The sequence below is a fragment of the Erpetoichthys calabaricus genome, chromosome 16, assembly GCF_900747795.2.
Source record: "Erpetoichthys calabaricus chromosome 16, fErpCal1.3, whole genome shotgun sequence".
NCBI lineage: Eukaryota > Metazoa > Chordata > Cladistia > Polypteriformes > Polypteridae > Erpetoichthys > Erpetoichthys calabaricus.
The window spans coordinates 88,705,100-88,849,278 of record NC_041409.2 but is presented as its reverse complement, the minus strand read 5'-3'; the positions used below and the strand labels follow the sequence as shown (position 1 = coordinate 88,849,278).

Here is a 144,179-nt window from a genome sequence, read left to right as displayed (position 1 = left end):
TATCTACTACTTGTCATAAAAAAGGAAAATAATCGCATTTTTCAAGATACAATAAGTACTGCATTTATTAACCTAATTTTAGCAAGCAATAAAAAGCCATGACATTGAAATGTTAAGTGCCTGAGATGCCTTTAAGTACGGCAATTATCGTCACTCGTTAGCCAAATAACATATAACAGTTAGAGCCTTTTAAGGGAAAATGTTCCTCAGAGCCAAGTATTTATAACTTAAAAAAAAAGAAATAAATAAGCTTGTCATTATTTGCTAAGAGGCGTTCCCATGACAGATTTGTGATCAGTGATTTAGATAGAAACTTTTGTGGAGCTACAGTGGGCAGATATTCACGTGAGAACAGACAGCCTCCGACTGAAAACACAACGGCAAACAAGAATCTGTAAAGGCAGCTATAGAATGAACTGAAACGGAGCCAATTCTCGAATCGGGCGATAGTAACAACGATGTGAATTGGTCATCAGACATTGAGACAATAAAATGAAACAAATGCATACTGTGAGACCAAAGCCGTGTTATGCCCACCAAATTTTGGATTTGTGAAGCTTCAGCGTGGTGCAACAGTAACTGCATGACAAAAAGGCAAAATAATTCTGACGGAGTGCAAGGACAAGCAAGACGTCCATTCACAATGTGTCAACTTTCAACGTTCGTGTCAAGGGAAATGTAAAAGTCACTTAAACCCTGGGCTGTGGCAGCCTGCAATAACACAAGGGGAACATGTGTGGCTCAGGCACTGACATCCTTCCCTCTCTCTGCCCAGAACATTCTGGATCTGATAGCATCAGAAGTATCAACTCTGCTCTGCCTTACTCTGTTGTTCATCGTTTGTCTCCCTGCTGTGTGCCTATGAGTCTTTGACTCACCATCTGCCATCAATGACAAGGACTCTTTGAAGGGCTTGCTGCCAATGATATTTTCATTAACAAAAACGAGAACTAGAACTAAAAATATTGTTTTTTGTTTTACAAGCACGAGAACTGAAATTAAGGCAAACAGATAAACTAAAACTAAATAAAAATAAAAATTACTGTATATACTCGCGTATACAGTGCATCCAGAAAGTATTCACAGCGCATCACTTTTTCCACATTTTGTTATGTTACAGCCTTATTCCAAAATGGATTAAATTCATTTTTTTCCTCAGAATTCTGCACACAACACCCCATAATGACAAAGTGAAAAAAGTTTACTTGAGGTTTTTGCAAATTTATTAAAAATAAAAAAACTGAGAAATCACATGTACAGAAGTATTCACAGCCTTTGCCATTGTGGAATAAGGCTGTAACATAACAAAATGTGGAAAAAGTGATGCACTGTGAATACTTTCCGGATGCACTGTAAGTCGGGTCTTGAAACCCAAAAACTCGTTCATAAAATCAGACCACGACTTATATGCCCGGTCAAAATTACAACACTTAAGTTTGGTTTTTTTTTTTTTATATCTTCTTGCTTCCTCCAATCTCACATCAGTTTCTCAGACACATCGAATTTTGTTTCAGCAGCTCAGTTACCAATTTCTTTCGCCACCTCAACAACTTTTAATTTAAAACCAGCTTCATATTTTCTTCTGATCGAATGCTCCATCGTAGATAAGGGATGCTCATACGATAAAGGTGTATGAGGGTGTGAGATACAAAAAACACCAATCAGTGCAAACGTTTCTTCAGAATAGTTCGGGTATTACCGTGTGGTCACATAGGCACAACACATAGAGAAAAAAGGCCGTTTGCTCCGAGGTTACTCTTTCAGGTGGGCGTTAGAATATCATCATCTCTTGGACCAATAGCATGAGTTTTCCGCATTCGACTTATACAACCGACATTATAAAATACCAGAAATGATACAGTAAAATCCTTATCCGCAGGAAAACTTAAATGCGAGTAAATACGGTAGTGATATGTGAACGAACTAAAATGGGAATGAAAATTGAGTAAAAACGAAATAAACAGCAATAGCATTTTCGTTCAGTTCTGTTCAGCCATTCAGAGGGCTAGTTTGTAGTTTGCCCTGAGCGTTCAGTTACATTGCGCCATTTACTATAAATGAACTTTCGTAAAGGACTGTTGTTTGTTTATTGAGCACATTTGGTTCGTCAGGTTGAAGCAGTAAGCACATGTGGTTGACGATGGCGAGTTTTTCACAGATGTTTGCGGGTAGAAAGTGAGAAAGTAACATGTGGAAATACTTTAATTACAGCACAGATGATAATAAAAGCAAATGTAGCGCGCGAGAAGAAGAAAAAGAGTCTCGGAGTTTCAGTACAGGGCCAGCTGGATCAGCACTTAGTGGCACCAGGACTGCCCTTCAGTACTGGCAGCAGAAATCACCAACATACAGTCTGCTGGCACCAGTGGCCGAGGACCTCGTCTGTGCACCTGCATCACAGGCGTTCGTCGAGCAAATATTTTCACTGTGTGGCTATCTGTGCAGCGGACGTCGTTGTAACATGAACAGATCTCTCGTTTTAAGCTTAACAGCGATGTGCTTGCATAGACTGGTTTCTTGGGTTGAAACATTTGATCTTGCCGACTACACTCATTAGGCCGCGTCATCGGTTTGTTAATTGAAAGTCATAGCAGCATTATGGACCGGGAGTGCATTTTGTTGACTGAAACACAACTTGTATTGAAATTCGTGTAGGCCGGCGTTTGTGGTCTGTAAAAAGGCTAGAACTAAATAAAATAAAAACTAAAATTTTTTAAACGCAGAACTAAATAAAAATAAAAATTGTTGACTCCAGTGAAAACTGGAACAAAATCAAAATAAAAATTAATAAAATAAAATAAAAACTAAAACTACAATTAATATCGGAACTGAAATATCACTGTTTGCTGTGTCAGTGGCATCTCGTTCCTTATGTCTTAACTCTCTAAACTCTTAAATGCCTAAATAATAAGCAACGCGATAGAAACGCAGGTGTAATGACACCTTCTGTGTCTTGTGGTCCGCTCAGGCTGTTTCAGGTGATGTGGCTTGTGCCGTTTCCTGCTGCCCTTCACCTTCAGCCTCCTCTTCCTCCTCCTAATCTGAGCTCTGCCCCCCCAGAACCTGCAGGATCTGATGGCATCAGAAGTGTCAGTCTGTGCTGCCTTACTCTGTTGTTCATCGTTTGTCTCTCTAGGACTCGTCATCTGCCATCAACAACAACGGACTCTTTCAAGGGTCTGCTGCGCTCATAATTGTTGCTGCATTTCTCTTTACCTCTAAATTCTCTAAACTCATAAATGCCCAAATAAGAAGCAGCAAGACAGAAAAGCAGGGGTAATGAATATGCATAGATACAAAGAAATGGTTTTGTTCAAGTGTTGTTTACAAATGCCATCCTTTTTTCCATGGATGTTTTTCACATCGTTGGCCATTGTACAGCATTGCTCACTATTGGCTTTCGTTATTTCATCAACTTTTTTCTTATAATTCTGTAGGATCACATGAGATTTCCTTTTTTCCTCTCAGCCCACACTACAAACTACATGGGGTAAGTAACTTACACAAAATATCATCTTTGCGGTGGATAAATCCTTTAAGCAGTATACGCTTCCTATAAATAGATTGTTATTTCCAACTACTTAATATACGGTGTAAGTCTTTATTCTCTAGAGTCGCACTTGCCCTCCCTAGTAATCAATCCCAGGTCCCCAGAGCCGCGAGGCAGCATTAAAACTTAATGAGGAGCTGCACCCTAAACCACAATTGAATGGACTTTGCACTTCAGGCCTGAACGGTTGTCATTTGCTAATGATAACCTTCCTTTCCTTTCATTCTGTGCCAGTATCACCTTTGACGTTGCTGACATTGTTCTACATATGAAGCTTCGGTATGCTCACTGTTGCAGAAGCTCCTGTCAAAATGAGCCAGAAATTTGGCGGCCCTCTTTAATGTCATGGAGGTCCTTCATTTTCGCGATGCTAGTCAGAAGGATATACAGCAGGATCTGGCCAACGTAATTACAGATGCCCGCTATCAATGTGTGTACAACGTAATTATAGATGACCCCTATAGTCAGCAATGCAAGGGAAATATAATTATAGACGCCCCCAATAGACAACAACATATCGCCAGCATAATTATAGATGCCCCCTACAGGCAGCAATGCATGGCCGATATAATTATCGATGCCCCCTATAGGTAGCAATGCATAGCCATCATAATTATCGATGCCCCCTATAGGTAGCAATGCATAGCCATCATAATTATAGATGCCCCCAATAGGCAGCAATGCATGGCCAATATAATTATAGATGCCCCCTACAGGTAGCAATGCATGGCCAATGTAATTATAGATGCCCACTATAGTCAGCAATGCATGGAAAATATAATTATAGATGCCCCCTACAGGCAGCAATGCATGGCCGATATAATTATCGATGCCCCCTATAGGTAGCAATGCATAGCCATCATAATTATCAATGCCCCCTACAGGTAGCAATGCATAGCCATCATAATTATAGAAGCCCCCAATAGGCAGCAATGCATGGCCAACATAATTATAGATACCCCCTACAGGTAGCAATGCATGGCCAATATAATTATAGATGCCCCCTACAGGTAGCAATGCATGACCGATATCATTTTAGACGCCCCTTACAGGTAGCAATGCATGGTGTGATGGATGGCCGGCGAGAGTTCCCGGCCCTCACCCCCAGGCCGCCAGGAGGAGCTCTCCCGACAGCATGGACGTGCCCCGAATTCCAGCAGGGCCTCATGGACTTTGTAGTTTTTATACACAGCCCTGCTGGATACCTTGGGGACCACCAGGAGTCGCTGTAGGGAGGCTCATGGACTCTTATGTGCCCTATAACCTGGAAGTACGTCCTGGTCACGTGAACAGGAGAGATACCGTACTTCCAGGTTGAAGAAAAGGACTTCTACCCTGACCCGGAAGTAATAAGGACTTGTGGACTATTGGGCAGGAACACCTCCGGGTCAGGGAGTATAAAAGGACTCTGGGAAAGCCGATGCTGAGCTGAGCTGAGCTGGGAGGAAGGGTGGCGAAGTGTCTGGGAGGGGAGAAGTGTTTATTTGTGCTTTATTATTGATTATTGATTATTGTATGTATAGTGTGGAGTGGAGGGTGCTTTGTGCACATTATTATTATAAAAATAAAAAGTCTTGGACTTTTACCTGGTGTTTTGGCGTACTACCTGAGGGTTCGAGAGGTCGATAAAAACCTCAACTGTTACAATGGCCGATATAATTATCGATGTCCCCTACTTGTAGCAATGCATGACTTACTTAGACTTAGACTTAGTTCCTCCCATGCCGGGTGGCGTATTGGGTGCTAAGAGATCGCCAACAAATTCGGTCAGCGGCACCGGCTTCGGCTTCGTCCCATGATATGTCTATAGTGCGTAGGTCTTCGTTGAAAGACAAAGTTGTTTGTTTTGGGCGGCCACGGTTTCGTGTGCCACGGGCAGGCGTCCAGCTCATAGCAATTTTTGGAAGGCGATGTAACGGTTGCCGGAGGATGTGGCCAGCAAATCGAAAGCGGCGTTCCGCTACAATGCTCGCTAGAGGTTGGGTAGCTGTTCGTTGAAGGATTTCGTCATTGCTGACGTGGTCCCGGTAGGGGACCTTCAGTATTCACCGTAGGCAGCATTGCTGAAAGACGTTCAGGCGTCTCGTGATCACTGCAGATGACTTCCAAGTTTCGCTCGCATATATCGCTGTAGGGATGACGGTCGTGTTTAGCAGTCGTATCTTCGTTGGCAGTGTAATGGCGTTGGATCGCCATATTGGCAATGCATGACTACTGTAATTTTTGATGCCCCCTACAAGTAGCAATGCATGGCCCATATAATTATAGATGCCCCTTACAGGTAGCAATGCATGGCCATCACAGTTATAGATGCCCCCTATAGGCAGCAATATACAGCCAATATAATTACAGATGCGCCTAACATGCTGTTTACAAGTTGACCACACCCGAGTCTGAGCATCTACTGGCAGTGCCCTCTGTGTCCTTCCCATCATTACATTTTTGACTTGTGATTGCACTTTTCTGTATCAAGTTGGTTTACATGATTTGATTTGAACACGAGGGTATAGAATGCCAGAGCCGCCTATAAATGGTTAGTATAACAAAGAGCCCATTGCACTGAGGAAAATTAGAAAATGAGGACCCCAGCCTCCTAGCGAACCACAGAGAATACATGGTAATATTTTTCATTTGTCAGTCGGGACATGTGCCACCATTTCAACATGCTGCCATTTCCTACCTGTGAGAACCATGTATTCCTCAAATTTACATAATCCATCTTTCCAGCATTTCTCATTATGCAATTAAGTGGAAGATGAGTAAATATGAAAGCTAATGCATTCAGCCTCTCAAAGCGATCAATCCATGCAAATTTAATGTGAAAGAGCCGTGAGGATGAGGTGGCGCCCTGAATGTTTTTTCCCCAACGTCTATGGCTAATATCCAATATACGCAATTTTCTGATGTGCGTTTAAGAGAATTGACTTTGTCTGTTCATGTGTGTGCCTGTCTGCCTTTTCCTGGCTCTGTTACTCCTTGATCATTGTGTATGAGAAAGATCCTTTGAAGTGGAGCGGCAGCCGTGCGTGCCCTTCACCAGGCGCCCATACATATTCAATAGGTGCTGCAAGTGGTCTGCATTTTCACCTTCATTGCACACACCAATGGAGAGATTATTCTTTTTTTCCCCCCTACTGATCATCAGCACATGAAATTTGTAAATATTATTATGTTTTGGTCTGTAAAATATTCCAATTGTAGGAAATGAGGCATCCACCAGGAATGAGCCTTCAAGAGTATAAGTCACTGTTATATAATATAAAGGTGATATGTTAATAAACATTATCATTATTATAATATTTATTAATTATTATTATTATTATTATTATTACTATTAAAGATATATCAGGTCAAGTGGCTTTATAGTTGCACACCATATTGCAGCATACAGTGGCACGAAATAACGTTCCCCAAAACCGCAGTACAACATATACATAAACACAGGGCACATGCAAGACAAGTATAGGACTATACTACTGTATATTACATAGATAAATAAATAAACAAATGGTAATGAATAAATATTAGTAATTTGAAATACATGGTGTAATGGATGGGCAGCACAGTGGCATACTGGTAGCGCTGCTGCCTCGCAGTTACGAGACCCGTGTTCGCTTCCCAGATCCTCCCTGTGTGAAATTTGCATGTTCTCCCTGTGTCTGTGTCGGATTCCTCCCACAGTCCAAAGACATGCAGGTTAGGTGCATTGGTGATCCTAAATTATCCCTAGTGTGTGCTTGGTGCGTGGATGTGTATGTGTGTGTGTGTCCTGTGGTGGGCTTGCACCCCTGCCCGGGGTTTGTTTCCTGCCTTGTGCCCTGTGTCGGCTGGGATTGGCTCCAACAGACCCTCATGACACTGTAGTTAGGATATAGCAGGTTGGATAATAGATGGATGGTATAATGGATGGAATTCAGGGATTGGCGTCCCTGCCAAGAAGGCCCAGATGGTAAATGGGCTGAAAGAGTAGCAGAATGTTTCCTGCCTTAGCCAAGAGTGTGGCAGAAGATGCCACTGCAGAAGTGGGCATGCTGTTACCCTGGCAGGGTTGGACTGAAAAGCAATACCTGGTGTGATAATGATGAGACACAGACATCATAAAGATTTGGGGCAGCCACCCATATATTATTCCATGTTCACTGGTTTGGGTCCAAGACAGAACTGACTATGATGAGGTAAGATGGTGGCTTTAAAGGCCGGTGGAGGAAGTGACATCATTGACGCCAGAACCGGAAGTGACATCATCACAACCACCGGAGCCAGAAGTGACGTTTTCAGAGGCGCCGGAACCTGGTGGGATTTCCCAAGAATGGTCTACAAGGAACTGAGAGAGGCAGTCAGCGCACCTCGCCACCCTCTGGTCTGGGGTAGAATTACAACTACTCAAGCCCTTTAGCTGCCTCCTACTCGCACATGTGTGACACAGGCTAGGAGGCCAGTGTGATGGAAGGACAGGGGAGAGATGGCCTGTAGTCCTGGTGGGGTCCCCCAATACACTAGGTGGCAGCATCCCATTGTTAGGAGTCCCACACAGTCACCCGCAGAGCATGCTGGGGCTTGTAGTCCCATGGGGCAGCACTTTTGGGCTCCGTGGGGGCTGCCAGGGGGAGGTGCTAGGATTATTGATTCCCACTTTCTGGGACTTGACCCCGAAGTACTCCTAGGTCAAGATTAAAAAAAAAATGCTTGACCTCAACTAGGCGAGTTGGAGTCGGATGGAACAAGATAAAGCTTACCTGGAGAAGTGGAAGGAGAAAAGAAAAAAGAGAAGAAGAATATTGTGCTTGTGTTTATGTCACTTTTGCTTTTTTGCAAGGTATTTGTGCTAATAGACCTTTTACTTAAAACAGAAATTGTGCTGGTGAGGTTGTGTCTGGGGTTTGGGGTCCTGCAACGCCCCCTGGTGGTCACAATGGTAATAAATAAATCAACGATAACAACAATCCAAATCGTATTCTGTGATATCATCTACTGTTGAATTCTGCTCTGTACTTGTAATGTTTCTATTGTACTATTGTATTATATTGAGGATTACTTGTGCTCTGTTCTGTGTATTGTGTTGTATTGACCCCATTTTTTTTTTGACACCCACTGCATGCCCAATCTGCCTGTAAAGGGGTCTTTCTTTGAACTGCCTTTTCCAAGGTTTCTTCCATTTTTTTCCCTACTGGGAGTTTTTTCTTGTCTTCTTAGAGAGTCAAGGCTGGGGGGCTGCCAAAAGGCAGGTCCTGTTAAAGCCCATTGCAGCACTTCTTGTGTGATTTTTGGCTATACAAAAATAAATAGTATTGTGTATTGTAATCGTATTGTAAGTAATAGTAAGGACAACAGAGGTAACAAATGTCCTGCTAGGAGCAGATCTGAGGGCAGGTGGGCAGCACAGAGTTTGGGGTCCAAACAGCCAAGGGGTAGAAGCTGTTGAAGAACCTGGCAGAACTGGTTAGGATGCTACAGTACCTTCAGCCAGAGGTGGGACAAAGAGACCCTGGGAAAAGCAGGAGCAGTCCTTCACAAGGCAGTAGGCTTTGAGCTTGTAAGATGTCTTTAATGGACGTCTGTGCGCACTCTCCATTGTACGCCCTTATAGTCAGAGAACCTGCAGTTCCTAAACCAGCTGCTCTCGATGGCACCCTTGTAGAATGTGGTGAAAATTTGGGGAAACAGACTTACCTTCCTCACCCACCCAAAGAGGTGGAGACGCTTGTTGTGCCTTCTGGGCGGTGGAGGTGGTGTGAATTGTCCAGGTAAGGTCAGCTGCAAAGTGCCCACCAAGGAATTTGGTGTTCATGACCAATTCCAGCACACAGCGCTCAAAGTACAGTGAGGGTGCGGACAGCATGGCCCACCTAGAAGTCAGCCATCGCCACTTTCGTCTTGTACACATTAAGAGACAGATTGTTGCGTGCGATCCGCCGATTGTCCATAAGCAGGCTAAGCCCAATTGCAGATGACACCCACCGCCATTGTGTCTTCGACAAACGTGACAATCGGCGGTGTCTGATGACTGCAGCCATGGAATATAAGTTGATTTTAGCCTCCTGCAATCTGGAAGTCTTCATTTTACAATCTTGGCCTTCCTGAACGTTCTGCATCTCAGGTCGCCCACTCTTATGAAACGTCTCAATAAGTTATGGTGGCAAGTACTGCTACCCTACAGATTCAGCATCTTGGCTTTGCCACTTGCACTGGGCTTCACCAGTTTGTGTGATTACAGTCCTATGGGCCGCATTGCTCCGCATCCCGTATATCATCAGCTTGTGTGTGAACTACAAGTGTATCAGTTTGTAGACGTTGTCACAAAAAAAACGACCAAGAGATGTCAGAAAGGTTTGGGGCAGCTACCCATATAATATGCCTTGGCTGCAAAATGGGTCAATTGTTGAGATATGTTCACAGGTTAGAGTTCAGAACAGAACTGATGGTATGGAGGTAAGATGGCGGCTTTAAAGGCCAGTACAGGAAGTGACGTCATTGCGACCGGAAGTGATGTCATCGGGACCAGAAGTGATGCCATCAATAGCGCCAGAACCTAGCGGGATTTTCCATGGATGGTCTGCAGAGGATTGAGTTAGTGCAGCTCGCCACCCCCTGGTCTGGTGTGGTACTACTTTTATTCAGGCCCTCTAGCTGCTTCCCCATCGCATGTCTGTGGCAATGTATACTACTGGTTTGCAAATCAACTCTGTCGATTTGCGCTTTTATATCACTGGCTCAAGTGCGTGTTTTGTTGGTTTATGAGTGAACTGCATTCGTTTATGTTCATTTACTTACGCTTGGACTTACATTGGCTTGCATTCACATACTACTAGTCTGCTGATCAAGCAGTGGTTTGGCATATCCACCATATTGGTTTCATGCACATCTTATACTGTGGATAATATATTAGCTTGTCATATGAAATCTATTGGTTTTGTGTATTGTAAAGTTGTGGGGCACCATGTGGCCAAACCTGTATGACTGAAAAGATCGAAAGAAAAGAAACGCAAAAATTGAGTCTTCCTCAGACTGGTACCTCAGGTTCACTGCCCAAGATGGCGGCTCTTCCGGTTTTTAGGCATTCTAGGAGGAAGTGGCGGGTCCGGATGGAAGTGACAACAGAGGTGGATAGGTGATAGTCTTCCTTTCTGCAAAGGGAGGAGAAGAGAGAATGATATTATACAGCGCCATCTCCTGTCTCGGTGGCGAATTACTATCACACAAGCCTTTAAGCTGCTACCCACTCACACGCACATGTGACAGTGTGCACTAGATTGATTACTTGTGAGGAATGTACTGGTTTCATGAGGGTAACTAACAAGCTAGTCTTATGTGTGTTCTACATCGGTTTCACGTATGAATCACACTGGTTTTATGTACTGTGACCACAAGGGGGCACCCAAGTGAGCCCCAAACCCAAGATACAGTAAAGCACCAAACATTTTTAGAATAAAATAAGATATTTATTCTCACAAAGTACCTTCCAATGTTCACCTGTTTAATATTTTGCCACAATAACAAAACACAATCACAGTAAATCTCTCCTTCCATCCTCCGCTCAGTGTTACTCGCTGCCTCCCGACTGTGACTCAAATGAAGTGAGGCAGTGGACTCCTTTTAAGTTGGACCCAGGAATGCTTCCGGTGTCACGCCATGTCTTCCTGGAAGCCACAAAGAAAGTAAGAAGGTCCTCCCCCTAACAGCACCCTCTTTTGGCACCCAGGGACCTCGACAGGGTTGCCCTTCCGGACTCCAACTCCCAAGCAACTCTGCAGGTGTCCCAATTGGGTTACCATATTAGGACCACTGTCATTCAGTGTATGGGAGATGGAAGCAATCTCGATCCTCGACTCTCCTCAGTCCATCTCTTCAGACATTCCAGCCGGGAACAAATTCATTTTGATGTCCCGTCGGCCAAACTGTGTGCATCCTTGTACTGTCCTGGTAATGAACCATCTTCCGTCCCATCTTTCCGTCCTACAATACGCACCCTGTCACGGCGTTATGTGTGAACTCTTGTCGGTTCTACATGCAAACTAAATTGGTAGTTCACATGATCTTTCCCTCTTAAACCCCCCCAAATATGTGCTACTCAGGCTAATGAAGGACTCTAAATTGCCCCCATGCCGGTGTATGTGTGTGTATGAATGTGTCCTATATGATGGGCCAGCGTCCCCTCCAGGGTGAGATGTTGCCTGGATCGGTTTTAACTCCTGAATATCCTCATTAAGCCAGTTTACGAATGTGAGGTTATTCATTCCATTGTCATCACTGATTTTGACCAAACTGGATTTTCAGTCAGCCGGTGGTCCGCACTGACTACCACACAGTCCAGAACACCCCCCAGAACAGGCAGCCATGAGACTCGAGCTGAGCAGAAGCTGTGCGCTGAGCTCTTTTCTAAACCAATTGTGACTAAAATACTTTCAAGATTACAGTAATCAGCGCACTAATTAGGGAACGAGGGAAGTTAATTGGTAACTTTAATTTAAAATTATTAGTTGATTATCCCTACAATTACACTGAGCTCAGCAATTCCGTCTGGATTCTGCTGCAGATTAGCACTCTTTCTAACGTGAATAGGCAGAAAGGAGGACAATCATTGAGTTGTGTGCCAGTCAGTGGGCACCACTGCACTTTCTGAGTGTGGCCTAATGGTCGAGGAATTGGACTGTGAGCGGCAAGACCCCTGGATCAGTTCATGTGGGTCTCTTAACCAGTCCCCCTCAGACTGGTGTTTATACTCAATTATGATAACAAGTCGCTTTGCACAACAGCATCTGCTAAGTGAATAATTGGCACAATAAGCATCGGCAACCTTAGATTTGCGGCTCACTCTGCACAAATGGCCGAAATCGAGGAGGATTGGAAGAGGCTTTGGATGAAAGTGAAAGAAGAAAGCGAAAACGCTTCTCAACAGTAAGCACATCAAGATCTGAGTTAACCGCCCCTGTCAATTCTATGCTAACAGGAGAAGAGGAATTGGAAGCAGAAACGGTTTGTGTTCCTTCTATCCAAGATTTCTGTAGATGGAGACTGTAACCATGAAATTAAACAACGCTTAATTCTGGGAAGGGCAGCTATGGCAAATTTAGACAGGACACCAAAGAGCAGAGACATCATGTTGTCAATTAATACCCGTATTGTTAAAGCTGTGGTGTTTCCAGTAGTGACCTACGGCTGTGAGAGATGAACTGCTGCCAAAGAAATCAACACCTTTGGACTCTAGTGCTGGAGACACAACTGCTGAGAGTTCCTTGGAAATCAAGAAGGTCCAGCAAATCAATACTTGAAGAAATACAACCAGACCTCTCATTGCATGGCTTGATTGTCAAAGAAAAGTTCAAATACTTTGGCCACATAAGGAGAAGACAAAATTTCTTTGGAGAAGAATCCCATGTTGGGGAAAATGGAATTAAAATGGAGAAGAATCTTAGGGCTTATGAGAACATGAGTGCAACCATTAAGAAGGATATCAGGGAGGCTAAAAGACAGTTGGAGAGGAATATAGCAGATAAGGCAAAAGACGACCCAAGAGATTCTTTCAGTGTTTTAGTAGTAAAAGAACAGTCAACGATAAGGTGAAGTGCATCAGGAAAAGTGAAGAGGAATTAAAAGATACAGACGATGAAATAGCGGAACCCAAAAGTGCTACCTCATGGGACTCTAAACTCGCATTTTTCAGAGGTCCTCACAAGTGAAGAAGTTGACAACCTCCCAACAGTAACAGGGACTACTAAGGAGGTACTGAGGGATTGGAAAATTGTAGAGAGAGAAGAGTTGCTCAGATTAAACAGGCTGAAATCAAACAAATCACCAGCACCAGATCATATTTAGCATTGAGTGCTTAAGGAGGTTAATGAGATACAGATAGAAACCCATCCATCCATCCATCCATTTTCCAACCCGCTGACTCCGAACACAGGGTCAAGGAGATCTGCTGGAGCCAATCCCAGCCAACACAGGGCACAAAGCAGGAACCAATCCCGGGCAGGGCGCCAACCCACCGCAGACAGATAGAAACTCTTGACACATATTTTCAGGAAGTCACTGTACACTGGGGAGATTCTGAAGGACTGGAAAATGGCAAATATTATCTTGTTATATAAAAAGGGTGACCGGGCAGATCCAAGCAATTATAGGTCAGTAAGCTTAAGGAGTATCACAGGAAATTAATGGAAGGAATTATTGGGATTAATAAAGTATCTATCTATCTATCTATCTATCTATCTATCTATCTATCTATCTATCTATCTATCTATCTATCTATCTATCTATCTATCTTTTCGAAAGATGCTCAAGGATCTTTCATGACACAGTCAAGACTGAAGGATGGTCCCATTTTTACAGCCCAGAGTCCCCATCATTGCACTGGGGCACTGAGATCCTCATTCAGACCACAGAGTAAGTGCCCCCTGCTGGCCCCACCAACACCTAGACCAGTACCGACCCAAGCTTTCCTAGGTGGTCTCCCATCTAAGTACTGGTAGGACCCAAGCCTGTGTAGTTTCAGGTGGATTTCTGCTCTGACATGTAGGTGGGATGGCTGCTGGCCATTTAGAGATGTCAAAATATTTTATAGATTTTTTGTGTCAAGTAAAGTCAAGTGTCTTTATTGTCACACTGTCCATACATCATATTGCAGTGGCACCAATTAATGTTCCCCAGGACCGCAGGGCAGCGTATACACAAACACAAGGACAAGAGCAAGACAGATAAACTAGAATATTATACCATAAACAGAAAAGTACATTATTAAATAATCAATAATAGGTAAGTGCATAGATAGTAATAATCTGCAACACACCATAATAAACAAATAAATATCAACAATAACTAATAATAAAATAACAGCAGTAGTATCAAGTGTAACAAATATACAGTATAAATGAGTGACCAGGAGCGGATCTGACACACACTTGGAGACGACTTTCAGAAATGTGAAACAGTGAAGTGCGTTTGAGGAAATCTGAAGTTACTTCTGAGCTCTTTTTTCAAAGTCAGTCCAACTTTACGTTTAAACCAAATCAGTTACGCCGAGTTGCGGGTGACTCACTACCTCCCAAACAGTCTCCAGCCCTCCAAAGCAGCACTCCAGGTAATTGCTTGTAAAAATAATAACCGTAAAAGTAGTTGGCTGAGTGGTTTGTTAAAGACCTCCTGTCACACGTGATTTACCACAATGGAACTTCATTAACAAGCGCAATAAAAGCAATGGCAGCTCTTCATGTGATCAGTCGCATCAAGGCCGGAGCTCAAAGCAAACCCCAGTTAACCTGTCATGACAACACTGGTGAGCATCGTGAGGCTCCACAGTCCATCATCGGTGTCACCTCGTCTACAGGGGTCCGGTGCAGTGCTTAGTGCCGCTTTCCCTAAAATCCTGGCTCTCTGTGTGTAGCCTCCATCTTTGATAAGATGGAACTTTATTTGTTCCCGGAGGAAATTTGGCATTTTACAGAAGATTTTTAAATTAATAAATACATATAAATACAATAAATACACACACACACACTGTGATCTGAGCACACACCAAAATGACTAAGAAGGAAGAAAATTAAAAAGAAAGAAAAACATCTGATGTCGCCGTCCCGGTCCCAGTGAGGCTCTACACAGGCGCCCTGCTGTTGTCATGAAGGAGCCCCCTTAGCGTACCACCACGGCTCCACCATACCACCCTATTTATTTATATGACTGTTAATATAATTGTTACGGTTCTCAGCATTTACTTTGTATTCTGTTTGAATATTTATTATTAGATTTGATTTGATAAGAACTTTATTTATCCCGAGGGAAATTCTTTTGTCATATACATGCTCAGTGCAACAAGAGGAATAAAGATAAGGTAGTAAAGAGTTAAAATGATCAGTAGTAATAGTGCAAACAGAATAACAAAATAACTCTAAACAAAGTAACAAATAACTATAACTAATAGTTTGTATTATAACTGTATAACTAATTTGTGCTAAGCTCATCTGCTCTCTTTTGTAAGACATCCATTGTTTTTTAGTGTAGATTTTGTTTAATCTTGAGACATGACTTTTTGCCAAGAGATTTTGTCAACTCACATCCTCCTCTCAACCATTTTGAAACACGCCTACGGTCCTCTCACTTCTCATTCGTGTGAATGTTTTTGTCAGACACAGTTCCTGCGCTCTCAGCTCTTATACATTTTTACGCTTTCCTCATTTAAAGTCATTTATGAAAAGTCCTCAGTTTCATCCTTTAAAAAAGCTTTTCTTGGTGGTATTTTTAGGCATACAATCTATTTGTTTCCTTCGATGTAGTCCTTTTATGGACAATAATTTTATACGTTCAAGATGACACGTCAATGACTACGTGAAGAAGAAAGGGCAGCGCGTCGAAAAAAGGCCCAAAAGCATTGGAGAGAAAAGAATTCAAAAAAGAACAATAATAATCTAAGTACAAATTCAGAAAACAAGGAAAGTGAAAATCAGCCCGGACCAAGTGGAATTGAAAACCTCGTAGGTCCAAACGGGATCGGAAATAAAAGACAAAGAGTAGAAGACAAAGTAGAACGTCGTATAGAGGTTCAAAAACGCTGGTGTGATACACATGCAGAGCAGTTTAGAGATTATGAAAGGACTAATATTCGAAAGTCTCCAAAAACTGAGAGTAAAGATCGCATTAGCACAAACAAATGGAAATTATTACTTGGTGAAATAACGGAACAGCAAAAAGAGGTTGAATAGATGGACATAGGTGATATGACAGAAATATGTACATATTGTTTGGTTTTAAAGTTTAAGTTGGGGAATTGTAGATCGTCTAATTTGTGTTGCCATCAGGGAAAAACAGTGTTTCTTCCCAATGAAGAGGCATATCAGCAAGAATTAAAAGATTTGTTGTTTGGTGAAAGTGAAATCCACATACGCAAGTGGCAGAGACGCAAAGTGGCTGGCGCACCCACGGTCCATTCACTTCTCATTCGTGTGAATGCTATTGTCAGACAGAATTCCTGCGCTGTCAGCTCCAAGCAGGGTCGGAAATAAAAGACAAAGAGTAGAAGACAAAGTAGAACGTCGTAAAGAGGTTCAAAAACGCTGGTGTGATACACATGCAGAGCAGGTTAGAGATTATGAAAGGACTAAAATTCAAAAGTCTCCAAAAACTGAGAGTGAAGATCGTATTAGCGCAAACAAATGGAAATTATTACTCGGTGAAATTATGGAACAGCGAAAAGAGATCGAACAGATGGACATAGGTGATATGACAGAAGCATGTAGGTATTGTAAGGCTTTAAAGTTTAAAGCTCGGGAAAACGGGCTGTAAAGTTTAAGTCGGAGACTTGTAGATTGCTGCGGTGGGCTGGCACCCTGCCCGTGGTTTGTTTCCTGCCTTGCGCCCTGTGTTGGCTGGGATTGGCTCCAGCAGACCCCCGTGACCCTGTAGTTAGGATATAGCGGGTTGGATAATAGGTGGATGGATGGACTTGTAGATTGGCTAATTCATGTTGCCATCAGGGAAAAGTAGTGAAGAGGCGTATCCGCTAGAATTAAAAGATTTGTTGTTTGGTGAAAGTGAAATCCACAAACACTACAGGCAAAATATCTGAATCTACAATAATCTGTTCGCGTTTGCATTATTCAGTGCTCAAAACGTAGATTTACACGATTCAGGACCATACGTTATGAGAATCTGTGGTCCCACAACAATTAAAGCTACGACAAGTTTAATTTCAAAGAAACCACAATTTGGTCAGGTTTATATTTATGATCACGGAGAAGCGATGCAACATAGAATCGAAAGAGTTAAACAATCAGACGTATTAGAAATTCTGCAGCCAATAATGGATACAAACCCATACGTCCAAAAGTATCGCACTTTACACAAAATTTATCTGCAAAACACGGACACAGAAGTTTTGTTGGATTTCTATATGAATCCAAAAGATCACGCTCACATATATAATAAACCAACATGTGACGAATTGTCAGCGATTATAGCTTTGAAAGACAGAGATATCAAAGTATTTGCGTGTTAATTTCAAAGCCAAACAGAACAAAAACGTATAACTTAATGAATACCTCTAACGCAACATGAAACATAATTTTATTTCAATTTATTACGTTTTACTATTTTTTACCTAATGTTAATTACTCGCTGTAATGTAAAATAGTTAGTTCTATTATGCATATGTAACAGTTCCCATGAAAATAACAGTCTGTTTAAATTGTACATCTGCTTACCCATGCACGATGAAGTGGCTAGCACGTACCACCTGGCCACGGGTTGGTGAGCGAAGCGAGCGGGGGGCAGAGCCCCCTTGTTTTTTTTTAAATAAGTGGACATACTTAAGATTTAAACAAATTTTAAACAAATGGTAATTGCTTCTGCCTCCTGCTTCTCCTTCCTTTTCCATAATATCAATTTGACAAACAAAGACAGCAAAATTACACAAAAAAAAAAAATCAATTATGTCAGAAAGATCAGATGACTTGCTTTAGGCAGAGGATTGGCGATTCTGTTAGCTTTGCTTGGCGCTGCTTTTGAATAATTAAAAACCCACTGGGGGGAAAAGAAATGCAAAGCAGCCAGGCGTGGGCACAGACTCACCAGTAAAGAGCATCTCACACGACAACACCAAGATGCAAGTGAGTGCAGTTTAGGGTGAGCGAGGGTCCGCCAGGGGGCTTCCACGTCATGTCACGAGTACAGGATGGGAATCTAAGAAGAAGCACAGGCGTCCATCTTTGACTGGCGTCCCTTCTGAAAATGGGAAGCGTCTCATCATTACAAGAAGCACTATAAGAAAAGATTCTGTGATACAAAACAGGGCGCCAAACCCCAACACGAACACACAAAGAGTCCCAGGTTCAAAGAACAGTGCATTTTTAACACACATTCCTCAAGAAAATTCACAAAATGTAACACAAAGTTAACACAAGCACAAGATTCTCCTTCTCCCTCTCCACCACCACCGCATTGCCCTCCTCCAGTTGAGTGTTGCCCCACATCCTCCCAGCTCCAACTCACCTGGGTAAGGGAGTGCGGTCCCTTTTATTAAGGACTTCCAGTGCCAGGACCAGTGCACTTCCGGGTCATGTGAAAGTCCACTATAACAGGGACCTTGTCTCCCTGCAGCGCCCTCTTGTGGCACCCAGTGAGAGATGTAGTCCAGTAGAGCAGCCATGCTGGCTTCCTACTGGGCGCTGCTGCCATCTAACATGCTCGGGGAGTAAAAATCCCTGAGTGACATCTTCCCTTTCCAGTGGGCTGTCCGTCCATCCCTTCTGGTCTTTCCTTCAGGGTCTGATTCCCTTCTCCTCCCTCGGCCTATCTGCCTGTTAGGAGCCTCCCATCTGGGTAAGGAACCACCCCCTCTTCTGGCCGGGATGCCCGTCCAGCCCATGTGGCATCTACAATTCTTTTTAAATATTTGTTTAGGATGGATTACACAAGGAACTCCCAGCAAACCTTTTATTTCGTCTTACCAGACCCTGGAAGCCACAACCCTGGCAACATGAGAAGACGCGCCAACGACGGCTCTCTGAAAGGCGGCGAAGAAGGACCTAAAACTGAGCCTTCAAGACGTTAAAAAATACCAAATGAATTGATGCCCTCCCTAATTGGGACACCTTGGCTACAGTGTGATGGGAAAAGTCCAGTTGATTACACTATCATGTAGTCTCCACTATGCAACTGGGAAGTTCATCTCAGATTCCTACACCCCAATGAAATAAGCACTTTTATGATTCTGTCTTGAATGAATAGACCTATAGTCTCCACTGGATGTCCTTGAGTACAGTTTACCAGAAAGAATCCTACTAAATGACAGTTCACTTAGTCTCCAATAGATGTCATCAAAAACAAATTTAGATAGATAGATAGATAGATAGATAGATAGATAGATAGATAGATAGATAGATAGATAGATAGATAGATAGATAGATAGATAGATAGATAGATAGATAGATAGATAGATAGATAGATAGATAGATAGATAGATAGATAGATACGTTATTAATCCCAAGGGGAAATTCACATACAATTTAGTTAAAGAATGCGGCAAACAGCACCCTTAGTCACCTCTATAATTTAATGTAACAAATGTCGTCAATTGCACCTCTGCTTAGCGTCCAACTGATGATCTGAGCACAACTGGAAATGCAACTCTGATGGACACACTGTCCTCGAGTTTAACTGGACTCTTTAACTGAAGGAATGCCAAGGAATGCTCTGTGTGAGAGACTTCACCAGGTGTCCTTAAATGCAATTTAATTCAAAGAACTGACCTGACTGAACGTTTCACTTATCTTCTCTGCCATGTTTTTTGTGTACAGTTCCGCAAAATAAAGCCAGCTGAATACATTTTTCATTTTACTTGTCTGTGGACCCCCAGAGGTTTATAGTTTGGTGTTGAGTTGTCACACATTTCATGGCTGCACTTGGGTCCTAATTTGGGCTCTTGACGTGGGTTGTCGTGTGGTGGGTGCGACAACGCGCTGTATCAGTGTAGGCTCCCACCCTCAAGCCAGTTGTCAAGTAATGATCTGTGCCTTCCATGTTTGTGAAAATACTCGTTTTATCGCATATCCCTGGTACTTTTGTTCTTATTGTAAGGATTCGTTTTCACTTGTTTGAATAAATACGGAAGTAAATTGATAAAAAACCAACTATGTGAGCACGAAAAGTTTACTGTGATACAAGTACGAAGGAATCCCCCAGTAGAGTTTCTTGACACACTTCTGTTATCTAAAAGTGCCAATGTGTCATGTTGAGAGTGTGCAGCGTTGTTCATAATAGCCGTCGGTTTTGTCTTCTTTTTCTCCTCCTCTACTACCCCAAGGGTGTCCAGTGTGCTTCTAATAACTGAGCCCACCTTCTTTATCAGTTTGTTGATTCAGTGGGCCTCTCATGAAGTGCTGTGATTGGCCCAGCACACCACAGACTGACCATCACAGAACTGCAGAACTTGGGCAGGATGTCATTACTCACGTTAAAGGAACGCAGTCTGCTAAGAATCTCTGCATTACAAGACTGGCTCAGCCTGTCCTTGTTGTAGACCCCCAAGTACCTTGAGTCTCACAGATGGTGGTCTGCCTGACAGACAGTCCATTATCAGGACCCCACAGGCTCATCCACCTGCATATCTCTGAGTGGACCCCTTAACAGAGATGGCTGGATGGTGTTGTAGGTGCTGAAGAAATCCAAAAACAGACTCCTCACACTGCTGCCCGCTTTGTCCAGCCTTGTGTGGCATCTTCCACACCATTCTTTGTCTGACAAGCAAAATGCAGAGGGTCCATTCTGCCACAACAGACATTTCCAGAACTGTTGATTTTCTGTTTTTTCTAAGAACACCATCAAGATGTTTTGGTGACCTGAGCAGGCCAACATGGCCGAGACCTCCATCTTTCTTTATTTTTAGATATTGTGAGATGGGCACGGGTGAGCTGATCATACGGATTCATATGGATTCTTGTTTTGTGTCTCATTATTGTTTGGCTGCCAATTAAGGAAAAAGAAACAATTAAGCGGTCTGAGTTGAGTTAATTAAAATGAAAGCAAAAGAAGTTAATTAACAGCAAAAATGGCTCACTAATGAAGAAGTTGGTTAGAATGAAAACCTGCAGCCACTGCGGCCCTCCAGGACCGGACTTGGACACCCCTGCTTAGATGGATGGATGCCGCCATACAAACTTCAATATAAAAACAGAAGAATTGTACAGACGAGAGCTGCCCTTCATTGCAATGAGTGTTTTTTAAAAGCCATCAGGGCCTTCACTTAAACTTCAGGCCTCCATAGTTTGCTCCAAATTTCCCTAGTGCTGCTTGAATGCTTCTGCCCTTACAACTGATTCTAAGAATTAAAACTGAGTCATAACTTCCGCCCCATCCCAATATCCAAAAACAAAGCAGCTTTCATTTCCATTGACCCCCGATGCCCTTCGGATGTGATGTTCTTTGGAAGAGATCACATGCCAGCCTGCTTACCCTGGCTGCTTTTCATAAATAGCCTGCCCCAGTTTTCCATTAATAACTGGACTTTATAACTTGGCTTGGTAAAGCAGGTGAACTTTCCAGGCAGTGTACCAAATTGCTTTTATTGTCCCTCTGTGACTGGCACATCCAGTAAGTCCTGTGCCAGCCAGCTGCAGGGTCAGTGCCCACCTGTTGTAATATAAGTAGCCTGGTCATAAAATCCAGCAAGTTCCCACACTGAGGCTTTCCGAGAACCACTAGCAGTTAACAGTTAAGAGTCAAATGAGATGGAAGGACATGGCAATCAATGACTCTGAGGCAGCATGTGTGCCCGCTTTGAATTGACTGATTAAACTGCCCACCCATCTTAAAATAATGTTTATTGAATATTTTAATTGTAGAGTTTGTTTTTCATAGGTAAATGGACTTCCCTGAATAATTAAGTGCATGTGCCATGTAAAAGTTGAGTTGGCAATTCTCAATTCCCACTGCAATGCTTTATGCCCGCACTTGCATTACCAGATTAAACCCTGAGTACTTCCAAGTGGTCCTTTAAAAATTTCACTAATTTATTTAGCTTATGTTTAAAGCCAGATAGCACTGTTTAACAATATGGGTTGCAACTTAAGTGACTCCCTTAAGGACATGCAGCAGCACAGAGGGGGCAATTGAATTTCATGCCATGATTCTACACTTTAACCTCTTAGATGCTAAAGAAATCAGAATTTCAACTCACATTTTTTAACAGCCAGTATAGTGTAAACAAACTTTGCTTAATAAAGCGCCTTTCCATGCTGAATACTCCAATTTACAGGGAGGCCTGGTTTTCATTGGCTACAGCCTGAATGCTGTCATGTGACCTGACCAGGAGGGAGCCAATGAAGAGCTAAACTTGATATGTTACACTTCAACCTCTGAGCCACTAGGGGGCTATACAGTCTAAGAAGGTGTTTCGAAAGGGGGTGTAATGGTGTTGAAATGCGCAGCTTCAATACAAAACTTTGTTAATATTCATTAGCACAGATTTGGGGGCACATTCAAATTAGTGTCAACAAAGTCATTTAAACTGGACATGCAAAAAAATAATTATAAAACAGTAATGTCATTTGCGAGAGTATGACTGGACTTCTAAAATTTAGATTTTAATTAATGTACCACTACCAAAAATAACATTAGGCCCACTCATGACAATGTTAGGCCCACCCTTTTATCAAAGGTGTGTGTGTGTGTTTGAGTGCGGCAATTGGTGGGTCTGAACTCGCTGTCAAAAATACGAGCAAGCAGGAAATGGTATGGAGGGGATCGATGCTGTGGTGCCATTTCAAAATTTCAGAATCGATATTTACCAATAAACTGATATTTCTGACAGCACTAATTTTAAATCAGATAGCTTTTTAAAATTGTCCAGCACTGTAGAGAAGTTTTATTTAATAAAGAACAGATGTCCAAGTTAATGTATGTCAGCAGTCTGGCCAGGTTTTCTCCAAGAGGGGACTTTCTTCCCAGTTACTGTTCACCTCATCCATAATGGTTTAGATTAGATTTATTATTTTTATTATTAATAGTAGTTGTAGTGATTAATAATAATAATATTATTATTATTTTTATTGTTATTATTATTAGTAGTAGTAGTATTAATAATAATAACAAAATAATTATTATTAGTAGTAGTAGTAGGAGTAGAAGTAGTATTAATAATAATTATTATTATTAGTAGTAGTAGTATTAGTAGTAGGAAGAGGAGGAGGAGAATGAGTAGTATTATTAATAATAATTATTATTATTATTTTTATTATTAATATTATTAGTAGTAGTAGGAGTAGTAGTAGTTTTAATAATAATAACAATAATAGTAATAATTACTATTATTATTATTATTATTTTTATTGTTACTATTATTATTATTAGTAGTAGTAGGAGTAGTAGTAGTTTTAATAATAACAATAATTATTATTATTAGTAGTAGTAGGAGGAGGAGGACGAGTAGTATTATTAATAATTATTATTCTTTTTATTATTAATATTATTATTAGTACTAGGAGTAGTAGTAGTATTCATAATAATAACAACAATAATAATAATTATTATTTTTATTATTATTAGTAGTAGTAGTAGTAGTAGTAGTAGTAATAATAAGAATTATTATTATTATTATTATATATTATTTATTTATTTGTTTATTTATTATAAGATTTATTAATTGCAAGGGGAAATTCAGATGCATACAGAAGAAGAAATAGAAAAACAAGGACAAATCAATTAATAAATCAATATGTATAAATAAATAATAATAATGATAATTCTTATTATTAATACTACAAATCAATCAATATAAATAAATAAATAAATTATAAAGTAGATATGTCAAAATGGTATTTCAAAATAAACTTAACAAACGCCTGACAGCAGTGGGCAGAAAACCTTCCAGTGTGCCCAGGGTGGGTTTACCCTGTGATGGCGCAGGCTTTGTGCTTCTATTGAGCTCAGGTTGCTTCCTCAGTAGACCGCTGTGTAGACCACCACACTGGCTACTATGGACTGGTAAAACATTCCCAGCAGTTTGCTGCACACATCGACATTCAGCTTAGTGGAACTGAGAATTTTCTATTGCATCTTGTTAATATTTTCCTTTAATCCTTATGAGGATTAGTATGCAGAAGTGACTCTACTCCACTGGGCCCTTGAGCAAGACCCCTTAACCTGTGATTGCTTTGTCTTGCGAATGACGTTAATCTGAATCCAGCCCTGCAAGCAGGTCCCCCAATTTACAGGGATAACGTGAGGGTTGGTGGTGGGATTGGCACTCCACCCTCTGTAAAAATCCTCCTGCTGTTCCAGTGTGGTGTTGAGGTTTCACCCGTTGCACTTGGGTCCCAGTCCAGGTGGTGTGGTGGGTGTGGCAGTGTACTGTCAGCGCCTGCTGCCAACCTCTCTTATTAAAGAAGAAGTAAGTCGGGTAACATAAAGGAACTTGCAGTGCCAGATGATTTGGTTTTCTTATCGGTCAGATGTGGCCGACTTCCTCCATTCCTCGTGCTTGTTATTAATGACTTGTGACCCTCTCAGCTGACGTGTCGATTTCTCCATTCAGTTGTGCTAACAGGAATTCTCCCTTTTAACCTTTTTTATTTATTTATTATTATTAATCGTTTCTTTAGGTGACAAGTCTGCCCTTAAATCACTGCTTGGCCCCACTGCTGCCAGGTGACTGCACAGCAGTCTTATCCAAGAATGCCCTCGATAAGAGCCGCTTGCAGCTGTAAATAGGAAATAACCGGGCATGTATGAGGAGCTGTGTTGACACGCCACTCAAGTTCCCCGTTGGCAGGTGGGCGCTTATCTCTGGCGCCTTTCATTCAGCCCACTGTTGCAGTCGGGAATGAGGAAAGAATCTTCTGAAAAAATACTCTCCGGTGTGAGGCAATCTGTTTGCCGTGCGTGCCTGGGATGGAGTGGAGGTGGCTATTCATAGCGGTGTCTCTGTCAGACATTTGAAACTGGGACGATGTGGGGGGGTTCTCTAGTAGGAGCCACACCATGGTGCTGAAAGCTGCTTCATACCCAAATCGGCTAGCATTATTTTGTCATTATAACGAGGCTTTGCCCAGCTGGTGTAGGTGCCATTTGCATGCACAATGTGGCATCGTGTGTTGAATGATGCTCAGCAGCATTTACACCATGTGGAGGTCTGGTATTGATGATTCCACTCAAACTAAAAGGAGGGGGCAGGGCACCATTTACAGCTTCGCCTAGGGCAGCAAAAACGCTAGAGCGGGTCTCTCTGTGCGTCTTTTTCATGCCCTCCCTGTGTCTAAGCTGGCTTTCCTGTATCTCAATCCTCAAGCCATTCTGTAAATCTGCATGGTCTACCACTTCATGATTGAGCTGTTGTTGCTCCTTGGTTCTTCCACATCACGGTGATGGCAGATCTAGCAGAGCAGAACTTTCATGTGCTGACTTGTGGCAAAGGTGACATCCTATGACAATGCCACATTTAAGGCACGACCCATTCTACTGCCAATGGAGACTGTATGGTGATGTGCTTGAGTTCTGCCCCCCGTTAAGAATGGAGCATCTGAACTATCAAATTTGGAGGGCGGTCCGCATACTATTTGAATGTACAGTATGGTGCATCCGTCCCTCCTTCACCCGTTCATACCCAGCACCCTGTCACCCATTCACGCCTAAGGTTATGTTTCAGCCCGGGTTTGTTTCCTGGCTTATGCCTGTTGTCATTTTTTATTATCATTTCTGTTAATGTTGAATTATTTTTTTTCTTATGTAAATGTTGTCAATGTTTATTATTTTACTCTACATCCATCATTTCTTAACCCTACTCATCCCATCTATGGCTAAGGGAGGCTGGTGCCAATTCCAGGAGTGCTGGGCACTGGACCAGACACCAAACTACCTGATGTATCCCACCAAGTCTTCACTACTAATCCCACCACCCTCAGCCCCTCTCCAAGACCAGTACTGCTGACTTCTTACAAACAGCACTCCTCGACCCCCACTGACCCCAATACAATACAATACAATTTATTTTTTTTATAGCCCAAAATCTCACAAGAAGTGCCGCAACAGGCTTTAACAGGCTCTGCCTCTTGACAGCCCCCCAGCCTCGACTCTCTAAGAAGACAAGAAAAACTCCCAAAAAAACCCTAGCATGGAAAAAATGGAAGAAACCTTGGGAAAGGCAGTGGGTGTCAAAAAGAAGGGGATCAATACAATATAATACACAGAACAGAACAATTCCTCAATACAGTATAAAAATAAACATTTTAGAAGTACGGAGCAGAATTTAACAGTAGATGATATCATATAATATGATTTGGATTTGTTTAGAGTCCTGGAGACCTCATTCATCAAGCTGCCTCCCCCATTTGGCCATTCCACAGCTGAAATAGCACTAATCTGATGAATGGACACCTCTTTCCCACTTTTGACAGCCCCCCAGCCTCGACTCTCTAAGAATACAAGGATAAACTCCCAGTATGGAAAAAATGGAAGAAACTTTGGGAGAGGCAGTTCAAGGAGAGACCCCTTTCCAGGTAGGTTTTGTGTGCAGTGGGTGTCAGAAAAAGGGAGTCAATACAATACAATACACAGAACAGAACACAAGTAATCCTCAATACAATACAATAGTATACAAATGTGATGAAGACCACGGAGAGGCTGCTGCTTCATCACCTGAGACCACAGTTTTCAACACACCCTCGACCCTCTGCAGTTTGCATATCAGGAGAAGGTGGGAGCGGAGGATGCCATCATCTATATGCTACACCGATCTCTCTCTCTCACTTGGACAGAGGCAGTGGTGCTGTAAGAATTATGTTTCTAGACTTCTCTAGCGCCTTCAACACCATCCAACCTCTGCTCTTTAGGGACAAGCTGACAGAGATGGGAGTAGATTCATACCTGGTGGCATGGATCGTGGACTATCTTAAAGACAGACCTCAGTATGTGCATCTTGGGAACTGCAGGTATGACATTGTGGTCAGCAACACAGGAGCACAGCAGGGGACTGTACTTTCTCCGGTCCTGTTCAGCTTATATACATAGGACTTCCAATACAACTCGGAGTCCTGCCACGTGCAAAAGTTCACTGACGACACTGTTATCGTGGGCTGCATCAGGAGTGGGCAGGAGGAGGAGTATAGAAACCTAATCACTTTGTTAAATGGTGCGATTCAAACTACCTACACCTGAACACCAGCAAAACCAAGGAGCTGGTGGTGGATTTTAGGAGGCCCAGACCCCTCATGGACCCCGTGATCATCAGAGGTGACTGACTGTGTGCAGAGGGTGCAGACCTATAAATACCTGGGAGTGCAGCTGGATGATAAATTGGACTGGACTGTCAATACTGATGCTCTGTGTAAGAAAGGACAGAGCCGGTTATACTTCCTTAGAAGGCTGGCGTCCTTCAACATCTGCAATAAGATGCTGCAGATGTTCTATCAGACGGTTGTGGCGAGTGCCCTCTTCTACGCGGTGGTGTGTTGGGAAGGCAGCATTAAGAAGAAGGACGCCTCACGCCTGGACAAACTGGTGAGGAAGGCAGGCTCTATTGTTGGCATGGAGCTGGACAGCTTGACATCTGTGGCAGAGCGACGAGCGCTCAGGAGGCACCTATCAATTATGGAAAATCCACTGCATCCACAAAACAGTGTCATCTCCAGACAGAAAAGCAGCTTCAGCGACAGACTGCTGTCACTGTCCTGCTCCACTGATAGACTGAGAAGATCATTCCTCCCACAAACTATGCGACTAAATATTACAAGAACAGGGCAGAATTCAACAGTAGATGATATCACATCATACGAGTCCTGGAGACCGCGGCCATCAAGCTGACTTCCCCTATTGGCCATTCCACAGCTGAGACAGCGCTGGGCCAGCTAATCCAATGAAAGGACCCCTCTACCCCATGATTCCTGCGATCCTCCATCACAGATGACTTTACTTTAGGCAGGCAAAACAACTTGGCAGGTGGGCAGTGGCACCAAGTGCCACATTTGAGTACCGAGAAGAGAAACAGAATAGGTGAGGGTTAGTAACAAATTCTAACTATCATATTACTTATGTTTTAGTGCTAATGACTAACAACAGAGATGCAGTCTGTTCAGTTAATCAGCAGCTCTAGTCAGGGTGTGCTAAACTGAAGTTGTGAGTCTTCAGCCGGGATTTGAAAGCTGAGACCGAAGGGGCATCTCTTATAGTAGCAGGCAGACCACTCCACAGTTTAGGGGCCCTGTAAATCAAAGCTTGACCTCCTACTGTTACTTTATTAATCCTTGGAATCATAAGCAGAACGGCATCTTGAGATCTTAATGTGCACTCTGGTTTGTAAGTCATGATAAGTTCAGACAAGTAAGCCGGACCTTGGCCATTTAATGTTTTATATGTTAAAAGAAGGATTTTGAAATACCCTTAGCCCAGCTTCACTGAACTGTCAGGGATTCTTAAAATAGTTTGTATTTCTCACCTCTTGATGATATCCCACCACCTTCGGATTTCCTTCTGATCCAGCATGAATGACTAACCAGTAAAAGCATGAAAGAGCACACTGACATTCCGACAGCCTCCCCCGCTCTTTTTCCCATCCCTGGATGTCATCACGGTTTCCTTCCATTCAGTAACGTGACAACTGACACCGCTGCTAATCCTCTTCCAGTATAAACAGACGTGAAGGCCCTTCTGTTCACGGACGCAGCGACGATGTTTGGCGGAGTGGCTCTTGTGGACCTTTCTCCTCTGGATGGAAGCCCAGGCAAGTTTTTAAGACTTAGCACTTTTAAAGTACATAAATGCATAATAGTTAACTTGATTTAGATGGCTAGGATTCTATTGGATCCTTTAGCTGTGATGTTTTATTTGTTTATTTTGGGGGGCAATGGTTTCTTTATTCAGTCTAATATAAAGTGGCGTTATGCCCGGGTGTGACTGGCTTGATGAAAGTGATGACGAAGGTGAGAGAAAGCCTCAAGTGTTCTGCAGGACTAAAAGGTTTCCATTGTGAACTCCTCAAGAAAACACCTTCACTGTAACTTTGTAATCCCTCATCTATCTGTGCCGCATGGCAGCAACTTTAATCCTTTAATCGACTGTGTTTGGTAGTTTGGGAATGTTAAAACCAGACGGTCGGTGTAAATGTCATGCAGGTTATAAACAAAGTCTTGAAGAATCCCAAAATGACACCTAAAGGAGAGGTGAACTGTTAGAAAGTGGGACTTAATCCACCTTAATAAAAGGATAAGTGCCTGTGTGTCTGTCCAGTTGCTACGTCTCTGCCATTCCAACTGATGGCACATCACAAACATCTGTGTATCCATGTGTTTGTCCAGCTGCAATGTCTCTGTCATTCTAATAGTTGGCACTGCACAAAATGATGTAGTAATAAAATGCATTGAATTTGTCAATCCAACATATGGCGCATCACAACATTAGCACTGGTTTTGCAAATCCTATACCAAATGGCATATAACAGAGATATATACATTACATGTGTCATTCCAACAGATGGTACATCTCTTTTGTTTGTAGTAACGCATTTTGTTGCAGTGTGTCTGTGTATCTGTGTGTCAAATCAGTTTCTACGTTTCTAGGAGCCAATCTGATTCTTGGCGTACAATTAGTTCTGCCCAGTTAAGGATCCCCTTGCCCTTCAAATGACATTAAGGGGGCAGCTATAAATGAACGGCGAGCTCTATAAAAAATGCAAGGATTTTTATATCATCTGCATGATTTATCCTTAGTTAGTTCTAAAGTGTAGCACTGCTACTTCGTGGTAAGGATCCCAGAGATCACATCCCGGGTGTTTCCTGGACATGGACACACAGATATACAAACATGTATATGTAATAGTAAAATGCAATTCTACAAATGTTTGTGATTTGACATTTCTTGGAATGACAAATACAATGCATTTTATTACTACTAATGTTTTTGATGCTCCATCTGTTGGAATGAAAAATGCAATGTATTTTACTACTACAAGTGTTTGGGATGCACCATTCGTTTCAATAACAAATACAATGCATTTTACTACTACAAATGTTTTTGATGCTCCATATGTTGGAATGAAAACTGCATGGTATTTTTTTTACTACAATTTTTGTGATGTACTATCTGTTGGAATGACAGATGACAATGCACTTTATTGCTACAAATGTTTGTGATGTGCAATTTGTTAGAAAGATAATGCAAATGTCTCTGTTATATACCATTTAGTATGGGATTCATAAAAGCAGCATTAATGATTGCGATGTGCCATCTGCTGGAATGAAATTACCACAAATGTCTGTGGTCTGCCACCTGTTAGAAATACAAATGTAATGCAAATGTCTCTGTTATATGCCCTTTGGTATGGGCTTCATAAAATCAGTGTTGGAATGACAAATATAATGCATTTTATTACTGAAAATGTTTGTGCTGTGCTATATTTTGGAATAACATGGACACAGCAACTGGACAGACACACAGAAACTTATCCTTTTATTAAGGTGGATTTAAATTTATCCGAAATATTTTCTCCAAGCTTTACACTCTTCTAAAGTTAATTTCCTTGTAGTTTTGAATATTTTGAATTGCACTCTTGTCTGATTTATTATGCTCTTTGTGATGGTCCATTCTGTGAAGGGGTCTGTATAAAATGCACATGGACTCGTCGAGTGCTGGGCCCATCTACACACACTCGTTCATTGCAGGGCCACAAACCAGCTTTACTTACACACGAAAACCGAGAAGAGAACAGAAAGAATGTGCAGACTATCTATCTATCTATCACATGATGGCTTTCTACCTACCTGCCTAATTCTCTACTTAGAAGGGCAAGGGAGACACCAAGACATCAGGCTGGCAACACTGGGCTTTGAATGCATTGCTAAACGTTGACATAATTCAAAGTATAACCATTTCTTAAATGATCTTACATTAAAACTTGGCAGATATCATTCACGGCTATGTCTGATGATACTCTTCATATTTGTTCCTAGCTTGCTAAAAAGTTTTCCATAGGCAGTTTCTTGTTGAAAGATCTCTCTCAAGTTGTGTATTGAACATATGGTGATACTGCGTTTTTTTACATATGTCAGCTTGAACAAGGTGGCTATGATACTTTGGTTTCATGGAATTCAAAGGTACTTACAGGAACAATTTAACCCTATCTATCTGCACTGTTTCACCCGTGGAATGGCCAAATGGGGGAGGCAGCTTGATGGATGAGGTCCCCAGGACACTAAAAATATCCAAATCTTATTATATGATATCATCTACTTTTAAATTCTGCTCCGTACTTCTAAAATTTTTATTTTTTTTTACTTCTAAAAAAAAAAAAAATTTTATTTTATACTGTATTGAGGATTTGTTCTGTTCTACGTATTGTATTAACCCCCTTCTTTTGACACCCACTGCACACCCAACCTACCTGGAAAGGGGTCTCTCCTTGAACTGCCTTTCCCAAGGTTTCTTCAATTTTTTTCCTACAAGTTTTTTTAGGAGTTTTTCCTTGTCTTCTTAGACAGTCAAGGCTGGGGGGCTGTCAGGAGGAAGGGCCTGTTAAAGCCCATTGCGGCACTTCCTGTGTCATTTTGGGCTATACAAAAATAAACTGCATTGTATTCTATCTATCTATCTATCTATCTATCTATCTATCTATCTATCTATCTATCTATCTATCTATCTATCTATCTATCTATCTATCTATCTATTATATAGTGCCTTTCAAATCTATCTATCTATCTATCTATCTATCTATCTATCTATCTATTATATAGTGCCTTTCAAATCTATCTATCTATCTATCTATTATATAGTGCCTTTCAAATCTATCTATCTATTATATAGTCTTTTATATTTTTCTAATTATTATATAGTCCCTTTTATGTCTATCTATTTTATAGTGCCTTTCATATCTATATATCTATCTGTGACTGCCTGTCTGTGCCAGTCAATATGGTCACAGTATTAACTCTTTGAGGGCTGAATATTTTTTCCAGAAAACATAGTTTCTGAAAAGCAATGGTTTCACACAGAAATCAACATAAAACGTCTGCTGCTGAATGCTGTGGCTGCCAGTTTGCCAAGAATATGCGGCAGCCTGGCTGTCTTTGCGTGGCTCTGACAAAGTCGCAGTGCATTGCAATCTGGTTTTGACCTCTTATCATTGTTAAGTGACAGTCCTCCCTGGTGAACACTGTCAGCACCACGATTAGCTGGGGACCAGTCAGCTGAAGCTGGAACCTCACATTCGTTTTCGATCACTTGTATCAAAATCAGAGTCCAACAAGTCATATTCCAGTTCAGAGATAATAGACAAGACGTCATCCACAGAGAGTTTTGCTTTACACATTCGCTTTGATCCCTCGCTTGATGTCAGTGCCATTTTCTACTGTTGTTTGATGCCTTACTACTCACACGAGAGCAGGAATTCTCGGTCAAACCCATGAATCTAACTTTCCTTCTAGCAACGGGTGGTTTTGTCACAGTTTACAGTTGATTACCATCGTCAACTCCTCCTTTTGACAAAAGGGTTAAACATTAGCCTTCAGACCACTGGATGTCCTGTTCACTGTCTACTTCAATTAACTTCCTATGCCCGGCCACCTACTGCAAATAATGATAATAAAAACTTTAATTCTGGATTTTAAAGTACTACGTTCATGGCTGAAAGGCACTCTATAAAACTGAAACTGTAAGCAGGTGTCAGTTTGCCCAAAGTGTAGTCCTACCACGTAGCCACTTCTTGCTGGCACTGGACCTTGCATGCCACAGCCCTGCCTAGTCACTCTGTCACTTTGAGATTTCTCTGTGGCCTGTCAACTGCAGTAAAAGTCTATAAATTCTTTTTTTTTCTTTTGCTGATAATTACTGATCTGCTGATGGACATGGCTAATCAGAGCGTCTGCTCAGTGCCGTGATGACTGATTGCAGCGGATGACAAGGCCTCAGGTGTTTCTTTGCTTGTTTGCTTTTCCTACCTGGCACCCAGTGGTTTGATTAATTACTTCTCCAGAGTTAGTGTCTCCAATTTTGCTGACGGAGGAACCTGCCACTGCAGAATAAACTGGTAGGACGGGTTACGAAAAAAGAAAGAAAAAAAAACACCCGCTGCCTGTATTATGTGACTAAAAAAATGCAAAGCACTATGGAAACAGAAGGGGACTCTGAATCAGCATTTCTACCTGATCAACAACAGCCCTCCTCCTCCTCCTCTCTTCTTCTTCTTAGGTTATGACTCACAGTATACTTATGAAGAAGAAGAATAAAAAGAACAAACGTATGGGGTCGGCCCCCTTTGTGCTGTGCAAGGCAGTAACGCTAAAAGCCTTTTCATTTCTTGGATTTTGCACTGAGGTGGCTGGATGCCCATTTTTAGGATCCAGTTTCCTGGCTCTCTGTAGAACTGCTCCTTGATGACTGATTCTGATTACAGTATCCCTGACACCTCCCCTTGAAGTAACGCAGAAGGCGGCCGAAGGATGGGACTCCAAAGAGGAACTGCTGGATCAGGCCTGCGAAGCGAGACACTATGAAGCAGTCGGCTGGCTGTGCATCATGAGCAGAAGGTAGGCCCTGGTGGAGGAGTTGATTTGTGAAGTGATTGTGTGTGGGGGGCAGCACAGTCTGTCCGTGGAGGACGTCTCCCTGAGCCCAGGGCATGTAGGCTGGCGCTCCGTCTTCTGAATGGCTGGAAAAAAAGCAATTAGGTGTTGCAGTGGACTTGCTTGTCTTTAATGGGAGTGAATGAGTCAATGCGCGTGGCAGGGTTGTCAGGAAAATGCAGGGGGGCTCCTGGACCTCAGTCTAAAGGTGCTTGAAAATGTATGAGAACATCCTGCACAGTTTCCTATCAGGGCACCATATGGCTCCCATGGAACCATCTACAGCATTAAATTAACCCTGGGCATGCCAGAACATCATTTATAGAACATCTAAAATGTCCATCAGTCTCTGGACAGGCCAGAACTCAGTTATACCAAACTGTCATTTAAGTTAATAATTTATGGATATCAGGAACCACTTTAAGGTGTGCTGTCCATGTTTGGTCTCTGACTTGCTTTCAGTGGAGCTGAGACAGTCCCCTGCTCTCCGTGACCCTGTACAGGATAAAGCTACGTTCTGGAAATTGATGGACAAATGGATGTGTAGATAGTTTAGAGAGATGAAAAAGCTCTTTTTAAAATCATTTTAAAATGTATCACTAGACACTAAAGATAAAGGAAGAGTTGGGGCACCAGTCATCCGTGTTGTTTTGGATAAAATGAATCACGCATGACATATACTGGGACACTGGCTCTTTGGGACTGAGTCCCTGGTCAATACTGTCCATGACCCTGGGGGGGTCAGGTGATGCTGGTGGAGGCGGATGACCATTGGCTCCAGTGAAGGAAGATATTGGTGTCCCTTGGATTAGCCCTCCTCCACTCTGAGAGATGGTGAGACGGTGTTAGTAGAGGTGTCGCACTCCAATTCTTCCCCGTAATTTTCTCGATCCCGCATCCGTAAGGCCTATGCACGTGTGTCTATCAATATGTCACAAATCGAGTTCTTTTTGAATTATGTTCAGGCTTTTCTGAGGCAATAAAAATAATCTAGGTGTCATTTCTGGAGTCTATGCACTCATGGAATTTAGTTCTGTGGTCATTTTCTTCATTGGGGTCTTCATTTTGAAAATGTCTTTTATTTCATGTCTTTTCAGACACCAATTTGTTTAGATTATGGGGTAGCCATTTGTGGTTACTCGGGGACTGGCCTCTAGGGTCATGACATTGGGGTAATTTGTGAGGGATTGGAAGGTTGTCTTGATGGCCACTTTGTATCTGAGACTGGACCAAACCTAGTGACTCACTTTATTTGTTATTTTGATTACTGGTTATTGAAACAAAGTGCTGCCTTTTAACTCCGATGTTTGGTTACAATTTGGCTCTGATGTTCTCTCTTTTTTGATTTTGGGTTTGACTCTCACTTTGACTTGACTCTGTTCTTTCTTCTGTGCATCTTTTCAATTTTCTCTGCTGTATGTCCTTTTGCACTCTCTCTCTCTCATATATATATATATATATATATATATATATATATATATATATATATATATATATATATATATATATATACACACATATATATATTATACATATATACAGTAAAACTTCGATTATCCATCGAGGCTATGATGGATAAGAGAGAAGATGAATAAAAGAACAGCTACTTTAAAAATGATATACAGTAGATTATATTAGCAATTGGTCATATTGATTTATAAGAAAAAAAACATTAACAAAATATAATTTACTATTAACAAAATTAATCAATTCATATAATGTTATAATGACCAGCATAATAAGCAAGCACATCTCAGAGGTCCTGGAGTTTTCAATGTTTTACTTGGAGTCTTTGTTTCTTAACCAATGACACCCTGTCTTATACTCCGTTATCTGGTTATGGAGCACATCTTCAAAACAATAATAGCAAGCTTTCCCTACCAATCAGTTTATCTCCTGTCACTCACGTTGTGTCTTTTTCTATATCGCTAACACTCCTGCTGATGGTCTCCTGACTCCCTATTCCAAACTTCCTTCCGCCGCACCTTCCTTTATCTCCTCACTTCTCCGTCACTCATCTCCTATGAGACATGTCCGCTCCTCAGAGAACAGAAGCCCTTCACCCAGTCCTATCACTTACACAGCATTCATTCATTCCACCCATTCTGCTCCCACACAGCGCATCACAAGCTGCCTGCATGTTACGATATATTACCAAAACATAACAGAATTTAAAAAGAAAATTACAATACAGAAGAACATTAACATTAATAGAGAATAGCATGACCATCAGTGGTTTCCATTTTCGACATGTTTTTCAATTTTGTTGGCCTCACGCTTTATATCGTTCACTGTTGTTCTTCCTTCTCTGTAAATTGAACCAATGCTTGAAACGCTTTTGCCATTTCATAAACGTTTAATAATTTCAATATTTGTGACAATTCCAACACCACATGCATATGTTTATCGGCCATAACAATGTATTGTAGTTTAATTATAACAAAAGAGAAAAGCTACAACACGCTATTAAAGCTGAAGATACGTAAATGACACTGTGATTTAAAATGCGGCATGACACATGGTGCTGGGGAAAACACTATGAGCTAGCAAAAGGGAGAGATGTTTTGCCCTGATGGTTAATGGGGCTGACAGTTAATTGAGTGAGATACTCAAGGTGTTACTGTATATATATATATATATATATATATATATATATATATATATATATATATATATATATATATATATATATATATTCATTGCATTCGTAGTCTGTGTCACAATCTGATTGTATGGGTGGTTACCTTCCAGGTAACGCTTGTGGTTGGCCAGCAATCTGCTAACATCCGCCACGGTGCCTTCAGTTTGTGAGGAGCAGATCATAGAATGGTTGAAATAGTTTACTGTCAAATAAATGCAAAGAGTACGCGACACGTGTTTCGCCCTCATTATGGGCTCATCAGGCACAAACTGAGGGCACCGTGGCGGATGTTAGCAGATTACTGGCCAACCACAAGCGTTACCTGGAAGGTAACCACCCATACAATCAGATTGTGACACAGACTACGAATGCAATGAATGTAATTACCCCAATCTACATGCTGTCAAATAAACGAACCACACGCCGTGGCGCAACGTTAGGGGCATCGCCGCTGACGTCCGAGGTTCGATTCCCGAGAGGGAGTGCAGTCGAGTGTGTACGCCTGATGAGCCCATAATGAGGGCGAAACACATGTCGCGTACTCTTTGCATTTATTTGACAGTAAACTATCCATCCATCCATTTTCCAACCCGCTGAATCCGAACACAGGGTCACGGGGGTCTGCTGGAGCCAATCCCAGCCAACACAGGGCACAAGGCAGGAATCAATCCCGGGCAGGGTGCCAACCCACCGCAGGACACACACAAACACACCCACACACCAAGCACACACTAGGGCCAATTTAGAATCACCAATCCACCTAACCTGCATGTCTTTGGACTGTGGGAGGAAACCGGAGCGCCCGGAGGAAACCCACGCAGACACGGGGAGAACATGCAAACTCCACGCAGGGAGGACCCGGGAAGCGAACCCAGGTCCCCAGGTCTCCCAACTGCGAGGCAGCAGCGCTACCCACTGCGCCACCGTGCCGCCCACAGTAAACTATTTCAACCATATATATATATATATCTTTTATATAAAAAAATCCTGGGACGAGACAATAGGAGAGATACTTTCAAGTCCAGCAAGACGAGTCTTTGTGCCAAGAGATTTAACCACGCCTGGGGCCATAAATAAAAGACAAAGAGTAGATGTCAAAGTAGAATGTCATAAAGAGGTTCATAAACCTTAGAGATAATGAAAGTACTAAAATTGGAAAGTCTCAAAAAACTGATAGTAAAGATTGCAATAGTGCAAACAAACAGAAATTATTACTCTGTGAAATAACAGAACAGCAAAAAGAGATCGAATATATTGTTTGGATTTAAACTTTAAGTCGGAGACTTGTAGATCGTGTAATTCGTGTTGCCATCAGGGAAAAGTAGTGTTTCTTCCCAATGAATAGGCGTATCCATGAGAATTAAAAGATTTGTTATTTGGTGAAAGTGAAAGCCACATACGTGAGCAGCAGAGATGCGAAGTGGCTGGCGCGTAGGATAGGCTGGTGGGGTTGGTGAGCAAAGCGAGCAGGGGGTGAAGCCCCCTAGTATCTCTGTATATATATAAAATCCAACGTCTGCCTGTCTATCTATATGTCTATCCGCTTTTCACGAAAGAACTACTTAACGGATTTAGATCTTTTTTTTTCTATAATTTCTTGAATATTCCTGTTGATTTGGTGACTTCTCTCATCACGCTAAGAATCATAGTTCACTTGCAGGAGCGATATATGCACGCTAATCCGAGACAGAAGCTGTGGGCTGAGGGGAGTGAGAAGCATGACATCAGGAGTGGGGAGCTGGGTGGGGCCCTCCTCACTCCCACGCCAACCTCTGTTCGAATCAGTCTACCTCTGGCCATATGTTGGAGTGTACGTTGGCTCCGCTTAGCTAGCAATACCTGTTTATTGAATTTTTAAACTTTGTCCTGAGGTGTAACTCGAGTCACTTTCAGTAAAGGGGAAGCATTCGCAAGAATACAAATGATGCTTTCTGAACAGGTAATGGGGGGCCATCAAAAAGCGGATAGGAGGTGAGCAACGCACTTTGAATTGACAGTTTGTGAAGCAGGCTTTATGGGAATGGGATTGAGAGAAGAATTGCTAGGCAAGAGAGTCTGAGACACACAAGGATACCCCCTAGAAAAGAAGAGACAGGTTCAGTGACGTCAAGGGGGCCGGAACTGGAAGTGCTGATTTTAGGAGGCAGATTCTCGTAATGGTCTGCAGAAGGAAAAGTGGAAGCTGAGGAAAGAGAACAGTGCCAACCCCTGGTCCAGCTGAGAAACACATTTATTTGAGCCCGTAAACTGTCTCCCATACACACAGGAGAAGACACAAGTCAAAAGGAGGATCCCGAGGGATGCTCCATTTAGTAATGACGTCCAAAGGACAAAAAGCATACATGTGCAATGTGCATAAATAAAAAAGGTCAGCTAAGTTCTGAGTGAAGTTTTTTTTTTTTTTGTTCTTTATTTCGCCTTATACAATTTCTTGTATTAGGAATTTGTTAGTTTTTGCATACCCCTTAGGGTCAGAGCGCAGGGTCAGCCATTGTACAGCGCCCCTGGAGCAATTACAGGTTAAGGGCCTTGCTCAAGGGCCCAGCAGAGTAGGATCTCTTTTGGCAGTGACGGGGATTTGAACCAGCAACCTTCTGGATACCAGCACAGATCCTTAGCCTCAGAGCCAAGACTGGAGGAACTCTATCCAGGTCTGACAGTACTAGGGTGTTGTACCATGTTAGCCATTATGAATGTAGAGAAAAGCCAAGAAAAATGACACCTTTTATTGGCTAACTAAAAAGATTACAATATGCAAGCTTTCGAGGCAACTCAGGCCCCTTCTTCAGGTGATTACATCTTGCCTGAAGAAGGGGCCTGAGTTGCCTCGAAAGCTTGCATATTGTAATCTTTTTAGTTAGCCAATAAAAGGTGTCATTTTGCTTGGCTTTTCTCTACAGGTCTGACAGTAAATGGTTGGGAATGGTTTAAATACCAAGAGAGCTGGAAGGGACGGGACTTGTGATAATGTGCCAGTAGCAACATCAGTTCCCCACTGGGTTTTTCTCCTCTACTCTAAACAAATAATTGGACATATATTTTACACAACTGTACATATAAATATTGGAAACATTTTGACGAGAACAGGCTATTTAGCCCAACATATATTTCATACATTTACTTATTTGGCTGATGCCTTATGACACTTATGACACAATTGCTTAGGTTTTCCAGTTGAAGCTCAGGCAGGTCAAGTGACTTGCTCAGGGTCACACAGAGTCAGCGGCAGGATTTGAACCCACAACCTCAGGGTTTGAACTTCAAAGCCTTAACCACTCTGCCACACTGCCCACTCATGTATGTATGTAAACACACATATATATATATACCCACATATAATAAAAAATGGACTGCATGGTGGCACAGCATTGCTCCCTAATAGCTACACAGTGCTGGGTTGAAGTCCTTGCCCAAGAACTGACAATCTATACATTCTTCTTGTGTCTAGTTGTATTTTTTCTTCAGATATTCTGGCTCTCCACACTATATCTTAAAGATGTGCAAGTTATTCTCTTTTGACAGTGAGCTCGCATAGCGGGTTAAGAAAATGCATGCATGTCAGATTAATCTTTGACTCGGCACTGGCCAATTGTGTGAGAGCGGATGGCACAGCCACTGTTTGCCTTAATTTGCCTTGCAAAGAGCTGCCACCTTATCCAGGGTCAGTTCCTGTCATGCACTACATGATAATGGGAATGTCTCCAACTGGTATACGGCCAAGGACAGGAGGACGTAGAGTTGTACTGCATGGACAAGAGGCCAAGCAACCCTCCCGGAGCTGACCAGGACATCCCAAGTGGGAAGCCAAGTAGTCCTCTAGGGACTCCTGACAGGGCATTAAAGGTCAATCTTTAGTCATCAGGGCACACAGGGTCTTCACGTTTGGTATTATTGTGCTTCTTATGGTCTCCTGACCCGAGCCTGATTCTCAACTATGTTGTTTTTGTACTTGTAGATACTCCAATGTCTAAACTTCTCTTTTGTTCCTAATTTTTTTTTTGGTATTCATATCAGACACTAATGGGGCCTCAAAATTAGCAATGGGTATTTCACACACTGGGCTAAATGAAATATAAATGATTGTAAATGATGATATGGCTGGCTGATACTGCAAGAACACATTTAGAAGCTCCTTTATTTCATTATCCAAACCTGCTGTCTCCATTACAGTGTTGAGGGGGAGCTGCCACTGACACCAGAGCTCAGCATAAGGCATAACCAACTTTAAATGTGGGAGACCAATCCATAAAATTTGACACTTTCTATGAGAACTATATAAAAACTCCTAACAATAAAACCCATTCATGTATTCATTTTCAAGCCATTTAATCCAATGCAGGGTCCTAAGAGTTTTCCAGTACCATCAGGCATACATCAAGAACCAAGTGTCATGATGGCACAGGGCGGTAGCAGTTTTAAGTAGGATGGAATCAGGATATGGAACGTAATAGTAATAAAAACAGTCAAAACTGGGGGAACGTGATTTAAATAGACAATGGCCAGTGATTAAACTGGGAGACATAGTGAGGGAGTCAAAAAGCGAGATTGTTCACTAGATTGTTGGCCAAAGTCAAAACACGAGATGTAAATCAAAGTCATAGCCAGAGAGATCTTTAACAGCAAGGATGGTAAGGTTTTAACTTTTGAATTAGTCACAAACCTAGACAGTGCAGGAGGGTATGACACTGACTTTTATACAGTCGCATTAGTTATGTCACATGTCACACACACCAAGCAACAGCCTGGCAGCCCTGTGTTTACAAACAGCAAACAATGGCGGCAGCAGAACTAGAAACAAAATGGCTCCTCAGGAAGATGTATTTCAAAAGGAATGTCTTCAGAAACATCCTAAATCATAAAACAGACCAGCCCAATAAACTCCCTGACCTCAAAACTACCAAAACATACCGCCACTAATTGTAGAGGCCAAACAAAAGTCTATAAATGTAAAAATGAAAATAAAAAGCAAAGTCTGTGTCATGACACCAACCATGGAAGGGGCATCTCACAACAAAATATTAGCAGTGAAGGTCAAACTGGAGAAGACCAACAGATCAGGACCTGTTAAGATTTTAACAATCAGGTGTAGGCTTAAAAGTGCATATATACAGTATGTGTACATTACCCTGAATATACTGCATGGTATGGCCTCCGTACAGAGATCATTCTAGCCTTTTGACCCTGAAATGCATAAACAGGTTAGAAATTAGATAGATAATGCAGGATAACTGTAGGACATTTGAGTTCTGTGTTTCTACTAAATGTTCTTTGTTTTAACTATCATATCTGTCACTGTATCATAGTTGGCAGGTTTGTGAAATATTAATAAATGTCCCGATATAAATGTAATAAATAATAAATGTACTGTATTAATAATTGAGGTATAATGGGTTATCCGTTCATCCATTCATCCATCCATCCATCTATCCACCCATCCTTCTGTCCATCAAGTCAAGTCAAGTTGGGGAGCATGCACTGGTACAGTGTGTTGCCGCACCCACTACATGATGAAACAACTCAGGATCACGGTTGGCAACCCCCCAGGCAGACACGCGGTCCAGTCCCACCCTCCAGAAATGATCCTCTATCTGCCGCAGCCAGGTGTTACGTGGGCAACCCCTTGGCCTGGTCCAGCCACTCGAGTTCCCAACAATGAGGATCTTACGAGCTGGATCACTCTCGGGGAAACGCGCCATATGGCCGTAGTGTCGTAACTGACGCTCCCTCACAATGCAGGTAATGTGCCTCATTCGGAACTCCATGAGCAACACAAAGTCAAACCAATGGTACACAAGGATTTTCCGGAGAGACACAGTACCAAAGGAGTCCAGTCTTCATCTCAGGTCACTGGATAGCGTCCATGTCTTGCAACATAACAGCAAGACAGGAAGCACCAGGACTCTAAAGACTTGGACCTTCGTCCTTTTGCAAAAATACTGAGAGAGTCACACACCCCTTTCCAGCAACCTCATGACCCCCCCCTGCCCTTCCAATCCATCTGACTTCATAGGAAGAGTCACCAGAGACATGAATGTCACTGCCAAGGTAAGTAAACCTCTCGACAAGGTCAACACTCTCTCCGCAAACAGACTGCTGTTGGCCGTGCCCAAGAAGTCATTAAAAGCCTGGATCTTGATTTTTATCAGGACACTCGCAAGCCCAGACACTCAGACTCCTCGCTCAGTCTCTCGAGCACTCCAATCAGAGCCTCCATTGACTCCACGAAGATCACAGCATCGTCAGCAAAGTCAAGATCCATGAATCTTTCTTCACCAACAGATGCCTCACAGCTTCTGGACCCCACGAACCCACGTCCATTTATTATCAAACCTGATTATTTTAATTCAGTGTCCAGGCTAGAATCAACCTTAGAATGGATACCAGTCCATCCTAGGGCAAACTCAAGCACACGCACACATTTTCTCATCTTCTTCTTCATCTTTTCCCACTTCTATGTGAGGTTGATGTGCTTGATCAAACATCTCCATACAGCTCGGTCCTGCACCTCTTTGCCAGTCAGACCCTTTTCCTTCAGATTTTCTTTTACTTTATCTGTCCACCTCTGCTTTGGCCTCCCTCAGTTTCCTTTTCCCTGCTCTTCCATCCCCATCACTCTTCTGTCCACATCTAAATTGTTTCTCCGCATCACATGTCCACACCACTTCAGCATACTTTCTTTGATTCCTCTCCCACTTTTGTTGTACCTCTGATTGTCTCATTTCTTATTCTGTCCTTTTGTTTCCACACATCCACCTTCTTCTCTTGTAGTCCCTTCACTGCCCACGTCTCAGCTCCATATATCCATTGCTGGCCTTTAATCTTCGCCAATAATTCTTCGAACACACAATACTCCTTCTACCAATTGTTCCATCCACACTGCACTCTGTTGGTTATCTCTGCATTTAATTCTCCATCTTGGGATGCAGCTGATCCTCGATATTTAAACTTCTCCACTCTTTTCAATAGCTCTTGCTGCAGGCTAACTTCTGAATCCTGATTATCATTAAACCTCAGACATTCTGTCTTCTTCCTATTTATTTTGAACCCTCTGTCTTCCAAAGGTCTTCTCCATTCCTCCAACTTTCTCTCCACTTCATCCTTTCTGATGCTACAGAACACATCACCAAAAAGCCTCCATCAGGGGTATTGGTCTTTAATGCCATGACTCAACACCTCCATAACCAGATCAAAGAGGTAAGGACTTAAGTAAGACCCCTGGTGCAGACCTACTCTAACTTGGGTCTTTTTTGTTACCCCAACACTGCTTCTCACCCAAGTCCTCGCTCCCTCATACATACAGTACCTTGGACAATTCTCACACACTTCTCTGGTCCTCCTTTCTCTCTCTCATGTACAGTATGTGCAAACCTCTTGACGTGGTACTCTATTGTAAGCTTTCTCCAAATCGATAAACACCTTATACAAACTTCTGGTTTTCTTGATGTTTCTCTATGAGCAGTCTCAATGCAAAGGCTGCATCAGATGTTCCTCTCCCAGGCATAAAGTCAAACTGCTCCTCCCTTCTGGTGGTCTCTTCCCTAAGCCTTCTCTCTATAACCCTTTCCCAACTTTTCATTGTGTGTGACATCAGCTTTATCACTCTATAGTTACCACAATCCTGAATATCTTCCTTCTCCTAATAAATGGGTACAATCCCACAGTTCCTCCACTTCTCCGGTATTCTCTCCTGTTCATACATGTTCTTCATTAGATCTGACAACACATTTACACCCTCTTCCCCTAAACTCTTCCACACATCTGCTGGTATTTCATCCGATCCTGTTGCCTTTCTATTCTTCATTCATTTCAGTGTCTCCTTTATTTCCTCCCTTCTTATTCTTAGTACTATCCCTTCATCTGGGACTCCATTCCCAAATACTACCCTTGGATTTTCTTCCATCAACATCTTTTCAAATGATCTCTTCTATCTATTCTTGGTCCTATCCTGCTCATTTAAGACCACATCATGCTCATCTTTCATCTGCTTTATCTGACCAAAAACTTGTTTTTAGTGTTCACAACTCTGAAATCCTTCCTTCTCTCCCTCTTTTGTCTCCAGTTTTTCATGCACCTTCTCCAAAGTTTGTACCTTGGCTCTCACTACTGCCCTTTTTGCCATCTTGCCATCTATCTGTCTATACATTTCCTCCCTCCCTGATTGGTGCCATGTCTTCTTTGCCACCTTCCTGGGCTTTATCATATCCAGCATCTCTCTGTTCTACTACCATATCTCCTTGTCCTCAGGAGGTCTCCGTCCTTCGTTCTACCTAACACCTTTTTGCCTACTCTCAAAGCAACTTTGCTTCTCTTCTCCCACCACTTCTTCTCCAGGTCTTCTCCAGGCACTCAAATGACTTCACTTCATTTTAAACCATCTCTCTCTAAACCCGTTCCTGTACCCGTTCTCTTTAAATCTCCACCACTTTATCCACACACATTCTTAGACCAGGCTAAGTTAGGGATGAAAAATGGAGTGCTCCACAAAGGTCACAGAGTGAGAATGGGAGTTAGACTGCAACCATCCCAGGTTTTAGTTCTAGGATCCTGAAACTGGGAGGAAGCAGCGTGCCGCCATTGTAATGGCAAATGTTTGTAAATGTGCTTACAAGGCTCAGGACCCCCTGGTAGCCCCTATATGGCCACACTGGTATAAAAAGGTGTTGTAAAATTGCGACTGTGGATTTCCTCTTTCTCTTTCTCTCTGGAGACCATTGAGTTGTTCCCTTATTCCGTATTATTGTGGAGCTCCTCATATCCATGGCAAACCCATGACAGTTGGATAACCTATTCCAATATTAATCTTGTTAAAATACAGCCTCCTGAATGCCCTGCTGATTTGGTGGGCTGAAACATTTTGACAATCAACAGTTTTATTTTCTATAATACCCTCCAAAGAGGCACACCAACACAAAGTGCTTTGCAAAGCATGTAAGAAGGAGTTTTACTTGTGTATATTTTGGTATATTTGACTGATGTCACTTATCAGTTTTAATTTAGACGTATTATGGTTGCTTTTGCTGTCTTTAAATCACCACTCCTGAGTGCTCCCTCTGGCTGTTTAGACCAAGGCAGAAAGATTTCAGATCAGGAGATCACTGAGTTTGTGTTTTGTTGTGTGAAGATGTTTTTTTATATTTTACATATGTTAATTCTGGAAATGTCTAAATTATTTGTTTTGACTTGCATGTGCACCCCACAGTGCTTACCTATTTGACATTTACTTATCACTCATTCTAAAACATAGATCAATATATACTGTAGCAGACGCTGGAGACTTCAGCTTCAAAACCTTAGCAAGGAGCCAGAAACTAGTTACCTCAACATTACTCCTGAAAGGGCTGCACAATTCTAACACAGCAATATGGCCGAGGCTGGTGATCTCAGTTTTAAAACCATAACACAGGCCCAAAGTTGGCTACCTTATCATTACCCCTGAAAGGGCTACAGAAATCAAATGATAATAATAATAATAATAATAATACATTTTATTTATAAAGCGCCTTTCCCATGCTCAAGGCACTTAAAGAATATAATAAAGAACGGCAGCATATACAGTATATAGTATTGTACAAACCAGATAAATAAATAAAGAAGATTAAGACAGTGAATTCTGAAAAAAAAAAGAAACAGACAACATAACTGATGGTCTCGCACACACACGAGCATCTTGACAGAGAAGTAAACTGGGAGAAGGGTAATAAAGTCATGTAGAGCTAAAAGCCTTCCTGAACAGATGAGTTTTGAGTTGTTTTTTAAAAGAATTCATGGAGTCAGCTGACCTGATTAATTTCAGTAGGTCATTCCAGAGTCTGGGCGCTATACAGCTGAAGGCCCTGCTGTCACCCATGGAGTGTAGATTAGTGAGGGGCACAACAAGATTGCCAGAATCAGAGGACCTTAGTGGGCGGGCAGGCACATAGTGATGGAGAAGGTCACTGATGTAGTTTGGCGCGAGGTTATTTAAGGCTTTGTAGGTTATTAGTAGGATTTTATATTCGATTCTGTAGGACACAGGGAGCCAGTGGAGACGGAGCAGGATGGGTGTGATGTGCTCGCTGCTGCTGGTTCGTGTAAAGACTCTTGCAGCTGAGTTTTGAATAAGCTGGAGCTGTGATATAAGATTAGAAGGGGCACCTGCCAGTAGGGAATTACAATAATCGATGCGGGATGTGATAAAAGCATGGACAAGTATCTCAGCATTAGAAAAGGAGAGGAAGGAGCGAACACGGGATATGTTACGGAGGTGAAAGTAAGAAACTTTCTTAATGTGATTTATGTGGGTGGAATAAGAGAGGGAAGAATCAAAAATGACACCAAGATTTTTTACAGTAGAGGCAGGTCTGATGAGATCACTGCCAAGATGGACTGGGAAGGAGCTCATTTTATTAAGTTGCATTTTAGTCCCAATTTGCAGGAGTTCAGTTTTATTGCAATTTAATTTTAAAGAGTTCTGCTCCATCCAGGTTTTAATTTCAATAAGGCAGGTTGTGAGCTGAGAAAGCTCTGATGAAGTTCCACTTTTAACATTGAAATAGAGTTGAGTATCATCTGCATAAAAATGATAACCCAGTCCATAGCTATGGATAATATGGCTAAGGGGAAGCATATAAATACAGAAAAGCAGAGGACCGAGGACAGAGCCTTGTGGGACTCCTTGTGTGACTGGCGCTGAGCTGGATCTGCTCTTGCCAAGACTAACAAACTCTTGCCTATCAGTCAGATAGGACTTGAACCACTGGAGGGCAGTGCCAGAGATACCCAGCATGTTCTCCATTCTGGACAGTAGGATGTCATGTTTGACAGTGTCAAATGCTGCACTGAGGTCTAACAGAATTAATATGCTGGTTTGTCCAGAGTCTGCTGCCATAAGCAAATCATTGGTTACCCGTAGCAGAGCAGTTTCACAGCTGTGCCGCGCCCTGAAACAAGACTGAAAGGGTTCCATCAAATTATTAGAGGTTAGGTAACTGGTGAGTTGGGAACAGAAATCAAACAGAGCAACTTGGCTGAGTTTGGCAACCTCAGCTTCAAAACCTTAGCAGGATCCAGAAGCTGGTTACCTCATCGTTACCTCTGAAAGGGCTGCACAGTTCTATTACAGCAACATGGCTGAGTTTGGCGACCTCAGCTTCAAAACCTTAGCAGTGGCCAGAAGCTGGTTACCTGATCATTACTCCTGAGAGGGCTCCACAACTCTCCCAGAGCAAAACATCCAAGGCTGACGACCTCAGCTTCAAAACCTTAACAGAGTCCCACAAGTTGGTTACCTCATCATTACTCCTGAAAGGGCTGCACAATTCTAACACAGCAATATGGCTTAGGCTGGTGACCTCAGCTTCAAAATCTTAGTCGAGGCCCGAGCTTCATTGTTACCCAGCCTGAAAGGGCTACACAAATCACATAGAGTAATACAGCCGAGTTTGGCAACCAAATCTTCAAAATCTATGCAATACTCAGAAACTGGTTACCTCATCGTTACTCCTGAAAGGGCTCCACAACTCTCAGAGAGCAATATATTAACTATTAGGTACAAACTTAACAATAAGGGCAGCATGGTGGCGCAGTGGTAGCGCTGCTGCCTCACAGTTAGGAGACCCGGGTTGTCTTCCCTGCGTGGAGTTTGCATGTTCTCCCCGTTTGCTCCCGGTGCTCTGGTTTCCTCCCACAGTCCAAAGACATGCAGGTTAGGTGCATTGGTGATTCTAAATTGTCCCTAGTGTGTGTGTGGGCTGGCGCCCTGCCCGGGGTTTGTTTCCGGCCTTGTGCCCTGGGATTGGCTCCAACAGACCCCCGTGACTCTGTAGTTCGGATATAGCGGGTTGGATAATGGATGAAATTTAACAACAATATTATCAAAATAACCCCCATTTCACATTTTCTTACATGCATATTCGAGGTCTGACCGGAAATTATCCAGCCATGTAATATAAAAAAAAAAAAACACTTACTGAAGAAGATACAAGAAACATTGTACAAAGGACAATGACGCCCCTGTCCCCTTCAACGTAGGCACCTTGGGACCTCACACAGTTCTTCCAGCGTCTCTTTCACTGTTCTAAACACTCTGCAACATCCTATGTTGGAATCACCATCAGCTACCTTGTCGGATTTTCCTGAATCTCATTGACAATTTGAAATCTCTTCCCTTTCAAAAGTTGTTTTAGTTTTGGGAAAAGCCAGAAGTCACAGGGTGCCAAGTTTCAGACACACGGGGAACTGAACTCCAAAATAACAAGATAAAACTTACAAGGAACAAAGTTAGATTATGTAAACACACATACAAAAACAACTCCAAACACACATTGGAGTAGACTGATGGCATGAAACAGCAAAATGAAGAAGTTTCAAACCATCCGCAAGGTCAGACTTGACGACTTCAGCTCTGCGCTAAGCAGAAGTAGGGCCAGGCTGCACGAGTCAGAGCACCATCTCGTGTTTCATGCATCACAGAATTGTCCCTGCCAAGTTTACAGCAAACGTTTATGTTAGCTTGTTTCAAAGGAGTGGAAATGGATGTGCAAGTAAAAGCAGCCCCCGTGTATGATTACTTCTGGGCCGCCTGAAGTCAGTCCCCACTTCAACTTTTGCAAAAGGTTGTAGATAAAATGAAGGATTTGTCATATATATGCATCAGTTGACTACACGAATGGCTACGCTCACAGCCACAGCACCAGGCAAGCACTTCCTAAACATGTCTTCTTTGAGCTTCGCCGAATTTTGCTCCTTTCACTTCACTTCTGCCGATGGCTTTCATCTGTTTAAACTAGCATTGCTGTCAACTCTGTGGCGAAATGGGAGATGCGGTGGATAAGAATGTCCCACTCGCTACAGCATTGTTAAGGACAAATATCCATCCATCCATCCATTATCCAACCCACTATATCCTAACTACAGGGTCACGGGCATCTGCTGGAGCCAATCCCAGCCAACACAGGGCGCAAGGCAGGAAACAAACTCCGGGCAGGGCGCCAGCCCACCGCAGGGCGCGCACACACACACACCAAGCACACACTAGGGACAATTTAGAATCGCCAATCCACCTAACCTGCATGTCTTTGGACTGTGGGAGGAAACCGGAGCACCCGGAGGAAACCCACACAGACACGGGGAGAACATGCAAACTCCACACAGGGTGGACCCAGGAAGCAAACCCGGGTCTCCTAACTGCGAGGCAGCAGCTCTACCCACTGTGCCACCATGCCGCTCCATGACAAATATCAACAGATAAAAAAATAACACGTCAGCTAATTTTTTTTTTCTTACAAAATCACCAAATTTCAAATAAATCAAACAAGGCATTTTTGAGATTTTGGAGTAATTAGCTTTTCATTGTGTGTGTGTGTTTTTTTAACATCTAAATACCAGTAGCAGCCATACTACCTGAACTTCTGAGCAGGTCACCCACCTGCTGCTAAGCATTTTCAGGCCCGGCTAATGCTTGGGTGGGAGATTATCTAGGAAAAGCTTGGGTTGCTGCTGGAAGAGATGTTGGTGAGGCCAGCAGGGGGCGCTTACCCTGTGTTCTGCATGTGGATTGCACTGCAGTGATGAGATGTGAAACCGTTGCCATAAGAGATGCCAGGACAACTTTTGTAAAGAGCAAAGTGTATCCTGATGTAAAGGCTAAATTGCGCACCATGGTCTGGTCATTCTGACCCACTAATCATCCCCTCTCTCTCACTACTTAACAGTTAACGTGAGGTGAGTGTACTGGCACAAAAATGGCTGCCATCGCATCATCCAGGTGGATGCTACACATTAGTGGTGGTTGAAGTGCTCCCCACTCACTAAGAAATATAATATATATAATATTAAATATAATAAAATTATTATTATTATTATTACCTACTGTCCTAGATGTACCATTCTAACAAACTAAACTAACATTCTAACTAAATGGAAGATAGTGATTTTCCATGAAGTGGAATGATTGATTTCAAATAATTTGTTGATCTTTTTAAAAACCTTGCCAGGCTCATTGGCATCCACAACCTTCTTCCTGAGGGCATTAGAGAAATTCCTTTGATCTTGTCACGATGACACCACACACATTAGTAGCAAAGAGAACACCAGACTCTTGATATCTACAGTTTAAATAAGACGGGCAGAGTCCACCTACGTAAAGATGGGTTTATAGTGGTGATGAATGTCGGGGTGCACTAACTTTTTCCATTTGATAAATCTGCATTTTTGTTCATTCATATTATCTGAATGAATGCACCATTTCAGTTTGACACAACATTTGCTCAGGTAGGTCATCTTTACCTGTAGACTCTGTTTTCATGAAGATCTATTGTTTACCTGTTCAAATATATTCAAAAAACTCAACAATTTCCATGGGGCGTACTTAATTTTTTACATGACTGTACATCTATGAGAGCCCACGGAGGAACAAGGCAAGCACTGAAACTCCACATAGACCCTGGACACAGAATCCTTCAGGCAGCAGAACTTGCCACTGTGCCACCATTCCACTTTTATTTTGAATTTAGCTATGTTATGCGTCTAAGGCGGATTGAAATCTAAGTAACACCTCAGAGTTAACATTTGCATTGCACCATCTGTTGGAATGCATTTTGTAATGCATATAGAAATAAAATTAATTACAACAAAAATCGTGATGTGCCATCTGTTGGAATGAAAAATTGAATGCATATGTCTCTGTTGTATTTGGTACGGGATTCATAAAAAGCAGTGTTAATGTTTTTATGTGCTATCTGTTGGAAGGACAAATGCAATGTATTTTATTATTAAAAATGTTTGTGATGCGCCGTCTGTTGGAATGACAAAGACACAGGAAAGGACAGGCACACAGACCTTTTAAGGTATACTAGCTGTGCTACCTGTCTAAACACATTGAAATCTAAGTAATCAACACAGACCTCAGTGTTAACATTTGCAGTGTACCATCGATTGCAATGCATTTTATAATACATGCAGCAGTAAAACGCATTGCATTGGTCATTTCAACAGATGGCACATCATAAACATTTGTAATAATAAAATACACTATTAAAAATATTTGCAATGTGCCATTTGTTGGGATGAAAATGGAATGCAGATGTCTCTGTTATAAGCCATTTGGTATGGGATTCATAAAAGCAGTGTTAATGTTTGTAGTGTGCAATCTGTTGGAATGACAAATGCAATGCATTTTATCACTATAAATGTTTGTGGTGTGCCATCATTTAGAATGACAGAGACATACTGTAGCAATGGGTGGACACAAAGACAGACAGAAAGACACATCTTTTTAGTAAGAAGGACTAGATGTTCTACCTGTCTAAGACAGGTTAAAATCTAAATAATCAATGCAGACCTCAGTTTTAACATCTACAGTAAACTATCTATTGGAATGGATTTTATGATGCATGTAGTAATAAAATCCATTGCATTGTTCATTCCAACAATTTGAACATCACAAACATTTGTAATAATAAAATGCATTGTGTGAAATGAATAGCCTTGACACATGCAAAAAGGTTTGGGGCAGCCACTCATATATTGTCCCTGGCTGCAAAAGGGTTTTGACACAGCACTCATGTGCACTGTTATGAGTCCTGAACTGAATAGATGAAGAAAGATGGCAGCTTTATAAGCCGAAAGGTGGAAGTGATGTCGTCTGGCCAGAACCGGAAGTGATGTCAGTCTGGGCGCCGGAACCAGAAGTGGCATTGAATAAGGCAGGTGTTCCCATATTTGGCCTGTAGAGGTAACAGAGGTAGGTTTAGTGCACCCCGCCACCCATTGGCCTGGCGGGTAATTACCTCCACTTGGTCCACTCAGCTCACTCCTAGTCGCACGTGTGTGACAATCACTACAAATATGTGTGATGTGCCATCTATTGGAATGGAAAATGCAATTCATATGTCTCTGTTATATGCCATTTGTTATGGGATTCATAAAAGCAGTGTTAATGTTTGTGATGCAGCATCTGCTGGAATGACAAATGCAGTGCAAATGTCTCTGGTATATGACATTTGGTATGGGATTCATTAAAGCAATGTTAATGTTTGCCATACACCATCTGTTGGAAGGACAAATGAAACAGATATGTCTCAGTTATATGTCATTTGGTATGGGATTCATAAAAGCAGTGCTAATGTTTGTAATGTGTCATCTGTTTAAATGACAAAATTCAATGCAATTTATTAGAGCAAATGTTGGAAATGTGCCAACTAATGGAATCATAGAGACATAGCAACTGCACAGACACATTGACATTTATCCTTTTATTACGGTGGATATTGCATTCAATTTTAAATATCCACCAGGAGTTATTCTGTTACAAAATGAACACCAAAAAGAAAAATAAAGTGGCTCCTCCAGCAAAAATCTGGGCCAGAATAAATCTGGTAGACTTAAGAGTTAAATTTAGAAATAAAAGCTTAAGTAGAGTATGAAAGGCCAAGAGAGCAGCAGGGTTTGTTCAACATCGGCGAGTACGTCGTTAAGTTACATGTGAGGCGCTCAGGCAGACGGTCTGACGTTCAGGCTCTTGATGTGAATTGTTTTCTTTCAAGCCAAAGGTCGAACAGTGAGAATGCTTTCTCCGCTCCGCAGACCCAGCGAGCCCAGCGGTGGGCTCTTATTGGCAGTGCTCTTGTCTGTATGTAGAAAGAATTGAGCTGCGAAGGTCTCTCTGTTACACACAAACTGGGTTCCTATCCCAGTGTGCCTTCGGAATCCATGCATCAAGGCAAAGGCATTTTAACTGAAGCCCTGAAAGTGCGTCAAGTTCTGCTCTGCTTGCTTCCAGCAGCCGTGTCCATCTTGAACAATGTTCTGCATGGTTTATCTCAAACGGTCAGTCCAGTTTGATTTTATTAATTGCCTTCACTGGTTAGCACTGCTGAGAGGATGAAATCAAAGCTGCAGGTCACTGTTCCGTCATGTAACAACTAAAGATGGCACCATGGCGCAGTGGGCAACATCACATCACTTAACCGTGATTTCAGGCTAATGTGCCTTCTGGGCAGATCTCAATGTATTCCCCCTGATCTCGCAGGTTAAAAATGCTGTCATATTGACATTTAAGGCATCTTATACTGCCCTGCTGTGTGTGTCCTTGAAGAAACAAAAGCATGAATGGATCAAGCTGTGCTTAATAAAATAAATGGGTACTAGGAGGAGAAGGAGTGTTGTCACAAGTATGGGGCACAGTGAAATTCTTACTTGCATGTAGCATGTCTGACTAACATGCAACTCTTTTTAGAGCCATGGTAAAGATCCATGCATGGAAATGACCAAAGGATTGGGGACACCAGACCATATATGAGACTACTGGATATCCTGTTCCAAAACTGTTGGCATTAATATGGAGTTGGCACCTCCATCGCAGTTATAACAGCCTGCTCTTCTCTTTCCACCAGATTTTGGAGTGTGTTTATGGGACTTTGTGCCCCATCAGCCAAAGGAGAGTTTATGAGGTCAGGTTAATGTTGGACAAGAAGACCTGACTCATAATCTGCGTTGTAGTTCATCCCAAGAGTGTTCAGTAGGGTTGAGTTTAGGGCTCTTTGCTGACCACTACACGTCTCTAAGAACCTGGTCATGCTGGAACAGATAAGTGTCTTCCGTAAAGTGTTGCCACAATTTTGGAGGAGCACAATTGTCTAAAATGTCTTTGTTAGGACAGGACCCTTCACTGGAACTAAGGGACCGAGCCCAAACCCGGCCATTATACCTCGTCCACCAAACTTTACACTAGGCACTATGCAGTTCAGAAGGTCTTCCTAGCATCCACCAAAGCCAGATTCATCTATCAGACTGCCAGACACTGAAGAGTGACATATCACTCCAGAGAACACATCTGTTGTTCCAGAGACCAATGGTGGGGTGCTTTGCAGCTGACAACTGACATTGCACCGGCAACCTTGGGCTTGTATGGACAAACCCATTCCATGAAGCCCCAGACGTACAGTTCTTGTGCCGATGGTGCTTCCAGAGGCAGTTTCAAACTCTGTTGTGAGATGCAATCCACAGAATAGGAGATTGTTATGCACTTCAGCACTCTGTGAGTTTGGGTGGTCTACCACTTCATTGGCTGAGTTGTTGTGGTTGCTCCTCAGTTCTTCCACTTCACAAAAATCTGTGGCTTTCTTATCATCACACCTTATTGGACATCCCATTCCAAAACCATGGCCATTAATATGGAATCCATACTGGCATCCATCAAATTCCAGATTCATCCATCAGATTTGCAGATAGTCAAGTATGATTCGTCACTCCGGAAGAAGACATTTCCACTGCTCCAGAGTCCAAAGATGGCCTGCTTTACACCACTCCAGCCGACTCTTGGAATTGCGCATAGTGATTGTGGGCTTGTGTACGGCTGCTTGAACGTGGACACCCATTTAATGAAGCTCCCAGGACAGTTTGGATCTCTGTTGTGAGTGATGACACAGTGAGTAGGCGATTTCTACGCACTTCAGCACTTGGTGGCACGGCTCTAAAAGTTTGGGTGGTCTACCACTTCATTGGCTAAGCTGTTGTTGCTCCTCGGTGCTTCCACTTTAAAGAAATCTGTGGATTTCTCATAACCACACCTCATTGGACAACCCATTCCAAAACCATCAGAATTAATATGGAGTCCATATTGGCATCCACCCAACCCAGACTCAACCATTAGATCTGCAGATAGTGAAGTGTAATTAATCACACCAGAAGAAAACATTTGCACTGCTGCAGAGTCTAAAGATGACCTGTTTTACAACATTCCAGCTGATGCTTGGAATTGCACATGGAGATCTCGGACTTGTGTGTGCCATTGCTCGGACATCCATTTCAAGAAGTTCCCAATGCACAGTTCTTGTGCTGGTGTTGCTTCCAGAGGCAGTTTGGAACTCTTTCTACGCACCTCAGCACATGGTGGCACTTCTCTAAATGTCTGGGTGGTCTACCGCTCCATGGCTGAACTGTTGTTGGTCCTTGATGCTTCCACTTCATAATAACAGCACTTACAGGCGGCAGGTGACTAGATCTAGCAGAGCAGAAATTTAATGTACTGAGTTGAGACAAAGGTGGCATCCTGTGACACGTTTAAAGTCACTGAGCTCCTCAGTACAACTCATTCTACTGACAATGGAGATTGCAACCAATGTGTAATCGTTTATGTTTAGCCATGTCAAACTTCTAAAATAAAGGTTTTCCCAATTCATTTATACCAAGAATGGTGGGTATTCCGGCTAGTAGTTAAATAATAGTGAGAAACACGGAATCCTAGTCATACCCGAGTCCAGTCATTGTCCATATGCATATTCCCCCCTTGTCCATGTAGCACTTCACTCCTTTTGCATCCAAAGATGTGCAGGGTTCAAATTCCAATCTGTCTGTTTTCCAGTCATGCAAAAAAGGGACCTCGTTTTTTTCAAAAATTTTACATGTGCATTGCTACTGGTGCAACTTAAAATATTGGCTATATGGCGGGCAACCCAAAAGCAAGTGCCGACACGGGGACTACAATTCCCAAGAAGCAACAAGAAAGTGCAGGGGTTGATGGGAGGACATCATCATCAGTGTACACAAAGTTCTGTACCAGCTGTAATACAGGATCTCATCTAAGACCACAGGTACAGTGTCATGTCTTAGCCAGGGTTTCTCTCCTGGTTGGGGGTTAAAATTCATGTTTGATGTCTCTTTTCTTCATTTTTGATTCTTTTTTATGTTGATTAGGTGGATCGTTCTTTATTTTTGGTTTTGTCTTTGTATATAAGCTGCCTTTGTTGTGTCCCGTGTGTTTTGTGGGTGGTCCCATCTGTCAATTACTGCCAGGAACTGCCCTCCACTCTATTAATCTGGAGGATCTCCCACAATTCCTCCAAGTTCATTGTGAAAATACTGTGGAGTTGGTGAGTGTAATTGTGTTTATTGTCAATTATGTGAATCATTGGATCACTGATGGGTGACACGCTGGCGCTGTGGTTGTACTGCTGCCTCGCAATAAAGAGACCAGGGTTTGCATCCGGGGTACTCCGTGCATGGAGTTAGCATGTTCCCCATGTGCCTGCATGGGTTTCCTTTGGGTGCTCCTGTTTCCTCCCACAGTCTAAAGATATGCAAGTTAGGTGAATTGGCAATACTAAATTGGCTCGTATGTTTGCCCTGTGATGGACTGGCACCCTGTCCAGTGTTTGTTCATTGCTTTGTGCTCTATGCTATCTGGAATAGGCTCCAGCAGACCCCTCATAACTGACTGACAATCTGAATTGCTGATTTCTCGACTTTCTACTCTGTTATTGACCCTGCCTTTGAAATTCTGTATTGAGAATTTATTTAACCTGGATTCCCTTTGTTACAGACAATTCCATTTTGCCTTTGTGTTCCACGGAGCACCATTGTGATTGGTATCCATTGTGTGAGGAATACATTCTTTAACTTTATAAAAATGCTGTGCTTGCTCTTATTACTAGCCAGGGTTTAACAGTGATATCCCCCTCTCATGGGGATTATTGGAAGTGCCTGCTTTGGAATTCTTTAGTGCTTGGGACTCCCAGTTCACGACATTCAACATTTTCTTCTCAACCTATTTGGATGACGATTTCATTGTTTTGCTGGGTTAGAGCTTTTGTTTAAGCATACTTTTTGTCTTATTATGGGTTGAATTTAAACATGTTGAATTACCAATACAAAAGGTGTGTATGGTGTTGTGAAATCCTTAAGGTGTAATGTTCCTTTCTTTCAATCCACCTAAACTTAAAAATCCACAACATCATATTTTAGTGAGTCTTGCATTTGCAAAAATCACACACAAAACAAAGTTTAATGCAAATTTCATGAAACGTTATTTTGTGGCGTTTATTATAAGCAGGTTGGATGGATAGATAGATGAACATGATGCATGACCAACCAATGGAACAAGATTCAGGCCTCCACAGTAGGACTGCTCCAATGTGGTCAAAAACACAGATAGGAATTTTGTTGCACTGTGAACAGGGCAATAACTCTGACATGAACTGATGATACGCAATTCTTTTATCAAAAAAGCCAATGCTATGTATGGCTACTCAATGAGATAGACATAATTACTTACTGTATGTACGCCATTGGCTATCAATAACCATTTGCCAATAAACTCCTATCCTGTGCTGCTGCCTCTAGTTGCCTCCATCCCAAGCCCAACTCTCTTGCTATTTCTATCAAGGCCAAGTGTTTCTCAGCAGCTTCCATTGTGGCTTCCAAGTTAGAGCCTATCTTGTGATGTTGCTGCCTGTCTTTTTTTAGAATGTGACCAAGCCATCCCCAGTTCCTCCTCAGGAAGTAATCCTCTATGAGATGCTGCCGAGTTGTCTGCCATAGCTCCACACTGCTGATGGTTCTCCGGCCAGTGAATCCACAGGATGCAGACTTGGCAGTATGTGATGAAGGTCTGGGTTTTCCTGAGTGGACTTTGTGCTTCTCCATGTCTCTGCTCCATGTAAACTGTTGTTGTTTGTATTGAAAAAATGAAGTCTGGTGTATCAGCTAAACGTCTTAGAGTGCCAGATGTTCCTGAGTTGTGAAAAGGCAGCCCTCTCCTTGTTGATCTGTAACTTTACATTTGCAGCAGTTCCACCTTTTTTGTCTACCATGCTCCCCAGGTAAATGAAGGAGTCAATTTCTTCTAGCTCTTCACAGTCAGCGTTGATCTTCAGCAGCTTTAGTTTTCCCTTGTCGGTAATAAGCCCCAACTTATTTGAGACGGTAAAGAGTTCTGAAGCTGTATGTTGCATCTGTTAATGGTTATGAGACAGGGGTGCAATATCTTCAGCAAAGTCCATGTCATTGAGCCGATTCCACAATGTCCATTGGATACCATTTCTTTTATCGTGTGTCACCATTCACTGGTGGGCAAAAACAAAAAATGTGACAGAAGGCAACCCTGTCTCACTCTGGTCCTAACCTCAAAACTCTTTGTCAGGAATCTGTCAAGTGTGACTCAACATGTCATTCCGTATTTCTGATCTTCTGGGAGATGCTGTAATGATGAAGCAGCTTCCATGACATCTCTCCATCTTCTCATAGTCCACGAAACATAAATAGAGGGATGAGTTCCACTCCATGGACTGTTCAAGAATGATCCATAAAGAGGCAGTTTGGTCCATGCAGGAACGTTCTTTCCTGATCCTCAGCTACATGAGACTCTAGATAGAGTTAAGCCATGATGAAAACTCGGAAAGACTTTCGCTATTTCCAAACTAATTCTCTATCCTCTACTGGGACTTTGGCCTTTGCTCTCTCTCATTGACTTTGGTTCTTGATCACTTCTTGATCATTTTGGTTTCTGATGTAATGGTTCTAACTTGGCTTGTCTTTTGATTTATGATGGTCTCCTGTCCCTTTTACAAAATGCCCTCGAGCTATTTTTTTTACCACATCTTTTTACAGACCACTCCAGTTTTGTCCCACCTCCCATACATGTGTAGGTTAAGCTGACTGGCAGAACTTTGTGAATTTGCTCTACAATGAACTCCAAAGGCCATGGTGCTTCCTGCTTTGTGCTTGATTGCTGCCAGGATGGGCTCAGGCTTCCTACCATCCTGATTAAATGCTCTGGTCTAAGGGATGGACTGCCTCAGATAACCAACATGCCAGGCATCGAAGTCTCTCATTCTTCTTTGGCTCCTGCTGGTGGACTTTTTAATTAAATTTCTGAATTACAAAATTGAAAGTGAAACTTGATTTAAATGACACCTACCCTTCTAGGAAGGATCCACTACACTTCATGGTTTAAATCATTCATCAAAGGTTGGCGATGCACTATTATTAGAGCGTGGAGAAAGGTGATCAGATGCTCGTGCACACCACAAACAGGACACCCAACTCCATGCCATAATTTATTAATGTGGCGCCACTCTGGAACACAGGTGCTTTACAGCTGTAGCACTAAACACAACTTGCTCCACATTCTTAAGTACACGTTAAGGTGAGGGATGACTTTACGTCTCTTAACAATTCAAGCTAACCTCTCTCTTCAATTCAGAGGGGCTCAGATGCTGCCATGTCACAGGGCCTGCACTATGTGTGTGGTAAAGTTTAAGCAAAATTAGTGCTAAAACAAACATTTCTGCTTTAAAGAATAAACATAAGCCAGCTTAAAAGAATGGTGCTAACCATTTTGTGTTGAAAGTGCGTCATGGGAACAAGGAGCCATCTCGGTGGGTGCACATTGCAGGGCATGACATGTCTGAACTTTCAGGGGGCCTGTATAACAGTCTGTACAAGCTCCCTTGCAGGTGTCCAGCTTCACACGTGTCCTCTCGGCCTGACTGTTGCGGGTGGTTAGAAAGGATGTAGCACCTGGAAGAAAAATCCAGCATTTGTAAGTGAGATTGTGTAAGAGAAGGGGATGCCATATTTTAAAGCTACTTACTGGAGCAAATGCATCGGTGTGAATTAGCTCAGCACAGTCACTGGCCGTACATAGGGTTTACATTAACGCAACAGGCAGATGTTTGATTTTACATAGAAAATCACCTGAGGCATGTCGCATGAATGCACCAGCATCTAATGTGATAGGTGAGTGGTGTAGAAGGGGGTGGAGGATTGGCTGGATAGCCTTCCTGGTTATATTTAAGGAGCTGCCATCCAACAGGGGTCAATAGACTGAAGAGGTGAGGTAGGGATAAGCACTTCTGAGCTATAGAGGGAGCAGTTGTTTTTATTTTCTTGACAACTTTAGATAGATAGATAGATAGATAGATAGATAGATAGATTAGATAGATAGATAGATAGATAGATAGATAGATAGATAGATAGATAGATAGATAGATAGATAGATAGATAGATAGATAGATAGATAGATAGATAGATAGATAGATAGATAGATAGATAGATGTGAAAGGCACTATATAATAGATAGAGATACTTTATTAATCCCAAGGGGAATTTCACATACTCCAGCAGCAGCATATTGATAAAAAAAATATTAAAGATTAATAACAATGCAGGTATAACAGACAATAACTTTGTATAATGTTAACGTTTACCCCCCTGGGTGGAATTGAAGAGTCGCATAGAGTGGGGGAGGAATGATCTCCTCAGTCTGTCAGTGGAGCAGGACGGTGACAGCAGTCTGTCGCTGAAGCTGCTCCTCTGTCTGGAGATGATCCTGTTCAGTGAATGCAGTGGATTCTCCATGATTGACAGGAGTCTGCTCAGCGCCCGTCGCTCTGCCACAGATGTCAAACTGTCCAGCTCCGTGCCTACAATAGAGTCTGCCTTCCTCACCAGTTTGTCCAGGCATGAGGTGTCCCTCTTCTTTATGCTGCCTCCCCAGCACACCACGGCGTAGAAGAGGGCGCTCACCACAATCATCTGATAGAACATCTGCAGCATGTTATTGCAGATGTTGAAGGACACTAGCCTTCTAAGGAAGTATAGTTGGCCCTGTCCCTCTGCACACAGTCACCTCTGATAATCACGGAGTCCATTAGGGGCCAGGTCCTCCTAAAATCCACCACCAGCTCCTTGGTTTTGCTGGTGTTCAGGTGTAGGTGGTTTGAGTCATACCATTTAACAAAGTCCTTGATGAGGTTCCTATACTCCTCCTCCTGCCCACTCCTGATGCAGCCCACAATAGCAGTGTCGTCAGCGAACTTTTGCACGTGGCAGGACTCCGAGTTGTATTGGAAGTCCGATGTATATAGGCTGAACAGGACCGGAGAAAGTACAGTCCCCTGCGGCACTCATACTGAGGTCTGTTTCTAAGATAGTCCAAGATCCATGCCACCAGGTATGAATCTACTCTCATCTCTGACAGCTTGTCCCTAAGGAGCAGAGGTTGGATGGTGTTGAAGGCGCTAGAGAAGTGCAGAAACATAATTCTTACAGCACCACTGCTCTGTCCAAGTGGGAGAGGAATCAGTGTAGCATATAGATGATGGCATCCTCCGTTCCCACCTTCTCCTGGAATGCGAACTGCAGTGGGTCAAGGGCATGGTGGACCTGTGGCCTCAGGTGGTGAAGCAGCAGCCGCTCCATGGTCTTCATCACATGTGACGTCAGGGCGACAGGGCAGAAGCCATTCAGCTCACTAGGACGTGATACCTTTGGGACTGGGGTGATGAAAGATGTTTTCCAAAGCCTCGGGACTCTCCCCTGTTCCAGGTTCAGGTTGAAGATGCGCTGTAGAGGACCCCCCAGCTTCGATGCACAGACCTTCAGCAGTCGTGGTGATACTCCATCTGGACCCACTGCTTTGCTGGCACGAAGTCTCCTCCGCTCTCTGCTTACCTGGGCTGCTGTAATTGTGGGTTGGGGTAAACTCTCTCCTACGTTGGTATCAGCAGAAGGATGGGTGGAGGATGCAGTACTCCGAGGTGAGAGTGGGTTAGGGTGGTCAAACCTGTTAAAGATGTTGTTCATCTGGTTTGCTCTCTCCAAGTCTCTCTCGATGGTGGCACCCCGCTTCGAGCTGCAGCCAGTGATGATCTTCATCCCATCCCACACTTCCTTCATGCTGTTATTCTGCAATTTCTGCTCCAGCTTTCTCCTGTACTGCTCCTTCGCTGCCCTGAGCTGGACTCGGAGCTCCTTCTGCACGCGCTTGAGCTCATGATGATCACCGCCTTTAAAAGCCCTTTTCTTCTGGTTCAAAAGGCCCTTGATGTCACTTGTAATCCATGGCTTGTTGTTAGCATAGCAGCGTACTATTCTTACTGGAACTACAATGTCCATGCAGAAGTTGATGTAGTCAGTAGTGCCGTCAACAACCTCCTCAATGTTCTCACTATATGATCCCTGCAGGATATCCCAGTCCGTAGTTCCAAAGCAGTCTCAGAGCCTGCTCTGCCTCAGGAGACCACTTCTTGAATGAGCGTGTGGTTGTAGGTAGCTCCCTCACTCTTGGTTTGTAGTGAGGGTAAAGCAGAACCAAGTTATGATCTGCTTTCCCAAGCACAGGCAGCGGGGTGGCGCTGTATGCGTCTTTAACGTTTGCATACAGTAGGTCTATAATCCTATTTCCCCAGGTGTTACAATCCACATACTGGGAGAAGGCAGGTAATGCTTTGTCCAGCGTCACATGGTTAAAATCTCCAGCAATTAGCACAAGCGCCTCAGGGTGCTGCGTTTGTAACTTAGCGAGTGACATCATCCATTCTGCTGTTGCTATCTCCACGTCCGCCCAAGGAGGGATGGAAACAATAACAACAATGACGTGTCCAAACTCTCTGGGCAAGTAATAGGGACGCAGACTTATGGCCAACAGTTTGATGTCCCTGCAGCAAGTGGAGATTTTGATGTTTACATGTCCAGAGTTGCCCCACCTTGTATTCACATAGAGAGCAAGTCCTCCTCCTTTCCGCAGGTATTTGTGTCTCTGTCCGCTCTAACTGTGCTAAACCTGGGTAGCTCCACGTTAGCATCAGGGATGTTAGTTGTTAGCCACGTTTCACAAAAACAACAAACTGCATTCTCTGTAAGTCCTGACATTTTTCACCAGTGCAGCCAGTTCATCGATCTTATTTGGTAGTGAGTTCACATTTCCCGGGATCACAGAAAGTACCGAAGGCTTGTATCGCCACTTTCTCGCTAGCTGCTTGGCTTTTAGCTTAGTGCTGGCTTCTGCTGCCACGATACCGCCTTCTTACCTCGTCAGGTAAATTGGGAACCACACCGGCACGGGCCTTTGTTCTCAGCGCTTGAAGTTGACTATCTGAATAGATGAGTCTCGGCGTGCAAAAATCCATGTCCAAGTAGTAAAAAGTGTCCAGGGAACGAGTCCACATAAAAGAAAGTGGTAGGAATGATCAGTGAAATAGAGAAAAATAGAGAAAAAGGTAGAAATATAAAGTCGTACACGGAGCTGCTGAAAAGGTTGCCACTCGCGGCAGCGCCTGAGTCGTGAATATACACACACATGCATACATACACATACATAAATATACATATATATATATATATATATAATCTTATACATATATATCTCTGAGTACAGAGCCCCATAGGAGTCAAGCAAAAAGAAAATGGTAAAATGAATTACTAATCCATTATTAATGTTTTTGAATTAATTATTAACTTGTTCAAACTAATTATGTAATTTGTTAGAATTTTTTTTTTCTTATTTGAGTAGTTATTTTTCCTGGTATGCAGTTTAGTGAACCATAACTGGAAAAGTATAGACAGCCGATGATTTCAGCCTATTCTACGCTGTTCAGTGCCATTATTGACTAGATTTGAAACTTAGCTTTTCTTCGATTAACGTTTCCACCACTAACTCCAGAATATTCTCCAAATCCATTCTCGTAACTTCTCCTGAAACTCATCAAAAGAACCATTTCAACTGCGGTGGTATTCCAACTAGTTCATGGATGTTAACACGTCTCAGAATTTATGTACAGTATGCATCATTGAACTGTATGCCAGGAAAACCGTACAGGGCTCTGTAATAAGAACTGGGTTGCAAGGGGGAAAAATAATAATAAGTCTGTTTGAACAAATTAATATGGAATGGGGCTCTGTACTACTGAAATAAGAGTCAGGGAAAAAATTTAAAATCATTTGTTTGAACGAGTTATGTAATTCTTTCAACTGAGTTAGTATATCGTTCGCACAGATTAATAATTCATAATTTTTTGTGCATGACATCTACATGGCTCCATACTCCAAGTGATAGTTTTGGTGGAGATTTCTTTTGTGTATTTGTGTGTAGGTTTTGAGAGTGCACCTCACCTACTGTAAATACACACTTTTTTTGTTTCTTTGTGTCCTTTTTATTTAAATAATTTTTTTGTTGGAGTGTCAGTGCCAAAGGACTGTGACTCCAAGCCCACCTGATGCTACTTTGTTTTTGTTGTAACAGCACTCTTGGAATAACCATTCAACCTTCGCTTATAGTCTGTATCTCCTCTCTCCTCTGATCCTGCTTGGCTCATGTTCTATAAGATGTCCAAGGTGTGGATCAAGGCTACTTTCCCTCTATATGGTGTTATGTTTTTGCAGTAAGGAGACTGTGGAAGATTGTGGGTTCGCTTCCCGGTTCCTCCTTGTGTGGATAGCGCTTTGAGTACTGCGAAAAGCGCTATATAAATGTAATGAATTATTATTTATTATTATGTTTGCAATTGTACATTTTATGGAACTGTATACTTGTTTGCTGTAGTGTTTGGGGTTAGAGGTAAGAGTTTTGGCAGGAATGGGAATTCTGGGAAAATGCCTCTCTGCGATAACCTGCACCTGTCCACCTATCGTATTGTATGCAACACACAGGATATCACAGTGTAGCATCACCATTCAGCAGCTATGTCATTAATATGTTAAGAGTGGACTCTGAGACACAAATTATTTTATTAAAGAGACAATACTTCTCAACAGGGAGGGTAAAAGAGGATTAAAACGGCTGCGTGCCCCATACATGCCTACCCCAAAGGTATTAGAATCCTAATATACCAAAGCAGAAAGGTCATTTGCATTCCCTTTACCCAGCCCATCTCCCACCTGTCCCTCCATGCGTGACTCCACTCTACTAATGAAAATGTGTTCTTCACTTCATTAATAATCCTGGCTTTTTATTTCCCACTCTGTGGTTAACTTCTAGGACATCAGTACACTCATATTTGGACACATCGTCTTCCCAATGAAGTTCTGAGGCCACCTAGTGGTTTGTTAAAGAGCCTGCCATTCCTAAGTGTGACTAAGCTACCACCACAGAATGTGGCTGCTGTATCTTTTGGTTGGATTCTTCAGTGGCATCTTCAGCTGTCCCATGGCTCTTTATACAGTTGCAGTTTCCAACAAGTGAGTCTATATTGCCTAAAAAAGTATTCACATTCACATTTCACATTGTATTGCTCTACAACACTGAAACATTCGGCTTGACACAGATCAACAGAAAGACTCTAGAACGTCAAAGTGAAAACAGATCTCTGCAAAATGGCCTACATTATATATTGTGACAGACACACTGACAGTCACAAGTTCAAAAACAGAGGCGTTTATTATAAAATACCTCACAACAGGTGTCTTCTTGGTCGCTCATGCACAAATACACAGTGTAGCTGTCTTCTTCATTCTCCTTCCGTCTTCCCTCTGTACATCTACCTCCAGCAAACGGTTTCCTTTTATGTTGGACCTGAGAGTACTTCTGGTGCCAGGACATAGCCTGAAGGAAGCACCTCTCCAGGTCCAGCAGAACTCCTGAAAAGTAGGGATCTCAAATCCCCGCAGCACCCGCTAGTGACTTGCATGGAACCCAGCAGGACTGACTCTCGGCACTACAATTCCCATCATGCCCTGCTGGGCTCCACATGGCTACTGCACTCCTGGGATGCTGCCATCTAGCATATGGGGGATGAAAATTCCCAAGTTTAGGAGCTTTACCCCACTGTTCCCGTATCTTGTTCTCCTGTCCAGGTAAGGTTCCCATACTCATCCCGCCCGAAATGCCAGCTAATTCAGATTGGCACTTACAATACAGTAATCCCTCACTTATCGCGGGAGATAGGTTCCAGAGCCGACCGCGATAACTGAATTTCCGCGAAGTAGGGACACTATATTTATTTAATTATTTAACGTGTATTTGGACGTTTTTAAACCCTCCCTGTATTGTTTACAACCCACCGTTTACTCTATTAAAAACAGGGACAACTGCTAAGCAATATGAAATCGGTAGATAAGTTTACACTTACTGTATAGCAAAGTACACGTAGCAGCTTGTAGGCGGTCATGACGTCGTTGACCTTGTTGCAAAGATTCCTAAAGCAGATTCCATCCAGACTACTGCCTTATCACGTCCACTTGCAACTCGTTTTGCACCCTGGTTAAAGGACACTGCGGCCGTAGATCTTATATGCTTTTCCTCCTTTTTAAATAAAAAGAATCGGTGTCCTGCAGCGATGTAGCTGTTCCCTTCCTTCAACATATCCAAAACTTTTACCTTTTCTGCAATCATTTGCATCTTCTGTTGGTGCTTGGACACGGCCCCTGAAGCATTAGCACGTTAATGATGAATGAGTGAGATGAGACTTCCTGGTTAATACAACACTCCGTCGCTGAGCCAATCAGCAGCACACAGGAACTTAACTGCATGCTCTGATTGGGTAGCTTCTCAGCCATCCGCCAATAGCATCTCTTGTATGAAATCAACTGGGCAAACCAACTGAGGAAGCAAGTAAAAAGACCCATTGTCCGCAGAAACCCGCGAAGCAGCGAAAAATCCGCGTTATGTATTTAGATATGCTTACATATAAAATCCGCGAAGTCGTGAATCCGCGAAAAGTGAACCGCGAAGTAGCGAGGGATTACTGTATGTTGACATTTATTTGCCTAGCAGTTACTTTGAATAAAAGTGACTTACAAAACAGGCCGACATAATTGAGTAACATCCGTTTGGGGACTGTTTGGGAATAAGTGTGACAGGACAAGGGTGTGGAATTGTTTTCCACATGTGAAGAGCTCAGAACAAAATACAAATGAGTTACATTTCCCAGATTTACAAAAGCAAACAGCTAATATCAGACAGAAATTCACCAAACAAAAAATCATTTGCATTGCAGAGTCTGTGGTACTTATTTAATGGTAGGACAGATAAGTAAATAATGCAGGTTCTCAAAATTGTATTTTTATCAAACATACAACATTAATAACGTGTTACCTCTGCTTGTTGCCAAATATGCAGGTTGATCTTCGAGTTCCATGTCAGTATAAGAGAAGAACGCACAGGCCCTATGCATGAATAATTAGTGACGTGGAGATAAAACAAACCTTGAAGGAGCCTGACATTACACAGGAGACTCTATGAAATAATAATAAGATTTGTTACGATTTACAAGACGTTGCTATCTTTTGGATAGAAGAAAAATTGCAAAGCAACACCAGAACAGTTTGGAGAGCCTTCAGCGTGATTTAAAAAAAATAACATGAGCCAACAGCTTCAACCATGACATGCCACTTTGAATTTTCTGCCTTTAAAAGATGTACATATTTTTTTCTGACTTTTGACTATGATTTTGGCATTTCTGCTTTGTTTTGACAAAATCTATGATTGTGAGTCTCCTTTTTTGATCTCACGTAGGCACGGTGGTGCGGTGGTTGGCACTGTTGCCGCACAGCTCAGCATACCTTTTTGGCCACAATAATCTGGTATAGCTGCAGATGTTTCCCCAGCCCTCAGGGACACTTTAAAGATGATTGCACCATTATAATCCAGTTAAATCTAATTCAGTTAGTCCTTCCCCACTGATTTCAACACATTTTGATGAGTTTTGCGAATATCACGAACACTACTCGAGGCGAAGCAAACATCATGGAGTTCGCTCATCACTAATCCTCACTGGTGCAGCCCATTGGCTTCAGAAGTCCAGAATTAGTTCAGTGGAGGTCATCTTTCTGGGATTGTAACATTAATACACCTTAACTGGAAAGGTTAATTGTGGTGAGTCACTGTGGAGGACTATTTGTAAACACTGCATCAAGGTAAATCTCCAGGAGGGCTTCTGTGGATTTCAGCCAAATAAGAAATGGATCACTGCTTGCTGCTGTTCTTTGGTGCAAGCAGAGAGTGGAGTGGCCACGTTCACTACTAGAAAACAACTTCTTCCTCTTTTCTAGCAGGTTCCACTCCTCTGCTCTCCTCCAAGCTCTGTCCGCTGCCACCCGACTCCAGCTCACTGAGTTGTAGCAGCTGCTCCTTTTATAGAGAACCCAGAAGTGCTCCAGCTGTCCCATGATCAGCTTCCGACTGCACTTATGGGTGAAACGGCAGCCCTGCACAGGAGGGCTCAGCCATTCTCCACACACCCCCTGGCAGTGTCCATTAGCAAAAGCAGGGTTGAGCTTCCCTGCTCTGTGGCAGTGTAGCAAAACAGGAGGGCTGTCCTCCGTCAACCCGGCCGCTCATTACAAATTGCATAATAAAACAAGAACAGCCAAGTCAAAAATTTGAAATATTAAAATGTGTGCTTCAGTTTAAACATGAAAACAATACACCACATGCTTATCTTTTGAGACTGGTCATTTGTAACCAGATAGCTATGAGTACTGGCAAAGAAACAAATATCTATGATTAGTAATCTCGAAATAACACTCTACATGCCTTTATTACCAATCCATCCATCCATCCATTTTCCAACCCGCCGAATCCGAACACAGGGTCACGGAGGTCTGCTGGAGCCAATCCCAGCCAACACAGGGCACAAGGCAGGGAACCAATCCCAGGCAGGGTGCCAACCCACCGCAGGGCACACACAAACACACCAAGCACACACTAGGGCCAATTTAGAATCACCAATCCACCTAACCTGCATGTCTTTGGGAGGGAACCCACGTAGACACGGGGAGAGCATGCAAACTCCACGCAGGGTGGACCCAGGAAGCGAACCCGGGTCTCCCAACTGCGAGGCAGCAGCGCTACCACTGCGCCACCATCCTGCCCGTACCAATCCCCATTTTTTCAAATTTTTGTGAAAAGGAGTAGCGCTGACTTCTCATTTCCCATTTGGGGGAGAACCTCTGGGCATGTACAACTTCAATTCCTTCTGATCAGTTGGTTTACTCTTTATCATAAGGGTAATTTCCTACATTAAAAAAAGTCCAGAAATAGCTTAAAATTGAGTGTTTTTTGGGCCTAGGGGGGGAAAAAATTAGGGGGAACCCTAAAAAGCACAATGTCCTGGATAAGTCGATATCCATGAGTAGAATGGTAACTTACTACAAAAAACACGGTGCAAAAATCAGGTTTTTTTGGGTCTAGAGGGACAAAAATATGGGGCAACCCCTAAAGCTTGACGTCCTGCAAAACTAGACATCAAGACGAGTTGAATGGTATATCATATGTAGGAGGTGTTCTATACTGGCGAGTCAGGAGGTGGCAGACATAAAAAACCTGAAGTGATTTCAAAACGTTCAGAAGTAGTTAATATAAAAACAATTATCACAAAACTGCTGATTATCATTGACATACCCTTGTATGTGGATGGGAATAGATAGATAGATAGATAGATAGATAGATAGATAGATAGATAGATAGATAGATAGATAGATAGATAGATAGATAGATAGATAGATAGATAGATAGATAGATAGATAGATAGATAGATAGATAGATAGATAGATAGATAGATAGATAGATAGATAGATAGATAGATAGATAGATAGATAGATAGATAGATAGATAGATAGATAGATAGATAGATAGATAGATAGATAGATAGATAGATAGATAGATAGATAGATAGATAGATAGATACTTTATTAATCCCAATGGGAAATTCACAAGGGAATGTGAATGTGACCTTCAATAAATTTCTGTCTTGTCTATGGCTGGTTCCTGTCTTCCACTAGTGGTTTCTTGAATAGGATATTGGAAGACTTTAATGGGAGAAAAGACTATGGATATGGATGAAGGGATGGGTAGTTGTCAACGTGATATGTCCTAAGAAGGACCAGCATCCTGTGCCATGCTGGTCTCTACTCTGCATGCATATTTATGGGGTTAAGTTCAGTCTCTCAGTTTCTAACAATACACAGTTTTAGAAACTTCATGGATTTTCTTGACACACATCCAGATCATTAAATGCCATTTGGGAACAGATTCACAATTATCTTTTTTGTTTGTTTCTGAACTCTGGATTGGTGCCAGGCATTGCTGGCAGTGATTAATGAGAGTCTCTATATAGCTGTAGAAAACTAGTGGAAAAAGCAAACACAGAAAGGGAAACATCTTTTAAGTCAAGCTGTCAAAAGACAAAAACCTCCTTAAGCTAAGCAGACGTCTGCCGAGATCTAGAAATAAAAGTCACAGGCCTCGGATTCAGAATGAAGACAATGCTTTAGAAGTGCTCTGCCATTAGAGAAGAACCAGCATTGCCTAGGATGTATGAAGGAGGAATCTGAAAGGAATAAAATAACCATCTATCTGTTATATAGTGCCAGTCTATCTACCTATCTATCTATAAATCTAGTGCCTTTCATATCTATCATTCTACTGTGGTCATCCAAGGAAATAACAGACTCAAATGATAGACAATTTTTGGGGCACCAATCTGGCTGTCCCTGTTTACTTCTTAGTCCAAACAAAAAAAAACAAAAAAAAAAACACACAACAGTGTAAAAAGAAACTAAAACAATCACCACGAATGTAATGTGGCTGCAACTAATTAGGCTTTCTGGCCTGCCTTTGGGAAGTCTTGGAGATCCTTGGCTCTGGTTGTTCTGGGTAGAAGTGACATCTCCTTCCAGTAAGTTGCATCTTTGTAGTCCAGGAACCTGAAGGGGCAGAGTCAGTTGCCTCACTGGGTGGTTTCTCTGTACTGTGGAGGAAGAAAAAGACAAGACAGTTAGCGGCAGCGCCCAATCTTGGCACTTACCTGGCAAGAACTTGGAGGGTGATCCTCTGACGTACATGCATGTCACTATCTATCATATAGTGCCTTTCCTATCTATTCATCTATTTTGTGGTGTCTTTCATGCTTGTCTATTATATAGTGCCTTTCATGTCTATCTATCTATCTGTGACTGTCCATCTGTCGAAAGACACTATATAAAATTGAAATTGCCTGCCTTTTATTTGCAAACTAGTGTGAGTCTGCCCAAGGTGTTGTCCTATCTCATAGCCCCTTCTTGCTGAAACTGAACCCTCCATGTGTGACACTATCTATTTATCATATACTGCCTTTCCTGTCTATCTATTATAGTACAGTAATCCCTCCTCCATCACGGGGGTTGCGTTCCAGAACCCCCCGCGAAAGGTGAAAATCCGCGAAGTAGAAACCATGTTTATATGGTTATTTTTATATTGTCATGCTTGGGTCACAGATTTGCACAGAAACACAGGAGGTTGTAGAGAGACAGGAGCTTTATTCAAACACTGCAAACAAACATTTGTCTCTTTTTCAAAAGTTTAAACTGTGCTCCATGACAAGACAGAGATGACAGTTCCCTCTCACAATTAAAAGAATGCAAACATATCTTCCTCTTCAAAGGAGTGCGCGTCAGGAGCACAGAATGTCAGAGAGAGAGAGAAAAGCAAACAAATCAATAGGGCTGTTTGGCTTTTAAATATGTGAAGCACCGCGGCACAAAGCTGTTGAAGGCGGCAGCTCACACCCCCTCCGTCAGGAGCAGAGAAAGAGAGAGAGAGAAAAACAAACAATCAAAAATCAATACGTGCCCTTCGAGCTTTTAAGTATGCGAAGCACCGTGCAGCATGTCGCTTCACGAAGTAGCTGCACAGAAGGGAGCAACATGAAGATAAACTTTCAGCATTTTTAGACGAGCGTCCGTATCGTCTAGGTGTGCGAACAGCCCCTCTGCTCAATCCCCCTACGTCAGGATCAGAGAATGTCAGCGCAAGACAGAGAGAGAGAAAAGTAAGTTGGATAGCTTCTCAGCCATCTGCCAATAGCGTCCCTTGTATGAAATCAACTGGGCAAACCAACTGAGGAAGCATGTACCATGAAATTAAAAGAACCATTGTCCACAGAAATCCGCGAACCAGCAAAAAATCCGCGATATATATTTAAATATGCTTACATATAAAATCCGCGATAGAGTGAAGCCGCGAAAGGCTAAGCGATATAGTGAGGGATTACTGTAGTGCTTTTCAAATCCACCTATATCATATAGTGCCTTTAATGTCTAAATATCTATCTATCACCCACTATCTCTCATTCCATGGTGCCCCCTGGTTTTTGTGGCATGACTGGGTGTACAGCAGTCTTTACTCCACATCTTTATGCTCATGTCAAATTCTTGGGTGTTTTGTTGAACTTAACAGCATGTTTTGTGTTTGGCAGTCTGTTCACTGCTTTGAGCCATGCAAAAATATAAAGTCCTTTCCAGAAAAAATGCTAATTTTGTTTGTGTATATTTTAAGAAGTCGACCTTCTTACAGATAAAAATAATAAACATGAATGGACCATAGAAGTAGTCAGCGTGAGGGTGTTGTGTTTTTGTACTGCTTATCCCTTTGATAATTCACTAGAAGCATCCTTAGCACCCTGATCTGGATGTTATGTCTCATGATGTTGCCTGAATATGTTGGCTTAAACAAAAGAATCTTTAGGTTTTTAATTTTGTTCAGTTTTACAGGCTCTTGACTAGCTGGGGGCACACAATGACTCAGCATGACCGTGTGCTCCTGCAGCTGGCCTATGTGTCCCGAGGAGACCCTGCAGTCCAAGCCAAATGTGTACACTGCCTGGTCTGCTGAAGATCTGCATAAATTGTCTGCTAATAAGCCCTCCACTGACAATGGGAGCAGAATGATTGAATCAGGCAGTAGCAGAACATTTTTTTTGATATGAAAGGCTAGCAGAAGTGTGAAACACATCAAGCATGAGCACACGGTCAGATAGCTAGTGAGTGTCAATTCGTGGGTCAGCTTGAACTGTTCAGCATATTTGTTGCTCAATAAACTTCTTATTTTATGTTTTTCAGATCACATGCTTTAGAGTACAGCAGCAAGGTATGTTGTAATCCTCAATTTTATTAAATTTTAAAATCTTCTCCATTTGACCATTTTTGGTGAAAGGCATTGTTCTGTGAAGATTTGTGTAGATTGCTATGGTAATGCAAAAAAACATCAAGAGATGCTGATTGGATAGGGGCAGTTAGGAGATACTTTGGACCCGGGTTCGCTTCCCGGGTCCTCCCTGCGTGGAGTTTGCATGTTCTCCCCGTGTCTGCGTGGGTTTCCTCCGGGCGCTCCGGTTTCCTCCCACAGTCCAAAGACATGCAGGTTAGGTGGATTGGCGATTCTAAATTGGCCCTAGTGTGTGCTTGGTGTGTGGGTGTGTTTGTGTGTGTCCTGCGGTGGGTTGGCACTCTGCCCAGGATTGGTTCCTGCCTTGTGCCCTGTGTTGGCTGGGATTGGCTCCAGCAGAACCCCGTGACCCTGTGTTCGGATTCAGCGGGTTGGGAAATGGATGGATGGATGGAGATACTTTGGTGAGCACTACCATGTCAACTTCTAGACTCTGCAACCTGTGTTCAAATCCTGTATCTGTTTGTTGGCTGTCTGTGTGGGTTTACTCCAATCGTCCTGTTCACACACCAGAGATGTGATGTCTTAGTTTAATCTACAATTTTAATTTGACCTTGTGAGGATGTATACATAAGTGGGACTGTCAATGGTCTGGCATCCTGCCCACGGCTTCGATGAACTGGTGTCCTGCCCACAGCTGGTTATGGCCTTGTGTCCAGTGCTGCTGCAATAAGGTCGAGACACCACAGCTTTAACTTGGATTAAGTCATTTTATAAATGCTGTGTGATGTTACTGTAAAGGACATTTGGCACTCTTGTAGAATGCAAGGTATTGCACATAGTGCAAAAATGTTAGGTTTGAATAGACAATGGGAGTATGAAATTCATGAGTACACCTTATGAGAAGAATTTAGGAGTCATAGTGGACTTTATGCTATCAATGTCCAGACAGTGTTCAGAAGCCATTAAGAAGGCTAACAGAATGTCAGGTTATATAGCGCCTTGATGTGTGCAGTACAAGTCACAGGAGGTTCTGCTCAAGCTTTATAACACACTGGTGAGGCCTCATCTGGCGTTCTGTGTGCAGTTTTGGTCTCCAGACTACAAAAAGGACACAGCAGCACAAGAGAAGGTCCAGAGAAGAGCGACTAGGCTGATTCAGGGCTACAGGGGATGAATTATGAGGAAAAATTAAAAGAGCTGAGCCTTTACAGTTTAAGCAAAAGGAGATTAGAGCAGACCTGACTGAAGTGTTTAAATTAGGAAGACAATTAGATAGACAGACAGACAACTTTATTAATCCCAAGGGGAAAGTCACATACTCCAGCAGCAGCATACTGATACAAAAAACAATATTAAATTAAACATTGATAACAATGCAGGAAAAAACAGACAATAACTTTGTTAACGTTTATCCCAACCCCCCCCCCCCCCCCCCCCCCAGGTGGAATTGAAGAGTCGCAGAGATTGGGGGAGGAACGATCTCCTCAGTCTGTCAGTGGAGCAGGACAGTGACAGCAGTCTGTCGCTGAAGCTGCTCTTCTGTCTGGAGATGACATTGTTTAGTGGATGCAGTAGATTCTCCATAATTGATGGGAGCCTGCTGAGCGCCCGTTGCTTTGCCACAGATGTCAAGCTATCCAGCTCCATGCCAACAATAGAGCCTGCCTTACTCACCAGTTTGTCCAGGCGTGAGGCGTCCTTCTTCTTAATGCTGCCTCCCCAGCACACCACCGCATAGAAGAGGGCACTCACCACAACCATCTGATATAACATCTGCAGCATCTTATTGCAGATGTTGAAGGACGCCAGCCTTCTATAATAATAATAATAATTTATAACACCAGTGTGTTATAAAGCTTGAGCAGAACCTAATAATAATAATTAGTGCAGTGAATCAAGAATATTATTTGAAAATGAGTTAATCAAGAACACGGAGACACAGTTGGAAACTTAAGGGTAAATTTCGCACAAACATTAGGAAGTTTTTCTTCACACAGAGAACCACAGACTCTTGGAATAAGCTACCAAGACAGCAGTACTTTAGGGACTTTCAAAACTTGACTTGATGTTTTTTTAGAATAATTAAGTGGATAGGACTGGTGAACTTTGTTGGGCAGAATGGCCTGTTCTCATCTAGATTGTTCTAATGTTCTAAACCGAAAAACAATCCCTCCTCTCAGAGGGATACCACAGACACCAAAGTATTCAAAGTGCATTGTAGAAACCTAAAGAAACACAAGCTAGGGATAGTATAGACAGACAGAAGAGTAACAAAAAGTGTTAGATAGACAAGGAACACAACGAACCTGCTGCCCCTCTTGAACCTGCTTATTCAGATCTTACAGCCCCACCTAGCAGTGGATAGCTTGCACTTACTCCCCTGAACACACCAGGGTCTCCCTTTTTCCACTCCAAACTCTTTCTTTGATCTGGTCTCTCTTCCTCCCTAAAGTTGATCCATGATTACAGATTTATCTATACCATTCAGATGGCCTCCTTCCAGAATCATTCTGGTGTCAAATACACCCCTTTGAAGTCCTGAGTCTTTTCCCCAGAACTTCCTCTAGTGGCTGCAAAAACCCCTACATCTCTGAGCCTCAGAAGCAATTAAAGCACCATTTGCTCCCTAGGTAGACCCCATGCTGCCTGCCCTTCATGGTGAACACCAGGACTCCCTATAATTTCTGCAGGGACATCACAGTGCCACATAAAGAAAACAGGGGCACAGTAAGTCCCCTGCCAACAAAGTAATTAGGTCTGGGATATTCCACAAAAATCGATCTGCTACACAACCCTAAAAGTTGAAAAATTACGTAACCAAGAGTCTTAAACCCGGGACTGGAAAAGAAAAATAATGCAAGAAAACGTTCGGACTCCCATACAGTATAAGGTGGAAGGGTGACCTCTTATCCTGTCGCATGCAGGAGTCCCACTGGATCATAACCCATATAATGTGCTATTTTATTTAATTTTTCTGCCTTCTCTTTGAGATCGAAGTATACGTTGTACAGGAAATTTCATGTTTTAGACCCCAAGGAAAATAATTTTCATATTCATTTCTTGTTTTTTGTAATATGTGTAAAGCTAAATTTTGATGATGTCTTATTAGAATGGCATATTGTTCATAGTATCGCATCAGTCTTTTTTTTTTTACAGATCTTGTTGACCACTGCCATGCTGATCTTTCCCAGAATCAACCAGGACTTTGTGCCATCATTTGGTGCATTTAGACAAATACTAGTACATTCTGTTTCACAGCATCCAGTATTAGGATTCCCAAATTGGTTGTTTATTTTGATGTCTCTATTCCTGGTTACAAACTAACATTTTTTCTGGTTTAAAGACTTTCGACTGTCTTTTCTGGTTTCAACGCTTCTCTGTTTTCTAGATTATGTCTCATTTACCAATCCTTTTTCATTAAAATTATTTAATGTCTCATCTTGAATCAGTGTGATAACAAAGGAAAAAGAGAAAACAAAAGGTGCCACCTGTTGTGTCCCACTCACAAATGGCAAAAGAAAACTGGTGTGAGGCCTCCAAATTGGTCAGGCAAGCAGGCCAGAATCTCTAATGGGCAGCACACAAAGGCAGCCTGGTATCAACCAAGACTGGCTGTCTTCGGCCTACACCAAGACAAAAATGTTTTTCCAAATCAATGCTCAAAAAATACTTTTGAAAGTCCTAAAATATCAAAAATACTCAACTAGAGAATGAGTGACCAAAACCATTGCTTAGAAGGCAAAAAGAAAAGCAAACAAAGAATCTTTACAAATAAAAGATTTATTTTACAAAATTGCTCTGCTACAAAATGAAGCTCCATGGAGCACAAGAGCCCCCAACCTGGGGTTCAAATTCATTTTTTATTCCTGTTTTTGACATCAACTTAATGCATATAATAATCAACTTTTGTTGATTATATGTATTATAGTTTGTTATTGTTAAGCTAGAATCACAAGAAAATTCACTATACTGTATATTTTTATTTTTAATTCAAAAACTTGGTCTTTGAGAAATGCATGCCATCATCGGTGCACATCATGACATCACCAGTTATGTAACATGCGATAGCAACTGGCACAGTAACAGCAGAACAAGATGGCTGTGGCCATTCAAAAACTGTGCAAAATGGCATCGCCCATAAAAGTAAAGTCATACTATTACTTTGCAACAAAATAGGCTGCAATAACATGAACAATTAATAAGAAAGAAGTGAACATCATTGAAAATTTTTAGTAAGCAAACATTTCCTCCAAAGCAGTAGATTGCAGACATGTCTCAGCCAGGGTCCTCCCCTGGCTGGGGTTCAAATTCATGATTTATGTCTCTTTTGTTCATTTTTAAATCTTTGATTGATGTTCTGTGTGTGTTATTCTTTACTTTTGATTTTGTTAACGTATAAAAGATTTCTATATTATGTTTCGTATGGTTTGTGGGTGGTCCCCTAAAATGCGGGGTCAGTTGCCAATCACCACCAGGAACTGTCTTCCGCCCTATAAATTTGGAAGGTCTCTCACAGTTCCTGGCAGTTCATTTTGAATGTGTGTGGGTGTGATGTTTCTTTTTCTGTGTTTTGTGAATTTCTGGATTTTCAACCGTTTGCTCCATTTTTCACTGTCCTCTGGATTCTGTATTTGTTCACTTGTTAGGCAACTCCATTTTTACATTATGTGTTCTACGGAGCTTGCTTTTTTTCAGAGCAATTTTGCTGAAACAAACCTTGTAGTTTTATGTTACATGTTTGCCCTTGGTACTAGCCGGGTTGGATGTTTTTTCTCTCTAGTGGGCATTTTTTGTACTTGCGTGGCTTTGGGACTCCTAAAAAAAAAATTCAAAAGGAGTTGCCTTGAAAAGGCAATGGCAATCCAAGGCAATACGAGACCCATAAATTCATAAACCAAAAACAGAACAGTATATTATAAAAAGTCAGTAAATCTAAAGGATAAGCAATAGACACTCGCCAACTACCAAGCACATACAAATGTACCACAGACGGACTGCAGTTCCCATGATCCTTTATAGGGCTGGGAATAGTCCCTCAATAGAGACTAATAGGTGGTCCTGCCTCGTGGGGAACCACCCACAAAACACAGAAGATATGCCAGACAAATGATCTACAAATAGAAAACTAAACACTTAACAAAAAGGAATAAAGAAATGCATAATTATGTAAAGAATAAACAAATAACAATAATAAAATTCAAAATTTTAATTTAAACATAAGCAATGGGAGGACCCAGGCTTACTCATAACACCAGAATCCATGAAAAATAAACATACTTTGTTTATAATTTTAAAGTCATTTTATGCCATTGAAACAGTTGTCAGTATGAAATACCACCAACGTGAATGAATTGTCCACCATTCAAAACCACAGTGGATGTGTGTTGACAATAACCCCACAACAAAACTCAGACGAAAACAACTCGGCACACTTGTGTAGTGACAGCATGAGCCAGCAGCTGTATGGTGACAGAAATGGAATCAGGAGATGGTCATGGGAAAATAAACTAGCTAAGGTCAAAACTGGAAGAGCAAGAATCAAGAAACAAGACACAGAAAGTGAGACAAAAATCATAGTCCATGTTCGAAAAAGATAGTCAAAACCAAGAATTTACACATAAGCAGAGTCAAAACATACAGTCGAAGGCTGAGGACAATACAACAGATGTTATGACCCCATACGGTGCCCAGACAAAAAAATTGAAAGACCAGAAAGTACCAGGAAACAGAATACCCACAATGAGCTGCAGCAAACTGATAGCAAAACCAAAATAACTAAAACCAAAGGGAAGACAACTCAAAGCAGTACGACAGGTGGATTTTATAAACCAGAACTTATACAGGAACACTCAGAAAGCTATTTCATTAAATTAACAACACATTTGGACTGCATTTCATTCAAAATGGTAAAGTTTTAGAAACATTTTATCACAGCCTCCTTATCAAGTATACAGTAATCCCTCCTCTATCGCGGGGGTTGCGTTCCAGACCCCCCCAAACTCCGCGAAAGGTGAAAATCCGTGAAGCAGAAACCATATGTTTACAGTATATGGTTATTTTTATATTGTCATGCTTGGGTCACAGATTTGCACAGAAACACAGGAGGTTGTAGAGAGACAGGAACTTTATTCAAACACTGCATACAGTCTATTTTTCAAAAGTTTAAACTGTGCTCCATGACAAGAAAGAGATGATAGTTCCATCTCACAATTAAAAGAATGCAAACATATCTTCCTCTTCAAAGGAGTGCGCATCAGGAGCAGATAATGTCAGAGAAAGAAAAGCAAACAAATCAATGGGGCTGTTTGGGCTTTTAAGTATGCGAAGCACCGCCGGACAATGCAGCTGCTAGGAAGGGAGCAATGTAAAGGTAGCCTTTCAGCATTTTTTTAGAGGAGCGTCCGTATTGTCTAATGGTGCGAACAGCAACCCCCCCCCCCCCCCCCCCCCCCCCCCGCTGCTCACACCCCCTCCGTCAGGAGCACAGAATGTCAGAGAGAGTGAGGGAGAGAGACAGAGAAAAACAAACAATTAAAAATCAATACGTGCCGTTGGAGCTTTTAAGTATGCGAAGCACCATGCAGGATGCATATCGCTTGACAAAACAGCCACATTTAAGCCCAGCAAGGAAGAGAGCAATGTGAAGGTAATGTATCAGTGTTTTTTGAGGAGCGGCCGTATCTTCTAGGGGTACGAACAGCCCCCGTGCTCACAATAAATTTGAGGAGTTTTATTTAATAGGTAATGCGCGCTCTGGTTGGGTAGCTTCTCAGCCATCTGCCAATAGCGTCCCTTGTATGAAATCAACTGGGCAAACCAACTGAGGAAGCATGTACCAGAAATTAAAAGACACATTGTCCGCAGAAATCCGGAACCAGCAAAAAATCTGCGATATATATATTTAAATATGCTTACATATAAAATCCGCGATAGAGTGAAGCCGCGAAAGTCGAAGCGCGATATAGCAAGGGATTACTGTAATACATCCAAGGTTGAGTTCTCCACTTTAAAAAAATACTTTAGAGAACAATATTTTTAGGGGAAAAATTAATTCTTCACAGACAAAAATTAATTCCCTCTGAATTCATAACTACAGAAAAAACTCTGTAAACAGAATTCAAGCTATGGAAGAAAATAATAAAAACACATTTCAATTTGTGCAAGCTGCCATAATTCAGGGTGTTCATAAGAAATGTAATCATTTATTTCATGAGATAGAAGTGCACCATAAATAAGAACTGTTGCATCATACATTTGAAACATCAAAATATACGCTTATGCTTATATGTTTAAAGTCTAAATATTCTCAATTGTATTAGAACTTTGTCATTTTTCACCTTCTAAGAAAGGTCCGTAGAGGGTTAGATCCCTTCTAAAGCATCAAAAATAAAAAATAACATCACATTCAAAAACACTGATATTGAAACAGTCTATAAACGATACCCCACATGCTTATGTTTGAAATTTCTGATTATTACCTTGCTGAGGGTGACACCGGCAAAGCATCAAATATCAGAAATATTATCATACTCGTGATTAGCAACCTCAAAATAGCATAAGACGACTCTCTACATGCCTCTGTCACCCATACCAATTTTTTGAAAAGTTTTTTGAAAAGGAGTAACTTTGAACCTTCGCATCCCATTGGGGCGAACCCTTGTGGTTGATTGGTGTGGCTTGTCAAGTCCTTCTGATCATTTTTAATGAAGACACCTATTAGGTTGGTCTTTATCATAAGAGTGTAATTTGCTGCATAAAATATGGTCCATAATTTCCTAAAAATGTTTTTTTTTGGGGGGGGGTGTAGAAGGCCAAACATAGGGGGGAATCTAAAAAGTTCGACATCTTGTATAGCAAGACATCAAGACAAGTCCAATAGTATATCATTTGTGGGGGTTTTCTTGTACTGTTAAAAGCATGACAGGATCCTAATGAACTCAATAACGCCTGGCTTTTTAGGTTGCATCCACAAGCTTTGTCAAACTTGGAAATATCGAATGCTGAACGTCATATCAAGGCCAACAAACTACTATAAAAATTAAAACCAAAAGCACGGTAATGACACCATGTACCTCAATGTGCTGCCTGGACAGCAGCAGCTCACACTCCTAATCTCTGCCACACAAATTCCTTTTCCTGCCACTTGAAGCCATGCCAACCCCGGTCAGGTAAATTTTCTTTGTGACTGTACAAGTGAAAAATTCAAGTATGGCAGGCAAAAAGCCTCTTATCTAGAAATGAATGAAATAAAAATAAGCCATGAAAGTGTGGCTTGGCACACCTAGAATGACTAAACGCATCCTCAGTATTGCATTATGCTAAGAGCAACTTCAAGGCCACAGATTATAATAATTCAGCTTTTCTCTGACACTGTAATTTATCACCAAAGCACCACAATGACCTGCTTTTCATCATGGACCATTTCAGCCAACAATTTTAGCTTGAGAATTCATCAGAAATTTTAATTCTCCTTCTGGTTCTTCTTCGTAAAATGTTCTGTTTGAGAAATTTGAACTACTGTAACTCTTAGACCCTCAACAACTAACAACATCTCATCCATCAATGCCATGTTGACTCCACTTGAGTAAGAATCTGCCGGCTATAAAAGCAATTGAGTCTATTTGGAGGATTAGTTTATAACTACACAATATTATAAAATGCTATTAGTAAAAATGTATGTGATGTACTCTATTAGTAAATGTATTTACATTCTATTAGCACTCTTGTTATTGTATAGGATTCATTGCTCTAAAATACTTCATATCAGCAGGGGGGCAGCTCTGATACTGGAGGGCCACAGTGGCTGCAGATTTTCATTCTAACCACTGTCTTAATTAGTAATTAGTTTTTGCTACTAATTAACTTTATTTGCTATTTAAGACTCATACCCTTTAAATCAGGGCCGAGCAGCGTCAGTCCTGGAGGGCCGCAGTGTCTTCAGGTTTTTGTTCCCAACTGCTTCATGAGAAATCATTCATTGCTGACCATGTATTTAGTGCTCAAGTGACTTTTTTCTGCTTCATTTTATTTGAACCCTTAATTGCTTACTTTAGTCTCAAACAACTATATTCATTGTTTTAGCTGCTCCTTATTAACAATAAGATGCAAATGACAAAGGAACCCCTAGTTCTCCATTTAGCTTGTCTCCATTTCCACCCGTGTGTATTCATCACACACTATTTGGTTTAATCAAGTACACAAAACAAAACTGAAGAGAAAATGTAGAACTGAAAATTACTCATCCATTTTAGGCTTCAAATCACTTGGGTAATACATGTACCATTAGAAAGGAAAAACAAAATTCAAAATTTAAGAATGAACTGACATGGTAGAGTTAAAACACTAACAGGCCATGAAATGAAACAAGATCAGTTATTGGTGAGGACTTGGCTTCTAATTAAGCAACTGGGTAGGAACAAAAACCTGCTGCCACTGTGGCTCTCCAGGATCAGAGTTGGCCACCCCTGGTTAGAAACACAGAACAAGAAAATGAAAAAATTTTAGTTACCAATTTTCAAAACTGTTACCTAAGTTTCCAAATGCTCCTGAATGTAATGCCATGCAGACGTTGTTTCTGTCATCCTGTAGGTACCCCAACAACGACAAACGTCATTTGGCAATGACCACTCCATTGCACCGAGGAGTTTGGAGTTACTGGCCTCGATTTGTGCGGAAACAGGAAAGGCAGATTGTTCAGGTAGCTACAAGTCATTTCATCTTACTTCCACAGAACTGTATAGGATCACGCTATAATTAATTACTTCTTGTATGGCTGAAATTACTCCAGCTTATTGTGCCCCAGGTGAAAAACAGGAACATCCAAAGATGGCTGAATAAATAGGACAAGAGTTTGTAAGGGGAGAATCGTTGGTAGAGTCACAAATCAAAGCCGAATGGTCCTTACCAAGAAATCAAACAACACCAACATATGACCAAAATAAGCACAGTGGATCAGCATGCAAAAAAAAAGAATTAAAGCAACAGGATCTCTCTTCCGTAACTGAAATAAAACCACAAGAAAATCCATCATAAATTTTTATTTCTGATACAAAAAACTTGAACTTTAAGAAATGCATGCCACCATCGGTGCAATTCACAACATCACTAGTTATGAAAAACAAGATGGCTGTGGCCACTCAAAAACTTTGCAAAATGGCATCGCCCATAAAAGTACTATAAAACAAAACAGTATGCAGTAACCTGAATATCACAGAAGACATATTATTAAGCAAAAATCACCCCCAGAGCAGAAGATGGCTGTCATATCTCACCATGGGTAGAAATTTGTGATTTGTGTCTCTTTTGTTAATTTTTAAATATTTATGTGCATTATTCTTAATTTTTTTATTTTATGTATTAAGCTGCCTATGTTATGCTCCATGTGTTAAGTGGGTTGTCCCCCAAGAGGTGGGGCTACCTGCCACACCACCAGGAACTGCACTCCGACTTATAAATCTGGAGGTTCTCCCACAGTTTCAGGTGGTTCATTTTGAATGCACTAAGGGGTGGAGAGTGTTACTTACATTTCTTTGTACTTCTATTTGATGATTTCCTGGATCTTTGACCCATTTGCTTTGGAATGTGTATTGTGTATCAGGACTTGTTCACCTTGGATTGCCTGTGCTGGCAGCTCTTTTTATGGCTTATGTGCTCACCAGAACTGGCTTTTTGTCACAGAACATTTTCAAAAATAAATCTTTCCTTGCCCTTATTCTAGCTTGGTTTTGGCAGTGGGCATTTGTTGAAGTGCTGTTTTTAGAACTCGTTTGGTGCCAGGGACTCCAAAAACAGCTCAATTTCTAGTCTAACCAGATTTAATCACCAGCCTGGCCACTGTCAGGACTGACTGCTGCTGTGTTTCAATGCATCCCCCTTTTTTTAACCCCAAACAATTAGATTTAGCACCAAAACAGACAGGAGAGATGTTACTTTAATCTATTTTATGAATACAAAGTGTAAGATTTCCAATTGTGCCCTTAACATAAGCAGGGTAAAAAAGGAGTGTGACAGTAATATCAATAAAACTTTGATGATAATCAATTCATCTCATTTAAGCTACAAGGTGGCTCTCGGTCTTAGTATGTTGATTGAGCTCTAGTCCAACACAATCTAACATTTCCCTTGGATGGCACAGTAGAGACATAGCATGGCCCCTTTATGGATGTGATACCAGAGATATCAGCATGGCCTTCTGCATTAATGGAGCCACAGAGATGTTTGGCTCCTCTCTTAGCCTTCAATTTCTGTCCTGTTGTCCTTGATATGCCTCTTATACTTGTGGTTTTGTATTGTCAGCTCAGGCAGACTCAGCATCCATTCTATCTACGGCCTTTCATCTGAGCCACCTGTATTCACCCAGTTTGTCTTCCAGGAAGGGGAAGGAATATGAATGCTTCTAAACATTTTCCTCCTTCCAGAGCCTTATAAACTCTACTTTTGATGTTGCCGATAGAGTATCAAAGCAGCGGCTATGCACTCAGAATGAGATGCAGATTATAACAGACATTTTTGTGCAATTGGCTACAAGCAGATCGATGTGGAGCCTTCAGCTTCCTAACCATAAATTATAAGCACCTGAGCAGAACTTAACAATAGTTCTTATCTGACCTGGTATGGTCATAAATGTGGCTGAACAATTTCTGGCTTATCCAGCTCCTAAGGTAAAAGTATGGCTCCAACTTATTCAATAAAGAGAATTTTAACAAAGATATTTTATCAACGTATTGCATATGCTAGACATTCCTCTCCATTGCAGACTTGCTTGGATATGTGCATAAGTAGGCCTTGAGGTGGACTCGGGCTGTCTTTTGGCACATTGGTTAGCATACACCCTGCATCCTCAGTCCCAATCCATGACTTGCTTGTTGTGTGCAGGGAGTTTGCGTGTTCTTTGCATGTCTGTGCAGGTTTATGCCAATTGTCATTCTGCACATAGTGTACCTTAATTGGCAATTCTAAATTGGCATTTTGTGAGTGTGTGTGCATGATTGGGTCCTGTGATAGACTGGCATCCTGGTGTTCTCTCTGTTCTCTCAATTTCCTCCCTCCAGTTGATAACCTTGTCCCTGACTCATTTTTCCCATTCAGACACATCTGGGGTTCTTTTAGAAGCACGTCTGATGTCAAATATAGCTTCTAAGAAACTCACCAAATTCAATCTGTCACTGGATTACCGACTTTCTTATTGATAGGAAAGAGTACACATGAGTGGGCAAACCTATGTCTGACCTTTGACCCTTATAACTGGTGTGCTGCAGGGCTGTGTTCTTTCCTCACAACTCTTCGAAATATATACAAATGACTGTCCCTTTGGTGATATGTCTGTCAAACTTCTTAGGTCTCCAGATGACATCACAATGAAACACCTCATTTCAAACACTGATGAGTCCATATTGCAGACAAGAGCCATTTGGTTTAGCCATAATAATATGGACGGAAGCCATGATCATATATTTCCAGTAACAGCCATCTCCTCACCTATCACTTGCTCTAAATGGTGCAGAGCCATTTAAGTATCTGGGCACTGTGCTGTCTACGAAACCATATGTGGGACAAAAACATTCCATGTGTTAAGCCAATCAGAGACTGCGGTGGGTTGGCGCCCTGCCCGGGATTGGTTCCCTGCCTTGCGCCCTGTGTTGGCTGGGATTGGCTCCAGCAGACACCCGTGACCCTGTGTTTGGATTCAGCGGGTTGGAAAATGGCTGGATGGAAGCCAATCAGAGAATGTTTTTTTTTGTGACAGTTGAGGAAATTCAATCTCCCTCAAGCAATATCGGTCCATCAACAAGTCCATTCTGACATCATCTATAACTGGTTTGGTGCTACCTCTGACCAATCTGTAACACATCATTGGAGTCTGTGGAAAGACCATTGTCTGTATCTCACCAACCATTAAGGTCCTATATGAAGTTCAGGGTAAGGAAGCATGTCACAAAGATCACTGCTGATCCGAATCACCCAGGGCACCATCTACTCTGAAGACTTGCCTCCAGATTTTGCCTTTGAGTGTTGGAAGCTAAAACACCACGTCACTTAAGCTGTTTTTCTCCATAGGCACTCTACACTTAAATGTTACTCAACTTCAACACCTAGAACGTTGGTTTTTCATCATATTTCATTATATTTTATCTTCTCCTTGTATGTTGTGTCAGTCCCACCCAGACTAATTCCTAGAACACATTAGGGCACCTGGCTAATAAAATTAATTCTGATTATGGATACCTTGAAGTGTTTTCACCATATCTCCCTGTAGTTCACCAAGCTAACCTTTTACGAGTAGGCTCCTCCAATGCACTGGCACTCCATCTAGGTGAAGTTCCTGGTTTGTGGTGTATTGCTTTTGGGATAGATACTAGCCTGTGGCACTGTTAAATAGACTAAGCAGGTGGGCGAGTCCATGAAACTAAGTAACCAAATATGTGAATGATTCTTGTGCTGTCCCCGAGTATAGCCAATGATCTGCTCATTCTCTCATCCTTAGAGTTCAGCCACAGATGATGTGTATGGAGGAGTCTCACTATTCTGCCTGTGATTTGTTTGTCGTTTCCTTTTCCAGAACAAATTGAACAGTGCACTCCTGCTCTCACAGACACACCGTCATCTGAGAACTCGGTCAATGAACCCATAAGAAATGCATCGGTGACCCTAGCTAAGGTGTGCACAAATATGAGACTGCGGCAAAACAGCGACTCTCCATCATCATCAACAAGCATTAAGAAGGTACCTCTCATTGTCATTTTCCTTCTAACATGCAGTTGTCACTCAAAAATTAAATTGTCCACTTATTACGTAAAACATGCAGTGCTGAAGTCAAGAACAAGTAGTCACTGTTGTAAAGCTCCAGCCATCAATCCATCTTTTTAACCTTCAGATTAGAGCTGTGCCTACCCTGGCAGCAAAGGTCCCAAACATGGCAACCAAAAGTGGACAGGAAGGCAATGGCAGAATGGAAGTTAACATTCCAAACCAAACTGGATACAGCTTCCCATTCCTTTGTGCTTCCATGTCGCTTTCTTGGGGATTTCTTCCCACAACCCCAAATGGAGGAATATTTTGGACAAAATTAATTCATTATATAGAAAACAGAATGTATACTTTAATATTCCCTATACAATCCAGACCACTAAGAATGATAAGGATTAGAACATAAAAAATATAAGTAGAAAGCAAACCATAACATAATTCTTAACATAACACAGAAATACAACTTCTCTGCATATAAAAAAGAATGTCTCTCCATCTGTCTTGTCTGTTCCCTATATAATCCAAACCTCTTTGACCAATCTGGATCAAAGTTTTTCACAGTTGCTCTCTAGGACCATACGGACAAGACAGACTACTTTGGAACCCAATATTTTGAACCTGAGGGTCTCAGGGTTGTTTTATTTCTTGTGTGCTACAGTTTTTTCACACCAGTGCCACCTGCTGGCTCACAGCAGGTGAAACATCTGAACAGACTGAAGCCAGACTGACAGACAAAATGACCACAGCTCAACATTACTTACTAGGCAACGTCATGTGTTGCTTCTATCTACTGTAATATAAACGGGAGCATTGTGTGCTTTTACAGGGGGGTGTTGGGTGAGGCTTGATGGAGAAGGAAAATGCAGCACAACAAAGAGAAAAATCAAAGGGTTTTTGCTTAACTCTTGCATTGTTGGCTTTTCTGTATAATTTAAGCACTATCAATTTTGCACCTTGAACTAAGAGAATGAGTCAGACATGACAGCATTTGTGGTTACAGCCCAGCAAGGAGTTACGGCAATTCTGGAATCCAATCAGACCTAAAATGAACAAATTCTCAATTCAAAAGAGCAAAGACATTCATAGAGAGGCAGTGTGGATGGCAGATGGGAGAGCTAGCAATAACAACAGGTTCACCATTTAAAATGCACAAAACTTTGCTTTCCTGTCTTAAACCACTGCCCACGTATAACCAGGAAATGCCAAGTACTTCAGCTAGTAAATTGATAAATGTGAAATGTGACAATAAATAAATAATAAAATAATATGTGTATAAATAATTAAATACGTCAGAAAAATATAGCTTTATTTCTTAATTACTTATGTATTTGTTTAAATATTTCTTCATTTATTTATTTCAAATACACCACTTGCATCATGAAATCTGCAATGAAATAAAAACTTATCGCTTTCACTTGTCTTGTACGATGGATCAATACCCAGTCTAGGGTTGGTTCCAGCACCGCACCCAGTGCTGCCAGGTGAGACCCCGCCATCCTTAGCCCTGTAGCATTGACAGACTTGAATGGCTGGCCAGGAAGGGGGTTGTCTGGCCCACCCTAATTGATGCTCCATTTTATTAAAATAAAAAATGTTTAAGGTTGCAAATTAAGTAAACATACATTTTGCATTCTGAAAAGTGTAGTAGTGATTTTAATTTATAAGAAATTAAGAAACATTTGTATTTCTTGCCTTATTATTTTTCTTTGTAACTGGCCTTTGCCTGTGGAGCTTTACTCTCTTCATTATTATGATTTATGTAATTTAAAAATTAATTACTCCTTAGATACATTTTCCTCCCAGCTTCTGAAGATAGCTTAAGTCTCTTTGCTTTTTTGTTATTATGTATTTATCAAAGTTGATTTTTAATTTGATTTATTTTGTTTTCCTGTGGGCAGCGCCTTTCATGGGGTTGTCATCAAGACAACAATTTGTTGTCAGGGGCGTGACTTCAGAAGGTGCATGATGAACTTGACAGTATAAAAGAAATCGTCTTCATCCGAGACCATGGATAACGAGAGGGTGGCACCATAATTTATGGTCTCCTTGTATGGAAAACTTTAACATTTCCTCCCATCAGCGAGGGCATGGAGATGGAAAATGACCGGGAGAAAACGTGTAGTCAGAAACAGGCAGAGCTCAAAACCAGGAGACTGAATCAACCAAATCCTCAAAATACAGAGCACAAGCCAGGAATCAGAAAGTAAGAAACAAAAGCATAAAGTCTAACACTGGGAAATCAAAAATAAATAAACCACAAGAAAAAAAAACAGATTTGGGATCCTAAAGTTGGATGTCATGTCATTTTGGATGACCTTTAAAGCCGTCACCAACTCAGATGTCATAAGCTTTGCATCTTTTGTGGAATGCTGGGATGTTCCCATGGATATGTGAGATGCAAACAACACAAAATAGCAGCACTCATCGGGATCCAAGATAGCACTCTGGTAAACAAAAAATAAATAATTGTCTTTAAATTAAGATTTTAAAATTAGAAAACTGATGAAAAAAATTCAGATTCCCTTATTTAGCAAAGCCCCTCCAAAAACATGTATAGCTCCTGGCTAGAGATGTTACAAAGCCCAAGAACAATTAACAAAAATAGCTTAGAGACTGGTTGGCATTTGGGCTTTGGTGGCAGTTATTTTCCCTTCCTGGATCAAGCCTTTTTATGGCATTTACACTTTTGTTTCATCTCCTGGTCCAGTTTTAATTTCCAATCTGCTCTGTGTTCTACTGGCAGAACTTTCATTGTAGCTGAACAATGATAAGTGATGACGAGCAAATAACAGGAAATTAACAAGTAGTGACTTCCATGTCACCATATAACAGAAGCCCATTTCTGCCACCAGGCCGTTACACCATGCTAGGCACATTAACATTTGTGATGTGCCATCCATTGGAATGTATTTGTTAGAATTGGCGTCCTTTTTCTGAATTGTATACATTTTTCTGTATTGATTCTGGAAACTGAACTCTCGTGCGGAGATTTTGTTTGAATTTTTTGAGCCACTGAGCTTGTTTCTGACATCCAAGGCAATTCTCCTTTGTTTTGACCATTAAAAACGTTTTGGACCATTTTTTCTGTTGTTTACGTTTTCACACTCACCACCTTTTGGAGCTCCCATTGTTAGGGCAAATGTGCTCATTTTTAAAGAGTTACTAGGGGGGCTTTACCCCCTGCTCGCTTTGCTCATCCCCCAACCCCCAGTCTCTGCCGCTTGCATTGTGAAGGAGGTGGGGGGCTGAACACACGCTAAGGAGATTCGGATGGATCAGCTGCTGGCTTTGTGATGCTGCTGCCGAGCTGCGTGTTCTGCTTGTCACGCTGCGTGTCGATCATTTCAAAGCCTGTACGGCAGCTGTCCTTTTGTCTCACATGACGTTAAAGTGTCTTCCGAGAAGATCACGTATCGACCAAAGATTTTTTTTATTATAATAGAGAGATATCTCAGCCATATATTATTTGTTCGATTTTGAGTTGTGCAGGAATGTTAATGTTACTTTTGTTTAATGTCCGCTTTGTTTTCTATGCCTCTGATATGTTCTATGTGTTTTTCTGCATGGCCAGTCACCACCATGAACTGCCTTCCGAACTATAAATCCAGAAGGTCTTGTAGCAAATGCCTCTAATTAATACACAAGGTCCACAACACAAACATAAACTTCCTACCCTTAGTAAAAGTTTGCTTCTAAAAAGTTCGGAAAAGGACAAAACCATTGCCCGAATTTGATCCCCTTTTAAAATGGTGTCCCTTATAAACAGAAAAAAAAACACTCAGACCAGTTCATTCAATGAAATGAATAGTGCACATATTAAATAAATCTAAACATTCTTTTGCCCATATTCCCCCTTAGAACATGCCACATGAAAACTCCTGCACGAATAAAACAATAATTTAAATGGGACTATAACAGAACAACCATCACTATAAGAAAACTCTGCTTATGCAGAAAACAAAAAGAAGAAATGGAAAAATATCCCTCATTACAGACAGAACATAATCATATATATATATATATATATAATCATATATATATATATATATATATATATATATATATATATATATATATATACAGTATATATATATAGAGAGAGAGATATAGATATACTGTAGATAGAAACATGGACACAGGTCCCTTTTAATCAGTCCCTATTTAACCAGTGTCCTAATCCCTGCGTTTGAGCCGACCCGTGTGGGTATTCCACAGTTTATATGACAAAAGAAACAATCGTTGCGCTTTCCCTTTAAGTTGTAACAGAGAGCACTCACCAGTTAGGACTCGAGGCCCGTCCTTGACGCCGAATTGCGCCTCACCCCGGGTGTCACGGCATTCAAGTGTACCTTCATCGGAAGACGCCGGCGTCAACAGAGAAAAACAATCAGAGCCGTACAGACAGACGACCGCCGCTGGTTTGCCACACTTCCGGTCCGTGAGCGCGCCAACCAATCCACGCGTCGGAGTTGCTTGCTTATTGGATCGCGCCTTTTGATTTCCCTCTCCAGGATCCTCCTCCCCTCCTCCTTCTCAAAAAGCGCGCCTACTTTTTTCGTTGAAAGTAGGGATGGGCGGATTGATACTAAAGTATCGATGCTTTCGATCCTGTCCTTTTTAATTTAAACATGTTCACATTCAAAGTATCGATATCACGTATTTTCAATAATATGCAAGTTTATTAGAAGTAATTTTCAAAAAGTATTTGATGGTGATAACATGATTAAATTAAACGTGTAATGTTGTGTATAAAAAAGGAGCTACTTTTCCTTCTGCGTTTATCATCGCCCGGCATTCTCACTGACAGTACCGCGGTCCACTAGCCCAGGGGTGGGCAGATTCAGTCCTGGAGGGCCGCAGTGGTTGCAGGTTTTTGTTCCAACCCAATTGCTTAATTAAAAACCAATCCTTGTCAATTATTTAATTTCATGGCTTGTTAGTGCTTTAACTCTGCCATGTCAGGTCATTCTCATATCCTAGATTTATTTTTCCTTTCTAAGGATATCATCCAAATGATTTGAAGTCTAAAACAGATGAGTAATTCTCAGTGCTTCACTTTTTTCTCTTCACTTCCTTCCAAGTATTTAATTAAACCAAATAGTGCATGATAAATACACACTGGTGTAAATGAAAACAAGCTAAATGGAGAAATGCTGGTCTCTTTTGTCATTTGCATGGTATTGCTAATTAGGAGCAATTAAAAACCAAGAATACAGCTGTTTAAGACTAAAATAAGCAATAAGGGTTCAAAATCTTAATGAGCGAGACAACTAAAGTGAAGCTGAAGTGTTACTTGAGCAATAAGGACTTCTTATTAAGCAATTGGGTTGGAGCAAAAACCTGCAGCCACTGCGGCCCTCCAGGACTGAATCTGCCCACCCCTGCACTAGCCAAAGCAGCGGTGCTGTGTATGTCCGGCAATGGCAGAAAGAAACATAACCTTTGCTTTGTTATTTCGCTCCACTGAGTGAACAATAATGAAGCAAAATGTGATAGGTGTCAGGAAACCGTACGTTATTGCGGCGACACCACAAACCTAGTAAAACACATGAAATTTAGTCTTGTTGCCTAACACGAGAAGTTTGCAATGGTGGCGATCATAAGAGTCCACAGACACTCAGGCTGCAGTCTACTCTTAAAGAAGCCTTCCATAAAGGCAGGCAGTTCCCAGGCAACGATAGTATTGTAAACCAATGTAAGGTTGTTGTAATTGTTTGAATAGAAAATAATCCATGTCTGTTGTCGCACGAGGCTAGGGTTCAGACCTGGCCGGGACGCCTGGAAGGACCGAGAGGTGGCACATTTGTCCTCCGGGCCACGAGGGGACAACCGCCCTGGAGCAGAAGAGGGCCACGGAAGGGGAGCTGGGAGGCTCAAGCCCCTTGGGGCCCATATCCACCGCCAGGGGGTGCCCCACGCCTCATAGAGCCCCGGACATATTTACTTCCGCCACACTCCTGGAGGACGATCCTTCCAGGGACACCCGGAGTGGTTCCCGGTGCTCTCCTGAAGCTTCCACCACACCAGGAAGTGATGTCAGGTAGAGCACCTGGAGTTCATCCAGGTAAGGATAAAAGGGACCACCTCCCTCCAGTCAGGGAGCTGGAGTCGGGAGCAGGAGCAGGACGAAGCTCCGGGAGAGAGAGGACAGGTGACCCAGGGACATTGAGAGAAAGGCCCGGAGTAACGGTGATTGGTGGCGAGAAGCACAGTGTGTTGTGCAGGACAGTTGAGTTGTGTGTTGGAGAACAGAGAAAATAAACGTGCTTTTGATAAAGAGGCGGTGTCTGTCTGATGGTGTCCGGGCAAGTCTCACACTGTTTTTAGGGAGGAGTATACATTTATAGCTTGATGAATGGACATACTTAAACACATTTTCAAAGTTAATTTGTACATTGTGTCCATTTTTGTAAAAATAAAAAGAAGTTACTCGATATGATCTTTAAATCCCATTCCCTAGCATTAGACCCGGATTGTCACTCGGCCTGTTAAAAACACGGCTAAAAGTGGTAGTCCCGATCATTACCCGGGCAACGGAATAGCCGCGTCTTCTTCCCTCACCTGTAGGTGTGCCTAGTAATAATAGTGTCTCGTAAAAGACGTTTTTCAGCACCCCAAGTGTTGCACGCTCTAGTACGGAAGCGTTTTAGGGCCACAGTGAAGAAAAAAAAACACGAACACAGTGAAGAAAAAAACAAAAACTGTATGTCGAGAATAAAGTCGCCATGTTAAAGCATGTATTAAACATGCACGGTGGTGTGGCGGTAATGCTGCTCCTTCGCACTAACTGTTTAAGGATGGATTACCATGAGGTGAGTTGAACTCACCAAGTTTGTTTTGGGGTTAGTCTGTTCCCACAAACACACACACACACTTTCACATGTACCCTATCCACATAGGCACTGATTATGAGTGATGCCCACATGGCTTATCACTCCTCAGTACTCCACATTGGAACTCCCTATCAGTTTCCCCCCATATAATTCAGACCTAAAAGGTACTTTGGACCCCAGGAATAGCCTGGACACATGAAGGCTGATACACTTTGGGCAATGTCACTTACCAGCCAATGATGCCTAACTCCCAGTGTAACATTGTCTACTGGGGACATCAGCCTGTTAACCATATGAGAAATACAATGGCAAATCTCCCCTCACAAGATGCCACGTATTTCCTTTATTATCACTCAAGATGTGCAAAAGCAAAGTAGCTTTTATTAAAAATAGAGTAATAGGAGTCAAGGAAAATGACAGTAAATATCTACTCGTCTTATTGATTGGTAAAGCATTGACTGTAATGAAACAATGAAGTCAATTAAACAATTCTAATAAGAAGGATAAATCATGCAAGTGAATGGCACCTTGTCCAGGATCACTTCCCATCTCTTCAAAATGCTACAACATAGAACCTGACTCCAAATAAATGAGAACACAGTGGCCAAGTTAGAAATTGATGGATAGATACAGTAGTTGTATGAGGCACACCCTAACCTATTGAACCGTTATTGTAATTTAGATTAGCGGGGTATTTATGGGTTGGAAACTATCCTGGTTCAACACTTAATGGCACATTAGAGTAGCTCATTAATATGACTCTCATACTTTGGATTATGGGAGAAAACCAGAGCACCTGAGGAACATGCATATGGGTACAGGAGAATGTATAAATTTCATTGAAATTATGGCCAGAATCTTATCTAACTTGGGAATGGGGGTTCTGGAGCTGTAAGACAGTGATGCAAGACCAGACCCCAGACCATCACACCTTCTTGGACATCCCATTCCAAAAACCATGGGCATTAATATGGAGTCCATAAAGGCATCAACGAAATGCAGATTCGTCCATCAGATTTGCAGATAGTGATGTGTGATTCATCACTCCAGAAGAGCATATTTCCATTTCTCCAGTGTCAAAGGGTGGTATGCTTTAGCCCACTCCTGTCAAGGCTTGGCATTGTGCATGGTGCTTTTAGGCTTGTGTGCATTTCATGAAGCTCCAGTTCTTGCGCTGATGATCCTTCCAGAGGCAGTTGTGAGTAATGCACCAGAGGATTGGCCATTTTTTTGTACTTCAGCACTCAACAGCTCTATTCTCTGAGTTTGTGTGGTCAACCACTTTAAGACCAAGCTGTTGTTGCTCCTCATTGCTTCCACTTCACAATGATGGCATTTACAGTTGACCATGGCAGATCTGGCAGTGTAGAAATTTCACGTACTGACTTGTGGCAAAAATGGCATCCTATGAGAGTGCCATGTTAGAGTCACTGAGCTCTTCAGTATGAGCCATTCTATACTGCCAATGGATTTTGCATGGCGATGTGCTGGACCTGTTAGTAATGAAACACCTGAACTCAATAATTTGGAGGGCTGTCCACATACTTTTGGGTATATAATGCATCTTGGATGAACTTTTATTTGCCGTGTGAAAGACAGTATTAAACCTTGTGGTGGATGGCCGGGGCCTTGGAAGGACCGGGGAAAAGAGGATTGTCGGGACAGTTTCTTCCCCAGGCCGATAGAGGGGCAGCCCCTTTTGATTTTCAGTGGGGCCACGGGTTATGAGCATGAGGCTCAACCCTGTTGGAACCCAATGGCCACCGCCAGGGGATGCATGGACCTTTCTAGGGGCCTTATTTAGTCATGCTTCCGCCACACCCAGAAGTGGTGGCTGGAAGAAGCTCATTAGGCACCTGGAGTCCATCCAGGTGCCTTATAAAAAGGAGCCACCTCACTCCAAAAGTTGGCCAGAGTCGGGAAGAGAGGACAAAGCCTGAAGAGGAGTGGAGGGAGGAGGACTGGAGGCAGAAGGGACTGAATGGTGTTAGTGGTGTTGCGTTGTGCTTACTGGTATTGTGGACTGGTAAAAACTCTAAATAAATGTGTGGAGTGTGACAAAACTTGTCTCCTGCCTGTCTGTGTCTGGGTTAGGGTGGCGGTACGCCCCCTAGTGGCTCACATCTTTAAGATTGATTGATTAATTGATTGATTGATGTAATAATCACCTTTAAAATGACTGCAGCTGCATCTTTTCCAGGTTCCCAAAGCCGACCAGCTACTGAGTTGGGAAGGCAGGATCCAGCATGAGTCAAATGCATAACAAAAGAAATTTCTCTGTCAAATAAAGCTCGTTTTAAGAAAGGTTTAGTGAAAATTTAAAAAGGAACAAATCACAGAAATACAGAAAAAAAGTTATTTCACACGCAGAATGAAAAGCAAAAAGGGGCTTCTTCTCCATTTCATTACAATCTTGGCTTTCTCTTGTTAAACTTAAGTTATTTTCGATACTTAAAGGTTGTTACTTTTCTATGATAATCTTACATAGGCTTCACTTCAGTACCTCAATACGTTCATTACTGTCATGATTTAGGCTGGAAATTGATGCTTTGCCTCTCAGAGAAGCCATATTGTGCTCTGTTGTCAGGGTCATGACCCTTGTTTCTAGGGGCGGAGCCTCCAGCGTTGTGACTTTGACTAAATCAGCAACCAGGCATAAAAGATCAGCCATGGCCATGAACCTTATCTGATCTGCAGAGAGATCCTTGCATCCTTTTGATTTATTGTGCATTTAATCGTCTAGTTTTGCCTGGTTTTTGACTCATTGCCTGTTTTTTTGACTTTGATTTTGCTTCTCGTCTGGGTTACAGTCTCTATGGTTTATTTTTATTTTCTTTTGTTTTGCCTTTTGCCCACTTTTCTCGGTTTACTCAGAAATTCGTTATCCTGTTTTCAATGCCGAATCAGGACAATGACATTCAGTAATGTCTGAAACCATTTGCCCTCCATGCCTTACCAACTGCAAGGCAGATCATGGACTGAACTCGTCTCTAGTCAGAATGACAAGAGATAATTAGAATATCCCATTTACAATTTAGCTTGTAGGGGATATAATAGAACCTTCCATTGACTATGCACTAATATATAGGCAAACATTTTAACATATCTAAGAAAATACTTCTATCAGCTGTGGTCCACCAGGCTGGCACCACCAGCTAAACCTGACACAGACACGCGTGGCACACAAGTTCAATGCACACTAGATTTATTTTCTCTTTTTCCCTTGTGGGAAACGCCTTCCCCATTCCCCACAAGTATGACACAGTCCAAGCACAGCACAAACAATTACTCCCTTCTTTTACTCTTTTCCTTCTCTCCTCCTTCAGTCCTCGGATCAAGCTTCGTCGCTCCTCCTCCCGACTCTGGCATTTTGAGTAGTGGCTGCTGGCTCCTTTTATAATGCACCCGGAAGTGCTCCAGGTGCTTGACTACTCATTTCCAGCAGCACTTCTGAGTGTGGCGGAAGAACTGCCCATAAGGGCTCAGCAGCTCCTGCTGCAGCACCCCCTGGCGTGCCTGCAGATCCCAACAGGGCTGCACCACACTTTCAACTCCCATGCAGCCTTGCAGGAGTGTGAGGCATCGCTGCAACCCAGGGGGGTTGCCATCTAGCGTCCCGGGGGAGGTAATGCTCTGGCCACACTTGCTTCCCCGGTCCTCCAAGCGTGGAGGCATCCCAGCCGGGCAAGAGCCCCGGTCGCACATTACACAGCTTAATATAACTTAACTAACTAACAAATGCCTCTTATAGTGATCTCATACTGTATGTTTGAAAGTGGAAATGTATGTGAATGTGACTTGAAGTGGACTAGTGATCTTCCAGGTTTTCTTCCCACCTTGCACCTACTGTTGTTCCTGCTTGAATAGCCCAAATGTGACCCTGTACTGGAAATGGATGGATGAATATTTACATAACCAGGAACTTCTGAGAGGTCCACGTTGTTTCTGCATGCCACTTTGAGCTGCCCAATCCTGCTACTAGATGGCCATGAAATCGCTTTGCTCTGTAGAGTTGCAAATAATTTCAGTATAGAAAAAACTGCTATAAAAATAAAACGTAGTAGTAATGGGAGATGTAAAGGATGAACAATTGCTAACCATTTTTTGTCTCTTCCATTGGTCAGGCCTCCACCTGCAGGCATCCCACCTCCATACTTCGAAAGAGGCGGCTGATTATTGAAAAAGATGAAAATGGGCTAACCCATCAGAGAAAGAGGAATGACCGAAGGGTCCGCTTTCAGGAGCCAGAAATCATTGTGCATGGTAAATGATCTAGAGATGAACGCTGGACAGCTCAGGCTGGGTTTCTGTGGGTGCTCTGGCTTTACCGTTGGCTTTGTAGATTGCTGATCCTCAGCATATCCCACTTCACTGATGCTCTGAATCAACTTTCAATTTATTCTTGGCAAGCACAAAGCAAATTTCCCATGAGGTGTCATACAGAAATAAGTAACATGCTGTACCTTTTCCGGCCCAGAAAATTACTGGCACACAGCTTCCTTCTGTTCAGGACATGCATAACATACATATCCTTAGAAAGACCAGCAGTTTTAGAGTTAAAGATCTCAGCCATCCTACAAGGTCACTTTTTTCTGTCCTCTGTTCAGGAGCATTAACACTCACACCATGAGGAATTTAAGAAAATTCTCTCATACGAAGAACCGCTTGATATTTTATGCATCATCTGACTAGTTGAGTTATCTGCCATTATCAGGGTAAGAAAGTGGAACAGTGAGAAGATACAAATTATTTATTAGCACACTAGCACTTTATTACCATTAAATCTGTCTTATTTAGTACATATCTGTTATTAGCGCTGCAAGGCATCTTTGTATACAGTATTCTTATTTTTTCCTTCTGGTGCAAAGAATTCCAACTGCAATACATAATTATTGAGAAAATAATGGCCCAACCTAGGATGACAAAAAAACAGTGAGGGTAAATCAAACTCGTATGTCTTGGATGAAAGTCAAGTGTGCTGCCTAACCATCACACCCTGTGTGGCACTGTCTTTCTGACAATGGATCACAAGGTCAGGTGTGATCTACCCCTGCTGCCCCACAGTGGGGCAAGGGTGACGATTAAATGTCACCAAATTGATTTTATATTACCTGCATGACAAATTCCAACTCTGTGGCTTGAAAAACAAAGTTGTGCATAAAGAACAGATAAAGAAATACAGTACATGGAGATTGTGCTTTATAGATTTATATCCAATCAGCCAGGGCAATGGTGGCACTGTGTGGTGGCACTGTTGCCTTGCAGTTACGAGACCAGGGTTCACGTCCCGGGGTCCTCCCTGAGTACAGTTTGCACATTCTCTCCATGTCTGTGTGGGGCTCCTAAAAGTACTCTGGGTTTCAACCATTGTCCAAAGACATGGACAGTTGTGTGGGGGTCTGTTCACCCTGTTGTGATAGACTGGCACCCTGTCCAGGGTTTATTCCTGCTTTGTAACCTATGCTAGCTGGGACAGGCTCCAGCCCTCTCTCAAACGAACTTGGTCTGGATTAGACGGGTTAGAAAATGACATGACATGACTGATCAGCCACAACATGAAAACCACTGGACTAATATTGTGTAGATGCCGCCAGATCAGCTCTGAAAAGTTGAGGCACAGACTCCACAAGACCTCTGCAAGTGTCCTGTGATGTCCGGCATCAAGATGTCAGCAGTAGATCCATTAAGTCTTGTAAGTTGTGAGGTGGGACCTCCATGGATCAAACTTGTTTTTCCAGCACATCCCACAAATGCTCGATTGGACTGAGATCTGGGGATTTTAAAGGCCAAGTTAATACCTTGAACACCTTGTGTTGTCATACGGGGCAGCAGAGATGTTAAAACTGCATTTCTATGCAGTGATCTTTGCATTATATACACGGAGAGGTGGACAGCAGATTTACCAGTCTCTTGGCTGTCATCCTTCCTGAACTAATACATTCCAGATCCTTCCAGACTCTCACTCCATGATTGCTCTGCAATTCTTCTACAGTCAGCCCCATAGTTTCCTTCCAGTCTTACCACTGGAACCTGCCTCACATTCCCAACTTGATCTGCCAAACTTTTCCCAGCTCCATTGCCTGAGATTGCGCTGGTTTGGACATGTGCAGAGGAGGGATGCTGAGTATATTGGGAGAAGGATGTTAAGGATAGAGCTGCTAGGCAGGAGAAAAAGAGAAGGTTTATGGATGTAGTGAGAGGGGACATGCAAGTGATGGGTGTAACAGAACAAGATGGACAGGACAGAAAGATATGGAAGAAGATGATCCGCTGTGGTGACCCCTAACGGGAGCAGCCGAAATAAGAAGAAGAAAAGATTGCCTGACATTGCACACCAATAGACCTTATCAGATGGAGAAGCCCCAGAGGTAGCAGTCTCTCAGCTATAATTTTTTTTCTATTACCAATGCTGAAATGGCATTCCAAATCCAGGATCTCAGCACCAGCAGCTACGCAGAAATGCCCAGCAAGTCCATATTGAGTATCCACGGCACTCAGTTCTTTGATAAGTCAGATTGTAGATGTTCTCCTTCTAATGCTTCTGACACCAATGTAGCACCACATTATTGCAGCTGTGGCAGGTTGTAGGAATGACAGGTCACTAAAAATTAAAAGTTGGGACACCTAACGGGTCATGTTCCATTTAATTATGTGAAAATGTCCCACAGAAATAACGTCTTCTTGGTGTTTATGCTCTCACCCTCAGTATTAACTAAACAAATGGGTTCAGCTTTAGCTATAATTTAGGGTTTGGCAGGAGCTCCATCCAGCAGGTCAGTCCAGTTACAAAACACGCCTCCTTCTGGGCAGCCATGTTTCTTATAGCTAGGGAACAGGAAGGGGCGGGGCTAAGTGCTCTCACTGGGCGATTTCTCAGTGCAGCAGCGAGAGAAGGAGAACAGAATGTTAGCAACAGTGCCCCCTCTCATCCTGGCAGGTTATTACATATCTCGATCAAGGCCATGAGGACAGTGCACACCTGTGCCAATCCAATTGATTCTCCATCTCCCTAGGACTCCTACAGAAGAGTACTAGAATTTATAAAGGTGGATGGATGGTAAAGTACACGTTAGTGTGAGCCAGCAAAGTCACCGCAGGGATGTCATCAACAACTTTAAATTGTGTTTTCTGTTGCAGATTTTTCTCTCTCCCAACCTAAGGGAATGAGGGTCTCTTTAGTCCGGCAAGCTTCTTTACACCTAGTAATTCATCAGCTTGATAAGCTAATTATACACACAATAAAACGACAGAGGAAAAAATGTAAATTGAATGGAGTTGTAACTGCTGTAGACATGTAATAAAAACACACAGTAGCTTAATGCACCCCTCACAAATGAAGCTGGTCAATGCATGCCTCATAAAAATAACTTTATGTATTGTATTACCTTTTTTTTGTAATTTAATTCCTGCAATCCCCCAGATCATTGATGTGCTTGAGATTTCCATTTGTTGCTTACTCCCTCGAGGTGCGTTTGCAGGCTTTTTCTGCAATTCTGCTGTTTCTGCTTTGCCTTTATAGTCAGCGATTTGTTTTTTTATAATCGGCTTCTCGCTTTCTCTTTTCTTTTCACTCTAACTTCATTTGGCTTTGAATTTGCTTCTTTTTTTTTGTTGTGTTCTTAAACTCTAAAGATTTGACTTTAGTTTCATCGACAAAAAGTGCTGCACTGATTAGCGTTAGCACGCAGATCCGGCCTCCTGGCTTCAATTCTGGCATCTTGACCGCTGCCTGCGAGGAGTCCTGTGTACTCCCTTGATGGCTGCCTGGGATTTCTTCTGGGTACCTCGGGTGTTTTCAGCCCACATCCCCAAAGATGTGCACATTAGGTCAGTTGTCCAGTCTAAATTATCAAGGTGTGTGAGGTGAGCGAGTTTTTCAATGGACTGACACTGGCTTTCTACCAGAAAGGGCATCCATGACCCCAAAATGGATCAGGCAGGTTTGACAATGTACTGTTTTTAGTAGTGTTGATGTAACTAAAATACCGTAGATAGTAAGATGTGCCAAACAAGATGCTGGCCAACACTTCTTGATTATTCCATACCAGTGCCATCCGGCAATAAACAGAATCAGTGACTACAGTTCTGTTGGGTCACACATTTAAAACTCAAGCACTGAAAACCATTCAGACATGGATCTAGTGGATTCTTACTTGAAGGACAGTAAGACCATTTTGGTTAAGGGTGACACAGTGACCCAATGGTTTGTGCTGTTAACCTACACTATTTTCCTCCCACATCCCAGATACATGTGTGTTGTACAAGTTGTTGGCTCAAGGTGCCAGTATGACACGTCAGAGATTGTCTCATTCGGGGTTGGTGTCAGCTGTCCTCCTAATGTTTCCCCAGGGACCTGAATTAGACACAGTGCATTCAGAAGTCCCATGGCTTCTCATATCACCACTACACCAACGATACTCAGTTGTAGCTAACATTCCTTCCCGAAGACAACATGGTCTCAGCTAGATTCACACCACGTCTGCGTGGCATCTCAGCCTGGATGAAGGAACTCAACCTGTTAAAGACTGAGCTTCTTATCATCCCAGTCAGCTTTTCGCTCCCACATAATATCTCTGTAAGCTCACTCTCCTTATCATTGGGGTGATGATTGATGACCAGAGTGTTGTGCCAAAACAGAAAAGGCATGGAATGATGCCAAAGAAAAACAGGACAATATGTAGTCAACCTTGAAGTCAAAAAAACATTTATTAAACTCATAGATAGATAGATAGATAGATAGATAGATAGATAGATAGATAGATAGATAGATAGATAGATAGATAGATAGATAGATAGATAGATAGATAGATAGATAGATAGATATGAAAGGCACTATATAATAGATAGAGAGATAGTGTGACAGATAGGGGGCACTGTCGTCCCTTTAACCCTCAGACACCACGACAGACACCAGATAAAAGTCCAAATATTGACTTTATTATAATAATAAAGTGCACAAAGCACCCTCACCTCCACAATTCTCCAATAAATAATCAAACACAATAATCACAATCCTCCACTCCCAATGCTCAGTCACCCTTCCTCCCAACTTGGATGGAGGGCAGTTTCTTACTTGGACTAGAGGCCAGAACAGAAGGACAGACAGGTTGGCCGGCTAGACTAATAATATATTGTTTGGACCAACACAATCCAGCAGTTGGGAGTGGTTTCATAGCCCATATGGCAGGTGGCAATAGTACTTGTGTGGCAGCCCAGTTGGGACACCCGCAGGGGCACGTGACAGTTGGTGTCTGGAAGGGCAACCCTGTTGGAGTCCCTGGGTGCCAATAGAGGACCTCCCTATTTTCTATATAATCGTAAGTGCTTTTGAGAAAACATGGCATGTCCCTGGAAGGTTTCCTAGATCTGGCATGGAAAGAAGCCCACCACATCACATTGGGTGAGTCAGAGTCAGGAGGCAGAGTGCAGCAGTCAATGGGAGGATGGAAGAATGAAGAATTTGTTTATTTTGTGTATATTGTGAGTGGTCTTTGGAAGGGTGATGTTGGGAATGTGCTAAGGCTTAATAAATATCTTTTATTTAAACCTAGACATGTGTTGGACTTTACTGTGTCTGAGGTTTGGGAGTCAGGGATGCCTCCTGTTGGTTACAATAGATAGACTGATAGATACATAGATAGATAGATTTAATTAACTCTTCTTATCCTTGAAGTGATGATTGATGACCAGATTGTTGTGCCAAAACAGATAAGGCATGGAATGAACCCAAAGGAAAACAGGACAATATGTAGTCTTAACCTTGAATTCAAAAAAACATTTATTAAACCCATAGATAGATAGATATGAAAGGCACTATATAATAGATAGATAGATAGATAGATAGATAGATAGATAGATAGATAGATAGATAGATAGATAGATAGATAGATAGATAGATAGATAGATAGATAGATAGATAGATAGATAGATAGATAGATAGATAGATAGATAGATAGATAGATAGATAGATAGATAGATAGATAGATAGATAGATAGATAGATAGATAGATAGATAGATAGATAGATAGATGTGTCTTGCTTCTTAGCTTTGCCTCATTTTAGTTACCTAACTTTATCTTTTGTCTTCATCTTCTGGTCTTTCTAATATCTACCATGGCTATTTTAATGGTAGCAGAACATAAAGGTCACAACCTCAGAGGACACATCCCTAAAAACCAGCGCATAATCCCTAACAACAGGAATCCTAAAATGGTGGTGACTGCAAACATACAAAATAGTGGATGAACTGGTCCACAAATGAAAAAGAACAGAGAATCTAGGGCACTAGAAATAAGTTCAGTGACACAGAAAACAACCAACAAGATTGTTCAATAACCAGAATGGATACGGGGGCTTTGTGTTTGGATTCAGCGGGTTGGGAAATGGATGGATGGATGGCTACGGGGGCTCCAATAAAAAGTCAGAGGACTTTGAAGAAAGTTGGAATGGAAACCCCAAGGCTGCAGGTTCAACTTAGAGCATAGATGTTTTACTGGGCCACTTTGGTCAGAAGGTGAACACACTGTAATGTGCCTTACAAAAATGTGCAGGTAATAAAGAGCTATGTTATTTAGGAGGCTGCAGGGGACCTCAGGAGTAGGGAGCTGGGCGGGACCCTCCTCACTCATGCATCAGCCTCTGTTTGAGTCGCTCTACCCCTCGCCACGCATTGGAGCGTACCTTGTCTCCACTTAGCTAGCGATACCTGTTTGTTCAGCAGACATTATCATCTACAGATTGTTAAAGAGTAACGTTTGACGTTTTTGAGAGAGAGATCAGAGCTACATTTTAGAGGGTACCTGTTCATTGTCAGAGATTTATCGGCCACATGCTCTTCTCCCCATGCAGGGGTCGCTCTCCCGTCAGAGCTGAACACCATCAGATTACAGTGGCAATGTTTGACGTTGGAGTGTACCTACCTTCCACTTGGCCAGAGATATCTTGCCAACTTTTTACATTGGCCAAGAGATCACAGCTACATTCTCACCCCTGATAGCAATACCAAAAATACTACATATCAAGAGGCCCTCAGATACGAAAGCTATCAATATAAATTCTTCTCAATTCAAATTATTACAGTTATTTTTTTATTGGTTTTTAAAGTTTGTCCCTGTTTCACTACTACGCAGGCGAAGCTGCAGGGACAGCTAGTTGGAAATTAACCTAACCCTTAACCCTAACTCTCCCCAACAACGGATCTCAAAGTCTAATAATACTGACTGTGCACTATGGACACTGAGGGGTGCCATTTATGTATCTAAAAAGTTGGAACTTCTCACTGCAAGAAAGAAAATAGAACATTGTCATCGAGTCTGACATTCTGCAGTCAGCTTTGTCAACTGCCAATTACATTATAACGAAATCTCCGTTAAACAAATGACTTTTTTTCAGTCCCGAACACTTTGTTCCAACAGAATTTGACCTGTATATAATTTCTGACACGATTTTAACATGCCATTCTCTTATTTCTATTTTTTTTTTCAGCTTATGAAACAGCTGACAACAAGCCTCACTTTGCCTTGCTCACTTGCATCTTCATCTTCCTCTCACTACTTGGGGTCATGCTCTACTGCGCAGACAGAAGGAGACATCTAAAAATGTGTGAGGAGCTGGAATCCATGCTGATTGTCTACCTTCTGCAAGTGAAGCAAGTTGTGTGGGGATGCTGGCAGTGGCTGATGAAGCCATGACGCTGAATGTGAATGCTTTTGTCTTCTTCTCTGCTCCCTGGTCAGACAGAAAGGCACTTGATTCTTCAGCTACTGGCTCTGCCATTTGAGTGAACAGGAGTACGAGGTGCCCCTTGCGCATCGTCCTGTTACTCTGGAGATGTAAATATTTTTACCGAGCACAAATCTTGTTTAACATTATTCATGTTACTGTATATGTTAGAAGATGGCTTCCCATCTGTCATTCTTATTTATGACTGTTTGAATTTTCTTTTGATTTTTTTTTAATCTGAAACATGTTTTCCTTCAGAGATGATGTGTCTCTTATGTAGGAAAAAAAAAAAAAACACCAGCAACCTGCAGCATTTGATTGAACTTTTTTTTTTAAAGCGGTGTAAGCGATTTTATGCGTATTCAAAGGAAAACATAAAACGATCATTAAACGTTGTTCCTCCAGAATGATCGATTGAAGACTCTTCCTTTTATGAACCTTGAAACAAGCTGACAATGATGGTGTGTTTATTCTTGTTATTATTAGTTTTTTTTTCTTGTTTTTTTTTTCTAAACGCAATAGAATTACCACTGGCTTGGTGTCTGTAAAAAACGCATTATGTAAAGAATTGAATTACCAGGCAGCCTGCTGTTATATTTCATGTCGCTCTTTGAATGTCTGTAACAGCATTTCCCACAGGATCGCTTTACATTTTCAAAACTCTTCTGTCTGCGTGACCTTCATGACTCTATGAATGGAGCTCTTGCTGAATCTCATCACTGGTATATGAAAAATAATGTTACATTTTAGTCCATTTGGATTGGATAAGGAGGAACTTTATAATATGTTGTGCATTGGTTAGAGCAGTACCACCCAGTTGGTACTCTGCACTGTGGCAAGACATTGAGCACATGTGTTAAGATCCTGCCTCTAACAACGTTAAAAAATGAGTGTAAGCCTCAAAAACTAAAAGTAACCTGCCTTCTTTACAGGCCTGAACTTCCTGAATAGGCCTCACCCCGGGCAGCTTAGCCCTAAACCCAAATGGTAGGCTTTTAGTCTGTAAAGGCCCAAAAATGGGGCTTAGACTTTTAAAAATTATTTATTTTTAAATAATAAGGTTCAAAATGTCCAGAAAGGAGTAAAGAGAAAGTTGTTAAAAAAAGCCTGTGGTTCAGTACGAGCACAACATTTATTTATTATTGTTAAATGGTGCAGCCAAAATGTGAAGGGTGTCTAGGGTGAATGCTTTTGGATGGGTGATGAGGTCCTGCTGTATTTATCAGACTTTGACCTCAGACATTGTCTTGAATTTTAAGGCAGTTGGTCTCTTTTGCTTTCTTCTGATGAGTGGACTGAATACATATAGTTCTCATGGGGCTTGCTGGCATAATCTGGCGGCACAGTCAGGTGTTTTCTTGGTACTGCCCATTGGAGCTGTGGAATGGGGATAAAGAGAGATTAGTGATAGTGAGCCAAACTCCGCTCCGGTTTCCTCCCACAGTCCAAAGACATGCAGGTTAGGTGCATTGGCGATCCTAAATTGTCCCTAGTGTGCACTTGGTGTGTGTGTGTGTGTGTGTGTGTGTGTGTGTGTGTGTGTGTGTGTGTGTGTGTGTGTGTGTGTGTGTATGTGTGTGTGCCCTGTGGTGGGCTGGTGCCCTGCCCAGGATTTGTTCCTGCCTTGTGCCCTGTGGTGGCTGGGATTGGCTCCAGCAGACCCCCATGATCCCGTGTTAGGTTGGGTTGGATAATGACTGACATGACTAACTGAGCCAAACTCCAAACACCCCCACCCACACACCTTGATTTCCAGGGTGGGAGTGCTTACCTTGCAACTGTCTTGAGGTGTACAATGTGTGACAGACCACACAAAACGCCAAACCAGGCATCGCTTGAGGTCTAGGCCCACAGGTTTGCCCACACCCCAGGTAGCCAAGCCCCTAAATCAAGAGGTAGTCTTTCTAGCCTACACGGAAAAGATGTTTGAAGTTCAAGGGGTCCACAGATTTCAAAATGAGTGGAGGTAAAATAGTTTATCCTTCTTTTTTATTGATTTTATTAAAAACAAGTAACATTCCATACAATCAAGTCAAACTCAATTAGACTAAATTAAATTCCAACCCCACCCAAGAGAAAGAGAGAAGGCCAACAGCCAGAGTAAATCTTTAAGAGTAGAGAAAAGAAGGAAGAGAATCCTTTTCCCCAATATAAAAGCTTATTCTAAAATGTTATTGATTAGATCCTGTCAGGTTTTAAAAAAAGTTTAAAGGTTTTGATTTTCTAAGTGAACATTTGATTTTCTCCAATTTCAAATAGTATATAACATCAGTTACCCACTGACTTAAAAGAGGTGGGTAGGATTCTTCCAGTTGAGCAAGATAAGTCTGCTTGCTAGTGGTGAAGTAACGGCAATCACAGTTTGTTTGTCCTTCTCCACTTTAAGCCCATCTGGGAGTCCAACAAACACAGTTGTTAATGGAGGCTCTCTGATAGGCATTCAAAGATTTTGGTCCAGAATGTTGTTAATTTGGTGCAGGCCTAAAACAGGTGGCCCAATGAGGCTGGAGCTCGATTGCAACTTTCACAGGTTCAATCTTACCCTGAAAACATTTTGAACAATTTTAAATGAGATAAATGTGCTCAATGAAAGATTTTAAGTTGAATAATTGTATGCTTTGCGTATATGGAGCTCGAGTGTATTCTGTGTGTGGCTGCCTTTCTGAGATGTTGAGTGAGAGATCCTTTTCCCACTGTACCCTGGGATGTCTGAAAGGAATGAACTTTAAAATGTTTTTATATATTATAGAAGTTCTGTCTGAGTCTTCAAGAATGATCAATAATTCTTCTGGAATAGAAATAGGTGGGAGGTGCGGAAAATTAGGCAGATTTTGTTCAGCAAAGTTTCTAATTTAGAAATAGTGGAAGATTTGTGTTGATGCAAAGTTAAATTTGGAGTGTAATTGTTTGTAGGATGCAAAGACATTTTCTATATACAAATCTCTAAATGATTTAGTCCTGTACGTTTTCCAAACATTAAAAACTGTGTAAGTTTGAGAGGGTGGGAAAGGGTGGCTATTGTGTAGAGGTGCCACAGATAAAAGATTCTCTACGTCTTGAAGTGCTTCCTACATTGGTTCCATATTCTGAGCGAATGAAGGACAATTAGGTTCTTAGTATATTGATGATAACTTGTATTTACTGAGGCACAAAGCAAGGAATATAAAGAAGTCCTGCAGGATTTTATTTCTATTATGGACCAAGCTTGTGTGTGTTCATCTATTTGTGTCAATGTCCATGTTTTTATAGTTTGTATATTTGCCACCCAATAATAAAATTGAATGTTAGGTGGATCCATGCCACCTTCTTCCTTAGGTCTTTGTAGGGTTGCCCTTTGGATACGTGGATGTTTTGAATTCAAAATAAATGAGGTTATTGAATCTAATTTCTTAAAAAACTTATTTATTCATTTATATGGGGATGCTTTGAAACAGAAAAAATCATCTTGACAGTGTTAATTCTCCCTGCTAAAGTGAGATAGAGAGTAAACCTTCTATGCACGGCTTCTTTAAGTTTCTCCATGCAGACAGCAACATTTTGTTGAAAAAGAACTTCATATGTTCTTGAGATGTTTACCTCTTGGTATTTAAACTGATATGCAATTGTAAAAGGGAAGATGTCCAATCTAATGTTCTGTGCTAGAGAGTTCACTGGAAAAAGCGCATTTTTATTCATATTAATATTGAGTTCAGATATCTTTTGAAATTTTGTGGGCCTGATATATAGAGTACCATACCATCTGCATATAGTGATATTTTATGTTCGAGTCCTTCTCTGATAGTCCCCTTTATATCACATGCATTTCAAAAGTGAGCAACCAATGGTTCAATGGCGATTGCAAAGAGCAGTGGTGACAGGGGACATACTTGTCTAGTACCATGTTCTAGTTTAAAGTAGTCTGAAGTAATGTTGTTAATACAAACTGAAGCTTCGCAACTGGTATATGGTAGTTTGATCCATGCACATATGTTTGGGCCAAACCCAAATTTGTGCAATGAAGTGAATAGGTAGTTCCATTCAATTATATCAAATGGTTTTTATGCATCCAAAAAAAATAAGATCTCTGGGGTGTTAGAATTTATGGGTGAATATATTACATTAAACAAGTGTCGAAGATTGGAGGCTAAGTGTCTGCCTTTAATAAATCTGGTTTGGTCTTGTGTTATTAGCAAAGGAAGCACTTTCTCAATCCTTCTAGCTAGAACTTTGCAGAGTATCTTAACATCATTATTCAGAAATGAGATTGGTCTGTATGATGCACATTGTAATAAGTCCTTATTTTTCTTAGGAAAGACGGTAATTAATGCTTGCCACAATGATGGTGTGTTTATTCTTGCTTCTATAAATGTTGTTAACCAAAATGGGAGCTAACTTAATTGAAATCTATACATATTAATAAAAGGCAAAGCCCTCACTGACTCACTGACTGACTGACTGACTGACTGACTGACTCATCACTAATTCTCGAACTTCCCGTGTAGGTGGAAGGCTGAAATTTGGCAGGCTCATTCCTTACAGCTTACTTACAAAAGTTAGGCAGGTTTCATTTCGAAATTCTACGCGTAATGGTCATAACTGGAACATATTTTTTGTCCATATACTCTAATGGAGGAGGCGGAGTCACGTATCGCGTCATCACGCCTCCTACGTAATCACGTGAACTAAAAACAAGGAAGAGATTTACAGCACGAGTCAAACGCGGGAACGAAGGTAAATGACGTTAATTTTTGACTGTCTTTTAATACTGTGTAAGCATACATATTAACACATGTGCAATTAAACGTGTGCATTTATGGGGTGATTTCTCAGGCTTAAAAGCTTGCCTTTTATCAAACGCGGGAACAAAGGTAACTGACGTTGTTCACTGTCTTTTAATACTGTGTAACCATACATATTTACACATGTGCAATTAAACGTGTGCATTTACGGGGTGATTTCTCAGGCTTAAAAGCTCGCCTTTTACTAAAAAGGTAAATGCAAAACTATTTTCAATCATTCTATGATCTGCTTCTCACAACTGAAGGCACCGTGGCTGATGGTAAATGACGTTAATTTTTGAGTGTCTTTTAATACTGTGTAAGCATACATATTAACACGTGCAATTAAACGTGTGCATTTACGGGGTGATTTCTCAGGCTTAAAAGCTCACCTTTTATCAAACGCGGGAACAAAGGTAAATCACGTTCTTCACTGTCTTTTAATACTGTGTAACCATACATATTAACACATGTGCAATTAAACGTGTGCATTTACGGGGTGATTTCTCAGACTTAAAAGCTCGCCTTTTACTAAAATGGTAAATGCAAAACTATTTTCAATCATTCTATGATCTGCTTCTCACAACTGAAGGCACCGTGGCTGATGTTACGTCACTTGCTGTCCAACCATAAGCGTTACCTGGTAGGTAACCGGACACTCACTTCACTCCCTTTCGGGAATCGAACCTCTGAGGTTTTCTTTTGTTCTTAATTAAAATTTAAAAGCAATACTTCACCGCTGCTAAGCCCCTCTAGCGCTGACGTCCGAGGTTCGATTACCGTAAGCAAGTGCAGTGAGTGTGTAATTACATTCACGGCATTCGTAGTCTGATTCACAATCTGATTGTATGGGTGGTTACCTACGAGGTAACGCTTATACTTGGCCACCAAGTCAGGTCGAAGTGATCACTCGAGTAAAGGCAGCTTCACAAAAAAACAGATCCTTAACAAACTGTTATTAGTATATTTTCCCTCAATTTAAAAACGTTTTATTTTCTTCTTAATAAAAATTTAAAAGCGGTACTTCGCCGGTGCGAAGCGCGTGGATTTGACCGACTGACACATACAGACATATTCATGAGTGCAGGTACTTCGGAAAGAAAGCACCGTGTAAACCTAAAGTTTAAATTAAGTTCATAGACCTACAAAACGTTGCCATTCATTTGAGGCAAGATTGCTTTTCTTCTGTACAACTATACGTTGCATTCTCAAGAGTGTGCTTGCACAGCTTCAGATATATATGTATATATATATATATGTATGTCTATATATAAATATGTAAGCTTATAAGTACTGCCTTACTTCTCTTTAAGAAAGGAAGATGTAATGATACTTGATTTAAACGATTCCATGTCTTCCTGGGTTTGCGTAGCTTATTGTCAATATCTTTACACCTGTTTTTAACACTTATTTACTGAAATGGGCTTTCACGAAAAAAGTTAGTGCTTTGCTACAGGATACACCCTCCACAAGTTAAGCAAGTAAAAATAAAATATATATTTCTGTTTTATTTAAACCTTTTAAGTTCGTATGCATAGCCCCATTTGGCTGTTTAATTTTTTTTTTCTTTCTTCAGTAATATTTAATCTCCTTAAAGAAAAAGAACATATCCATTTTACTTTTTTTGTACCTCTTTAGTAATATTTTAGTGTAAAAGGATAACCAGTATTTAAACCTTTTATGTTACTTTATACATTTATTTTACACAATGTTGAAAAATTAATAAGAAAGCTACATATTTTGGCAGCTGCTGCTTTCATTTTCAATGAAATGAAAAAAGCTCTCCAAGAGAAAACGTCAATGAAGAAGAAACAGTTTGCACTATCTAAAAATCAGAAACCCTCATTTATAAAAGTTTGCTGCAGATGACTTAACTGAAAATAAATGAATAGTTCCTATGTGTATAATACATATTTATCTATTTTACTTATGCCTTTATTCCACCAACTTACAACATCTGAGGTACAATTTGTTACATTACTTTTGTTTTTTGCAGCACAGGCAGGTGAAGTGACTTCCTCAGGGTCACACAGTGGTGTCAGTACCAGGATTTGAACTGACAAGCTCCGGGTTTACTGAAATATTACTGAAGAATGAAAAAAAACGAAAACGGGCAAATACGGCTATGCATACAGATATCCATCCGTCCATTATCCAACCTGCTATATCCTAAATACAGGAGCCAATAAGTACATATCTTTATATACAGTATATATATATACAGTATATATATATATATATATATATATATATATATATATATATATATATATATGTGAATGTATATATGTATGTCTATATATATATATATATGTAGATATGTAAATTTGTATATGTATATATATGTTTATGTGGATGTGTATATGTGTATATACTTATGTATATATTAGATATGTGTATATGTAGATATGTATATATATATGTATATGTATATATATGTTTATGTGTGTCTGTGTGTGTATATTATATATATAAAAGACAGCAACACTCATAACAATGACAACACAATTACATTGACAATCATGTTACGTTATTTTTAAAATGTTTCCTTTTTTTTTTTTTCATAACCTCTTTAACACACTACTTCTCCGCTGCGAAGCGCGGGTATTTTGCTAGTGTTTTTATAAAATTCAGCAGGGTGGCCATCGGGACCTGGAGCCTCATGCATAAATGGTGAGTATGCACAAAAATGGTGCGTACTACCGTTTCTGCGCTCACATCGTGATGTATAAAAACTAAACTTGGCGTAAAGCCACACACATTTTCACGCTAGCTCAATCCCTTGCATACGCAAGTTCACTGCTCGGTTTTGCAAACTGGCAGCACCCAGTGTCAAAGCAGTGCTACTGTTCCTTTGTGGTTTCCCTTTAGTTTTTAGATTCACATCCCTGACGTGGCTTTATCAAATGCACTGAAATTAACCACATATCGTTTATTAGTTTAAGGCACCTCACCAGTAACCATATAATGGTGCACCGAATGGCATAAACAATTCTAAATACCATCACTGCTTTAGTGTTGTTATTCCCAGTGCACCATTGAGTATTTAACCCACTGTATCTGAGTGTGAAATCACACCTGTACAGCAGCTGATCGGATTTTCGGTATACAGCATTTTGCACATGCTGTCTCAGTCATGCGCGCAATCTATTTGAACTTCTCCAATACAGCAAACTCTTCAGAGCCTTTCCTGTAGGGACCTCGTGGTTCAGAAACAGTTTCATCCCAAGTGCTCTAAACACACTCAATCAGTCCATCAATTGCTCCTGGTAGAACTGTTTGTACTTATAGGTACAATCACCTCAGTTTAAACTTGCACTATAGTTATAATATTGCACAACCTGAGTCACTTTATAAAGCGCGTATTTACATATGATGATGACAGGCTTCTAAGTCGATTTAGATTTCCAAGCTCTATCTTCTTGGAGCTCTTGATATAATTTTTAAGATGAACTGCAGTAAAGCATGTTTATTACATTATACAGATAAATTTTAAACTTCATTAAAATAATGTATATTGTTAATAATTAAACATGTGAGGACACAGTGGTGCAGCGCTAGTGACGAGCTGTCGCCCCATTCAGGGATTGTTCCTGCCTCGCTCTGTATGCTTTCTGGGATTGGCGTGACCCTTGATGGAGAGATGGATGGAATAATTAAACATGTACTACGAAGATAGTTCAATGTTTCATAAAAGTTTTGAAGAATCTGCATTCTAAGCTTGCAGATGGCTTGGCATCTATTGCAGAGCTGATCGTGTGGTGATTGGTTACTTGCAGAAAGAAAAGGAAGGACAGGAATAGGAGGTTAGTACATTTGGGAGAGACAGTACTGCTGCAATAAATTATTTCATCGCAGCAAGCATCTTGCTGGAGGCAGGAACAATCTCTAGAGAGGGCGCCAACTCATCGCTAATTTTGTGCCACCGTGTTCCCATGTTTAATACATGCTTTAATTCCTATCATTACCAAAATAATATCAAGTATACATCTTAATGTTTAAATTGTTCAGAGATATCATAATATCATGAATGTAATGGATTCTGTGTCCTGTCGGTGGAAGAGAAAGCCCGTCACACACATAGACAAAATAAACTACGTGATTAAAGTGGAAATTTTGAGATTAAAGTTGACATTTGGACATTTTTTTCAACTGTGTCCCTATTTTGTTTTTCTTTTCTCTGTACCCTAATATGCTTCCATATGACACTCAGATGGTGGGCTACAACTCGCCTTTTCACGGCGACTTTGATATCTGACAACTTCTTTTTTATTTCCAGCACTGTGTGACTTTCTAAACTTTCAAGTTTCTCTACCACTCTGTTACTCGATCAACTTCCTTTTGTTGTTTATACCACTGTTTAAACCAACAAATAGTATGTTTTTCCTTGCCTCCACTTCTGGTTCACTGAAATTCTTCTATTTCCCCCGTGCTTTTGCCATTGCCTTTTCACAGAACACTGAGCTTAAGAGCTATTTATATTGATTTGCATATTCAAAGAGGCGTAATTCTGGGAGGGGAGTGGCAGCAGGCGCGTGCACATGTGTTACTTTTCATGCTGACCGGGATTTACGTAGTGGAAGAACGTGGAAGTTGGAGTATGCACAGATTTATGCATCTGGACTTTTTTGTGCATACGCACATTTCCGCTTTTGTCCGTACGCCATTTTTTAGTGTGAATTCTACGCATGGCGTTATGCATGAGGCTCCTGGTGCTTTCCCACTGTGAAGTGAGTTTATAGTGTCTAGTAATTCTGAGAGTGCCAAAGGGTTATCCAGTTCCCCTGCACAGTGTCAGGCTGTGATATCTTTAATGCATTGAAAAACGCATTAGATTGTGTCTTATCTTCTTTAAACTGAATAGAATATAAGGAATTATAGTAGTCTCTAAATGTCTGCATTATAATTTTATTGTCAATGATTTTATCTCCGTCTGTAATGGTAATTGCTGATATTGTATTGCAAACTTTATGCTTGTGGATTTGTTGAGCTTAGATATTACTAGCCTTTTCTCCATGTTCATAGTAATGATGTTACGATTTTAAAATGAGTTCTTCCATTTCTTTGTTGTCAAGAGGTTGAGCTCTGATTGCAAACCCAGTCTTTTCCTATAAAGGGCCTCATTTGGAGACCTGGCTTGTTCTTAATCTATTGTGGTAATTTCACTGATTAACTCTGGTGCCTTCTTGGTTTCCGATTTATTTTTGTGGGAGAGATATGAAATAATCTGTCGTCTTAAATAATGCCTTCAGACTTTCCCAGAGTATTCCTGCAGAGACCACTGAGGATGCATTTGTCTCTAACAAAAATCAATTTCCTTGGATATAAATTCTGTACAGTTCTTGTCAGCTAATAACAGGGGGTTAAAATGCCACCTGTGAGATAAGTATATAGGGCGTAGTGATTTGAGCTCCATGACCAGAGAGGCATGGTCGGAGATAACAATAGCATCATACTTGCAAGATTTGACCATGAGCAAAAAATTGTTACCTGTAAAGATCAGGTCAGGTCAGGTTGGGGAGCATGCACTGGTACGAAGCGTTGCCACATCCACCACACGATGAAATAGCTTGGGATCATGGTTGGCAACCCCTCAGGCAGACACGCGGTCCACTCTCACCATCCGGAAATGACCAAGTATGTGCCGCAGCCAAGTGTTACTTGGGCATCCCCTTGGCCAAGTAAAACCACTCAGGTCTTCAACAGTGAGGATCCTGTGAGCCGGATCACCTCAGGGAATCATACCACATGGCCGTAGTGCCGTAACTGATGCTCCTTACAATGTAGGTAATGTGCCTCATTCGATCCAAAGAGACACAGTACCAAAGAAGTCTCAGGTCACTGGATAGCATCCATGTCTCCCAGCCATATAGCAAAACAGGAAACACCAGAATTCTAAAGACTCGGACCTTCGTCCATTTGTAAAGATATCGGAAATGCCACACACACCTTTCCAGCTTCCTCATGACCTCCCATGCTCTGCCAATCCATCTACTGACTTCATAGGAAGAGTCACCAGAGACATGAATGTCACTGACGAGGCAAGTAAACCTCTCGATGAGGTTGACACTCTCTCTGCAGACACACACACTGCTTATGAATGTGCCCAAGAGCTCATTAAATGCTTCTATAAAGAAATAATCAATTCCTGAGTAGCAATGATGTACTGGTGAGAAGAAGGAATATGTTCTAACATTTGGATTAAGAAATCTCCTAAGTTATGATAAGTTATGATCAATTACATACTGTGTAATTGTTTTTGCAGTGTTAGGTGTTATCTCCCTTGTAGCTGAAGATCTCTCCAGGTCTGGATTTAAAACACAATTAAAGTCTCCAGTCATTATAATTTTATGAGTGTTCACATTAGGAATGGATGCAAATCCATTTAGGATGAAGTCTCCATCATCCACATTGGGTGTGTAGATATTTATCAAAATCACTTTACAGTTAAATAAATTACCCATCATGATCACATATCACCCTTCAGGGTCAGATACTACATCTGACACTATGAATGAAATTGTTCTGTGTAGCAAGATTCCCACACCTCTAGTTTTCTTTGTATAGATCCCATCTGTACCTGAGTCTTTCAAACAATAAAATACTTGAAAAGAAAAAAAGTGAAGTTCTGAGAAATATTGACCTGCTCTGGTCCATAAAGCATTTAGATGTGCATCTCAGAAAAATGAAAATCAGTTTTGGAAAAGGCTGGTGTGGAAAACTGAGAATGGTAACAAGCATTAAATAATGGGCTTCATTCACATCTTAAAGGATGAGCTTGGTATTTTTCAAGTTTAAGTTATTTCTTCACAGACTAGATAGATAGATAGATAGATAGATAGATAGATAGATAGATAGATAGATAGATAGATAGATAGATAGATAGATAGATAGATAGATAGATAGATAGATAGATAGATAGATAGATAGATAGATAGATAGATAGATAGATAGATAGATAGATAGATAGATAGATAGATACTTTATTAATCCCAAGGGGAAATTCACAAACTCTAGCAGCAGCATACGGATAAAAACAAAATTAAATTAAAGAGTAATAACAATGCAGGTAAAACAGACAATAACTTTGTATAATGTTAACGTTTACCCCATAGGGTGGAATTGAAGAGTTGCATAGTGTGGTGGAGGAACGATCTCCTCAGCCTGTCAGTGGAGCAGGACGGTGACAGCAGTCTGTCGCTGAAGCTGCTCCTCTGTCTGGAGATGATCCTGTTCAGTGGATGCAGTGGATTCTCCATGACTGACAGGAGTCTGCTCAGCACCCCTCGCTCTGCCACAAATGTCAAACTGTCCAGCTCCATGCCTGCAATAGAGCCTGCCTTCCTCACCAGTTTGTCCAGGTGTAAGGCGTCCCTCTTCTTTATGCTGCCTCCCCAGCACACCAACGCGTAGAAGAGGGCACTCGCCACAACCGTCTGGTAGAACATCTGTAGCATCTTATTGTAGATGTTGAAGGATGCCAACCTTCTAAGGAAGTATAATCGGCTCTGTCCTCTCTTGCACAGAGCATCAGTATTGGCAGTCCAGTCCAATTTATACTATATATATATACTTATTCATACTATATATGAATTTACCATGTGTGGAACACCAGGGTGAGTACAGCCACCCAAACATGACACAGACAGGCGGAGACACAACTGTTGCACAGCACATGGGGAAACGCTTTTCTCTCACTCCCCACAGCAACGCAGTCCAAAGCTCCGAGCACAAAACACACTCTTCTTCTCTCTTTCTCTACCTTTCTCTCGTCTGCACTCCTCCTCCAGAAAGCTTCGTCCTCTTCCACTCGACTCTGGCTCCCTGAATGGTGGTCCTGGGAGTGTTCCAGGTGGATCATTAATCAGACCTGGAATCACCCCTAGATGTGGTGAAAGCCCAGTGTAGTGCTCTGCAGCTCCCCCATGGAGGTAGTACTTTGCAGATGCCGTCTCCCACGGTACTTCCATCTAGCTGGCATCTTGGCTGGGTAATGACCGTGGCCACCCATCACACATGTAAAATTGTGTTTTAAAGTTAATCACTTTCTAAAAATTAAAAAAACATATCTTGCCCACACTGGCGCTTTACATTGTAGTCAATGGGGCACAGAGGAAAACCTTAAAAACTTACCAAATGCGTCCATTTTTCACACCAAGGCCATTGTGGAGTATTGATCGCTGTCTTGCAATTACACATAATAGTTTATACATGACATTTTTGAACAAAAATAACACCAATACTATGAGAGTGAGCCATTTTAAAAGAAGACCGGCTGTGGGCTGTCGCTCAGCACTTGCAGTTTCCCTGCGTAACAACCTTTCACTCCAAAGACCAAAGCACAGTACACTTTTTGTGCCACGTGGTTGGTTTTGTTTTGAATTACTTTACGTATTTACGTGAGAATTTGCACAAGCAAATAGAAAATGTGTCCTTACCGCTATAGTAGGAATATACAATAAAAACAATTATTTCCAGATCCCTTTTATTGTCACAAAGATGCATCAGAAACACAGAAAGTGCAGAACAATCCTCAACAACAGTCTTGACTTGAAAAATGGACAGATCTGGTAAGATTTGAAGCTTTGTCTCCGTGGCCCTTACCCTTGACAGTAAAGCACAGCCAGTGGGCAAGATTTTTTTTTTTAATTTATAGAAAGCGCTTAACTTTAGAACACAATTTTGCATGGCAAATGTATATACACCATGTTTGTGACTTGAAGAATACCAAACTTATCCTTTAACAGGAGATTGGGTGGATTAAAAATGTGGGCCTGAAGGACAGTTTAACACCCTTGAGTTAGTTGTTCCTCAGTTGGCTTGCTTTGTATCTCTTTATTGTATGTGTATTGTTTGCCAGTAAAGGAAACAAGTTAGACAATGCCGGCATGGCGTAACAGGTGCGTACAGCAACAACATTAACTGATGTAAAATTTGGAGAATGTCCATCCATTTTGCAACCCGCTGAATTCAAACACAGGGTCACGGGGGTCTGCTGGAGCCAATCCCAGCCAACACAGGGCACAAGGCAGGAACCAATCCCGGGCAGGGTGCCAACCCACCGCAGGACACACACAAACACACCCACACACCAAGCACACACTAGGGCCAATTTAGAATCGCCAATCCACCTAACCTGCATGTCTTTGGACTGTGGGAGGAAACCCACGCAGACACGGGGAGAACATGCAAACTCCATGTAGGGAGGACCCGGGAAGCGAACCCAGGTCCCCAGATCTCCCAACTGCGAGGCAGCAGTGCTACCCACTGTGCCACCGTGCCACCCTTGGAGAATGTCACATTTTTTTAATTTACTTCACCAAGAGTCAGTTAGTAAATTTTTGATTATTAAATAGTTTTGTAACAATGCATCATATTCTACAGTAATAGTGATAATAGAATGCAATTCCATGTGTTAATAGACTCCATTAAATATGTGCTTTTTAACAGCACTTTATGATGGAGTTAAAAATGGAGCATACAGTGATGGCTCATTGGCTTTCATATACAGCAGACTGAAATTCATGTGATGTGAAAATGGCGTCAACTGATGTGTGTTAGCGGTGGAGAGTCTGTGACTGACTGTTGTTCAGTTTTCTTAAACATTAACATTTTTAAAAGAATACCCAATAGAGTAGTATCTAATAATTAGCAACTAAAAAATATCTATTAATACAAAATTACCAATACTAGCATAAAATCAGTATCAATATTACCCTAGGAAAGGAGAAAAGGAACTGCAGTAAGTTCCCTATCTAGTTATTAATATTAGTTCAAACACAGTACAGTAATCCCTCGCTACTTCGCGGTTCACTTTTCGCGGATTCACGACTTCGCGGATTTTATATGTAAGCATATCAAATAAATAACGCGGATTTTTCGCTGCTTCGCGTGTTTCTGCGGACAATGGGTCTTTTTACTTCTGGTACTTGCTTCCTAAGTTGGTTTGCCCAGTTGATTTCATACAAGAGATGCTATTGGCGGATGGCTGAGAAGCTACCCAATCAGAGCATGCAGTTAAGTTCCTGTGTGCTGCTGATTGGCTCAGCGACGGAGTGCTGCATTAACCAGGAAGTCTCATCTCACTCATTCAGCATTAACGTGCTACTGCTTCAGGGGCCGTGTCCAAGCACCAACAGAAGATGCAAATGATTGCAGAAAAGGTAAAAGTTTTGGATATGTTGATGGAAGGGAACAGCTACACCACTGCAGGACACCATCACAGCATCAATGAGTCCACGATTCTTTTTATTTAAAAAGGAGGAAAAGCATATAAGATCTACGGCCGCAGTGTCCTTTAACCAGGGCGCAAAACGAGTTGCAAGTGGACGTGATAAGGCAGTAGTCTGGATGGAATCTGCTTTAGGAATCTTTGCAACAAGGTCGACGACGTCATGACCGCCTACAAGCTGCTACGTGTACTTCGCTATACAGTAAGTGTAAACTTATCTACTGATTTCATATTGCTTAGCAGTTGTCCCTGTTATTAATAGAGTAAAGGGTGGGTTGTAAACAATACAGGGAGGGTTTAAAAACGTCAAAATACACATTAAATAATTAAATAAATATAGTGTCCTCACTTCGCGGAAATTCAGTTATCGCGGTCGGCCTTGGAACCTATCTCCCGCGATAAGTGAGGGATTACTGTAATTAATTAAAATTATATAAATAAGTAAAAATATGGAAAGGAACTGATTTATTGCATAACGGGAATACAAATGGCATACAATGGGAAGAAGATCATGGGCTTGCCTTGATTGTTTGTGTATATCTGGGACTGAAAGATCAGAGGCTGAGCAACAGAGATCAGGGGTTTAAGCCACTGAATTCCCCCAACTCCTGACGCTTCTGTCCATTTTGAAGCCTGTCCCATGTTTATATTAGTTAGGGCAGCAGTACCTTTCCAATGTTATTAATAAACACCATTTAGCCGCAGGTTGATAACGTTGGTTCATCCTCTTTAATAAAATCCCTGTGTGCGTCCATGTGTCCGTGTGTGTGTGTCTTCTGGCAAAGTGCGCATGCGCGTGGCATGATGCGATGCTTCAAAGGCCGCCTGACGCGTCACACAAGACAGAGAGGGCGGGACCTATAAAATATCGCGCGGCTGATCCAATCGGATTTTGGTAAATGAGGTAAGACCTAAAACATAACGCACGAAAAATCCAATCGGGTACTGAGACGCGGAGACCAGCTTCCCCAAAGAGGTGGGATTAGTGTTTGTTGTTGTGCAAGTGTTCACTCTGAGGATGTCAGATTTGCGATTAACAAACTTGGCCCGGTAAAGAGTAAAGTGTTTTCCTAAATATACGAATTTTCATGATATTACAATAGGATGACTTTTAAAAGTAGATTTATTTTCGCGCACATAAAATCCGTTGCTGGGGGGACGCCATACATACAATAATCAGCTGCACGCCAGCACAGATTAAAATACTTGCTGGAGAGATGTATTACTGCAAGAAAAAATTAAAGGCACACAATACAGTGACGCATATTACAGCCACATACAAGCCAGTATTACTGTAACAGAAAATAGACGGTCCTTTGCCATTTAATATAGACTGTTCCTACTAATGTTTATGCACTACTATTCTAGCGCCCGTTATTGCAACGGGCTTAATGTCTAGTTACAATAATAATTTGTAGACAGTGAGCAGGCCAGAATTTGACCCCTAAGCGCCAAGGTCCGAGGCACTGGCACTAATCACTGTGCGTTAAAATACACTTAAAAAAAAAACAATGTTTTAAAATATGCACATTTGCAAAAGAAATGAATGGACTCTGAGAGCAAAATTCTTGAATTTCTATGAATGCCTTTATTTGCAGTTAGCCATAAGAGGACACAAAACACTGTATCATTATCCATAACCAACTGGTATTCAATGCAGAATTTTATATTAGTCTTTTTTTTTCTTAATTTAAGCAGAATGCAACACTTTGAAGCATTTTTCCTAAAAGTTAAAAGTAATACAATGCAAAAGCTGTCCTGAGCAATAAAAATACTGTATACATTTAATAAAAAAGCACGTCAGTACCGGGGCTCATGCTTCACACTTAGGCTTTTGCAGGAAAACCAAGTCTGTAGAGAGCTAATGAGATCGATGTGTCTTTTATCCCCTTATTATAATACTTGGTCATTTTGAAGGCAACGTTCCCCCATCCCGTATGTGGAACCTGAACAATGGAAATGTTTTATTTACTCCCTGTCCCTCACTTGCACTCCAGAAGTAGGTTATAAAGTATGTTTATGGAGCCGAAGGAAAATGAAGTCGTATAATAGAGTTCTCCTGGGATGATCCAGACAAAGCCATGGAAGTACGGGGCAATTTTACAGAGGTAAGAATGCAGTGGCTGGAACGAGTAAATAACAGCGCGCCCGACTGGATGGGTCTAAAGGGTATTGACTTCAGTGGTGAGATACCACCATTAATAATAATAATGATGATGATGACACTGCACTCATGGGCGGCCTAAAGACACGCACACAGCAGCATTCACAGCTTCAAATTAACTTTCCTTTCCTCTTTAGCCTCGTCTAGAACTCCTAAATATTGAGAACTGCCACCGATTGAATCGGGGAGGGATGAGCATAAGTTCAAGCCGAAGAAATGAGGGTCAGATAACAGAGCATTCCGAGGAGAACTCTAAATGTGTGTTTCATTCCAGAAGTGAAGGGGATTGGCCCTGGGTGGCAATAAAGGCCAAGTGGTCTGGTGGGTAAGGTTAACTGGGCTTACTGCATGATGGGAAATCATTTAAACTCAAGTCAACTCTTGTAAAGTGTACGTACACTTAGTGTACATTTACTTATTTGGCTGACACCTTTACCCAAGGCAGCTTACAAGATCTTTGATACAATTGGTTACATTTCTTTTAGTTTTGCAAATGGAGCACAGGCAGGTCAAGTGACTGGCTCAGGGTCACACAGTGTCAGTAGTGAGATTTGAACCAACAACCTCAGGGTTTAAAGTCAAAGGTCTTAACCAGCTACACCACACTGTCTGCCACACTACTATTGCTTTTGTACGTTACATGGAACTCACTTTGGAAAGCTTGTCATTGTCTTAGAGGTCATTTAACTAAGAGCTGCTCTGCCAGGGGTGAATTGGCACACCCACTAAGGATCTTTCGAAAGGAGGAACTCTAACATGGAACTACAATCAATCATCAATGTTTGGGGTTCGGCCAGTACTTGCATGGGATATTATCTAAGAAAAGCTGGGATTGCTGCTGGAAGAGGTGCTGGTGAGGCCAGTAATGGGCACTTACCCTGTGGGCTGTGGGGGGATCCCAATGGACCACTGCAGTGATGGGGACATCGTGCTGTGAATATTGGCACCGACATAAAACTGAGGTCTAGACTCTGTGTGGATCACTGGGTATCCTTCAAAGAGAGCAGGGTGTGTCCTAAATTGCCCACCATGGCCTAGTCATTGTAGCCCCTTACTCATCCCCTGTCTCTGATTGGCAAACTATCTCTCTCTCACCCCTTCACCCTCCTAATTGCTAATGTGTGGTGAGCGTTACTGGTGCAAAAAATGGCTGCCGTCACATCAGGTGGGGGTTTGGTATGACTCCCCACTATTTATGTAAAACACTTTCAGTGTCTAGAAAATCACTATATAAATATAATCAACTACTATTATCAAGATTTCGTTATTACAAAGGTAATTTGGCAAAATGGTAAATGGTAGGGAGAGCATAGTATGGAAATGACTTTACCACAGTCCAAGAAACTGAAGGGACATCTTGTTGTCTACAAGTCTGGGTAAAGTGTCACTGCCATAAGCCTACAATCCATGTGTGTTACTTAATGCATAGAAAAAGAGATTTGTGTTAACAATATTGACTTCTTTCATATTTGAAATCATTTTGGTAATAGCAAACATAACATTTTAAACCCCACTTTGCTCAAACATTTAGTGATATTAAACACATGCTCACAGTTTCCCCTAATTGCACAGGCAATTGAATTTGTAACACCTTACTAGACGTGATTTTCAATTAGATTGGCTTCTACATTATAAGAACACACTGCAGAGTGGTCGTTAGGAGCTGCCTGTTTAGCATGAGGAAAATGGGAAGTCATTTACAATTTCATTTTTATGTCAATAAGGTTAGAAGCACTGTGCGAAAATCAGTAATAAATGTATATTTAGAGGGTCTCGTCTGCTGTGGCCCATTTGTAATGTCATCATGATAGATAGATAGATAGATAGATAGATAGATAGATAGATAGATAGATAGATAGATAGATAGATAGATAGATAGATAGATAGATAGATAGATAGATAGATAGATAGATAGATAGATAGATAGATAGATATGAAAGGCACTATATACAATAGATAGATAGATAGATAGATAGATAGATAGATAGATAGATAGATAGATAGATAGATAGATAGATAGATAGATATGAAAGGCACTATATACAATAGATAGATAGATAGATAGATAGATAGATAGATAGATAGATAGATAGATAGATAGATAGATAGATAGATAGATAGATAGATAGATAGATAGATAGATAGATAGATATGAAAGGCACTATATACAATAGATAGATAGATAGATAGATAGATAGATAGATAGATAGATAGATAGATAGATAGATAGATAGATAGATAGATAGATAGATATGAAAGGCACTATATACAATAGATAGATAGATAGATAGATAGATAGATAGATAGATAGATAGATAGATAGATAGATAGATAGATAGATAGATAGATAGATATGAAAGGCACTATGTACAATAGATAGATAGATAGATAGATAGATAGATAGATAGATAGATAGATAGATAGATAGATAGATAGATAGATAGATAGATAGATAGATAGATAGATATGAAAGGCACTATGTACAATAGATAGATAGATAGATAGATAGATAGATAGATAGATAGATAGATAGATAGATAGATAGATAGATAGATAGATAGATAGATAGATAGGGTAAGAAGAGAACATGCATCCCAACCAGGATGGAGGGCAGTTTCTTACCTGGACAAGAGGCCAAAACAGAAGAACAGACAGGTTGGCCGGCTAGACTAATAATATATTGTTTGGACCAATGGAAGCCAGCAGTTGGGAGTGGTTTCATCCCCCATATGGCAGTTGGCAATGGTCCTTGTGTGGCAGCCCAGTTGGGACACCCGCAGGGGCACTTGACAGTTGGTGTCTAGAAGGGCAACCCTGTTGGAGTCCCTGGGTGCCAATAGAGGACCTCCATATTTTCTATATAACCGTTAGTGCTTTTGAGAAAACATGGCATGTCCCTGGAAGGTTTCCTAGATCCGGCATGAAAAGAAGCCCACCACATCACATTGGGTGAGTCAGAGTCAGGAGGCAGAGTGCAGCAGTCAATGGGAGGATGGAAGAATGAAGAATTTGTTTATTTTGTGTATATTGTGAGTGGTCTTTGGAAGGGTGTTGTTGGGAATGTGCTAAGGCTTAATAAATATCTTTTATTTAAACCTAGACATGTGTTGGACTTTACTGTGTCTGAGGTTTGGAGGGTCAGGGACGCTCCTTGGTGGTTACAATAGATAGATTGATAGATACATAGATAGACAGATTAAATTATTTAGACATAGATGTTTGTTCAGCCCTTATACAAACATACCAGTTACATGGTGAACCCGTTTATCTGCACATAAGACATGATGAGACATAAACACATGGTGAATACTCTATTAGTTGGCCAGTCCTTAAAAATGTGCTAAGGTGATTATTGTTCAATAAGTACGAGTTTCTCATGTCACATCTGTCTTACTCAACAGGTGAAATAACATGAGGATGTCTCAGCTTGTTCTTAATTTGGAGGTCTTGAATCTCCTCCAAGTCAGCATGACCTTTAGGCAGATGTTCATATAGTGTACTGCCTGCATTGTCTTACAGTCATTGAAGCCCTGAACTTTACTGTCCTGACTGCTTATTTCTCCTTAGCTTTCTGTAGGTCACTTACTTAGAGCCCATCGTGTCAGGTCAGAAATGCCTATGTCTGCTTTCTGTGAGACGCAAGTTTAAATTCTGAAGGATTCTGGGAGTATCTTTGGTCTCCTTATGCAAATGGTTACACTACATTTACTGCCACCCAATTTAAAACCCCAGCTGGAAAAGTATATCAGAGTTGCTCTGCTTTTGCCAATAGAATGGGCAAGGGGCTTCAGAAAAGATCTGTGGCTCTGCCCAGTAGGTTCATTAAATGTAAGCTCTAACTGAGTTTGCACATTCTCCCCGTGTCCTTGGGGGCTTTTCTCTGGTTACATCTGCTTCATCTTACACTCCAACCTTCATGTTGGCTTAATGGGAAGTTAATCAGCGGGCATAGTATAACTGAGTGTGCCCTGCGACAGACTGGCACCACTGCAATGAAATGCACCCAATACAGCCTGCCAGAACAGGGACTATCCCCTCATGAGCCTGACCTTGACTAGTGAACTAGAAAATGGTTGGATAGTTAAATGAGAGAAAAAGGGGACGGGAAGAATAAGTTTGAAACAGACAATCAAATATCAGACAGCAGCATTGCAAGGGGCATATATTGGCACGTTGAAACAAAGCAAGTGGCAATGATCAGATAGTAGACTTGATGTTACTTTAGAAGAATTATGTAGATAGGACTGGTGAGCTTTGTTGGGCTGTTCTTGTCAAGATTGTTCTAATGTTCTAATATCCTGCTGCTACTTTAAAGTATGGTGGGCATTAGACGCCAGGTCTCGTTAATTTTAATGAACCAAGCATAAACCAGGCATTATGTGCTGAAAGACTTTGGTATCTCGAGATCCTGAATTAGGATAAACAAGTTTAGAAAGTTGATGGAAAGATGAGTGATGAATGGATGGATGGAGTGGCAGATGAATGAATGAATGAATGAATGAATGAACAGATGGGGAATGTAAACCACAAGATTGCTGGTTCAGTTCCTCTACCCCAATATAAAAATGTATGTAAACAGCTAAAATGTGCCCTGATCTTGCAAGTTCAATAGAAAGAACGTTTCAGATAAATAACGGTAAATAATCATAATGCAAGGGCAAAGGGAAATGTGATCAACGAAGTGATTTCCATTTTTCTCCCCCAACCCCTCCAAACTCCTTTACGTTTTTATTAACGCATGCAAAAAAAATAAATAAACAGCAAGAAAAGCATAAATCTCCAACTGTCACATTTCACCACCTACGTGTTGCTGGCATTTCAGTCAACCATTTATGGGGACATCACACGTTTTTTTTTTTTTTTTTTTTGCACAGGTCACCTTCTTTAGAAAGTGGCTGCTATGAAAATTTGAAGCGAGTTTTAGGTTTGGACTTGGTGCACATTCAATAACCTGACATGGCAGGGCGCCAGCCTAATTGATAATGGTAATTACACCATTACAGACAAAAAAATAAATAAGTAGAGAAATAAAAACATACAATAATGAGCTGGACAGAATGCATTACTGATACGTCACGGGGCACCAAGTAAGCCCGACCCAGCCCTGCTACGTCAATGCAAACGTCCCACTTCCACAATGTCATCTGAGAACAAAGGCTCAAACCGTTTTCCATTTGTGAGAGCACACATTGAATAGACAGTCAGATCAAAAAATAAATAAATAAGAGGAGCAACAAAAAAACAAACTGCCAGCACTGACTCGGACCTACGATTGAAATGAACTGATCCTGGGACTAGATCATTCCACTTTTCTCATCCGCATCTGATCTTCGCCTGGAAGATCTCCCCAGCAGGAGCTCCTTCTCATGAATCAGGCTATCCAGCAGGTCTTCTTGGCGGTAGTTGTGGTAGACTTTGAGAAAGGCCAGGATGGTTATACCCAGCCATGTCAACCAGGCAGCCCAAAGACCAAACTGTAAAAGAAAAAAGAAAGAAAAGGTAAGGCGTATGCTCATGTTCCATGAACTGATTTCACCACACTAATATGTAAGAAGAATAAAGCCAAGCCTGATGATCGAAGCTGAATTCATTTCCTACACACTGCGTCAAACAGAGAGCTGTGTGACCATTCAAATGTGGTGCCTCTTAGATCTTAGAAGGAGCAAGTATGGAGTTCTATCACAGATGTGATGTTCCTACTTGACTCATCCCAAAGACTTCAATTTTGACATTTCACACTGCTCCGTCTGGATGCTCCATCACCCCCCCCTTGAGAGACAAACTGACTCAACTCCTACAGGTCATGATTTGTATTTCTTTTGGATTTTTCTTTGGTTTGGTTTTATAGATTTTTTTTCTTTTTTCAATGCATTGATTTTTTCTTTGGTTTGGCTTTATGGAAATTCTTCATTTTCTTTTCATTTCATTGGAGGTTTTGAGATATGAAGAATTTAATTATTTACTTCTTTTGTGGATCCAAGTTTGTTTTTGTTATCTTTCAGACCGGGTGTCTCCCATGGCTTATGTCTTATTTCCCTTTTTGTCTCTTCTTTGTTTTTTTGTAAAGCAACATGTGTCAGGACTTCACTATATCTGCAGTGGATTCAGAGCGTATTCGGACCCCTTCACTTTCACTTGTGCTGGAGATTTAATTTTAAATGGACTAGGGGGCTTCGCCCCCTGCTCGCTTCGCTCTTTCCAGCCCTTTCCCCCCTGCCAGAGGTCACCTCTCCGAAACCCCTCTTAAACGGTGATACAATGGGACACAAATATATCGTTTTTTTAACTCCTCTTTGCTTGAGCAGCTGCTGGTGTGCTGCTGCTGCCCTCACGCATGATCTGCCATTCGCTCGCCTACCCCTTCCCCCCACCCCACCATTGGTAGGGGTAGGTTGTGAAAAGGGGGGCTGAGCACACCCCAAGGAGACGCGGCCGCTCCTCCAAAACCCCTCTTAAACAGTGATACATTGGGAAATAAGTAACAGGTGTTTTTTCCACCTCCTCTTTGCTCGAGAAGCTGTTGGCTTGCTGCTGCTGCCGTGCCGCATGATCTGCATTTCATGCAGAGCTGCGAACGTTTAAAAGCCTGTACAGCACCTGTGTATTCAATCTCTTTTCGCTGTTCCATTTTATTTCCCCCGAGTCATATTTTAAGATGGGGCGGCACGGTGGCGCAGTGGGTAGTGCTGCTGCCTTGCAGTTGGGAAGCCTGGGAACCTGGGTTCGCTTCCCATGTCCTCCCTGCATGGAGTTTGCATGTTCTCCCCATGTCTGCGTGGGTTTCCTCCGGGTGGTCCAGTTTCCTCCCACAGTCCAAAGACATGGTGGATTGGTGATTCTAAATTGGCCCTAGTGTATGGTGGGTGGGTGTGTTAGTGTGTGTCCTGTGGTGGGTTGGCACCCTGCCTGGGATTGGTTCCTGCCTTGTGCCCTGTGTTGGCTGGGATTGGCTCCAGCAGACCCCCATGACCCTGTGCTCGGATTCAGTGGGTTGGAAAATGGATGGGATATTTTAAGATTGTTTGCGCTAATGTGATCTTTACACTCATTTTGGAGACTTTCGAATTTTCCTACTTCCATTATCTCTAACCTGTTCTTCATGTATGTCACAGGACTTGCGTCTGAAGGTTGTAAGTATGATGTGACTTGTCTCTGTCTCTCTTCAAAAGATCACATTTTGTTTAAAATTTGTTTCCCTGCGGGTTGCCTTTTTAGACAAACCGTGCTATCTTACTTTAGTTAATTTTAACCGATTTTTGTATTGCTAATAAATATCTTCTTTTCCAATGTTTTTGCTTTTACTTGACTCATCCAGCCAGAGGATATAAAGTTTCTCTCTGTCATGATCAGGACTGAATTGTAGGGTCTTATTGCTTTTTCTTGCTAGACACCATTTTGTCTAACCATCGTTATGATCGTGTCCCTCGTTTATAGGGTCGTGGTCTCCAGGGTCGTGAGTACAACGGGATAAAAAGTCAGCGTTTGCACCAAGCTTTATGTAATCTGCTAATAAATCCTTTAAACATAAAAAGAACTTTCTCTTTGCTATTTATCTTCATGTCTTGTCTGTTTTGGACTTCTTGCCTGAATTTTTAACTTTGATTCTTACCTCTCATATGGGATTCGATTGCTTTGTGTATATTTTATTTGTTTTATTTTGCCTTTAGCATACATTTCTCAGTTCACCTCAAAATGTGTAATTTTTGGGACATTTACAATTTATTTTGAATGTTTAAATCCAAAGCTTTTTGAGGCCTATGTAGGCCAAAACATGCTAGTAGAGTTTGAGGGCAGGCTGCGTGAGGTGAGGCCTATATCTCTGTAGGCTAGAGAAGTATAGAGAGTTCAAATGTATGGTCTATTCTAAAATATTTCACAATATTTCTAAAATATACTAAAATATTTCAAATATTTTACAATTTTTTGCAGAGCCATTTTGTTTTTTATGGGCACCACCATGTTTGGCTGAGCTTGTGTGCTGTTGCTAGTCACAATAGTGATATAATGGAAGTGGTATAAAGATCAGCATTACACACAGTTGTCCAAGATTCTGGATTTTAATTCCAAACTTTCATGGTGTTTGTACTAGAGTTTATGGACTGTTTTCCAGAAGTGCTTTGTTTAATAATATTTTGGTAAAAGTACATGTATTTTGGATGTTGTGACCATACAACTGAGCTACTTCACATGCCAATAATACAACAGGAAAAATATGATATTATTTGAATGGGTGTATTGCTGTTGCCGAGTGTTAGTCATCTTCATAGACTTCTGCTTTATCAGAAACACTTTTTATCTTTGTTCAGCATGAAAACATGAACTTAACATTACATGAGTTATGTAACATATAAAATCATTTATTTTTAAGATGGAGGCCCACTATCAGTAGTGTCCACAGTACTGGATTCTGTAATAAACCTTCACATGTCAATCAAGCACATCTTTGAGATGTTGGAGGAAAACTGCAGTAACCAATGAAAACAGAAATAGGGTGAAGTATGTAGAGACTATCATCAGGCCAGGATTTGAACTCAGTACCCTGGAGAAGTCTGGGGGCAGTGCCAACAACTATGCCACACCTTAACACCACTATAAGGTTACATATGCCCAGTTCTTAATTAAAAGGTGTTCACGTATGAATGTGCTTATGTCCTATTTGTTTTCTACCAAGACTAGTCTGGGTGTGCCAAAGAGACAAACTGAAAGCAAGACTCCCAAGTTGTGCCCTTAAGCTTTCTGGGGTTCACTTGTCAAATCAACAGGATGCAAAGCAGACAAACCTCAGCTGGAGGTCTGATTAATATAAACACACCCAGAAGGTGAAATGCTTTTGTTTATCACCTAAGAAGATGTCTACTTATCCAAAGGCTTAGCAGAGGCAAAATGAAGCATCAGACACAGGCGGATAACCAATGTCATCCATCACACTAAAGATCACCGCCATGTAGAGAAGTCCATCATCAAGTCATGAGGAGCCCTGCCTTAAAACATCTGCTGGGTACTTTTGTGATCCAATCAGCTCAAGGCACAAAACAAGATGGCATCCAATCAGCATGTGATACTTACCTGTGCAATGGCAAACTGGTCATAAAAGGAAGAGTTGTCGGCGCTAAGTTCCAGATCGGTGTCCTGCATCTCTTCACAACTGAAAGCAGAGAATGGACAGACATGTGTAAGTGCTTCTAGCCTTGTGGTGTCACGGTTAAAACCTCTGGACTTGAGGTTGTGTGCTTACTGTCACTGTCTGACCATGAGCAGGTCACCTCACCAGCCTGTGCACCAACAAAGGAAATGGAACCAATTGTATCTCATTACAAACTCCTAGAGAGTTGGATAATACACCGGCAGTATGGATCATAAGGGAGGAAGAAACTAAGTGTGAATGTTGGAAAATTTTGAGACACCATTAAACAAAGCAGACACATCTTTGGAACGGCCGAATTTTTGGAATGAAAATTCTACTGGAGTCATGCAGACCTGGGAGAGAAAGGCTGTCATTAGGATTGGAGTCAATCTGAGAAGCTGTGAAGTGTGTGTGTGTGTGTGTGTGTGTGTGTGTGTGTGTGTGTGTGTGTGTGTGTGTGCGTGTGTGTGTGCGTGTGTGTGTGTGTGTGTGTGTCTGTGTGTGTCTGTGTGTAAGAGTGGTCCCTGTGATGGACTAGCCTGCCCAGGCCTGTTGCCAGCCTTCTGTCCAATCCTGGTGAGATAGCGTTTGGCCCCCAAAACCCTGAAATGGATAGAGAAGGTTCTAGAACCCACCTACTGAACTCAGTCAACTGAGAGCTACGGTGCCTCCACAGTCATCAAATGCACCTAATTTTTCTAACTTGTTTAATAATATGAGAATTGGCAGATGAACTTACACAGTAAGTAGGTAACGGAAACTAAGCCTGGGTGCTGGTGCTTTATAGTTTAATAGTATGGCCACAAGGGGGCCATGGTGCCTGCTTTAGCACATTTATGGTGTCCATCATATGGTTGTATTCAAGCACCTGTGACCTGTAAGACGCTACATAAATAAAGAGCAAAATGTCGCTGTCAGCAGTTGGCACCTGCTACTACTCAGCTCAAGACACCATTCATTGTCTGCTCATAGTTTGTACTTCTCCAAAAAAATTCATGTGGAATACTGGTTTCTTCCCACATCCCAAAGTTTGACTGGCACTGTAATATTGTAGGTGTGTGTCCACAGATGGTCTGCCACTCCATTCATGGTTGCTTCAAGCTTTATGTTTGATGTTACTAGTACAGACTTTGGCTGCCTGAGACCCCACAGATTAAGTGGGCTCAGAAATGAATGAATGAGCTAAATGCAATTAAAGGGTACACACTCAAAATTGAATGGCAACATTTCAGCACTGGACACCCAGAGGCCATGGGGATCAAAGTGAAAGGAATAACTGAGAGGGTTGGCTATTATGGATGCTAGCATGAAGAAACTAACTGATGCCCAGAATAAAGCTGCAGACAGCTGGCATGGCTGTTCAAAAAGAGAAAGGAGACCTACGCGACCACCACTGCCAGGACAGACAGAACAGGCAGGAAATATGGAAAGGAGTCAAAGCAAGGGATCAGCTGGCATTGAGGAGTCAGAACATTTCTTGCTATCCACTTCCTCCAGTACCTTTCCAAGGTCCACATACTGGGTGCACAGAGGCTTTTACTGCGGTAAAGCACAAACCCAAGAGTGCCAGTCCATTATTGGGCACATGAACTTAGCCACAGACAACCCCATAGCAATTTTATTTTGTGATATACGAACCTAACAGCTTGTGTTTGTGACTGTGGGAGTAAGGAAACATAAACACAGGGAGAACATGTAAACTCCACAAAGAAGGAGACAATCCAAAACTTCTGCATTGCAACAGTTGTTCAAAGTTCACACACTGAGTGAAAAATTAAGCAAAGCTTTGCATGGTCTCAGACCACCCCATTCTCTCCGGCTTGCCCAATTTCTGTAATCACATTCACTCCTTAGGGTGAAATGATGGAAGGGCACCCACCTGTTCATCATACTCCCGTTCTCTGTGATGGCGTCACACCACATGTTGAATCCCACACTCACAATGGTGCTGGCCACAAAGATGACAAAAACCACGAAAGAGCTTGCCAGGAGGTTCACAAAGGCGTAGAAGAAGGAGCTGCAAGAGGAGGAAGAGGACAGGTTACTGGTGAGGTGAGGAACGAAGAGCAGAAAACAAACGTATTTGCTTGGAGATTGTGGCCTGCCTTTTGTTTTGCTTTTGGAACATATGATGTTTCAGTCAGGGTTCCTCCCCTGGGTTAAATTTAAATTCCCTTTTTTTATTTTTTTTCTTCATTTTTTAATCCTTTAAATATTATTGTTTCAATTCATATTGTTACTTACGTTTATTATTCGTACAATTATGTCCTTTTTGTCCATTGTTATTGCTGTTTATTTTCAGTGTGTTCTGCTGTGTTCCTTGTGTTTTGTGGGTGATTCCCCAAGAAGCAGGGCCACCTGTCTATCACCATTGATTGACTCCTCCCAGTCCCCTAAAGGCTCATGGGAAAGGTAGTCCTTTGTGCTACATTGTATGTGTTTGGTGTTGGGGAATTCGCTTCTTCTTGTTTATTCTTGTTCTTTGGATTCTTCTGGCTTTATCACTGTTTTATGTTTTCTTTAAGGATTTTGACTTTTGGTGATCATATTGGGAATTGGCTTCTGTAGATTTACTTTGCTGGCAACTCCTTTTTCCTCCATTGAGCACTTTGCTGTGTTTTGCTTTTTGTTAATAACATCTTCATTTTAAGAAGGTTTCTTGTTGGATTTCTCTGCTCCCGCCTGTGTTATGCAGTTCTCCCCCATTGAGACACATTTTAAGCCTCTTTTTATAACTTTAAAGCTTTTTGATTTAAATATAAAGCAGTTTGAGGCCCAGCCAAGTCTTAAGCCTTTCATTTTCCTGGCTCAGACCTGCTTCAGATGGCTTTTGGGGGCTTTGCTATTGTATGGAGCCAAATTCAAAACCAGGAAAATCTTATTATAACCTCTGCATCGTTTTTTTTTTTTTTTACTGTTAATAAATGAATCTTTAAAATAGCATTGCTATTAATATTGTAGGCCAGAGGTTTTCAGAACTCGTCCTCAGTTTGTACGTTTTTAATATACAGTAATATGCCTACCCCTTTTGCTCGGCCTGTGCATGCCAGAAGCCTGCTTTCTTGAGTTTGGTTGAGGCATGGTTCAATTCCTAGGCCTCATTCAAAGCCTGGGGCTAGATTTTGCAGACACAGCCTCATTTTGAGTATTGAACGCCAAGCAGATTGCAACATCCATGGGGAGTTTTCACATTCTCTCCGCCTGCTTGGGTTTCCCTCAAGGTACTCTGGTTTCTCTCCCACATCCTTAAACACGCGTGTGGTGGGCTGACCACCTGAGTGTGTATGTGGGTGGGCTCTGAAAACGACAAGACAGGACTGAGAATGTTATGTTATGATATTATGTACTGGCCCACTAGCACTATTTCTAGCAGGGTTCTTTGCAGTTCTTCTATGTTAATAGAGATCAGGCCAACCCCTGCTTATCTTCTGAGATCTGACGGGATTGGGATGCAACATGGCAGAGCTGGCTTTATCCATTCATCCATCATTTTTGTCTAATTTAAGGGTCTCTAGGATCAAGGACCTAAGCTGGTGGCACCAAATGCAAGACTACAATCCACCCTGGTTGGGACACCAGTATCAGAAATCAAGTCAATTAAAAATACTGTATATATCAATTTCATTTATATAGCTCCCATTTTAGCTCAAAATGTTGCACAGACTGAAATTAAAAGCAGCTCATAAATATAAAAACAATATGTAATAAAAAAAAATATATAGAAATGGGGGTGGCATGGTGGTGCTGTGGGTAGCGCTGCTGCCTCGCAGTTAGGAGACCTGGGTTCGCTTCCCGGGTCCTCCCTGCGTGGAGTTTGCATGTTCTCCCCGTGTCTGCGTGGGTTTCCTCCGGGCACTCCGGTTTCCTCCCACAGTCCAAAGACATGCAGGTTAGGTGGATTGGCGATTCTAAATTGGGCTTGGTTTATGTGTGTCCTGCGGTGGGTTGGCACCCTGCTCAGGATTGTTTCCTGTGTTGGCTGGGATTGGCTCCAGCAGGCCCCCGTGACCCTGTGTTCGGATTCAGCAGGTTGGAAAATGGATGGATGGATGGATATAGAAATGGGTGACAGAATGGGAAACAAGCATCACAATAAACCTTCACTTCAGCAGACTTATGGCAATGGGTAGGCACTTGAGAAAGGCTGACTGTCCTTTACACTCCACAGTTGATTTTATGAAATCAATCACGCAGAGTTAGCCCATCATTCATATTAAAAACACCATTACATAACACAAAGTGTTTATTTAAGCACTGCAGTGTAAAGAGACAATTATCCATCATTCCATCCATTTTCCTTTAGCAGGATCACAAAGAGAAGTCACAGGGTTATTGTGTCAGGTGCAAAGCAGAAACCATCCATGTTAGCATGCCAGTCTAGAGCTTAACACACTTACACACACAAACTCACCCAGAGCACACCAGCTGCTGAGAGCTGCTCCTTCATCTAATACACAAGTCTTTGTGGTGTGGGGGAAAACCAGAATATCTAAAAGAGACCCCCCACATGGCCTTGGGGAGAACATGCAAACATCACATAGGTACTGCACAGAGCAGAACCTGAACCAGGGCCTCTGTGAAGTGACACTGTGACCACTGTGACGCCCCCGCGAAGCACTCATCAATTTGTTATATGGCAGTGATTCCTCTTTCTATTTTATAGCATCTTTCTTCCACTATCTACCTAATATAGCGCCTTTCCTATCCATCTATCTATCTACCTATCAGGCAGTGCCTATTTGCTTAATACACATCTTTGCCAATGTGGATGGAATATCAGGCTGCCATGTGGACATGGGAGGAATGTGCAAACTCCAGAAAGACAGAGTTCGAGTTGGGATTTGAATCTGGGACTGTGGAGCTGTAAGCTGGATGTGCTTACCACTGTGCTAACTCTCCATATTCCAATACATTTGTTATATCGAAGTATTCTCCCTATGATTGTTATATGGCATATTTCTTTCTTTCTTTCTTTCTTTCTTTCTTTCTTTCTTTCTTTCTTTCTTTCTTTCTTTCTTTCTTTCTTTCTTTCTGTTGCCAGATATACAAATGTGGTGAGTATCTTATGAAGACCAAATTAAGGGAGCAATGACGTAAGCATGGGAAAGGCACTATATAAATAAAATGTATTATTATTATTATTATTAGTAGTAGTAGTATTATTATTATTATTATTAGTAGTAGTAGTATTATTATTATTATTATTATTATTATTATTATTAAAGTTAGGGTGTGGTGCTTTAACCCCTTTTCTGCTTCTGCCCGCTTGAATAATACAGAACAACCCAAAAACAAAGCTACTGACATCAAATCTGTCCCACATCCAGCTATACCTCTTCTGTCTTCTGGAGTACAAATGAAGACCACCACAGGAACTGCATGTCATCTGCCTGACTGACACTGTATAAGACACCTTGTGTGTGCCCGTGTATCTGTGTGTTTGTCTGGTTGCTGTGTCTCTGTTATATACAATTTGTATGGTATTTGTGCTAATGTCTGTGAGGCGCCATCTGTTGGAATGAAAAATGCAATGCATTTTATTACTACATGCATTACAAAACACATTCTAATAGAAGAGCTGTGGGGTACAGCAGACATTAAAGACAAACACACTGAAGTCAGTGTTGATTACTTAGATTTCAATGCATCTTAGACGGGTAGCACAGCTAATAAATAGATATTATAACAAAGAGATGCACAACAGAATTACTAATAAGAAAGAAGACTCATTGTAGTCTTTTGAAGATAATGGAAGATAGCTGTGCTGTTCATTGCAGGCCAAATGTGTGCCTCCTAGTGGTTAAGACTCTAGACTGCAAAGCAAAAGGATGCCAGTTAACTCCCCACTCCTGACACGTTGATTGGCCCTAGGCATGTCACATGACCATCCAACACTCACAGTGTACAATTGTAAAAACAGCTGCACTATCCTTGTTAATGGCCCATGGATTGCACAGATTATGGAGGAATGCAACGTAACACATGAATAAAAATGGATGGATGGATGGACGGATGGAGGGAGGGAGGGAGGGAGAAAACATATATTTATTTGTCTGCAAACTCCTGAGTGCAGTTGTGTCTATGTGGTGTTTCCATGTCCTCCTCGGGGCTAGATTCTTCATACATCCCAAAGGTTTGAGTGTTACGACAATAAATGCTCCCATTATGATGACAAATAGGTGTATGCATGAGTGTGCCCTGTCAAGGACTGAAATTCTATCCAGTGTTGGTCCCTGTCTTTTGCTTGATGCTGTAGAGATAGACTCTGGCCCCACAGGATGCTAAATTGGCCTAAGTGGATGAGCATAATGGATGGACGGATGAAGGAGTTGATAGGTGGACAAAAAAAGATAGCTGAGTGGACAGGCAGATTATATGAGTTTGTAGATAAGTGGTTAGCCAGGTGGATGGATGGATTGATGGAAGAACAGAGAGAGATGATAGCCAGGGGATAAACAGGTGGACAGACAGACAGACAACCTGATAGATAGATAGATAGATAGATAGATAGATAGATAGATAGATAGATAGATAGATAGATAGATAGATAGATAGATAGATAGATAGATAGATAGATAGATAGATAGATAGATAGATAGATAGATAGATAGATCTTTATTTGTCCCCAAGGGGAAAAGTGGCTTTTTACAAAGCTGAATAAATAAATGTAGTATACACAATTCCTTAATAAATAGAAAGCATATTCTAGTCTTCTGAAGGGTTTGGAGGTTAGCTGGTCTGTTCTTTGCAGGCTGACTTTGTGCCCCCTAGTGGTTGAGACACCAGACTCCAAAGCACTAGGTTGCCAGTTTAATCTCCACCCCTGGCACCTTGATTGGCCCAAAGCAAGTCACGTGACCTGCCAGTACTCACACAAACGTGAAACCTACTGCGCTCTATCTGTAAAGAAACCGAGGGATTGCATTGATTATGGAAGACTCCAGCTTCACAGATTTGTTTATTTGTTTTTCATGTTGAAGCCTGTTACTATTTGTTTCAAAAGAAATCATTTAAAAATGTTAATAATGAGCAAGCATGGGTGGTATATTGTTACTGGATTGAGGCATGGATAATAACTACTGAAGTGAAAAAGATATAGAAAGTCTTGTTCTTGCGAACTGCAAACATTTCTGATAATTGTGACTTTTCTCCATCCCTTTCCTATATTTAAATGGAAGTGGCACAGTGGTTAAGACTTTGAGGTTGTGGGTTCAAATCCCACTATTAACACTGTGTGACCACGAGCAGGTCACTTGACTTGCCTGAGCTCCAATCTGAAAAACAAAAGGAACGTAACCAATTGCTTCATAGATGTTGCACGTTGCTTCAGACAAAGGTGTCAGCCAAGTAATAAATATTAATTACTCACTGATTATGAGCCTTCATGTTAGCACTGGGTACAAACTGGTAACCAACCCTGGAAGGGGGCACTCCAACTTAAAGCCACCAATAAGCTTAAAATGGGCATCTTTTGGATGTGAAAAATCCCAAAATGGGAATAAATGAGTTAATAAAAAAAGTTTCAAAAACTGAGCTTCTCTGCTTTAAATGCTCTTTATTAACACACAGCAGTAACCTGAGCGTGCGTCGTCTGCGCTACACAAAAGGCCTGCAGGCCCCTCTTTCCCCAGATACCCTGCGGCTCAGCCTCTGCATTACATCTGCCGGAGGCCACATCATCTTCTTTGACAGCCGTAGCCTGCCTTCATATTTCAGGACAAAGCAGATTACTGATGATGGTAGACATATTTAGCATTTGTGTATACATCTGGAATACAAGGGTGTAACATTTGTGGGGTAGCCATTTGAAATAACATTATTGAGCCACTAAAGGCGTTGCACAGGTAAATAAACTAACAGCATTTAAATCGAGGCTGTTCTCACATCTACACTTGGCCAAAAATAAAAAAAGGAAAGTTATGACTGTTTTGAAATTTTAAAAAACTGTGCGTCTTCCCCGTCAAAACGTATGTGTGAACCTAACCCAATCGCCCACCACGCACACACATCCGAAATCCGTGCCGGTTTTTCCCAGAATGAGTGAGTTGCTTGCGGAAGCTCCATGTGAAGCGATGTTGCTCGTATCTGCGAGTTCATTCTTGCGGACATTTTCCGAATCAGTAAGTCCAGCTGTGTACAGTAAATCGGCGCAGATGCGCTACATAAAAATGCGAGAGAGCTGACGGTGCGATACGGACCGTGGGAGGGTGGGTGTCGTAGCGTATGCTGAAGTAAGCCATATTGATCAAGTAATCAGTGCCAACCATAATACCCCGTGCCCCTTAACCCCCACCCGACCGGACTTACGCGTCGTGGCCCTTGCACAGATAGAAGAGGATTCTCCACGCCTGTACTGCGGACAGAATGAGCGATGCTATCCCCACGAAGGTGCTGAAACGACAGGCAGACTCTGGCCCCCACTCCTCCACCACGAAGCGCTGCTTCTCCACCGTGATATTTTCGTTCTGCCACATGCCGCGAGTGAAGAGCAGGCATCTTCCCTGGAAGTCGTCGGCGTTCTCCGACAGGGGTACCACAGCGATAAAGCCGAAGATGAACGCCAAGAAATACAACATGCACTGACCGAATAGGAAATTATCAAGGGCCATGTTTGCAGTGGTTGCTAGCAGCCGGTATGGCAGAAAGAGCGGCCGGTTCTATTGCGCCTGCGCGGTGGAGGCGACGATTCGGCGGCGAGCAACGAGTTTTCACGAGTGGGGCCGAGCACGGCGTGGCACTGCGGTGTGAGTCAGGGCAGCAGCTTGTCGCCTTCGCGGGGTCCTCTCGTGTCCTGGACTCGGGCGACACGACGCTGGCAAGCAGGCAAAGAGTTTCTGAATCTTGCATTGCACTGCCACGATGAGAACTTCTACCGGATAAAGTGCGCCGCAGAAATAATAATAAAACATTATATAATAATGAGGGACAAGTATAGAGACTAAGGTATGGGACTTTAAATACAAAAGTGGAAGTTCAGTCCATCCCAGCCTCCCTCTTTCTGTCTTTCTCTGAAATGAGAAGTCAAGTAAAATGACACCTTTCATTGGCAAACTCAGCGTTTCTGAACCTTTAAGTATTTGCCACCCGAGTTTTCATAACAGTTTTAATCGCGCCCCCCTTTGAAAGGAGCCCACTAATACCAATTTGTTCTTTTTTAGTTAATGATATATCATACAGGCATATTTTATTATACCTACTTGACTTTTATCGACATTTATCTAACTCTATATTTATTTTTCTAGTATCAGAGTGTAGTTTAAGTTAATTTGTTTTGGTTTCAATAGATGTATTTTTCATATTTTCGATTCTTGTTTTCTTTTTTACACATCTTCGCGACCCCCTAGGGGGGCCCGCCCCACAGTCTGAGAACCACTGGGCTAACTGAAGAGATTACAACATGCAAACTCTCAGGGCAACTCAGACTAGAAGATGCATGAAAGGGTCTGAGTTTCCTTGAAAGCTTGCATACTGTAATCTTTTTTAGTTAGCCAATGAGAGGGGTCATTTTACTTGACTTCTCATTACATCCCTAACACCCTACTACTCTTAGCTTGAACACAAGCAAGTCGTCATACAATACAATACATACAGCACAATGCTGAAGTTGGCTACTTATTCGCATGTGCCACGTGAGCTCCACAGAACTTCTTATGTTAAATAGCTCTTTTATGCAGAATGAATCTTTTCATTTTATTTTATTTTTTTTTATTTTCATGTCCCACTGTAGTGCTAGCTGAGATTTTTCTGTTGGGATTTCCCTGTCTAGTGGGCATTTTTGAAACTGTTCAGTTCACATGCTTGGGAACTCTTGAGCAGCATAACATAAAAAGGACCAGTGTCTGTGTGTTTGTGTATCTGTGTGTCCATCTGGGCGCTATGTTTATGTTATATGCCTTTTGGTAGAAGCAGTGCTAATGTTTGTGATGCACCATCTGTTGGAATGACAAATGCAATGCATTTTATTCCTACAAATGTTTGTGATCTGTTTGGAATGTGTAGATGTGTTTAAAAGTGTAATCTTAAAATTGTTAAATATTGATAAATATTTCTGTATTATTTCTGTATAAAACGATTGTCTGTTAGATTAAAAAAGGCAGGAACACTGACCTTTGAGACTGCAGTCAATAACAGATAAGAAACTAGTAATTATTAATGCTCAATAATGGCAGGAAGGATAGATAGATAGATAGATAGATAGATAGATAGATAGATAGATAGATAGATAGATAGATAGATAGATAGATAGATAGATAGATAGATAGATAGATAGATAGATAGATAGATAGATAGATAGATAGATAGATAGATAGAAAGGCACTATATATTAGATAGATAGATAGATAGATAGATAGATAGATAGATAGATAGATAGATAGATAGATAGATAGATAGATAGATAGATAGATAGATAGATAGAAAGGCACTATATTTCAGATAGATAGATAGATAGATAGATAGATAGATAGATAGATAGATAGATAGATAGATAGATAGATAGATAGATAGATAGATAGAAAGGCACTATATATCAGATAGATAGATAGATAGATAGATAGATAGATAGATAGATAGATAGATAGATAGATAGATAGATAGATAGATAGATAGATAGATAGATAGATAGAAAGGCACTATATATTAGATAGATAGATAGATAGATAGATAGATAGATAGATAGATAGATAGATAGATAGATAGATAGATAGATAGATAGATAGATAGAAAGGCACTAATATCAGATAGATAGATAGATAGATAGATAGATAGATAGATAGATAGATAGATAGATAGATAGATAGATAGATAGATAGATAGATAGAAAGGCACTATATATCAGATAGATAGATAGATAGATAGATAGATAGATAGATAGATAGATAGATAGATAGATAGATAGATAGATAGATAGATAGATAGATAGAAAGGCACTATATATCAGATAGATAGATAGATAGATAGATAGATAGATAGATAGATAGATAGATAGATAGATAGATAGATAGATAGATAGATAGAAAGGCACTAATATCAGATAGATAGATAGATAGATAGATAGATAGATAGATAGATAGATAGATAGATAGATAGATAGATAGATAGATAGATAGATAGATAGATAGATAGAAAGGCACTATATATCAGATAGATAGATAGATAGATAGATAGATAGATAGATAGATAGATAGATAGATAGATAGATAGATAGATAGATAGATAGATAGATAGATAGATAGATAGATAGATAGAAAGGCACTATATATCAGATAGATAGATAGATAGATAGATAGATAGATAGATAGATAGATAGATAGATAGATAGATAGATAGATAGATAGATAGATAGATAGATAGATAGATAGATAGATAGAAAGGCACTATATATCAGATAGATAGATAGATAGATAGATAGATAGATAGATAGATAGATAGATAGATAGATAGATAGATAGATAGATAGATAGATAGATAGATAGATAGATAGATAGAAAGGCACTATAGATAGATAGATAGATAGATAGATAGATAGATAGATAGATAGATAGATAGATAGATAGATAGATAGATAGATAGAAAGGCACTATATATCAGATAGATAGATAGATAGATAGATAGATAGATAGATAGATAGATAGATAGATAGATAGATAGATAGATAGATAGATAGTGTGTGTGTGTGTGTGTGTGTGTGTGTGTGTGTGTGTGTAAAAACAAACAACAAATCAGCCAAACACCCACACAAAAGGATGACTCAGCAAAATTGAACTTGCTTGTTTTCACTTTAAACCAGCTCTGTGTAATTGATCTTTGAGAGGAACATGTTATTGAATTTTATGAACTTGGGACTAAAATTAGGAATACCTTAAATTCCATCCAAGTATCTTAGTTCTGTACATAGAATTACAAATAAATCCTTATTTTTGCAAGCTAAATTACTGAGCCTGTTGGGGTTTTTTTTTTATTAACTTTGACAAATAATACTGCACAATATTTTATAACTACAAATGTTTGCAATGCCCCATCTGTTGGAATTACAAATGCAATGAATTTTATGACTTCATGCATTCCAACATACATTTTCAATGGATGGTGTACTGCAAACGTTAATACTGAGGTCTCCATTGTTTATTTAGATTTCACTCCATCTTAGACAGATAGCACAGCTAGTTTTTCATTAATTTGTTGTTTTATTTATTTTCTGATACTGCTTATTAAAAAAATGAAATGGGTGTCAGGAGACCAAATCTTCTCTGCGAGTATGTGGTGTGTCATCCCTGAACTTTAAGCCAGCTGCATCCTTTTGGGACAATAGTTGCGTATTTAAACAGTTTGAAACCTTGTGAGCCTAAAAAACCAAGATGCTAAAGTGTGATAAAAAGAATTTCTTCAACACATGTTGTCCCAAACTATCCTGAAAACATTAAAGTGTTCTGTCCACTTCTTCTGTGTTAAGATGTGTATTTACTTTATATAATTTTATTGTCTGGAAGCATAATATCATTTTTGATTTCAGTCTATTGCCATCTTCAATTTTATGTCATTTAAACTGATTACATTAGCAGTGTCCCTTAAGAAATCAGAACCATTGCCGTCTCGGTCTATCCTCCATTGTTCTTTATTAGCTCACATGCCTGACCTTCTCCTGCAGTTATTTAGTGGGAGTCTAAAATTATCATTCCAGTTCATGAGGACATCATTAGCATTCTGTAAATGTCTCCGTTCCTTTATGTCCTATCATGATAGCTGTTTTATGTATTCCACGAGAAAAATGGAATGGTTAGCAGAACGCAGGTTTTTATTATTAATAGAAAGGGGGAAAAAAGTAATAAAAGCTTGCAGAAGGTCGTGTAGCACAAGTTCAGGACCTTGGATAGCGTCAAGACTGCTAAGTCTGTCTGATGTTAAAAATACTCAAAAAGTAAACCACATCTTTACAGGGGGCTCTTCGGCAGCCCCTAAAAACAAAATCATATAAATGAGGTCAACTT

General features: G+C 41.4%; 2 protein-coding genes and 1 long non-coding RNA gene across 4 annotated transcripts; 1 reads left to right on the top strand and 2 right to left on the bottom strand.

The window, feature by feature from the left end:
* The first annotated feature begins 28,647 nt into the window (after positions 1-28,647).
* c16h14orf180 (chromosome 16 C14orf180 homolog) lies at positions 28,648-105,324 on the top strand. Of its 2 annotated transcripts, XM_028821542.2 has the most exons (7): positions 28,650-28,742; positions 33,405-33,537; positions 72,569-72,596; positions 82,206-82,314; positions 86,176-86,339; positions 97,321-97,459; positions 104,681-105,324. In XM_028821542.2, exons 1-7 carry the CDS (start codon positions 28,691-28,693, stop codon positions 104,884-104,886), a joined length of 831 nt encoding a protein of 276 aa, XP_028677375.2. In that variant the 5' UTR covers positions 28,650-28,690; the 3' UTR covers positions 104,887-105,324. The 2 variants fall into 2 exon arrangements, with proteins under 2 accessions (XP_051775743.1, XP_028677375.2); XM_051919783.1 differs by lacking the exon at positions 86,176-86,339 and having other exon boundaries at positions 28,648-28,742; positions 82,183-82,314.
* On the bottom strand, positions 70,214-91,020 carry LOC127526005 (uncharacterized). The gene is made up of 2 exons (XR_007933630.1): positions 90,641-91,020; positions 70,214-70,440 (listed from the first exon to the last, which is right to left on the bottom strand). It is a non-coding gene; the product is annotated as an uncharacterized LOC127526005 (long non-coding RNA).
* Positions 105,325-124,560: 19,236 nt separating the features above from the next.
* LOC114666563 (transmembrane protein 179-like) lies at positions 124,561-139,966 on the bottom strand. The gene is made up of 4 exons (XM_028821468.2): positions 139,501-139,966; positions 133,073-133,210; positions 131,136-131,214; positions 124,561-127,543 (listed from the first exon to the last, which is right to left on the bottom strand). Exons 1-4 carry the CDS (start codon positions 139,800-139,802, stop codon positions 127,364-127,366), a joined length of 699 nt encoding a protein of 232 aa, XP_028677301.1. The 5' UTR covers positions 139,803-139,966; the 3' UTR covers positions 124,561-127,363.
* Positions 139,967-144,179: the final 4,213 nt, after the last annotated feature.

Coding starts and splice junctions, on each gene's coding strand:
- c16h14orf180 (XM_028821542.2), top strand. CDS start 28,691: ATGTTTGGCGGAGTGGCTCTTGTGGACCTTTCTCCTCTGGATGGAAGC. Junction 28,743..33,404: donor TCCTCTGGATGGAAGCCCAG/GCAAGTTTTTAA, acceptor TTCTGATTACAG/TATCCCTGACACCTCCCCTT. Junction 97,460..104,680: donor GCCAGAAATCATTGTGCATG/GTAAATGATCTA, acceptor TTTTTTTTTCAG/CTTATGAAACAGCTGACAAC.
- LOC114666563 (XM_028821468.2), bottom strand. CDS start 139,802: ATGGCCCTTGATAATTTCCTATTCGGTCAGTGCATGTTGTATTTCTTG. Junction 131,215..133,072: donor AACGGGAGTATGATGAACAG/GTGGGTGCCCTT, acceptor CTCTGCTTTCAG/TTGTGAAGAGATGCAGGACA. Junction 127,544..131,135: donor ACCAGTTTGCCATTGCACAG/GTAAGTATCACA, acceptor TTTCTTTTACAG/TTTGGTCTTTGGGCTGCCTG.